Source organism: Magallana gigas, chromosome 4 (genome assembly GCF_963853765.1).
Source record: "Magallana gigas chromosome 4, xbMagGiga1.1, whole genome shotgun sequence".
NCBI classification, from domain to species: domain Eukaryota; kingdom Metazoa; phylum Mollusca; class Bivalvia; order Ostreida; family Ostreidae; genus Magallana; species Magallana gigas.
Genome location: NC_088856.1, coordinates 14,415,056 through 14,559,234, shown reverse-complemented (window position 1 = coordinate 14,559,234; position 144,179 = coordinate 14,415,056). Strand labels below are relative to the sequence as shown.

The 144,179-nt window shown below is 33.7% G+C and overlaps 2 protein-coding genes, 2 long non-coding RNA genes and 1 pseudogene across 12 annotated transcripts; 4 read left to right on the top strand and 1 right to left on the bottom strand.

Annotated features, from left to right (window-relative positions):
- Positions 1-28,923: 28,923 nt before the first annotated feature.
- On the top strand, positions 28,924-35,014 carry LOC136274489 (uncharacterized). Of its 2 annotated transcripts, XR_010712849.1 has the most exons (6): positions 28,924-28,974; positions 29,074-29,168; positions 29,670-30,143; positions 31,459-31,566; positions 31,873-31,936; positions 34,856-35,014. It is a non-coding gene; the product is annotated as an uncharacterized lncRNA (long non-coding RNA). The 2 variants fall into 2 exon arrangements; XR_010712848.1 differs by lacking the exon at positions 28,924-28,974 and having other exon boundaries at positions 29,002-29,168.
- Positions 35,015-35,972: 958 nt separating this feature from the next.
- On the top strand, positions 35,973-37,625 carry LOC136274488 (uncharacterized). Its single transcript, XR_010712847.1, has 3 exons — positions 35,973-36,408; positions 36,527-36,556; positions 37,596-37,625. It is a non-coding gene; the product is annotated as an uncharacterized lncRNA (long non-coding RNA).
- Positions 37,626-38,395: 770 nt separating this feature from the next.
- Positions 38,396-40,292, top strand: LOC136274487 (putative ankyrin repeat protein RF_0381; annotated as a pseudogene).
- Positions 40,293-48,191: 7,899 nt separating this feature from the next.
- On the bottom strand, positions 48,192-124,848 carry LOC105333235 (A disintegrin and metalloproteinase with thrombospondin motifs 9). Of its 3 annotated transcripts, XM_011436110.4 has the most exons (40): positions 124,583-124,826; positions 124,167-124,495; positions 120,901-121,051; positions 102,661-102,974; positions 101,414-101,497; positions 93,728-93,852; positions 85,638-85,678; positions 83,105-83,210; positions 78,808-78,957; positions 78,286-78,427; positions 78,037-78,141; positions 75,607-75,749; positions 74,556-74,619; positions 73,634-73,748; positions 73,164-73,300; positions 72,875-73,004; positions 72,651-72,749; positions 72,287-72,453; positions 70,941-71,061; positions 70,487-70,622; positions 69,822-70,026; positions 69,254-69,418; positions 68,767-68,931; positions 65,817-66,116; positions 64,242-64,409; positions 63,100-63,339; positions 62,710-62,868; positions 62,231-62,410; positions 56,287-56,451; positions 55,806-55,979; positions 53,497-53,667; positions 52,979-53,170; positions 51,677-51,812; positions 51,278-51,369; positions 51,089-51,171; positions 50,808-50,947; positions 50,522-50,616; positions 50,165-50,269; positions 49,863-49,971; positions 48,192-49,541 (listed from the first exon to the last, which is right to left on the bottom strand). In XM_011436110.4, the coding sequence occupies exons 1-39, from the start codon at positions 124,674-124,676 to the stop codon at positions 49,879-49,881; spliced, it is 5,781 nt and encodes a 1,926-aa protein (XP_011434412.3). In that variant the 5' UTR covers positions 124,677-124,826; the 3' UTR covers positions 48,192-49,541; positions 49,863-49,878. The 3 variants fall into 3 exon arrangements, 2 of the variants coding, with proteins under 2 accessions (XP_011434412.3, XP_011434413.3); XM_011436111.4 differs by lacking the exons at positions 124,167-124,495; positions 124,583-124,826 and adding an exon at positions 121,746-122,370; XR_900916.4 differs by lacking the exons at positions 48,192-49,541; positions 49,863-49,971; positions 50,165-50,269; ... (2 more) ...; positions 51,089-51,171; positions 51,278-51,369 and adding an exon at positions 52,650-52,707 and having other exon boundaries at positions 51,730-51,812; positions 124,583-124,848.
- Positions 124,849-130,503: 5,655 nt separating this feature from the next.
- On the top strand, positions 130,504-141,872 carry LOC117682388 (peregrin-like). Of its 6 annotated transcripts, none has more exons than XM_034449765.2 (17): positions 130,504-130,603; positions 131,715-132,388; positions 132,553-133,424; positions 133,679-133,832; positions 134,109-134,240; positions 134,529-134,657; positions 134,766-134,954; positions 135,426-135,543; positions 135,889-135,990; positions 136,095-136,205; positions 136,362-136,574; positions 136,941-137,540; positions 138,045-138,128; positions 139,463-140,203; positions 140,670-140,776; positions 140,932-141,074; positions 141,307-141,872. In XM_034449765.2, the coding sequence occupies exons 2-17, from the start codon at positions 131,747-131,749 to the stop codon at positions 141,503-141,505; spliced, it is 4,536 nt and encodes a 1,511-aa protein (XP_034305656.2). In that variant the 5' UTR covers positions 130,504-130,603; positions 131,715-131,746; the 3' UTR covers positions 141,506-141,872. The 6 variants fall into 6 exon arrangements, with proteins under 6 accessions (XP_034305656.2, XP_065937476.1, XP_065937477.1 ...); XM_066081404.1 differs by having other exon boundaries at positions 134,076-134,240; XM_066081405.1 differs by lacking the exon at positions 138,045-138,128 and having other exon boundaries at positions 134,076-134,240.
- The last annotated feature ends 2,307 nt before the right edge of the window (positions 141,873-144,179 follow it).

The window sequence follows — 144,179 nt, the reverse complement described above, 5'->3', positions numbered from 1 at the left end:
TAATCAAATTAAGCAAATTAAATGTTCCACAATTATCATTGTCACAATCAAGCGTTCGCTTCATAAGGAATTACATCCTAATTTCAAAACAAATTAATTAAACAAATTCAAACAATAAATGTAGAGTATCTACATTGTTTACGTTTGGAAAGACTGCTCAAATTAAAGCCTACATTTAAAAGAATCTCTGGAATTAAGCGTCATTTGAATAAATGTTTTGGTACAAAAATAACAATACTTACCTTGAAAATCTAAATCATCTAATATGCAACTTATGGATTAATTTCATAATAAAGCTTTATATATATACACTGAGACGTTGATTATCTAGTGTTATTTTATAATAAGGTAAAATAATTAACAATGTTAAACCACTACAGGTTGTTACCTGAATGCCATGTTTAACAAGGTCCTAAAAGGTAAAGAATTTCTTATAAGATGATAATAAATATTTAAGCGTTGCATCTATTTACCCGAATTGAACCAAAATAAACTCAAATAGACACAAGGAGGATGAAGAAATTCATTTCGAACATTTCGTTTTTATTACTAATTATGTTTTTCCCTAAAAAAAATTACCTTAATTTTCCTCACATATCAAATGATTGGACTAAAACACAACATTTGAAAAAAATACATGAAATCAAAATCTAAAGCCTAATTGCTCTCTATACATGAAATTCGGCATTGCAAACAAATCAGCATCCTATTTTAACTGCCTCTCATCTTATTGAACATGTAATCTTATTGAAAACAATGCCAAAAGTTAACCAAAAGTTAGGGTTTCACTTAGAAAGAGAAGTCAAACAATTACCTACACTGTGAAATCATTAAATTTTGTGAGGGCCAATTTTCGTGGACTGCTTCAACTTTAAAGGTAGCGGGGACGTGATTTTGTGTATTTGTTTATACCTACAAAAGAAAATATAACTTTATAACCCTAATTAATTATTCGTGGAGGATATCAATTCGTAGTTAATAGTTAACCACGAATTCCACGAAAAATGAGCCACTACAAATCTAATGATACCACAGTATATGATGTTATAATATTTCAATGGTTAGTTTATAAACATATTATTTGTACTAAACAAACGATAAATAATGCTTATATTCAATTTTGAAACCAAAATGATAAATCTTATTCAGATTAAAACATATTCTAAGTAATAATCTCCATGCAAGGATTTAAGGGGAAGGTAACAACCCCCTCCCACCTTTCGAATATTTAAACTTATTAAAATTACATGTACATAGTAAAACTACAGAAAACAGGCCTCGAACTCCGCCCCCCTCCCCACATTAAAATCCACATGACTCTCTCTACCATAATTACAACAGGGTTGTTTTAAAGCCGGGTTTAAACTAATGATGGTGAAAATATCTTTGGGTTCAAACGCAGCAAGAGGAAATAAACACACGCAACGATCGCTTTCACCCATGCACGAAACAGTGAAACACACTGCATTTTAACTGGCTAATTTATAGTCTGTGTAAAAAATAAATATAAATAATCTTTTAGCAAGGAATAAAATTACATTTATAGCATATAGGAGCATGTAACGAAAATCTTTTTTTTTAGCTGTTTGTTGTCGCTTGGATACAAAGTTCCATATCCATGATTTGATTGGTTAAATTTAAAAATAAATCATGAATTCTGAAATTCGAATCTTTTATTTCGATTCTTCATGCGTGTTTCTGTTACAGTGGCTCTTCCATTTACATGAACTAAATGCTATTGAATAAAAATAATAAATATAATTTACTCATAGAGCCTTAGAATGAAATGTTTTAGGATTTGTTATTTGCATTTTCCACCCTTGGTTGTTTGCTATGTTTCGGCTAATGAAATTGTTTGGAATTTTAGTTAGATAAAATCATTTTGATTTGACTTTTAATTATTTTCTCCTATTTGTGGCTACCAGAAATAGTTATAGCAACATACCCACTTGTGAGAGAAATTTCATTGTTAACGTTGTATTGGCGTTGTTGTTTTTTTCTTGTTTTTTTATTTTTATTTTTGTTTTTTGTTTTTGGTTATAATATGTATTGTTTTATATAATGTTTATAATCGGTATACTTACATGTACAATTCTGCTTTAAAATCATAATGAAAGTTTTGTAAAGTTTTTAAATGATAAACAAAAAAAAACATTAAAAATATTTCATATTTTTTATTGCAATCACAAAAATAAGGAACTAAGCTAAAAAAAAGTTTTAAAGCAAACAGCTGGACGAGATCCAAAAATAAATCTGAAAATATGAACAATTTTTGTGAATTAATGAAAAAGTAAATCAAAAGAAATATATAATTATTGAAACAATCATCGTATGAAAGATCCTGTAGAAGTGTTGTCTTTATTTGTTTTTCCTGGTCTCAAATATCTTTGTACCAATTTTAAATCAAAAAATATTGAGAGATCAGAGGGAACAAGTCCATGTTAATGTAATAGTATGAATATATTATGGATATCATATTATTTAGGTATACAGTAAAACTTGTTTAGTACGAACACGGATATTGCGAATTCACGGATATAACGAAGTCATCTTGGATCCCCAGCTATGTAAATTTAATGAATTTCTTATACGGTTATAACGAATTACGGATATAACGAAGTAATTTCTTAGGTCCCAGTGACTTCGTTATAACCGAGTTTTGCTGTATAGATTATGTATATAGATTTTAAAATAAAACCAACCAAATCTGACACACATTGTAAATACACACACACACACACACTTAGATCCACCCTGTACCTTTACACACCTGTATATATACCCCAGGGGCAGTGATTTGGTAAACATTTGTGTGCACGAGTTTTATTGGTCAGATATTTGTTAGGGTTATTGTAGTTGGTTTGTTGGTCTGACTATGATATTTTGCCGCCAAGTTTTGTCAATCGTTGTTTGGTCACCCAGAGGGTAGCATGTAATATATATGACCTAGCTGAATCAGACCTACATTATAAAGTTTGACAACAGACTATTTCTCTTTCTGGTAAGTAACATTAAAACTAATATCCCATGTATTAAAATATTATTGATTTGATTTGAACATATTTTATTATGCAAAATAATATTTACATAATAGGATTGGGCAGCAGGCAAAGCCTATTTAAGCCTTCTCCACTAGGTACAAGGTAGTCATATGTATAAAATACAAGAATTGTGGAGTTAAATGATACAATTAAGAATACATGATTTTTTTGTGTAGCAAAGTGAACAAAAGAAAAAAAGAGGGGAAAAAAAAGATAAAATTGACAAAACCGGTTATAACAAAAGTAGAACAGAATTATCAAGTTTTGTCAATAAGGTTACAGCATATATATATAAATATAGGTATATGCATAATTTTGTTTACATTTTCAGTATATGTGTTAATTACATTATTTTCTTTACACAAATCTTCTGGATTTTTTAATGTATTCATGTACAAGCTTAAAATATTATTAACATGTACTTTTCTATAAATTAGCAAATAAGTAGTTTCTTATGAAGCACTTTAACTAATTAGAATGAAAGAGTGTCATGAAGAGTATTTTTTAGATTTCTTTAGTAAATATTAATTATAAAGTCAGTATTTGATTCTTATTCAAAGGATTAACTGATTCTCTAATCAGTTTACAGAGTGTTTTTATGATGATCAAATATTTTGGTCTTATTGTTCAAAATGAGCAATTTAAATGTATTTAATTCATTTGTATTTTTAGTATTCTGGAGCCGGTTGTATCAACGGTTCATTAAATTCAATGTGTTATTAAGCCTAATGAATCATTAAATTCTAAACAAATCATTAGTTAATAAACACATTAAAGGTTGTTGTACAAAACCGTTATTAAAGGTTTGTTAGTTAATGCAGCATTAAAATATTAATGAGTCATTAAAGCTTTCTTATTCTTTAAACATTACCCATAATGCTATGCTCGTCAACTTCCGGGGCGTCTGCTTTGTTTGTAATTAAACATTCTTGCCAAGATGACAGACGCCGACGTCCAAACAAAGTCATGTAGAAACAGGGGGGAAAATTTTGATACATGTACAAGTGAAATTCAACTACTTGCTGACTTGGTGAAAAAAAATATAGACATAATTAACAGCATTTGTGTTGTTTTTTTAACTGTTCAAAATATTTATTGCAGTTTGCATTCAATTATTTCATGTTGGGATAAGAGAAGTGAGGTTTGGAATAAATATAGCCGTACATGTATGTAGCATCTCGTTTCACGGTCCACTTACGATGTTGCTATTTATAAGTCTGGTATCCTTATGTTTAATTATTCTATCTTTTTTAATTTAAAAGATGAAAATTAATTAAATGGAAATCTTTCTAAATTCTAGGTACGATATCACTCAATAAATTTATATATATAACAGTTATTTATCAAATTTTGGTTGACTATTAGAAATGCCTTACTGTAGTATTGTAATATTAAAAACGGGGGAAAATTGACCAAAATCGTAACCTTACCCCTTCAATAAATTTCCATAAGTAGTAAAAGTAGTATTTGGCAGAAAACCCCGTAAAACTACATGTATTCAGAAATGACAATAAATAACAACAATATTGCATAAGTTAAAATTCTTTCAAGTCTGCAGAAACGTGTTTTATATATTATTTGAATGTTTAACATTTCACAACAAAATATATTGTAAAAATTACATCAAAATATTTACATTTTCCAGTGTCTTTGCCTGTGATAACACTACGTTTCGATTTTGTACTATAAAAATCAAAACTTCAAATAACGTATATAATTGAGGCGCAAGCGGGGTTTGGTTATTTATATTTTATACTTAATCGAACAATGGCATAAAATTATATAAATATATTTACATTTTCCAGTGTCTTTGCCTGTTATAAAACTACGTATCGATTTTATACTATATAACCCATAATACAAATGACACCAAATCGAGGCGCCAGCAGGGTTTGCTTATTTATATTTAAATATATAATCGTATGATGGCTTAAAATTATATAAATATAAATAATAAGGAATCATTCTTTGAATATTATGAGATGATAATTTCGGTCGGGCTTTATTGGATTTGATCACGCCCCGACCGAAATTATCACCTCATAATTCTCAAAGAATGATTCCTTATTCCTTATATAAGTATTAATTAGGAATCATTCTTTGAGCATTATGAGGTGATAATTTTGGTGGGGGCGTGATCAATAAAGCCCTTTATTGGATTTGATCACGCCCCGACCAAAATTATCACCTCATAATACTCAAAGAATGACTTCCTATTCCTAAATTAATTATATAACCGGTAGGCTTAATAAAAAACCGACAAATCTTCGTTCTTAGCATCTGTCATTTTGATCATTTATACAAAGGTGGATAACTCTAATAAATCGGTGTCACTTTTTTGGTAAACAAAATCAAAGTGTAAACAAAATCAAAGCATAAATTGATAAAGACAAGTAGGAATATTTGAAAAAAAAATGCACAGTTCCACTTTTTGTGTGACAAGTTAAATCAATATTCTTCAGTATCAGCTATAAAAATTTCTAGGATCCGCCACCAAAATGACGACATATGTGACGTAATCAAGTTAAACAAATGGGAGCTAGCCCTTGTTGTTGCTTGACAGAGGCCATTGACAAACAGTATATGCAGAGGCTTATGGCAAAGTATGTGTTTTTTGGTCAGTGGTGTACCTGTAACTCCAACGTGTTATAGAGAGAGCTTGTGATCTCTTCGTTTTGGGGCCGATGATTGGGTCAATCATATCCACAATTTGCTTTATGGATTCTTTACTGAGGCGATATCTCCTCCGAAATTCCTCGTCACACATATTGTCAATAGAAAAACGTTCGCGAAAAACTCTGTCGGCTCTTCTTCGCCCTAATCGATGAAACATCACGTTGGCCGCCATTGTTACTTAGCGTTATTAAGCGTTAATGAAGTCCTATTGGCATCATTAAAATGTGAGAATTTAATGAAGTTTTAATGAACCGATTCGTTCATTAAAACTTTGATACAACGGAAATTAATGACTCATTAATTATATAGAGTTTAATTATGCTTTAATAAACCATTAAATATTGATACAACCGGATCCTGTTCATTGAATTACAGATATACTTAACCATTATAAACTTACCATTAGATGTAGAGGAAAGTTTATTCCCATAGAATGGTGAGATAATTTCTAATGAATAAGGTGTGTATAATATTTTTAATAGCAACCTAGTTTTATGATTATTATGGGAGAAGTGCATATTGTATATACATTGAAATTGTAAGAGTTACCCCCCTCTAATTGCTTTATGTAAAAATATTATATGAATTATGATATCGCTATGATATCATGTGATAATTCAAATCTAGATGGAAATTAAGTAAGTTATCATAACACGAGGATTATTGTTTTATATTTGCAGGACTTTCTATCATTTGATTAATTTCAACCACTGTCACTGAGTCAACAATAAATATCCGAACCCTCAACAGGCGTTATTTTTGTAAGTAAAACCTGTAACATTAAATATGTTGATATAAGGTAGACAGTTCGTATATTAATGTTTGCACCTGACAGTTACATCATGGTATGAATAAATCATGTAAATTCAGCTCTTTAAAACAAAATTTAAATTACTGTACATAGGTTGCCTTTCAACTTTAAATATACAATAGCAATGACACACAAACAAATTTGACATATTTTCGAAGCGTTTTGGTGATTTCATCCTTATCTCATCTCCTTTGTTTGAAGAGTTCAATTAACGAGGCCGGGTCTAATTTGTTCTGCCCTAGATTTTTGAATGAAATTTTTTGAATAAATTTCTACGGATATAATTACTATTTTAAGTTAAAAGAAAGACATTTACCACACCGTTTGTTTATGGGGTCATCTCAAAGTTTGTTAATCTTTAACATAGGACCCTATGGGATTTTGCTTGAAATGTATCAATTTTGCACATTTTTTTTTACATTTTTGGGAGTTGATTTTAAATCAACTCTTCTGTGCAGTTACTCAGGCAAACCGAAAGTGAAACAGTGTTTGGACCTAAGCACAAACTGACACCGCCGATAACATTTAGTCCTTGAAAATAATTGATAAATTCGATGTAATGTATTCTTAAACATTGTTTTTCAAGGAAACTTATTTATAGATGCCTTGTAAATAGTCAAATTTTAAATGGTAGGAACAATTTAGATATTTTTTGTTGTCGTACATTGTATGTATTCCTACGCCTGAGTTCAATATATCCGTAAATCTCCGACAAGCATAGAGTCTCTCTTGCTTATCGTATATTAACGGAGACAGCTGAGCGTCTGGTTGAAGGAGACTAGAGTTCAATATTGCTTGGATCCATACTATTTCTTTGGAATATTGATTACTTATACACAGTTTGATCGAATTAATTTTTTGAATATTACACAACATTCTTGTCGGAGAATAATTCATATTTTAAAAAAATACATTTAGGAAACTACTTGTCATTCAAAATAATATATCGCTGGTTCTAAAATAAATAATCGATAAAATCAACTCCCGTCAGTTCTTTAGTACTTTGATTTAAAAAACTTCTGCCCCAGGGATTTCTTTTTCTGTTCTACATATCAAAGTTATTGCTGAAAGGCATCAAATGGTCAAATAAAAAAACCCCGATTACCTCTTGTTTGTTCCTGGGGTCTTATCAAAGTTGTTTTTGTATGCCCAATTTTCCAGATTTGTCAGATAATGGCTATGGCGGAAATGGTGATCTTTATAGTAATATTAAAACATTCAGACATATTTAAGTAATAAACAAATGTATAACAACACAACAGTTTGGTTTTTAAATTTTTAACAAGGCCTAAAGGATATGTTCCAAACAAATATTAAACTTAAAATGTGCTTGTAAAAAATTAAATGTATGTAAATGTTGGTGTATTCAAGGTTTTAAAAATGCATGATTTTCATATCTTTGTTTCTAGAACACCTTCCACACGAAAAAAGATCACGTCAAAACTTATTTCTTTTCTTATTAAATCTTAAATTGGATTGGTATTAAGTGTCATTAATATAAAATACATGGTTACTGTCTTGAAATATATGAAATAAGCTATATTTAGGCGGGATAAGAAAACGTGACAGAGGGCTAGGCTTGCTGAACCCTCTTCATGTTTTCGTTTCGAGCCCAAAATAGATCTTATACTTCGAGACACATATGTTTATTCCATAATATGATATCAAACTTACGCATCAAACGAGCGATTTTCAACAAGTTTCGCTCATCTGCAGTTGAAACCATCACGCCATTTCGTCAACCAAGCAAAAAGAAGACATCACAATACAAATGAAACGCTGCGCGAAAGCGTGCGTACTCGATCTATACTCGGCCTCGTTAAACGATTTTGTACTAATTTGTATCACGACAGAATGTTATCAATCCTGAACATAAATCAGACATGTTGTGATGATGTAGCGATCCACCTAAGCTGAAAGTCAATCAAATTCTTACAGTTTGGTTTTTAAATTTTTAACAAGGCCTAAAGGGTATGTTCCAAACAAATATTAAACTTAAAATGTGCTTGTATAAAATTAAATGTATGTAAATGTTAGTGTATTCAAAGTTTCAAAAATGCATGATTTTCATATTTTTGTTTCTAGAACACCTTCTGCACGAAAAAAGATCACGTTAAAACATATTTCTTTTCTTATTAAATCTTAAATTGGATTGGTGCGAAATGATTTCAAAACGCGACGAGTGAGAGACTTTTAATTACACTTTTGAGGTTAAAATTAAGTACGTTTTATATAGATCATGTAGATTTAAGAATTTAGATAATTCCTTTTAATATACTCCACATCTTTTAAGAAATATTAAAAATCAAGGTAATGTTACAATGAAGTATAATTATTATATAGTAACTTCAAAAGTGTTGCTTTGTAACAGAAGTTTCACTCTATTTTGTCTTGCAGTAGATGTCTTCTAGCACAGGATTTGAAATATCCATTTTTTATCCATATCAATTACCTTTTTGCTCCTTGTTACCATATACTGTCTCAAATACCATGCTATCGGTACATGTGCAGAAAACTGTGTGCCTTAAAAACCTTCTAGACGGCGTATTAATAACATACATTTTTGTTATTTATAGGACCGACGTATGAATTTGAGCCACATTTGCATTAATTACGTCACTGAGGTTTTCAGCGATAATTATAAAATTTCAGTAACTATCATAAATGTTACAGATAAAATAGTCCCAGTTAAAATCATATAAAATGGCTACCATATGTTTCTGTCCTTTCATGTATGAGTGTCATATCTTTGGTTCCTTCTTTGGTTGCAATCATTGTTGATTCTAAAAGAAAACAATACATTTCAATTTTTTATGGGAGGGGACGTGTTTTAACTCCTTTGAGCCGAATGCTAAAAATGGACTTTTATAATTAAAATCATTCCGTTGTTTGTAGTCATCGTTGCCGTTAACTTATCATATTTTCATATTCTCCAAAACCACTTTGCCAATGAAACTTGGCATAATTCATCCTCTAGTGAAAGGATTTAAGTTTATCTAAATAAAGTGCCACACTTTGAAAAATTGTTCACTTTTTTAAAAAACCCATCAAAAACCTTTTGACCAGAGCTAAAAGCTGTAGAAGCATCCTTTGAGTATATTCATTTTTGTTTTAAATATGATCCCTAAAGGTTAGGGCTCTATGTACATTATGGGGTAATGAAGTTTTACAGGTACAGTATATATAGAAAAAAATCTCTAATATTTTATTTCTAAAAACCTAAACAACAAAAGGAGCTCAATGTTTAGCTTAAAGAATATGACAGAATAAGAAAAATAAGACTTTTTTTTATACAAGATATATTCTACTTATTTTACTTCTTTATTTTTGATACTCTAAACACGGCATACAGTTTCCTTTATCAGGTGCGGTAATTGTTGCTAAGGTGAATGATGTGGCTCAGGTGCATATTGATTTTTGTTTTTGGAAATAATCAGTGTAGTAAAGTCTCATTGTCCACCCCAGATTAAGATATATTATTAATTGAGGAAAGTTATTTGTTGGTCTAACTAACTTTTTAAGAGATGAAAACAGCGCATGGAATGTCTGATTTCAATAATATTCGTAGAAGATGGGTTCTTTATGTGTTGTTTTCAAAAGGCGGTATGGATTTTAACTATGACTATGAGGGCTTTGTGTTTTTGCTTTTAAATTTTATAGGAGAAAAGTTCACAGGAATTCGATAATTATGCATACTAAACATATATACAATATTATAAAACAAGAGTACTAGAAAAATTGAATATTTCATATGTAAGGGGGGACAACACAATTAAAGCTTTGATGAAACGTTCGTATTAAGATGTATATAAATACACTAACCAAATAATTGCCTATTCCCCAATAATAATTTGAAAAATACTACGTTGTTCTGCTTGAGTTTTCAGAATAATTTGAATTATTTATTAGAGTTATTTGATTTGATACTTTTGCACTTGTTGTAATGAAGTATTAATATGAAGAAATGATATCAGAAAAAATAAAAGTGTATTCGTATTTGACAAATTGTTTTGTTGTCTACACTTCATTTTATAATTTTATATTTGTATATTTTGAATCTACAAACGATATAACATTATTGTTTTTTGTTAATTTTTTGTCGTGCCTATGAACACGTTACAAAATACTACAAAAATAGTTTTTATCTTACATTCAACTTCAATATTTTGTGATACTTTTTTCTTATATTGCATTTGAAATATCAAAATTGTCTATCTGTTCTCAACTTCTCTTGCTTTTTCCAACATCTTTATTCCATTTAATTAAATTATGATTACAGATCCAGTAATTGTTTAGAAGTTTTAAGTTAAATTCTGCATTTCTCATCAAATGCATTTATATCTTACAGTAGTTATGTATATTATTGTTCCACTGGTAATTTAATATTTTTATTTCTTCTGATCAATTTGCTTCCATGTTTGGTCTTTGTGTGAATTTTGATAATAGAATTTTACAAAGGAAACCTTTTTCTTGTGCTTTATGTGCGCGCTCTCTCTCTCTCTCTCTCTCTCTCTCTCTCTCTCTCTCTCTCTCTCTCTCTCTCTCTGTGGTAATATCAGTGAAAAAAAAGTTTACATAATGATTATATATTACATATAATATATTGTTATATATACTAAATAACGAAAAATATATTTTTGTGATCGGCTTCGGCCGATCACAGTTGTGTCCATATAAGGCATTCGGCAAATTTAACTATTTGCGCACGCATATTGCCTTGCACTATTTTTTTTTACTATGCAATGGCAACCCTAATTAAATCTTTAATTAGACGTAGATTACTAAAACAGTATTCTTATCCTTTTTCCCTGAAAATAAAACATTTATGGAGTTACATACATAATGATTCAAATCACGTTTTTTCACATATGCGTAGGAATATTAGTCGGAAAAATAATTTGCCTACTAAAAGTCAAGCTCATTCATGCCTTGCCATTTCGGAAATAAATAAAACGGTGCTACATATACATGTCTATATAGTTCACTGCATGTTGCGTATATTATATAAACAGAGCTGACCGATGATATTTCATGCCGATTATTCCTTTCAAAGGAATACTTGTGTTCATTTCAGATGTATGATTTATTTATACTGAATAACATTACTGATCTTGAGACCCCTGGCTCCCACGTGAGGTATATTTAGAAGGCTTCCGCGGAGGTATTATCGCAAATTCGGATGTACGGTATGAACTTTTTTTATCAACTCAAATATTATGGTGCCATCTACACAGTTATTTAATAAAAAAGCAGTAGATTTTTATTAATAAACTGAGAAAAACGACACCAAGTACGTTGTAATTCTCTCAGATGTACGATCGCTTATTTGCTTTGTAGGATATATTGCAGCCGGAGTCCACAATATGTGATGTAGACGTTATGTACCATGTATGAACGACATCCCAGTTTGTTGTGACAAGATAATACGGATACCATGAACATTCTACCAAAGAATATACCTGTTTAATTTTGATTGTATTTTTTTTTATTTCCTCTTTAGCTTGATTGAATCAAGGTTTAAGTGAGTTTTTCTGATCACCAGTTGTCCATAGTCCGTCTTTCTGCCTCTCCGCCTGTACCAAACCTACACATTCTTAATGTATTTCTAGTTTTAAAAAATGTCCTTAGAACCAATGACCCTGATCATGTCCTTTATTACTTGTTGTCTATACCTCCCTGTATTGTTTTCGTCCAATTCTTTCAACCCGTCGGTGTTTCTTCTTTCAACTGATGTTATCATATTCGTGTTGCTGCTTGACTACTTCATCATAAATTGCTTTTATAATCAAGTTTATTAATTTTATTCGTGTAAAATCGATTAAAGTTTTTTTCAAAATGTTTACATAAATTATTACTTGCTGGTGTGTCGTTTTAAACGCTGACGTTGACTTTTCCAAAAAAATTAACATTTTAAATTGTTGTAAAACGCACTATAAAATTTTCAAAACCTATTAACAGTTTACAAAAAAAATATGCATTTTGTTTTTCTTTAATTATTGTATGATTTTCTTATCGCCTTTTGTTCGGCGTTCAACTGCCTGTCCTTCCGTCTGTCTGTCTGTAAACTGTTAACATTTTCGAACTTGTTATAAAAAATTATTAACTAGGTAAAGTGAATTCAGGTTTGTTTAAAAGAAAGGTCTCCTTCTCTTCTAATAGTTAATAAAGAATGGCGATCTTTCGGAAGTAAATGTAAACATGGCGGTAAAGAATTTGCTTATCCCGTTAGATTAATTACGTCCTTTTCCAACCCATTTTTTTGGAGATGATACATCTAATTTCCACTACTAAGTAAAAAAAGTACTCACATTCCTATTTTTGGGAGTTGATTTTAATCAACTCTCCTATGCAGTTACTCTGAGAAACCGAAAGTAAAACAGTGTTTGGACCAAAGCACAAATTATCGCCGCTGACGAAAAGTATTTCTTGAGAATAATTGATAATTCCGAAATAATGTTTGCTAAAGCATTGTTTTTCAAGGAAACATATTTATAAATACCTTGCAAATAGTTAGATTTTAAATGGTACGAACAATTTAGATTTCTTTTTGTAGTTGTATGTATTCTTACGCCAGCGTTCAATATAGTCTCGTTCAACTCGACGCTCGGCTGTCTCCGTTAATCTCCGACAAGCAGAGAGTCTCTCTTTCTTGTCGGAGATAAACGGCGATAGCCGAGCGTTTGGTTGAACGAGACGAGGGTTCAATATTGCTTGGATCCATAAATTTTCCAGAAATATTTCTATCACTGATACATAGTTTGATTGAATTTATTCTATCTTTAAATATTACTGAACATGATTCATATGGGGTTTTATCAACATTCTTGTGTCGAAAAAGTTCGAAAATTCATATTATAAAAATGTGCGTACTAGCTATTCAAATACATGCAAAATAACATATCATTGATTTTAAAATAAATAATCATCGATAAAATCAACTCCTGTCAGTTCTTCGGTACTTTGATTTACTGATAAACTTAGACATTTACTGACAATGTACCAACATTACTGATAAACTTAGAAGAGTACTGACGTGTCATTTTTCTCCATTAATTAATAAAGCTACCTAGATACAGTGTAAAGTTTATGCAGACTGATATTGAATTTGAAGTATTAACTTGGTCTGTTATATTTAATTTTTTTAATGCTAACAATAAGTTATGATTAGAAAAATTGTCATAATTGAAAAATGGGTAATATGGGGCTTTGTTTGTTACACATAAAATTGTGTTGTACAAATATGAAGGGGGTGGAATTGGATTGATCGAGTTGGATGTTTGCGGATCATTAGGAATGCAATGTTTTTATGCTCAAGTTTTAGACTTAAAACATCTTAATGTTTTAGTTCAATCTGTTTTGCAATATGCAGCTTATCACAGGTCAAAAATATCATTTGTATGTAAAATTTTGATGCGGGATACAACGTAAGGCTAACCGGTAGTTAGATCTACCGCGTTAAAAAAGATTAACTATTACAAGGTGCATGGTGACATGGTAAAGTCGTGTTAACTTTATACCAACATCGGTACAGTTTGTCGGACGAGAGAGAGAGAGAGAGAGAGAGAGAGAGAGAGAGAGAGGGAGGGAGAGAGAAAGAGGGGAGGGAGAGAGAGAAGTAATGCATTGATTTTGAATTAAATTTACTAATAGTTTACCCGGGAATTTATTTCCTAATTGATTAACTTACAATCCTAATTTCATTACCAATTTTTTATCATTCCGTGGCCCTAGTAAGAAAACATAAACGACATACATGTAAATGTGTAAATATAGTACTAGTGTTCTCTATACATGTAGGATTTTACAGAGAGAGAGAAAAGGGAGAGTTTGCATTAATTTTGAATTAAAAAATTACTAATTGTTTGACCGGAAACTGATTTCTCAATAAGTTAACATTGAATCCTAATTAATTTTCATAACTTGCAACGTATAATTATTTAGATTAACTTAAAGCGGTCAATTTAATCTTCTCTTCTATGAATGTTTTTTTAACACCAGATGAAAACAAAAGTTTTCAAAGGAGAGAATGTTGACATTTTGTTTCACTCGACCACTGGTTATCTAATAGCTACTATAAACATACCTTTTTGACAAATTGCAGTGCTTGGTAAGCGAGATTTGGAACAATGAGGTGACACACACACACACTCACACACACACACACTAACATATATATATATATATATATATATATATATATATATATATATATATATATATATATATATATATATATATATATACACACACACACACAACACACTTCCTAAGATCTAAATGGGCAGTAAGTGATTTAATAATAGCTTCTATACACAGACCTTCTTGACAATTTGCAGTGCTAGGAAGCGAGGTTGGGAACAATAAGGTGACAGACACACGTGTACTTGTATATACACACTAAGGTCTGAATGCTTGGTAGTGCTTAACAATAATGCAATATGTCTTTTTAACACCCCTTAATATTCCCCCCCCCCCCCCACTTTTTCGAGTAAAGAAAGCAGAATTTGAAAAAAGTTTTATTTATCAGATCTAAGAATTTCAAACATGAAAAGAAAGAGTTATACATTCGAAAATTGACTTGACACAGTGATATGAATTAAAACTTTTTGAACTGTATCATTGGTTTAAATGTACATGTATGAAGAAAATTCTATACAATAGTGCATATGAATCACTGAACTTGACAATGATTACTGTGAAAAGTTAAAATTTGAGAGTCAAAGAACCGGACTATCCCCTTTCCGAAAAAATCATCTCTCTCTCTCTCTCTCTCTCTCTCTCTCTCTCTCTCTCTCTCTCTCATTCATGATTTATCAGGAAAAAACAATGGCTATCATCGATTGCGATTTACATGATTAATTAATATATTTCCTGCTAATTAAAATCAACAGACATTTCATTGAGACTATGTTACTCTATGCATCATTATACCAGGCAAATATGTCAAAATATAGGTGATCATCTCGATCGGTGTGTGATTATCTGCACCTGCTAATTATGCTGTGTAATAATGCGCTTTAACTCAGGCATATTACATGGGTACTTCACTTGTTTTTTGTCTACAAATTACAAAACACGGTCATTTGTTCAAATGCATGTTATAAGATATATTAGCGGTTTATCGAAATACAAGTCTAACTTGTTTTGCGTCAATGTTGAGTCAGATGTTTAGATAAAATCTAGACTCCTCAAGCTGCAATGTAGATGGATAGGGTTGATTTCTAGATTCATATTATTTCACAAAGACAAAATTACTGATAAACACAATCGGCCTCTGTCCCACGCGCTTCAAGCTCACCGCGATCATAAGTATACGGAAACACAGCGCATTAATTTACTATGTAAAATGCGCGGACCCCAAAATCATTTCAGAAGAGTAGAAATAATGTTTCTGTTTTCCTTGGGGGGGGGGGGGGGGGGGGGGTCTGAGCCATATTTATTATTTATGCAAATTTAAGAAATTAGTTTTTTCCATGGATGGTGCAAGGGAAGGGGGGGGGGGGGGGTCCAGATCCAACGTAAATCCGCGTATGGGTAATACGGGTAGATTGAATACCAATAACTAGGTGTTGTTATGGGTTATCATGTTAATGATGTTTAGCTCAAGAGTTCATTTTTTCTACTGACTTTTCGTTTCTAAAAAAACTATCAAAACTCATGCTAACATCATAGATATTATAAAATCATCCAGTTTCTTTTTTCTTTAAAGGCTCAATTTCTCCCTCACTTATAAAATTAGTCATACAATTGACGTTTTCATTCAAGGTAAGTGTTATTAATTAATTTAATAAATGTTATTAATAAGTTGAATAAGTGTTTAATTATTTATTATGATTAAAAAAACATTATTTAATACAATTTCACACCTTTTAAGCTCTAGCGGGAGTAAGAACAATGGTGTCAGTACTTATCAGTACTTGTCAGTACTTTTTCGGTAGTCAGTTAAAAGTGTCTGTACTTCTCTAAATTTATCAGTATTGTCTAAGTTTGCCAGTACTTTTCTAAGTTTCTCAGTACCGTTAGAAAAAGTTAATCATTAAGTTTATCAGTAATGTTAGTACATTGTCAGTAAATGTCTAAGTTTTTATTAGTAAAAAATGGTAATGTCAGTACTTTTATGACTTAGTATTGCTCGAAAATGTCATTCGTGTATGAAAATGAAAAAAAAAATCTAAGAAGTTGAGTCATAACTGATATGTACCCCTACAGCTTGAAAACATGATCAGATTATAGAATGTTTTCAGTTATTCATTAAAAAATTAGCACCGCTTGTTGTCAATTGGAGAGTCCCCTGTACTGTTACTATAAATTTTATCATGATGAAAAGAATAACTTCTACTTAAAAATACATAAAGTACCTTTCGCTGCCATATTGAATATTTTAATACGGTCAATTTCGTCTGTATTTTTGCTTTAGGATGCTCATCACAGGCGTCCGTTTGATTTTCAAAAACCCTAGCTTACTACCGATTTAACTGAAAATCTTTTGCTCTGCATGATTTTTTGTATGTGTAATCTGTCTCGAGTAAGACAGAGTGGATGATTCTTGTCCTCAGACAAAGCGTGCTTACGCAAACGTATGGTTTCGGTTGATTGCTTTTACATTTAGCTAGGTACATATTTTTTCCATCGATGTCTTTAAATCAAGAGTAAATGTGCATTTAAGGAGAAAATTCGAAGTTAAATATACAAAATCCACAATTCTGCATTTAAAAAAAATAATAAAAAGGTGCTTATAAATGCCGTTTATTTTAAAAAAGAAAGTATGCCCATAGATGGAACCGAACCAGGCCCCCCAAAAAACATAATGTATGACATAGCCAGCGGTTTAACCTACAAGGCTATCCAGATTTTACACTTTTCGTTGTAAATATAGTACAATATCATAGAAATCAGTTTCCTAAGTTTTTGTGTATGCTTTTTTGTTTTTGCAAAATCCAACCCCAGGCCTGGGCGCCCCTCAAAAAATCTATCCAAATTTATTTCTTTTGAACAAAATCTATTAAAATTGATAAGATTTTTACTTTATTTTTTAGGGCAGGCCGCCCCTGAAGGCCTTACTGAAGCATTATTAACCTAAAAACAGAAAAAAAAAATTTGACCAAAATTGTGATCACACTCCTATCAAAGTGCAAATCATTCTAAGCCTTCTCGTCAAAATGTGAACAACAACTATAAGTAACCATAAAATCAATTTGTATATACTTAAGCAAAGGGTTTCTAAACTATCAAAAACGCTACATTGAACTTCAATCGAGTGAGTTTGCATTCATATGTTGCTTATAAAATCTGTACGATAAAGTAAGTACATCGTTAAATTAAAACTACAAAATATAGATATTTCATTTTGTGAACATTTTATATACACCAAGAAACTTATGATAATAAATTTGTAAAATGCACATTTTAATCAAAAGATTTCTGTTAACACTGTTAAATATTTTATCGCCACGAACTTATCTACAGGTTATATCTCACCTGTTGTATTCGGTGTTAAATTACAGCCGGAAATGTGATGACATGGGGAACATGTGCACACTTTTGAACATAAAGAACCATAAACGGGATAACTACATTTTTTAGAGCAGTAATCTCCGTAATATCCAGCTGGACACTCTACAAATAATCATAATTTGGGTAATGAACAAATGCTACATTAGTAAAATCAAGTAAAACTTTATACTTAGTAAATGTTTGCTTGTTATATAAATGCAAACAGCTACATCTAAAACTTACGAAACATTAATTATCTAAAAATACTTATTATGATTGAAATCATATTATTAATATTCATAAAGTAGGTAAAATGTACTTCCTAAAAAATCCAGGAATGTGTATAGCAATAAGAGCTGATAGTTAACTTTGATGCTCTTTCTTTGTAAAAATCAATGTTCGATAAAGCAAAGTAAAAATTACAAAACTAAGGTTAAAAATACTTTCTGCTTTTTAAATAAACTTGATTAGCAATACCTTTGCAAACACCTCCTTCTTTGTAATAATTAGCGCAGCATTCCCCTGAATGTTCTTGTGGTCTAACAAAGTAACCATTGGAAAATTTAGTTTGATAACTGTAAAAATAAACAAATCATTGAATAAAGAAGGTAAAACATTTAACTTACGTGTTGGAACACTTGCTGCCCTCAATCTGAATTGTTACTATCACAAGCATTGCAACTGTACAACTTAATACAACAATCAATGTCATTTTTATCGCAAAATGAAATGTTGCAAGGGACTAGAATCTAGCATACATGCAGACTATATGATGACGAGATTAATGAACATGAGGTGCCAATTGATGCAATATGAGTTGTTTAACATGTGTCTAACCCTTTTAAAGTTTGGTTAAAAAAAATTTGCTCAATTCAATTCATGTAATATGAGGAAAGGAACTGGGAAAGGATATAGATATCTATCAATTCAAAGTTTGGTGTTTTTAAATGTTTCTAAATTGTACCAGATGGCACAACTTCCTATTTGCAATGGAGTTGTAATACAAACAATAATTGCTTCCTTTTATTTATAAATCAAAATCCAAAAGCCTACAGTCAAAGGGATATTTGTTTTAGTTGATGAGATATTTTTAAAAATATGAAACCAAATTGCACACAATGTGTATGAAATTTTATCAAATTAGTACTTCCCATATTAATTGTTGATTCCCATGGGCATAAATTGTGCTCCTCTTTTGGCTGGCTTATTTTTATATTCACATATGAAGCAGACTTTATTGAAAAGCTTTTGCAAAAAAAAAGTAAACACTTGTTGTGGCCTTCAATTTAACATTAATAATATATTTTGATGATGTTCTATCCGTTAACAACAGTTACTTTCACTCTTATGATATATCCTAGTGAGCCTGAAATAAAAGATACCACAGATTCTGGGACATGTCTGCTTTATATTCGGACGTTTTGCTAGAATAATGATGTTACAGGCACGTAGCATCAAGGGGGCCGGAGAGGTGCCCACTCCGCTTTTTCTCGTAGCAAAATTTTTTTTAAATATATATATAAAAAAGTAAGTTAACATCGAGTTGGCCCCAACTTTACTGGGAGCATATGGGAGAAATAGAATTGAAAGAGAGGAAATTAACAGTGAAATTGATGTTATAAGAAATTAAAGATACGCTATGCTCTGCTCCCTCCCCCTCCCCAGATGGGGATTTTCATTATTTTGAAAAGTTGTCTCTCTCTCTTTTTTTGGATGAGCTTAGCCCCCTTTTAAAAACGATGCTATCTGCCTGTTTTAATTTTTACGTCAACTTCATTTTCATTTATGTATTAAATAACCTTTATCACCTGCACATGGAGTATATGTCTCTCAACAGATTCGTTATGCGAGGGAATGCACTACATACAAACGATTTCTTAAACAAGGGGAAAACTACATGTACTAACAAACAAGTTGTTAGAACAAGAATATCTAGAACCTTGACTTAAAAAATATCTTCACTTAAGGGCACTTAATTCTAAGACATTGCTCAGGTAGGACTTACGAATACATTCTTAAACGTAACTAGAAGAGTGCTTAGCTAGGACCATTTTTTTCAAAACGTAGACGGCCGGCAGAGGTGACTTAAGTATTTCTTAAGTATTGTTTTCATACATTAAAAAGTTTGTTTGTAAATTATTTCAATTCATCATTTGAATACATTATATTAAATTATATATTTACATACAATCAATATCTTAATATTCACCAATATATACTATGGTGGCATATCTCTGCCCCTTGTGGGCAAGTTATTTTTCTATTAATTATATGGATATGCAAGATAAATATGTTGCCATGCAAGATAGTTATGTCAACATGCAACATAACTATGTTGACATGCAAGAAAACTGCAATCAAATAAGAGTTATAAAAAATCTCAAATATCGCCAACATGTGACATTCAAGATGCTAGATACGTTACCGATTGATGTCAACATGCAACTTATTTATGTTAACATGCAACTTCTTTATGTCGACATGCAACTTATTTATGTTGACATGCAACTTGATTATGTTAACATGCAACTTTTTTATGTCTACATGCAACTTATTTATGTCGACATGCAACTTAGTTATGTTAACATGCGACTAAGTTATGTTGACATACAACTTATAAGTTGCATGTCAACATATTTATCTCGCATGTTAACATAACTAAGTTGCATGTCAACATATTCATCTCGCATGTTGACATAAATAAGTTGCATGTTAACATAAATAAGTTGCATGTTGACATAAATAAGTTGCATGTTGACATAAATAAGTTGCATGTCAGCATATTTATCTTGCATGTTAACATAAATAAGGTGCATGTCGACATAAAAAGGTAGCATCTAGCATCTTGGATGTCACAAGTTGGCGGTATTTGAGAATTTTTGAGGTTTTGTATAATTCTTATCTGATTGCAATTTTCTTGCATGTCAACATAGTTATGTTGCATGTTGACATAATTATCTTGCATGTCAACATATTTATCTTGCATGTCGACATATTTGATGGAAAAATAACTTGCACACAAGGGGCAGAGATATGCCACCATAATAAACGTTTTGATTTAATTGAAATAAAGTTTAACAGTGGTCGTAATGAGCTGTAACATTTTCTATACAGTATGCTGAATTGGTTGTAAACACGTTATAGTCAGTTTACAAGAAGTAACTATATATTTAAACTCTCGAAACTAAAAAAAACCTTAGAAGACAGAAAAACCCTCAGTGATTTTAAAGACGACGATTGCCTGATTAAATTACAATTAATGTATATCGATTTTATGAAGAAACTATGTGAATTGCCTATTGATGAGGTAAGATGTAGAACAAAAAAAAAAAAAGGAACAAAGAAATCCACTATATTACTCTATCAAGGTTAATCGGCATCCTGATATTACGCCAAAGGCAGTCTTCGAGAACGATTTAACTAGTGAATATTCTTCAAAACAAAGAAGAAACAACAAGAAGCTGAAAATATTGCCTAAGATCCATCGCTTTGAGTCTCTTAAAGTTTTTAGGTACAGATGTATTTATACTCATGCCACCTTGAATTTGGTGTCTGTACATTTACATCCACTCCCATATAATATCAATGATCAAGCTATTTACCTAAGACAATGAATTTATTACCAATGCATTTAAATTCGACAAAGGAAATTAAAAAATACATGCTTACTTTTTAATATAAACATGACTCATCCAAGCTAAGATATTGTTAAATTTGCTTTATGTTACGGAAAAAGACATACTTAAGCAGGACTTATATAGGTCCTAAGATTCTACTTAAGTCCTACTTATGACCCTAATTAAGTCAAGATATTAGCATGCTTTATGTTAGGAGCCCAATATTCTTATTAAAAGATATCTTTATCGTTTAAGAGATCCGTGTTGCTCTGTTTGAATTTGTATTTTACTTTATGGATTTTTGATATGATTGACAGTTTGTATTGTCATATTTCACTCAAGCTAATTGAATAAATGAAATAAAAATGAATAATGCATTTTTGTATCTATTTAAAACATATTTGTTTAATTGAGTTGAAAGACTTTTATTCCATATACTGCTGTTTCATCAGTATTCATTGAATACCAATTTTCGTGGATTTCGTTGTTAAACATTTCAATGAATTTAAATGTTCATTGAGGTGCAATTTCAGCTATTAGTTTGTATTGATTGGGTCATTGGGCACGAATTGTCGTATCCGTGAAATTGTGATTTTTACTTTATCCACAAAAATTGATACACTTGATTATTTATTAAACCACAGTATTTCATCTTTAGACATTTTCAATGCTGCAGCGCATCGATACTAGTTTGTACTCATGAAAGTCCAAACTCTTGTTTGATAATATTGCCTACGAAAATTAGGTCTCTTATTTTTGATTCCCTAGAAAGATCACCGTCAAATAAATTGGTATTATACAGTCCTCAGTAAAGAGTGTAAGTAGTGTAAAACATTTGAAGTTTACGAACCAGACTTATTTTATATCTGATTTCTTTTGTGAGTTTGGCTCAGCTACTAATTCTGCAGTATAAGTTCTTTAAATGTACGCATATTAAGCAAATTAGATTCGCAGATTGGGAGGAGTGTGTTTAGCTAGTGTCATAACATTGGAACCTTGGTAGAACCTTTTAATTATATATAAATAACACTATTTTCAATCAAGCGTTTCAATTTCACAATATAATTATTTACCTAATTACCGTAAATGCACACCATACAATCGCACCGATCATAACTCGCTCTACAAAACCGTTAAGTGTATCAGACCCCTTAAAGGGGCATGGTCACGATTTTGGTCAAAAATTATTTGTTCGATTTTAATCATTACAATGCTTCAGTAAGGCATTTTTAATAGGCAACTAAAATTTGAGTATCATCCGTTGAGTTATAATCGAGTTACGGAGCTTACAATTCTTTGCTATGTAAACAAAGCTTTTGTTTACATTTTGAATGTTGAAGTGAAAATACAAGTTTTAGACCTGAAACGATTGTGTTAACCGTTAAAAACTATTTTTAATGCTTAAAATGAGAAAGAAGATAGACAAATCAGCTTGAAAAAGATATGTTACTGGTATGTTCAACCTACGTAAACAAAAACAGGGCACGAGCCTTGTTTACATGACAGAGAAATGTGAGCCTTGGATCTGGCTCAAAACTCTACGTCTGACTCTCAAATTTCACATGATTATTAGAAATACATTCCTAAAGCATTATAAATAATAAAACAGTAAAATTGAATTTGACCAAAATCGTGACCATGCCCCTTTAACTTAATCAAACACTGTCACAGTTAAGCGTACAAGACCTCTTAACATACAATATAGTTGAGTGTATAAGACCCCTTAACATTACAAAACAGTCAAATAAATGTATGACCAATAACGCCGTATAAGACTACAAAATATAAACTCACAAATAAAATAGCAAACCACGCTTGTCAGGAAAACGCACCATAACGCTACGGTATATATAAAATTAAATTATGAATAAAAAACAAGTGTTTCCGTATACATGTGTTACCATTATATACTTCTGCTAAGCGAAAATATGTGAAAAATAAAATTGATGAATATTTAAAATAAAATAACCAAGAATCGGAAAACAAAAGTATCTGATTATTTTTCATCCCTAATTTACGTAATTATGGTATTTCACAATTCTTATGATTTTCAAAATTTCTGTTTAATTCATTTAAAATTTTGTTTGTGAAATAACGAACACAGTTTGTTTTAGAGATCGATTAATACATACACCGTGTCACTGCATGCTTGAAAGCTTCTTTAATGTTTGCTATTAAACTGAAAATATAACGCGATCGAGCTTAAGACAAATTTAGGTATTCAGTTTTTGAACAAATTTCACATACGCTTTCAATTAACGGTAACTACCTGTACATGTTTGATAATATTTCTACCGGTAATTATTATATTTTAAAAAAGAAATATAAATATATTCATGCTATAAAAGAAATAAAACACTATTTTAAAAACACGATGCTCAAAATGCGTTTGATTTCAACTTAGTGTAGAAAGGGTAAATCCTTTACTGACAAGTACAAAGTAGTACTGTAGTGATGAAAAAGAGTAGACAAATCAGAAAACTTGTTTGAATAGTTCTGATTATAAAAAAATTGGTTATTACAATGTACATGTACATGATCATTAGTTTCTTCAAAAATCATGTAAATTAAACAAATAAAATCACTTTTATTCAGTTTTTTGAATTCAAGTGAGTGAAATACAGATCTGGTAAATGCGCTGTCATATTAAGCGTTGATTCTTAGATTACAAATTACAAAGCCCCACCTCGTGTTTAATCTAGGGCGTGCTTGATTTGTCTACACTGTTGTACACATGATGTAGATGATTTACACCTTATAATCAAGCGAAATTTGGTGTAGTGTATATTATCAGTATGGACGTTAAAGTTGTGACAGCTGCCGAAGAGTTCCATTTTTAAGACAATTGTTTTTATTAGCGTTTGGAAATAAATGATTTTTGTATTCGATTGCTATACTACCTGCATGGTATACCATTGCCATTTGTCATGTACATGCAAAATACAGTATGCGTTTCTTTAGGCTATTAAAAAATTGTTAATAAGTTTAGTATGTATCTGTTGACTTATGCTGAAAAAACATGTTTTACTGAAATATGTATAAAAGATACAAAGCTTTTAAATTTATTTTTCTTATGCTTTGAACACTTTCATATTTATACACGCAATATGTGCTACAATTAGGCAATCAACTTTAGCAAATTTCTTGTGCTGACAAAAGAAATTCTGTAGATTTCTCAGCTTACTTTTTTGCCGCCATATTGAAAACAAGTGTGTACATTGTAATTTCCCACATGCCTTGTACAGAGTATAGACGGTGTACACCTAAAGTGTACACTTTTCCACTTGATTAGAGAAAAGTGTACACTGGTTGTAAGGTATAGACAAATCAAGCGCGCCCTAGCTTCATACAGTCATTTCTAGGTTATAAGCCGGATTATGCTTCTGTCTGATCAGACATCAATCCTAACTAATTTTAATACGAAATTAAGAGATCGCAAGGGAACTATTGTATGATTGCACGGCATTCTCAACACAGCCATCATAAAATATGTAAGAAAAGATTGCATAACAATTACATGAATTAAGCCTATACATGTAAAAGATAATTTTGAGGTAAACAATTCAATTATTTAAAACCATTTTAAGTTTTAGCATTACTATAGCATTGAATGACTTATTTTTGACGTCGTCGTGTCAATAACTGCCGTCAGGTGAGCAGACAAATTGAATAACGCGCGTTAGCGCGTTATGATAATTTGTCTGCTCACCTGACGGCAGTTATTGACACGACGACGTCAAAAATAAATCATTTAATGCTTATATTTACATTCCCTTACTGAGGAAATCAATTGTTTACTTAAATAAATCGATATAAAGTGCAGATCACGGAGGGAGTGAATAAGTAACAGCAAGAACAGCTGTTTTGTAAAACCGGTTTAAACTGGTTTTCACATAGACTGTTGAGATAAGATCGACGAGCATGAAAATATAATCCATGATAAATAACTCTTGAAATGTTGCTTTTAACAATAAAGTCAACTTTTTTGTTGAATAATTATAAAACATGGTGTTTTGACAACATTCATGAAATACATTTTTTTACTGATAACATAGAAATCACTGTTTGAGAACTACTTATGTAAATTACTCGTAAATTCATACGCAGTGAATAGGTGTTGCATTTAGAGGCATTTAAACATCACGGAATTTAATGGAAAAACACAGTAGAATGTAAATATAGCAAATTGACAACACGAGTTTCATTAAAAGAAAATCTCTCTCTCTCTCTCTCTCTCTCTCTCTCTCTCTCTCTCTCTCTCTCTCTCTCTCTCTCTCGATGAAAACGAAAATGTACGATTAAATCAGACGACAAAACAACAGTACAATATACCAGTATCATGAGCAATTCTTGTATCTTAAATGATAGCATCCAATGTTTAAATTCAACATCCAATTAATCAATCAATGAAGTGTAATGAAGCGTAGGGATGAATTTACGAAAAAATGAAAGTTAATTGATGTAAACTAAAAGGCCTTAGTTACATTGGGTGTATCAGAGAAAGTTTTTTGTCCATATATTTAAGCGTAATTAAATGCATTATTTTGTGATTCATGCGAGTGAAAAGATACTAGCTATCATTGTAGAAAAACATATGTTTGAAGAATTTAAGTAAATGTATATTTTTTTCTGCAATGCTTGCTTTCAACATAGTCTATGTTTATAACCAGAGAAAGCATATTTTGTTTACATTTACATCTATCTTTGAATCCCTTCTTATCCATGAAAAATGAGTTAAGTGTGTAAATTATTGTCTATCAGATCGTTACACAAGAGGTCCGTGCAGGTTCGTTGGGTCCATGCTCTTAATGTAGCTAAATAAGTATTCATCAATCAAGAAACTAGCCACGCAATATTCAACACCAACAGTTCAAAGAAGACATCAATGAATGATTAAAAAAATCATTATAGCACTTGATATAAAGACGATATAAAAATTAGCTAAATGAATTAAAGCATTTTTTTTTCAATTAAAGGAATGCGTAAAATAATACGCCGAAATTCCATAACAGGATCGCATAGATTTCAGTCTTATCAGTTTATAACTGTATGAATTACAATTTAATTTTCCTAAGAAATAGATTGAAAACACATTGTCGATGTTAATAAACCGGTAAATATATAAAAGTACATGTAACAAAATTCTCGCTAGTTGTACATTACGCAAATCAATGGTAGAAACAATATGCGTGTATGCGTTTGTATGATATCAAAGATATTTATACAGCAAGCTAAGAGTAAAGATTGTCAACGAAACGTTTAAAACTAATATTATTTTTCCCCTGTTAGAAGTTAGACGTTATGTTGCGGTGGTGCTATTTGGGTTTTCTGACACATTGGTTAGAAAAGATTGTTTTCAGTAAAGAGAAAAAAATATTTCTTATTGTTTAAAACCCAAGCACTGTTTTTGACAATATAATGAGTGAATTAAGATATTATTTATTGCAACAGAAAAAAAATTACAATATGTTAAGTATCTGATAGTGTTACTTCTCATACCTGAAGCAACAAAATTGAGGCACCAAAAAGGACATAAACATAAAATAAAAATCAGAGGTACCCTACAGGAAAATGTATGCATGTAAATCTATTGATTGTGACACATAGAAATTGTTTGCTGCGAAAATGGGGGCAGGCCCCTTCCCCTGTCCTCCCTCCTTCCTGGTGAAAAGAGAAAACATTTTACAGAAAATGGACATATTATTGAGTTAATATCCGACCTTTTTGAAGCAATTAAAAAATTGAAGTGAAAATCAGGAAATGAACAGTAAAATCAAAGTTATAGTAGATAAATACCACCACCTACCCCACAGCCCCCTGATTGTTATGATTTTCGAACCTACCTATTTTTTAAAGGGGTGTTGCTTAAACGCGGAACGGAAAACGGACCGGAAAGCGGAACAGAACGGAAAACGGAAAAGTACTATGAAGTTTATCACCTAATTATTGTACAAATTGGACACAAACTAATTTCTTTGTATCCTTTATTCAAATTCTAGGAATAATCATTATTGAAAGGCTGCTTTATTATTTGATATCATTAATTCTTACGAATGTCTATCAACTAAATCATTGCATTCAAACTGCTTAAAAGGGACGAAACGGAAAAAATGAAAAGTAGTAAGTACACGCATTGCGATTAAATAAGCTATTATAATAACTTTTTAATTATTTTCCTTTTGTAATGATGTTGGAATAATAGTGTAGGACAGTTGGTTGAAGCGTTTGGTTGTGTTTTAATGTCCGCTTGGGATTTTAAACTTATTTTAAAAAATTCAAACATGATAAACTCTCATTCACATTGATTGTTTACTTATCCTTATTATTTTAAAGATTTATTATTGATATAAAAAACGTGACCGACGAGCATCAACTATCATTGTAAAAAAGGTTTTGCTACAACATCTGTTCGCTAACCTTTTCGTCTCGCTATTTTAATCAAATTACTGAAGAACTGACGGGAGTTGATTTTGTCGATGTTTATTTATTTTAAAATCAATGATATGTTATTTTGCATGACAAGTACATGTAGTTACTAATTTGAATTACGCACATTTTTATAATATGAATTTTTGGACTTTTTCGACAAGAATGTCGAGAAACCCCCATATGAATCATGTTAAATAATATTTAAAGATAAATTAAATTCAATCAAACTATGTATCAAAAATAGAAATATTTCTCGAAAATTGTGTGGATTCAAGCAATATTGAACTCTAGTTTCGTTCAACCAAACGCTCGGCTGACACCGTAAAATAAATGATCAGACAAATTACAAATAAACGTGTGTACGTTTTGTTCGCTAATATTTCTAAAGTCTGCTTTCTTTACAATTGATGCAAAGCATGCGGGTTGAATAACCCCAATCATCGGGGGACGAAACCAAGCGGTTTCCTTTTCTAAACATTCCCGTGATGCATTTTGATTTGTTTTTTTTCGTTTGCCCAAAGAGAAATTATTTTTATTTACTTTGAATAATTCTCACTTTGAAAGGAGACTGATTCTGCTAGTGTAAATAGGAGAATGTCCATAACTTTCTAAGATAAATGATTTGTATGAAAAAAATTTTGATACTGTAATTACAAAAAAATCGGACCAAGCAGCTTTAACAGCTTTAACAATATTCAAAAAATGTATGAAATATATCGTGTTTAGCTTGTTTAAGACATTCATCAAGTAAATAATATTATATAATATTTTCCGTATTCCATTCCATTCTGCTTTCCGTTCCGTTTTCCGTTCCGCGTTTTAGCAACACCCATTGAAAGAAACGTAAAAACCACCTTTTTGTGGCGCAAAACGAAAGTACTGTTCCCGACGTGGATACGTTTTACTGGTATGTTCTCTAAAACTTACACATTGTCATTTTTGATAACATTTGATATTTGTTGAAGTACTGATATGGTTTAATTTAAGTATATTATTCTTTTTATAGGCGTATATCAACAGAACCTTTTAAAGCAAAAATTTTTAAGCAGAAATTCCTATTTTGGATGGTCCATCTAAAAATGCGTCCTGCTCCTTGGAATAGTAAGTTGTTTTTTTTGTTCGTAAGCAAGAAGAGGTTATGTGTTTATGATTAATAATAACAAAGTCAAATTCATACATTTTGAATCTTTTCTTATCTTTTTTTAAATTTTGTTTAATTTGAAAGAGTTTGATTGCTGCAATGGTGGGTAGGCAAACATGCATTTCTTTATATATTTTTGTATCGTAATAATTCAGTCTTTATAATAGAGAAGTAAACTTTTAGAATATACTATGTTTGAAAAAAAGTTTAATGCATTTGAAACAAACAGACGTCGTAAGCCAGAATTATTAACAAATATAAACACCAATTTATATTCATCTTCTATGGAAAATATGCGATATCTATTTGAATTAATTTTAGAATAAGGTAAAGAATACAATATCTACATGGTCAAAAGTATTGCTTTAGGAATAAGAATAGATACCTGATCTCGTCATCAAGATTTTTATTTAAATTATGTTTATTTTATGTCATGTAATGATAATCTCCATTTTTTATAGTAATATTCTGCGTAGACTGTATTTTATTTATGTTTGGATCAACAACATCTGCCCCAAATCAGAAGGTTAGTATTGTCAAAAAATCTACATCATTGCAAGTAATAATTATGTTACAAAGTCGTTGTCTTTGAATATCAATTTCAATTCCATTACAAAAAATATAAATCTTAAAAACATCTAGAACTGCGGTTGACAAGAAATACAAAATACCAGCACATTTTCTGTAAAATCTATATTTAGGTAATAAATACAAAAAAGAGTAAATAAGTGTTAAGTCTTCTTTTAAGGAGATATACAACTATGCCATTGCTGTGCAGCCCGTTGACAACTGTCCAAATAATGAGTCGGAATGGCAAGTTGCTGCAGCAAGGGCTGGCTGTAGTGGAACACGTGGATACCACTGTGTCCCGGACAAATTCCATTCAAGGCTCATTGAGTTTTGCTACAACAAAACTCGTATTTTTGTACCTAAAGGTAAAGTGTCTTCATAATATATCAAATATTTTTTTTAAAAAGTTTAACTGTAATGAATGATGTTAAGTTTGAAAGAAAGTATAGACGAATTATAAATTTTCTGTTTTTGAGATTTTTTTTGTAATTTATAATAATTTATAATTTATAAAGTTTTAACTGCAAAGATCAAGTTGAGTGGTTTCAACATAGCTAAGCGATTGTTTGTAAACATTGGTATAAACAACATTATTTATTTAATAAATGTATAGAAAAAAATCATTCTCTTGTTAATGTTTAATAATTTACAAGAAGGTATCTATTAACAATACTCTATCTTAGGGAAAAGGAAATCAAGTTTTACCGCACTTCTTGTAATCTTGTTCATCGTTTTCTACTACATCTATCACCACTATAATGTTTCACACTATTACAACATATCACTTATTCAATATATTCCAGTTTTGAATGTAATTATTTCCATAGTACCAAAATCCCGCGTATTCAATTTGTTAGCACTTTTATGAAACCGTTTCAAACTACTCTGATACATTGTTTGATGTATTTTTTGTATAAATTGAAAACCTGACTATGATAGAAACTTGAACATATAAAAAATTACATGAATAAAAATTAGAAAAAATAAAGGAGTAAGAGTGGTTGAAAGTACATGGAAACACTTTAAATTAAAAAATTTCTTTAGCTTTCTTTTAAAGAATAAACTAGTATATTCTTAAAATAATATATTCTTTTTGACTATACTACGTACTAGCATGTCTTTGAGTTTACTTAAAATATGGATTCATACATTCTTATGTAACAGTTCATCATAAGTAATGGTACACTTTCTACTAATGAAAATTGAAAATGCTAAATTGTGGTTTAAAATAAATGTTCGTTTTAATTATCTCGATTTAGTGAAGCTCAAATAAGCTTCTGGTAACTTTTTTTCGGCGGACGTATGTCCAACCGTCTGCCTACTTAAAGCCAATTTTAGTCAAACTTGACATAGAGCATCTTCAGGTGAAAATTTAAAGTTTTGTTTAAATAAATGGCCTCAACCTCCTTCAAGGGAATAATATATTTTAGAATTACTAAGAAATTGTTCACTTCTATTCAACCCCCTGGGATAGGGTGCGGCATAAACAGGGTTATTTTTTTTTTACATCTGTATACTAGATAGGAAATATTTTTAATAATCTTAATAACCTCTGATAAACTATTTGGTTTGAAAAAAAAAAACACCGTGTAAGCATAGATGGATACACGTGAGAGATATGGCGCCAAGTCATCTTTTATTTTTCCTACTAATCTTAAATTCGCATTTCATATTTTTAAGAAAATTGTCTAGAACTTGCTTCAAATGGAGTTCTGAACTACGTCAAATGCCATGAGTTTACAAAGGGATGTCCAGAAAATCATTATTTTAGTAATGAAATATACAAATGTAAGTACCAGATTTCATAATGTTACTGTAGAAAATAAAATTAAACATAAAAACTTAATAAAAATCAATTGTGTCCTTATTCATTTATTTTTTCATGAAAATGAGAAAAACAAACATTTACTTTAAAACCTCAGAAAAATTTATTAACATTTACGTTCGATTTCAAAATGTCCAAGTGTTTTTTCTGTTAAACCAAAGCCAGTGTATTTTACATGCATGATGTACCATTTTGCATGAAATGTTCTTGTCATTTTCTTTTAATTTAGATAGCAATTCAGATTACATACTGAAAATTTCAATTTTCAGACCCTTTCTGTCTAAGTTTGGCTTTCCAATGTTTCACTTCGGACATCAAATGCCTGGATCAAAAGTAAGATACACAACACACATCGAAAAAATATTATATTAATAATCATATTTGTTTGTATCTATTTATTTGGTTGAATATCCTCAAAACCCAGTAGTTAAATAATTCGTTTCGGAAATCGCAGATGACTTGTTTGAATCAACCCAGCACATTTCTTCAAATTTACTTAATCTTAATTATTTTAAACGTAATTTATATCCCAAGTTGCACATTTTTCGCATATTTGCCATATATTGTTTATGCATCATGCTACCTATCACAATAAATTTCCTTCTGATTTAGAAAACAATTTCAATGTGTAGTGAGCCATATTTCATGATTTGAATAAAATATTTTTATATTTAGGAAGCTACTCCGTTGGAATAGTTTAGATCACAATGTCCTTAATAAATAACATGATAATCATTTTGTTTTTGAAAGATTTAGCTGAATTGTTGAGACAAGTAGATTATTAACGCACTTTCCTTTCTGGCTTCATTGATATTGATTTACGAAACTAAGAGCATAGACTTTTCCTTGATATTAACGGCTTTATAAAAGTAATTTTTGAAGTAACAAAAAACTAAGGTTTTTAGCTCACCTGAGTAGAAGTGAGCTTTTCTGATCAAGATTTATCCATTGTCTGCCGTCGTTCTCAGTGTTGTAAGCTTTTCACATTTTCATGTTTTTTATTTTTATGATGGCCATGTCCTATTTAAGGGGAGATAGTTTAGAATATGAGCAAATTTGTTGATATTTTTCAAAAATCATCTTCTCAAAAACCATTAGCTAGAAAGGTTCAGGTTTGTGTGGAAACAGTCTCAGGTAGTGGAGATCAAGTGTGTTCATATCATGGTCCTTATGGGTTGGTTGAGGCCTAAGTGGGGAATGAAGTTTACAAAGGAATGTATAGATAAAATCTTAATATATCTTCTAAAAGGGGAGGTTAGTCAAAAATATATTTTGTTTATATAAATAAAGTGGTTAAAAGTATCATATGTGGTCATACTTTTTGAAAATAAACTACATAATTAAGCTCCAATGCACGCTTGAAGTTAGAGAATTCGTACTTACTGGAGGCTGACGTATTAAAGATTTCTTTTGAATTCCCCCCCCCCCCCCCAAAAAAAAAATATCTATTTCGGTTTGGTTAACATGTACAATGTACATGATGCTCTGAATAATGATTCATTTTTTTCTGTTACTCACGTAATCGACTGAACAAAATTGATAGTGTTAAGGTGCACGTGTCAATTTAAAGAATTACTGTAAATTCCTAATTAAACGCCAGGAATTCATATCCGCGTAAAATCGCGAGAAGCACCATTCGCGGTTTAAAAATCATGTCATTATTTTCTGAGAGTTGGGAACTATAAGATCTAGAAATGTGGATAAATTTTCCGCGTTTGCGATTTTATATTTTTGCGATTTGATACAAAACAGCGGGATCGCGGAAATAAGTACTCGCGCAATATAAGGAATTTACAGTAATACGTGTAGGCATAAATATATGTATCTTTATTAAATAAATGACAGCTGTAAACCTGCTGCCATTCAAAGTTAAAAATGACCTAATTATTTATTATTTTAACTCAAGTTCTTCGGCAACTGAGTAAGTATAGTATAATTGTAACCAGGAAATACTAGTACATTCTCTAAAGTCGGAATACCATGGTGAAATAACGACAGCAGACAATTTCTACGTGTGGAAACATTCTTAGGTACCGTAAAATCAAATATGTTTAAAACCATAGTCCCCGGCGGTTGGGAGGATTAAATATAAATATTTTTATAAGAAAAAAGCAACACTAACTGCAAAACGTGTTAGTGTTGCTTTTTTTCTTTTATTAGATTTTTACCGGACACTGAGAAAATACTTTTGTGATATATATATATATATATATATATATATATATATATATATATATATATATATATATATATATATATATATATATATATATATATATATATGAAGATAAAGAGAACAATCTTTTAAAATCATCTGGAAAAGTATTGAGCTAAAAAAGCTTAAACTTGTGTTAAAGCATAGGTTGTGCAGATTAAAGTTTGATCAGACCATAATATCCTTGAGAAAAGTAGGGCCACAAAGATCGGGTTTTTTTTAAATCACTACTTATTCAAAGGAAAAGAGAAAAATCTTCTTACAAATACTAAAACAACAGAAGGGGCTTAGTTTGTACCATAAAACTATGTGGATAAAAATTGATAGAAATAATTACTTTTTGCGCAAGATCTACTATCCTTTTTCGTCAACATATTTTGAATTTGTTGATAGTTGATACTGAAATCTGATCTATCGGAAAACAACTACATAAAAATTATATTCTAAAAGAAAAACCAATACATGTACATTATAAAATATGCAATATATCTGATGTATAGATTTCATCAGCTTTTGTTGTTCAGTTGAGCAATGTGGCCTATGGGCTTCTTGTTTTAATAATAAAATTCATTGGACTATGGGATATAAAATGGAAACATGTTAAAATAATAGAATGTGGATTTTTTTTTCTTCAAATCATTCATTTTGGTTTTTTGGTTAAATAAAGTTTATTAATTTCAAAGATACAAACTTTATTATAGAAATGATTCTACCTAACATGTGTTCGATCTTTAATGTACAAAAAATCAAGTGTATACAGTTTTGAAATCATTTTTTTATCTTTTAAGTAGAATACATGTATCTTTACCTTATTATGCTTAACAAGAATAAAAATGATTTCTGTGCTATTTAAAAGATGACTATTAATATAATAAGTGGCCTACTTTCAACATGGACCTGAATTTAAGATGTTCATTTATAATACTTTTTGTCTTTAAATACATGTAAGTAGGAATTATTTAAAATGTATTCTAGATTTGATTGTTTCATTATTAATTATATGAAGAATTAGCAATGACTATGTCATATATTGATAGGTTTAAAGAACAGCAGAACAATGTAAGGCATCCAGACTGTACAACAATTGACAGTGAAGGAAAGTTACCCCTTGAAATAATTGTAGCATTGATGTCGATAGTGTTCGTTCTTTTTTTTGGTGTTCTCTTTTTGTTTTTATGGATATATAGTAAAAAGATTGAGAAGTTAAAGATAGGTAAGTAACATTTTCTAACAATGGAGAACAGTTATTTCTAATTCTTCTTCTTCTAAACTATGCTTACTATTTTTCATAAAATCTTATTGAAAGTTTTCTTAGAAATTGTTTTCACCAAGACCTACTTTTTATATAGTCTATATATATTGTATTTGACGACATGAAGCTGATTTGATCAGAGTTGTGCCTATAACTGCTCATGGGAACGATGAGGCTCCTTGTCTCATGTTTCATTTTATAACTGTTTATAAACTCATTAAATTTCATTTTTTTATCCAGACAATTATTGCAGGACAATTTTACAATTTTGCCCTATCAAATTAACTATTGCAAAACCGTCGAACATTTATTTTCTTTTTACTTTATAGAATTACAAAAAATAAAGAATTTATAGTTGATTTTTATACTTGTTGCAATAGTAGGTGATTTTTCCTTTTTATTATTTTAATGTTCAGTTCAGTCGAGTTTTAGCTTTTTTTTATCGATTGATTCACATCATTTAGTACATGTTTCAAATCTTGATCAATGAATTGTAACTGATATCAAATGAATTGATACACATTAAGACCAAGCTTAACTGCTCAGTGATCATGCTATTGTTGCAATAATTATTTGGTTATAATTGGCAATAATTAGTCATTAACTAACCATTGTCGCATCTAGGGTTGAAAGAATAAACCGGTGTCTATTTAAACGAATGAAAGCTATGTAAATGAATGAACTTCTGTAAGAAAACAGTTACATTAAAATGATATTCTAAAATAAATACCAATACATTATAAAATCTGCAATACATCCCGATTTATAGATTAATGAACAGGATGGGTCACATCGCTAATCTCAGTAACAATAGCTATCATAAAATCAGTTTCTTGACAATGTAGTAGAATAAAAAGTGTTTACGACAGATTTTAAAGTTTCAACCCCATCCTTCCCTCGAAAATCATGCTTTTGACAATATAATGCTTCACTTTCTAAGAATGCTTCTGTTGAATTATACCTTTCCTTTGCAAATTGTGAGGAAGGTTTTTTCTATAAAAATTTGGGCCCCCTTCTTATTGTTGCTCCACTACACTCCCAAATCAGAATCTAAACACTTAAATCTACAATACCTGAGGATGCTTACACACAAGTTACAGCTTTTCTCACCGAAAGGTTTTTGAGAGGATTGTATTTAAGATTACTTTTCATATGTTACTTTGCATTCATCACGATAAAGAAACAACTTATTTATAAAATTTTCAAAAAACAGTCGGCGTCTGCCTATAAAAAAAAATATGAATTAATCTCGACATCTTTCTTTCTAATTTTCTTCAGTCAATTCTTATTTACTGTATCTTATTTCAGATTATGCTTCTATGGAACAAGAAGAAATGGGTAAGTATATTATGCAGATTAAAACGCTTACACCATCTATACAATTGATTTAGAGGGATTAAAAAGGAGAGTCAGTGTTAACATAATATATTATTTAACAAATTTATTATAATTTCAGTTGAAAAAAGACCAGCCGTTGGAACATCGGGTAAATGATTTTTTTATCAATCTAATACTAATTCAATTTTTAAAAATGCTCCACCGTCCGTTTCATGTCACAATTTAAAGTTGATTTAAAGTTGATTTTTATACTTGTTGCAATAGTAGATGATTTTTCCTTTTTATTATTTTAATGTTCAGTTCAGTCGAGTTTTAGCTTTTTTTTCATCGATTGATTCACATCATTTAGTACATGTTTCAAATCTTGATCAATGAGTTGTTGCTCATACCAAATGAATTGGTACATATTAAATCCAAGCTTGACTGTTCAGTGATCATGCTATTGTTACAATAATCAGTTGGTTATAATAATTAGTTATTAACTAACCATTGTCGCATCTAGGGTTGAAAGAATAAACCGGTGTCTATTTAAACGAATGAAAGCTATGTAATGAATTAACTTCTGTAAGAAAACAGTTACATTAAAATGATATTCTAAAAGAAATACCAATACATTATAAAATCTGCAATATATCCCGATGTATAGATTAATGAACAGGATGGGCCACATCGATAATCTCAGCAACAATAGCTATCATAAAATCAGCTTCCTGACAATGTAGTAGAATAAAAGGTGTTTACAAAAGATATTTAAAATTTCAACCCCATCCTTCCCTCGAAAATCATGCTTTTGACAATATAATTCTATACTTTCTAAGAATGCTTCTGCTAAGTTATACCTTTCCGTTGCAAATTGTGAAGAAGGGTTTTTTTTATAAAAATGTTGACCCCTTCTTATTGTTGCTCCACCACACTCCCAAATCAGAATCTAAACACTTGAATCTACAATACCTGAGGATGCTTACACACAAGTTACAGCTTTTCTCACCGAAAGGTTTTTGAGAGGATTGAATTTAAGATTACTTTTCATATGTTACTTTGCATTCATCAGGTTAAAAAACAACTTATTTATAAAATTTTCAAAAAACAGTCGGCGTCTGCTTACCAAAAAAAACCGCAGAAACAATCTCGACATCTTTCTTTCTAATTTTCTTCAGTCAATTCTTATTTACTGTATCTTATTTCAGATTATGCTTCTATGGAACAAGAAGAAATGGGTAAGTATATAATACAGGTTAAAACGCTTACACCAGCTATACAATTGATTTAGAGAGAATACAAAGGAGAGTCAGTGTTAACATAATATACTATTTAATAAATTTATTATGATTTCAGTTGAAAAAAGACCAGAAGTTGGCATATCGGGTAAATGTTGTTTTTTTATTAATCTAATACTATTTTAATTTTTAAAAATGCTCTACCGTCCGTTTCCAGTCACAATTTTGTTTGCATACAGTTTTTAATTTTTTAGAATTAAACAAATCATCGTTTAGTATTCGATATGTGTTGTAATGTTGATTTGCAATAATTATAATCATGGAGACCAGCAAGTTGCTAAAGATTTTTTTATTAAAAGACATACATGGAACTTCCTTTTAATTGAACAAATATGCAATATCCAAACTATCCCCTAGACAATGATTGGAAGTTCTGTAGATTCGTTCTAATTTTTACATTTAATGAAGTACAGTTACAGTATGATTGGTAGTATGATTAGTAGTGTCACGTTGATGTGCAATAACGTTTTAGTTTTTATTTTAATTCTGGGGTTTAAAGGGCAACAGAAATAGCTATAGAGGGAACGGTCATTAAATAGATTTACATAAAACACTTCATCTCATGATCGTCAAGCCATTGCCATATATCTCTTTATAAGCTCATTGATATAAATTGTTTAATAATATGTGTGATATGCTCAATATTAAACGGAGGCAAAATACAACTTAAACCCGGGTCATTTAGTCAACTGCTAATATGATGACTTAACTATATGTGAAACAAAGAAAAATAGAAACAAGAAGACGATGAACCTCATATGATAAAAATATGTTATTCAACCCTTAGGTTAGCTGAACTAAATTGTTTCACACTTTTACTACGTGTACTTGATATCCATGAATTCACTTTTTATTGCTACAAGTGTATAGAATATGTGCAGTGCGATTTTAAAACTATCAGTCTTTTTAAAAAAAAAAAAATAACCGATATGAATAAACACTTTTTTTACAGATGATCTACAGGTGTTAGGGAAAGTTGAGGGCGAGCTTGTCTTTGAAGACATATATCTCTCATCGCTGTTAAGGAGACATTGTCGAAATGGTGTCTTTAAAAATTTTATATATTTGTTTGAGACGATAATAATGAAAAAGAAAAACAATGAATATGACGTTCACCTTCTAAAAATTCTATCATCACGTGACGAAGACGGTTATACTTTATTGCATTGTGCAGCAGAGGGAGGTTCTGTGGATATTTTCAAAGCTTTGACAAAGGCAATGGAAGAGATTAATATGTGCGTCAAAATGAAGGACAAAATAAAGATTGACGATACAACATATAATGGACGGTCAGTCTTGCATCTTGCCTGCATGAACAAACACCGCACTTTATGTAGACAGTTATTGATTGATGAGCGATATAAAGATCTTCTTCTTTACAAAACCTCAGTACAAGACTGGAATGCAGCGCATTTTGCTGCTATTGGAGGAGACATAGATATAATGGATAATCTCGAAAAAAATAATTTGGACATCAAAGTTGAAACGAAAAATGGATTGACTATTCTTGATATTGCTTGCATACATAATAACACAGAAATGTGTAAAGATCTAATAAACCGTAGGAACTTAAGACTTCCTTTAGACAAATCTGATGCACGCGGATGGACAATCGCGCACTTTGCAGCAATGGTTGGAAATACAGACATATTTGATAATTTGATCGCAAAAAATATTAAAATGGTGAAAACCAAAAACCAAAAAAAACATTTTGCATATATGTTGTGAATATGGAAACGAGGATCTCTGTATAAGAATATTGAAGCATTTTGGCAAAATGGTGTATGACAAAGATGATGAAGACTGGAATATGTTACATTATGCCGCAAAAGGAGGAAATCTGGTAGTATTCAAGAAAATAGAAACGTTCTTTAATGGACGTCTATGCGAAGCAACTCGTGACGAAAGAACAGTTCTACATATAGCTTGCATCAATAACAGAGTTGAAATCTGCCGATACATATGTAATAAAAAACTATATAAAAGCATTATTAATAGCAGGGGTGAATTTAGAGATTGGACAGCAGCTCATTACGTCGCTATTGAAGAAAGTCATGACGGAACAGAGAATCTTATTCGTATTTTAGTAAACGGAGGAATAGATTTGTATGCTACTACAGTCGATGGACTCACTGTGCTGGGAGTAGCATGTGAACACCGAAATAGAAACCTCATCAACTTCTTGTTAAACGAATATTATGAGTTATTGGGGGTAGGGAAAAAATATTTAGAAACCGCAGCTAAAGCCTCGAATGATAAGTATATTGAAGCTAGAATTAAGGAAGCTTTACAAAATTACCACGGAAAAATAGTCAATGTAGAAGTTCCGCCAGAGGATGATGGCACTAATATCAGATTTGCAAGAAAACAAGTATCGGAAGAAAATGTTGCTATTCCAGCAGAAGAAGGCAGAGATAGCGCGTTTGCAACAGAACAAGGATCGGAAGAAAATGAAGCTCTACTAGTACTTGGATGATAAACTTTCCAATTTTTATTTTACTAAATTTTCTTTTCACGTTTATTAGGCGAAATATTCAACGTATTTAAAAGTGTGCTAGTGAATGACCCAAAAGCAAAAGAAGACAGATAAGACATAGAGAAGACAGACCCCCACCCCCAAATGTTTACTATTATAATATCAAATGCGTAGAGAATCAATTGCTACATGTAATACCTATTTCGGCTGGTTTGTCTGTCATATTAAGATCTTCATTTAAAAGGCATCTGCATTTCGCACTTAAAACATTGTAAACATTCTTCACTACGTGTAGGGTTATAATATTCATTCTTTTCTAGTTCAACTATATTGTGTGTATTCCTGGTAAGAATGACTCGTCTTATCAAAACAATTTAATAGGATGTGTTGATATGCGTGAATTTGTTGTTATTAATTTTGCTTTAATACTTTGCATTTCTTTACTTGTGAGTTTTTTTAGTCACTGAAGTAACGCTGTATATTCTAAACAATGACGGGAACATTTTGTACAAGTGAATACTTATGACAGTGTTTTCATCCAATTCCCATAGCGACTACCTTATTCGTAAATCAAAAATATTGATTTATGAAAAATGAATGCGATAATTTGTTGCGTATATATAGGATCTCTCATGACTTGCGATGGTATATGATTTTTCAATGATTTTTATCCAATGAGTTGTGTGTTTTAGAAAACGAGTTGGATAAAAATCATACCATCGCAAATCATGAGATATTCTTTATATCACATGTTTTACCACAAGATAAACCTCATCTTTTGGTAAACCTCAATCTTTCTGTAAACATTATAATTATGAGCCGCACAACACATTCACTACAAGACGTCGACAACTTTATGCATGAAAGAAAGTTTATTAAAGATAAACAAAAAAAACTTCATTTTCTATTATATTTTTATCAATTTACAAAAAAAAACTGAAAAAGCATTAAATGCTGCACATTTATAACAGTTACTGTACGCTTTTCAACAGAATTATTTGGTTACTTTTTTCATTCTATGTCAATATAATCTGCTAAAGCTATGTAATGTTTAATTATTACGTCACGTGGCGTAAGAACACACAGTGGAATATCAAAAATTTATCCAATGAGTGATATCCACCGAATATATAAGATAACATGTGATAACTATTATATACTTGAGTCCATCACAGTTTATATGAAAATCAGTAAAAAAAAATCTATTAAGGCCTAATCGTTTTCATCAATTTTATTTTTTTAGATTTGGCAAGAAAATAATACATTTTTATTCAATAGAGCTCTGTTTAAACAGATCCTTTTAATCTGTCATTGTAATTTGTAAAAAATCGTTAGCAGATTTTTACGATTCATAGTATATGACTTGAATGTTATTTATGTCCTTTTTTCCATTTTCAACAACCTCGTAATGATATTTGATTATTCCTGTGTTAAACCAGTTTTAAGTGTAATTAATAGAAACAGCAGTATTTTGCAGTATAGATGGGTGTATGTCCTGAATAAGATGATCATGAGGAATAAAAGGAAACAAAAAATATTCTGAATGAATTTTATTAGACTTATTTGAATGAATATATTATCGGCGAAACATTTAACTGTTAATAGCTAGAAATTATAAAATTTGCAATTGGTGTTTCAATATTTCGGGGTGATACGACCTATAACAATATTCAGAAAAATACATACTTTGCACATACTTATCTGTCTATTTATTTTTCAAGAGGAAGAATTACGGGAATTGAAATATCACCTCGTTTAACATAAAACGATATATACTTTTTTTAATTATTAGTGATACAATCCCAAAAAAATCTATTTACAAAACAAATACGGCAAAAATGTTAATTTTTAAAGATCATTTTAAAAAAAGCTAGGCCCAATAAATGTACCGATAATTAACCAACTAATCCTTATTTTACGCGCCGACCCTAATATTTTTATTCTAAATTCGGATTGCAATTGTATATATTTAAACAACATTACGCTTGTAAAACACAAAATGAAAACACCAATTAAAGAAGTGTTTTAAATATATCACATGTTTACCTACCAGCTCAAATAACTATAAATCTGGATATCAGTTCTTCACAATATTTTTAATGTACAAAAAACTATATTTTCTTACATCGAGATATGACAATTTTTATAACTTATAACCTAAGAAATTCAATCTTAGTTCAAGTAATCAGTAAATATAACTTAATTTGCAATCATATCGATGATTCTAGCACTGTTTGTTATCTTAATTTTTGTGTTACATTTATTTATTTATTAATTTTCGGATGAACGAGAAAGTCATTTTACGTTGGTTGATAACTGTATATAAATGTCATTATATATTCTACTAAGCATATCCTTTCCATACAGTTAAATATATACAGGCCAAATTTCTGACGCCCCAATTTTAGTATTTAATTATTTAAAAAACCTTCACATCAGTTTTTAAGTTTCATGATTTGAAATATAATGATTTCGTCAACTCTGAAATATCCTAATAACGAATGTTAAATACATATGAAAGATGCAAATATTTTTTTATTAATATCATGATTTATAGTTAACTTTTTCTTACAGACAGATAAACTAAGATAGATATTCGTAATATAAATTTTAAAAACGTTAAATATGGTATAACAGATGAAATTTATAGTTTTTCAACTTTCTTTATTGCGTATATCATAAATCTAAATGCATATGAAATGTTTTAACCAAATATGTGCAGCACATTGCATGGATATACTAACAAACTGGTAATAGCAACAATAAATATGTAGTACAGAAATAATAGCATTGGAGAATGTATAATTCATCAAATCGATTTAATTACAACATTTGTTGAATAGTATATCATTCATCATCCAGTTTGAAGGCATGATGCATGAACTTCCCTAAGTTATAGAGTTACATTGTTTACACATTTTTTCCAATAGTATTTTTTGATATATTTGGCTCGTAATTGCTGGTAGCGTGGACATATTAAGACAAAGTGATATTCATCCTCAATTTCGTATCTACAAATTTCACATAGTTAAAGAATCGTTAACTATAGCTAAAGGTTCGTTGGCTACAGGTTCTAATGTCAGTTAAGAACATAACCCAGTTATTCAGTCAATCAAATGTCCCCATTTCTTGCTATGAATGGAGTCTTCGTGGTGAAGAATTTTCCTTTTTCTCGAATACTAAAGAGTTTTGGATTGGTGTAAACTTTGAAAAGGGGCGTTTCGTAAATTCTTCATTCCGTGACTTTAAGTAAACCCCATCCCACCCCACACACACTTACACACTTCATAAATTAGCTGCCCGTGAAATATACTATTTTACATCACAATGAATCCGAGCAAGATTTATATATTTCTTTTTCTTTTAAAATTGCAAAAAATTGTCACCTTCCTTTGTTCCTTCACTTGATAAATTTCCTCCATTTTTCCCGCAAACGCAGTTGTCATGAATATCAGATACCAGCGATGTTGTTAAGACTGTTTGGGCAAAGTTTTCGACGCATTGATATTTATTGAAGAGAAAGAACGGTTTTTACGTATAATTGGTTACCTTGTACAGATTTAAGGCATGTTTTGATCATCTGTATAGATTTAACACCTTAACGCAATATCAATATCCCATTTAATTAAAACCAATATCCTTTAAATTATATTCATTCTAATATGACTTGGTTGGAAGTCCACCTTAAATATATGCGTGTTCGATATTCACGCAAATCAATACACCGAACTCATTTAGACACAATAGGGGACGGTGTATTTTCTTCAGATCTATTTAATTTTAATTGGCTTGAGTTCTGTTCTAAGTCAGTAAGATCATATAAAGAGAAATCTTCGTAATGAGGAATGGGCTACACTTCGCTCCGGCCATTTTGCATGACGAAGATATCTCTTAATATGATCTTGCTATTGCGTTAAAATCGTGCCTCGTATTTATATCTATTTCATAGAATCTAAGTACTTTTAGTCAAATATAAAATCTTGACGTTTATTAATTTTAAACTTTATCTTCATTAACTGGTGGATAAAATGAGTTTTAGGAATAAATATGACAATAGACAATATAGGTATTTTTTGCTGTTGCGACAATTAACATGTTTAGCAGCGATCCCATAAGGATTAATCCTGACCTAGTAAAAGCATCAATAGTGAAACAGACTATAGATTTTATGCAAAATGTTCCTTAAAAGTGACATACTGACGAACGAACGGACGAAGCTAAACGTATATATCTCATTTACAGTAAAAGCGTGGGACAATATATAACATGGAAACAAAATGAATCCTAAAGAATCTGCATCAACTCAAATCGAATAAATAAAATAAATTTTTTTTCAAAGAAAGTGAAAAAGACACGAATAAAAGATATACAAATACTTTGAAGGGGAAAATATACATTGTATATATATATATATATATATAGAGAGAGAGAGAGAGAGAGAGAGAGAGAGAGAAGTAACGTGGGAGTTTATCTGAAAGTAGAAGATACAGATTTTAAAGGGGCCTAAAACGTAGTTCTACATGTACTTTGAGACTCCTAATTTTTTAGTATTTAAAAACAAAAATAATTTGATATTACTTACTTAAATTTGAATCATTTTAGCTACTTTTTTGCATTTGCTAATGACGAATTCTTACGGGAAAAATTGCAGCATGGAATTAATTTCGAAAATATTTCTCATACTAATCACATGTGATTCATTCTAACTGATGAACCTCAGGACTATTGGGCCTTCGGACAAATTAACTTTCAGACAACTAGACAGTGACCATAATTAAAATAAATATTTATTTAAGCCATCTTCCAAGTAAAATGTGGTTTTATCCAATCAATCAATCATCAAACCTATTATTGGAAAAGTTAATAATGCTAAAAAGCATTTAGTAGAACAAGGCATTATATGGTGTTTTACGAAAAATACGTTTTTTTAGCCTACCAATTAATTGTCAGTTAGACCTATTTGACAAGGTCATTAACCCAATTTTACTTTACTCGTGCGAAGTGTGGGGTTACGAAAATTTAGATATTATTGAAAAGGTACATTTAAAATTTTTGAAATTTATTCTTAATCTTAAATCTAGTACTCCAAATTGTATGGTGTATGGAGAAACTGGAAGGTATCCATTGTCACTCTTTGTTAAAATTAAAATGATAATGTACTGGGCAAAAGTTTTGACAGCCCACGATTGAAAAATCACTAATGTAATCTATTGTTATTTTTATAGATTACAAAAATGGCTCTTTTATACATCCATGGATAAAATGTATACATGATATACTCAACTCGTGCGGGTTGTCTTATATATGGGGAAATCAAACAATATGTAGCTATAACTGGCTTAAGTAAATAGTTACAGATGTATTACAAAATCAATTTGTACAAGATTGGAGAAGTATAGTAGATAACTCACCAAAATGTATTAATTATAGAATTTTTAAAATAAATCTCAATTTAGAAAAGTACTTGTTGATTTTACCTACAGATCTACGGATCACCTTTACAAAATTACGAACATGTAATCATCGATTCCCCATTGAAACAGGTAGATGGCATAATATTGAAAAAAATTAAGAAAATGTACAATGTGTGATTCTAATAGTATTGGGGATGAATTTCATTATAATTTAGAATGTACACATTTTGTAAACCATAGAAAAATGTTTTTGCCCAAGAGATATTATGAAAACCCAAATATTATAAAATTTAACGAGCTCATGAATACTTTCAATGTCGAAAAACTAAAAAACTTGTCAATATTTATTTAGAAATTTTTAAATAGTCTGTTCTTCCAAAAACCAACTTTAACAGCCTATTGTATTGTGATTTTAACCTTTTCTCATCATTATTACTCCTACTGTACATGTGATCCTTGACTGTGTTCGTGTACATTTGTATATACTGATTTTGAACCTCAAATACCAGTGAACTGGTCTTGAGTGAATAAAGAATAGAAAAAAAAAGTTCCACTGTTTAATTCGACAATGTGAATAGAGATTATAGTTGCTTCAAGTTTCATTTTGATATTATATTAGTTATAGCTAACAAATAAAACAATTAAATGTTACGTTACAGATAATTTATTTCTTAAATATTAAAAAAAAACAATATTAATAAATTCACAAAACATTTCATAACACTCATTTACCCTTGAACAAACATACATGTTGTGTCACATCAGTCATCCAGATATCCTACAGTGTCTGAGTTACTGTCTAACATTTCAACGGAAAAGAAAATAATACAACCATCATACAATAACCAAAGTCAGGAGAATTTACAACATTCAAACAAAATGAAATTAACAAGAACACAATATTTGCTCGTTACAATACATTTTCAGCTAGTATTGCATTATACAAGAAAACGTTGCTCAAAGTTCATTAAAAAAAACCAACTGTATCTCCTGTCAAACGCTGACACAGATAATGTTATAAATAAATATTTAGAAATGTTTCATACATGAACATAATGGTGTAAGAACATACATTCACACTAATATCATAGACGAAGCAACAGCTGGCATCAGAGTAAAGCTGAGATCTTGGTCTCTTCCAGGGGCTGCTTCATAGGTAAAAATATGTACACACACTGGAGTCTTTGTCTAATCCCTGTATAATCAACTCAAGTTATAAAAAAAAAACCATTATATTGTTATTACCTAATAAAAATGAACAGTTTTGTGATAAATTATTTCAAAAAATGATAATAAATCAGCCAAGAAAAGCATCTTCTTTAAAAAATGGTAATTTTTTAAACATTTTTATCTAAAAAAAATTTTCAAAAACGATCTGAATGAAATTTGATATCAATTATTTTCATATTACTTGTACATGGGACATGTTTCACAGCTAGAAAAACATAGTAAACAAGATAATAAGAACATCAACAAGTTATGTACAATCATATAAATAATTCATATGTACAAGTTTATAAATTATATAAAAAAGCTACCATATTTACAATTCTACCTAATTAAAACATGACATGAGTCAAAACTCAATTTTAAAAATGTCGCAATAATAAAATCATGTTCATAAAAAAAGCTTTAAAAATAGCAACATTTCAAGTTTCAAAAAAATTCAGTAATCCTAAAATATTCAGGAAATTAATATGCATAACATTTACAACTGTTTAAAACACCTACAATTTAGGTTTACTGTGGAGTCATTGTTCATAGGGGACCAATGTTAGTGGCTTTCGTGGGTAACCCTTGCCCATGAATTTACATCCGCACGAATGTATATACACAGTCATTTGTTCAATATTTATCAAAATTATCACGAACTTGCTACCAACAAAATAACTCCCATCCAAACGAACCAGGAACATTTTGGCTACCAACAAACATTGACTCCTAGAAATAAAATTGATTCCACAGCGTATGAAATAGTTCAGGTATATCATTGCATTTTGCAGCTAAAGTATATCAAAAACTGGCCTTTTAGTTTACATAATGTTAGAATCTATTAATATCACATCCATACAATATGAAACCAGCTGCAACTTGTCTTATGTATATTCTGAAGAAAATAACTTTGCATCAATAAGTAATGGGGCAGTGAGTTTTTTTATTCAACTATTGATTAAATTGTGCACTTAATTAATATATTAGCTACAAAAAATAGTTAAGAGATTGGTGCAGTTGTGCTTTCTATATCTTAAAAATGCAATGTTCACTGAAGGAGTATGTAAAGGTTATTAAAGCTATTAACCTATAACATTTCAATGCATAACTTAAAAAATGATAACTACCTATAACTTATAACAAAAGACAGCTAAAAGTATAATTAAAATAAAACCGGTATAGCATAAATTGAATAAATTACTACTAATGCTTATGATAATGACCCCACGCAATGCAGATTATTTCAACGAGGTTTGACCCAGGGTAAGGTATACAAAATATGTGTTATAATCTATATATGAAAATCAAACAAAATTATTACCACAATATTTATTCAGACATATTTTTTTCCAATCTCTCCCCCCCCCTTTTTTTTTTATTTTTGGCTAATAAAGCATTTTCATATTTATCAACTAAATAATCCTCGGGTATAACTGATTTATTCATAGATATGATTTTGGTCTCCATTTCAAATAATGTAAAACATAAATATTGGGAGTAAACATACTTCAAAACTGGTTTGACAAGAATATAATGGCAGTGATGTTACATATTACTTTTGATTTTAAGAGAGCCTGAGATTGTTATATATTTCAGCAGCAATTAAGCCTGACTTTGCTAGAGGTCTGTTCTTTTCAGACTCCAGTAACCTCATTTCAAAAGAGAAAGAGAGCAAACACTCTTCAAAAAGAGATCTCTTTCTTAAAATATTAGAAATAATAACAGTTTTCTTTGTTTTCTTCAAGAACCCCCCCCCCTTTAACAAAACACAAAAAATAAAAATTCATTACAACAAATTGAAACCAACCATTTGAAATTTTACACCTACTCTTGCTGCATGCCGACAATCATTGCTGGATGCCTCTCCATCTTACAACTATTTGTTCTCAGCACTACTGATATAATTATTAATATTGCACATGAATATATACTACACATATCTTTACAAAAAAAACCAATCTGATGTAGTTTGTTGTTCTTGAGTCAGGACAAAAAAATGAACCGACAGAGTACAGACTTCCCACTGTTATCAACCGTGTATAAAATGTACACATACATGCATGTATTAACATCTGTTTCATCCTACATGGCATTGTACTACCCTGTTTCAATATTCTCTATGGTCTGAATAATCATGAGAACTTATCTGATAATTAATATGAATTAAAATTTAAACCAAATATTTGCTACAAATTATGAAAAAAGGTTTTCCCAACAGGCATCAAAGCTTTGCCTGATTGGTGAAAACATAAGGAAAAATTACAGCATTTCCCAGAAAATGATAATAATGATAATGAAAAAATTCAATGTAGTTTTCAGTATACTTGAAAATTAAATAGTAAATGCATAGAGTTTACATAGGAAGGCGATGGGTTTCTTGCAATTATGTACAGAGATGATTGGTGACAGATGAGAACTCATTTAGTGAAATGTTCAGATCACAATAAATACATGCAACATTGGTTTGGCTTGGAGATCATGATTTTCTTTGCTGCAGCTTCCAGGGCCTCTGTCAAATACCTTCTCCTGGAGTAAAGGGACTTCTTTTAGAGAGCTAGGGTTCAGAGCACCTGCTCCTTGACCTTTAACCTTTGACCGAGCTGCATCTCACCCTGTGTTCCCATGCGGGATGTCCCTGACTACCTGAATACAACTGAGACTTCTCGAGACATTTGGGGATCCAAGGACGGAATAGCGAGTCAGGCACTAGGACTTGGAGGATTTGCTTGTTTAAGTTTGGTTAAAACCAATTGCCTACAAAATTGAATATGATAAAACAACTTAGCAAACACCTAAAATAGGATTCCCTTATATTAAACATCCAATGCTTTAGTGGGAATTTGATGTGATTCCTATAAAAATTATCATTCTTAATTTTGATACGGGTTTAATATTGCTGATACATTTTATAAAAGAAAGAAATGTCATTGAAACCCCAACAAATATTTGTGTTTTAACAGTATTAATTTAATTGGTGTGTCTTATAAACATTCAATATGTATCTTAAAGAGACTTCACATAATAAGATTTCAACCTAGGACTAGTACTAGTGGTATCTGTGGTTCATTAACTGACCTATTCAGGACATTGGTCAATGCCGGGTGTCCAGTTGGAGTCCAGAGCCGGGGTCAGGGACACACTGACCACAGTACCCTCCACACTGACCACGCACCAACTCACCGTCCTGTAACCAGAAATAGCATTAATATCACATAATTATGATCATATTTAAAAATAGTACAATTAAGGAAATTTTTAAGTGCCATAAGGTCATCAAATCATTAAAAGAAAACTGTTTTCGGGTAAGAACCTTAATTTACAGTTGACAATTATCTCAGAGTCTGAATTCATTTCATTGTGGTAAATGAACTACTTACGTTGAGTATCTGGATATTCTTGGAGGCGCTGGGACCCCTGAGGGACCAGCTGGTGTTCTGGGACACTATAAATCCTGTCCCTGCCAAGTTGATGCTGAATCGTCCCTACAACACAACACATAACAACTCTGTAACCACTGTATCATAGTTGTTTTAGCATATTGCCATAATAGATAAAAATATTATATTAGGCATTTATAAATGTGGAGCTACACCACATCATTTCATGAGGATAAAGAATTGAAGTATTATAAAGAATCTAAATTCATTTCTTAAAAAAGCAAAAAAAAAAAAAAAAAAAGGGTCTCCCTATAAGATATGTCCACTGAATCTGCAGGGATGGAATGGGTAACATACCTGAGGGCAATTCCCCTGGGAACTGTAACAATCACCAGCCGTGGCGAACGGAATGGTCTTTCCATAGCTGCCAGTGGTAAATGTGGAGTCATTGGCTAAAATAGATACATGGAATGCATGTTTTATAATTACTGCCCTCTTTAACAACAGAATAAATTTTGATTTTGTTGAAATAAAAAAAAAAATAAACTATAAACATAATTTGCTTTTATCAGACCATGGCACCAATTCAGTTATAGTCTTTTTGGTTTCTTCAAGTAGTCTGGAGTACAACTAGTATACTTACTGATGACTTTGAGTGAGGTAAGGTCAATGCGTATTTTGGTGTATGTGGTGTTGCCTGCCTCCTTATAGAGGTTGCTTCTACATTCCTTGCAATTCTTTGGCCTTGTGCCGTTATTCGGACAATTATTTGGTCTTTGTAACCTAAAAAAACAAAGTAAAAGTAACACATTAAAAACATACTATGGACAATCTTCAATTAATTCCTGAAAACACTGAACCTTAAAGTAAAATGATTATATCATAATGCACTTGCATGAATAGGAGATATATTTATTTACTTACTTCAAACCATAGACTTCAGCAAAGTTGTCAGCTGTTAAGGAGACATATTCTAATGGCTCTTTCCTCATATTCTTGCAATATATCTGTCAAAAAGTGAAAATTCTATTATATATAGACTATTCCAATGAGTATTTATTTTATTGTACTTTTTCTCTTATATTCAACTGGGTCAGTAAAACCCAGACTTACCTGGAGTATTCTTCGATTGACCAGTAAACTGTAGGTGTCATCATGACGAATCTTGGTCTTTTCCTTGAGTTCTGCACAAGATCTTGCATAGCCTGGAAAATTTAATGGATTTTACATTAATTGATACAGTACCTGATAATCAGATTTCACCTTTGATATGAATCTTGCTGGCCAGATTATAAAACTAGCAGTGTATAAGAGATATCATATATGATATTCTAGCAGTGTATAAGAAATATCATATATGATATTCTAAGTACAAATAATTTAGCATGGTTCCTTCAAGTACAAATAATTTAGCATGGTTCCTTCCAAAAATCTATGCATTTATAGCTTTAAAAAAAATATTGATATTTTTACCCTAAACTACAATATTTTGGGAACAGAAATCTTTCTTACATGGTCCAGTGTAACAGTCCTGTTGAGCCTCCGGTCGTAACTCAGGGTTGCACCGTTTCCGAGATTGTCGCCTTCCAAGGACGTCGACACAGAGAACGAGACGCCTCTCAATACCCCAACCACATCGTGCGGAACACTGAATGGTAAGAATTATTGTAAAAATCAGGGTTAGGTTGCATTATCAATCTCCCTTTTAAAAATTACGCTTTTAATGATAGACTAACTATTAATCATCTGATAATAAATGATTTATATATGACCTATTGCAAATCTCTATCCTTTTTTATCCTTTTGTAAGTAAACCACACCATTTTTACAATGCAATTTATCATTTATAAACATATCTATTGATCTAATTTTTTTTAATTGCTACACCAAATACCAAAGGATTTTTATCTTTGTTATAATAAATCCTAAAAACTAGTTATAACTAAACTCAACCTTTTAATCTGTTCATTTACTTCTACAAATATCATATGTAAAAGATGCAAAATATGGCTGCTAAAACATTTTCTGAAAATGTGGTCTTGGCATCCACTTGATAAAAAGCTCCTTATAGTAAATGATTTAAAATCTAGCCACTCCTTCTCAAATATTGCTGATTTAATACAGCATAAAAAGCTACTGTGCAAAGGGCTTTTACGCATTGGACATTGTATTGTTTCATCATGTGTCCCTTGTATTGTAAGCCTGTCTCCTAATGTCTCATGAGCATCTCATCAAAATGAATATCGTTCTTTATCAACTTAAGTGAAAATTGCCTATATTCAAAAACATTATTTTAAAACAAAAACTTTATCGATATGGTACAATAATAACAAACTTCCTTTAGGTAAAAAAATGGATGGTCAAAATAAGTTTTAGTCATTCCAACAACAAGTTTTTCAACTCCTTGAAGACATTGGAAGCAGGCTTATTCATAAAGCAATAGATGGGCTTTGCAGTGCTTGTTGAAGCGGTGAAAACTACTTACTCCCCTGGACCTTGCTAACTGCACCCACCAAGTGGGAAACAGTGCAAGAGATTTAGTGCTAAAACATAAACATAGTTCATCCATTACCTCAAAACACACACACATCAAACAGGGAGGACACTTGAAAGGTAGAATTCCCATCAAGTTTATCATAAATTAGTATATAATATATTCACAAGTATATAAATCAGTTAGTTGACATTAGTTTTGAATGAACTATTAATTATTTACCTAACCATGCATAAAGGAATATATCAACTTAAGAGAAAATTGTGCTTCTAGTGATTAATTCTATTTATTTGTTAAAAGAATCTAATGCAGGTTCTTACTTTCCCCCATGACCCCATAGCCCAATGATGGGCGGAGCCACAGTCTCCATAGTTACAACGCTGTACAGTGGGCGGTTTCTCCTCAGGGCGGCAGCCGTAGGGCACAGATCCAGGCAGGACCCACCCCTCCTTCGTGACAGCTTGACAGACAGTCGTTCTGGTTTGCAAACCATTCCCACAGGTAGCATTGCACTGTAGATGTATAAAGCCTCAAGTTAAACCATAGTTATCTTCCTTAACACAGTAAAAAAAACTCTTTTGCACCATTTTTTTATGGAAACAGTTTATTACTGCTGCTTTAATGTTTTTTTAACCAGCATTCTTTAACTTAATAGAATTTTTAAGCAGCTTTACACATTGATCAAGAAAGAGCAACAACCACTATTCTCTATAGGCAAAAGGAGTGACACAAAGTCTCAATTTTTAAAATATACATTAAAATAAATTCTCCTTGATATGTTTTATTTTTCTACCATAAATAAAATCCCAGTCTAAAACCAAGGATTGGTTGCCCATACCTCTGACCAGGGAGAAGTGTTCCAGATGTAGGGACAGGGGAACTCATTACAGCGGCGCCGAGACTTGGGTTTGTGCAGCTGACCACAGAACGTGGCGTCCACCCGCTGTCCCCGGCGGTCCACACAGTACACCTCACGGTTCTTTGTACCAAAGCCACAGGTCTGGGAGCACTGCAACAAGGACAATTACAAATTGTTACATCAACATAATGTTAAAAATAAAAGACAAAAAAAAAAATTCGATTTCAATGTTCCATTTAAAAAAAAATAGTCTTGCATAGTAAAGTAAAAATTGTCATTATAGAATTTTTTTTACCAGTATGTAAAGTTTTTATCAAATTAAATTTCATTTTAAGTAAGATAATAAAGAAAAGTCATTGAACTACAGAATTATGATTTTAATATTAATAAAACAAATAATATAAAACACGAAATACTTGGCAGGATCTTATTTTACCTTAAAAAAAAACTAAACAGCCATTTGCAAAAACTTGTGAAAAAGTTTGAACTTCTGAATCATATACATTCTAAAAACCTTAACTTTAAGTGCAGGCGATGTGAATAATAGTACACATATATGATGAACAGTTCATCCAACACAAGAATTTCCAAACTGACACTTCATAACAAATTTAATTAGAAGGAAACAAGTACAGATCATTTAATCAAATTTCTTTATCTTCCACTTTCTCTTTCAAATCAGCATCTCTTTATTGGAGCCTTCATTTAATGCTGCAATACTGGCATGCCCTCTCTGATAGTTTCTCCATGTTTGGGTGTTAAATTCCTCCTCCAAACCTTCAGAACATGCAATAGTGCATACTTAGACGGTCGCGAGCAGCAAGCTTCCGTGTGACCTAGATTCCCAGACAGACCCTCCTCCATCACAACCAAACACTAATTCAATCTACAAATCGTGACGCAATCCCAGAAATACAAATTAAATTCCTCTCATTTTTTTCATCCATTTTTATGTTCTTCTAAATTACACCTTCTTAGTATTATTCAATTTTTTGGTTGGCATATCAAAGAAAATCTGATGTTGTTGTTATTTAGTTATTTTCTCACATATTTTATATTCCTTTGTAATAATCATACAGACATCCAATTAAAGTTTGGCCTTGATTTTCCTGTATAATCAGAGAGCAATGCCCTTCTTAATTTTACATGTTCCAATATCTGTAACAATCATTTAGGAATGAAAAACTTAGACAGACAAAAATGATTTCCAGCGAACTTAAAGCTAGGACAGTTTATTGGTAAAATTCAAGAGGGATCAGAAATTTAAGTACCTCATTTAACTTTATGCTCCCATGAAATGGATAGATGTTACAGTGTGTTACAAGGAACGCTTTTTGTTGCAGAGGTTGTTTGGAAAACAGTGAAGTCATTTACTAGCACTAAAGGGTTCTGAGTAAAATTTCATGAAATAACAGCCTATCTTTAATTGATTCATTATCTTTGTACTAGATATGTAAAAAGAGTGCAAATAACTACACAAAAAGCATTCCTGACACAGTTGGAATACAAACATGTTTTTATCAAACACCAGCTCACAGTCTGCTGTTCTGACGTCTGTCATACACTGTACCGGTACAAGGGCTAGTGTACTAAAAGACTGATACTAGAACAGTCAGCCCCCACCCCACACACTCTTACATCTAGAGCTTCCCAGCAGTGAGACCTGGCAAATATCTTTTTAATGATATATGCTCATCCTCTTTTGAGAGCAATAATTTAACCATAATTCTGAAGATTAAAGAATTGTGAGAAATTATGGATGTAGGAACTAGATGTTTGGTAAACCAAACAAACCACTTGACATGTTGATCATGGTGGAGTAAATGGGGGGAGCAGTGGGTACAGTGTGGATGGTGTGACATGTCTGACTGTGAGGAACCAGCTATCACAGGAGTCGATCCTAAACTGTTAAAACTGAGCCATCACCAATAGAGCAGCAGCCACAGAGAGAGAGAGGAGTTTCTATGACTGATGCCACAGTGACCACAATAGGTCTACCAACAGACTCATTCCAACCCATTTATCCAGTTTTTAACTTTCTGATTAATCATTTCTTCCTATATCTTAGATATGGGTCTGTCAATACTTCGTTTCATAAGAACTGAGTCTAAAATCAACTGAATTCTGTATACTTCATTTCTGTTGTAAGCAACTATTGTCACCAACTGACTGTATCCTCTACTAGAACTGCTTCCTATTGAACTGAGCCAGCCATTGACAAAACTGTATATTTCCAGTTAGGAAATCCCACACTGGACAAGGCTGCTGCCTGATTTGACAAATCTTACCTGAGTCCAGGAAGTCCTCTTCCAGGCAAAGTTGGAACATGGTCGACGGCTACACTCCTTCTGAGTTTTGGGTTTCTTTTTTGCACTACAATATGAGGCATCCACAACTTGGAAATATCGAGTCTTGCAAATCAGATTTCTTGTTTTTACTCCTTTACCACATGTAACGGAGCACTGAAATAAATAACAAATTAATTATAACTTTATAAAATAGTGTGCAGTAATCATACACTGAATATAACAACTATGGCTGAATGAATTATATAAAGATGCATTACAGTACTATAAAACAAACAGATAATGCAGTGCCAGGCATAAACAATTTTGATTCATTAAAAACACATTTCTAATCATTCTATCTAATAAATCTGTGATATGTTTTAAGTTTAGGGTAACTAGATCTGACTTCACTGTAAGTATGAATTCATTACAACCATGTTCACCATAACCAGGTTTTACTGTAGCTCAATAAGAGACTTACCCTGGACCACTTCTGTCTGTGCCACTTCGGACACCTACCCATGTGACACTGCTTGATGTTTCTAGGTTTACCGCTCGGGCACTCCGAGGGGTCTTGTTCCGTTCCAGAATCATCTTCACACCTGACCGACCGCTGCTGATGTCCTCTTCCACAGGTCACTGAGCACTGCAAGCAAAAAGATACTGTAAGTTATGTTTGAAGATCACTCTCAATTTGATACAAAGAACCATAATGCAAAACCTAAGGGTGGGTTGTAAATGAGATGAAAAAGAGAACAATTTCAACTTAACATCATATCCAGAATATTCATATATTCATTTGTTTTGATTTTAGTATATTATTCTTGTGCTCTGAATTGACAGTGTAAATACAAAGATTTACTATGAGTCCAGTCTGACAAGGGGTGGGGTATATTCTAAGTCAAGGTACAAGACTATATACATGTACCTTATCTATAACACAGGAATGAGTATTAAAGGGCTATACAGAAGCTACCGCTACCATATATTATCTCCAACACAAACTGAAGATTCTCTATGAATTGCAATATTGTCCTTGGTACTTAAGTAACAAAAAGAACAGTCAACTGCAAAAGGATCTTGACCTTACAAGCAACCTGCAAGGCCAAGGATAAGAATAGAGGTTGTCTGGCCATTACTCTCATTAACCTTATGACTTTACCCAGCCCAGTTTAGATCCTCAAAGGGGGAGAGGATACTCATGAATAATGGCCCCCCTTTGAATGATTCCCTGCATCAATCTTTTGATATGGATGAGTTTCTATCAATCTCCCTGCAGAAGAGGGACAAGACCTTATTTTTCCTGTCCATTTACTGCACCACTTGTATTCTTATCAGCATGGAGTTTGATTAATTTGATTTAACATCTTCATAATTAATGTTTACAAGCCATTTCAAGGGTAATTAATCTTAAAAGATTTTTTTTTGCAAAAAGCATACAGAATTAGGCATATGTTTGGAAGAACCTTTTTGGTTTCTTGAGGTATTGCTAAAACATGATAGAACAAGCTGCAAAATAAAAACAATCACAATAGTTCTCTGTGGAATAATCTAGACAGAGCTTTTTGAATCTCTAAAGAGTAAAATTACAGGTGGCTTTCCCTGAAAAACAAACAAGGATTATCCCAAGGTTTGAATCCACTGATCTAGCACACTTATACAATAACCTTTTTTTCTCCTAGATTCAACAAATGAAAATAAATGTACAAACAGAAGAAGAAGAACCAAAGAGTCAATTAAACTAACATTACAGGGTTTTTCGTCTCTGTGTTCAAATGCTTGCAGTTCTAGACAAAACCACTTGATGAGAAGGCAAATCATTAATCTCAAACATTCAAAAGCAAGAAGCAATAAGAGAGACACAATGGTCCTATAGAACTGTTAGTTTCTCTGTTATTTGCCTCTTTGGTTGAAAAATTGTTTCAATTGTTTTTTTATGCTTAGTCTATCTGGCATGAATTACTTTGCACTTATTGAGACCTGCACAACAGCTTTTCAAAACTAAAACAATGGTGTTCATCCCGAGCTCTGCTGGAATGAAACACATTCCAAACCGTGGAATCTCACACATTTCTAAATTTCAAGGCTTTCAATCATCATTTTTCTTAAGTAATAGATAATTTGAAAGAATCTTTGCCAAAAGGATTCGGTAATTCCAGGTTGGACTGTAATTTTTAAATTTTGCAGAGAGTTCCATGCCATACTCCAACAATATCCACTCGTTTCTAACACATGCCAGTTTTCAAAACTGAAGTATGTAGAGAAGGGCCAGAATTGACATTTATGGGTGGAGCTACCTGCTGAACATGAGGCAGACTTTAAGAGAATTAGTCAGGTGTCTACAAGACTGATGGGGCTGCGAGCAGGGTATTTCTCCAAAATTTATTTGTTTTGAATAATGAAGCATCCAAGGCTCAGAATATGTGGGTTCTACTGTAGATTTGAAAAACTGACAAGGAAGCTCTCTAGGAGTGAAGGAAGATAAACTCTATGGGGCTCCATGACATTGTGCGTTACTCTTAACATTTATAATTCCTCCGATGTACTTTTTTAAGTAACTATTTTTAGTCTTCCACAGGAAACAATGGCAGATTGGAGATAATAATGTGATAAAAATATATACAAAAACTATGTAATTTTGCACCTTCTCATTATTTAATAAAACCTTAATGCCTTACTCCAATCTATCACACTGTCATTAAAATAGCTATTTCATACGGAATACAACATTCCCAGACAATGAAAGATTTGCAAAGAAAATGGGAAGTTTTTTGCCTTTTAAGTTTATATCATTTTGTAATAAAAGTACATAGTACAGTATGATTGTCATGGAGATATTTTAATGATGAATTCTGCCAAAATCATAAATTACCATCATTTGGTGCATCATCTGTACTACAATGCCAAAATACCTGATAAAAATATTCTTAAGGGAAAAGTGAGATGAGTTTGTGGAGAAAATTACTTCTTAATGACATAAAATTCAACTACTTTGGCTGAATCAGTAATTCATATACACTTGGGAATGGTGGTGCAATGGTTTCGGTGGCATAGTGCATCGGTTAGGTGGTGGTAAGTGGTTGGTGGTAGGGGTGGTGGATACGGTATAAAGTGGTTGAGTATCATTGCCAAAGCAAGGAATGGAACTCTCTCTAATTTGCCTTCTCATAGTGGTTTAGAAACATGACAAGTGGTATCAAAAATAGCTTTAATATGACAAAAGTACAACATCTTCATTTGGCATAATATAAAGATAGTAAATTACAGACTCAAAGTGTCTGGCAGAATATATGTATATATATAAAACTATCGTAATGATATAAATATTGCTGATAAAATAAATATATCCAAATATAAATAAGCTAATTAAAAATAACAAAAGATCATCATAGTATCACAGTTAAAACCAAATACAATCAAAATTGCACCTAAAATGACTAGAAAATATATACTGAAAAATAATATGCACCACAGATTACCTGAAAAATAACAAAGCACACATTAAAACAACATTATAAAATGAAAAAGCATCATCACCAATCTTCCCAATCGTAGCAATCAATGGCAAGAATCCTTTCTTTGTGATGTTATTTTCTGTTGTTACTATATGGTAACTGTAGAGGTCATTTTAAGAGTGAGACATTTTTCATATTTCTTGGTACTTGTATAATGAAAATTTAAAAAACAAATGTTTCCAAACCATTACCAGAAAGTTTTTTCTACAGTATTAATAATGTAATCTTTAGAGATTGCATGATCTACAACATTGGCAAGGAACCCCCCTCCCCCCACCCCAGAAGGATTTAGACAATGTTTTCCATGCACTTGGTACTTGAGCTGTGATCATGACTGAAGGGAACATGAGTTTAAATGAAGCACACCAACATCTTTTTCATTGTTATATCCATAGATTTTGCAAACTTTTACAGAGATAAATGATTGATGATTGATAAGAACTTATTCCATGATTATTAAAATTGTTACACCATATGTGCCTTCTTTCACTAATACCGGTACATATAGGATAAGAATTTGTTTAGAATTAGTTTTGATGGGTAAAATTTTATGTGGTGAAGAAAGACAACCCAAGGCTGATCCATTATTCATCTCTCTTAAATTATTAGTCTAAGCTTAAATGTCCTAGTGATTGTAATGTCCTTTCCTTGATGTATTGTAAAGTACATCGTCAAGTACAAAAAGGTTTCTAGGATGAAAAACCAAAAAAGTTCAATATTTAGCCATTATTTAGATAATTATGTCCGGTTTTGATTCCAATATTTGTTTGGGTGTTAATAACTTAACTTTATTTATCATGTCTCATTAAACCCATTCAGAAGGAAAGGATCTGAACAGAACAGAAAAACAAGTTGTGTTCCAGTAGAGGCAAGGCTGCTGTTTGGCTGGTATATACACTGCAGTGGAGGCTGTTGAATTTACCACCCACTGATTATGTAAACAGTGATTGTCTGATCATTTCAAAAATGTGATACAAAGTCAAGGTTCTTCCTTTACTGGTTCAGCCTGCACATAGTGATTCCAACAGGTGGATGCTCAGCAGAAAAATTCACCAGATCAGCATAGCCTAATGAAGCAATGTTTTTTGCAATTCTGTCCAAGTTTTTTTCAAAAGGGAGAAATAGAATATCAATTAAGAAATTTCTTACGTTTTTTCAATGGTTGTCCTTGCAATGTGAAACAAAACAGGTAACTTGCTTGTTCTGTTAATCTAACGGATTTGATTAAAAAATGGGAGGCCTAATAAATCCATGATTTCTTTAACTAACTCTTTACTTACATTATTACAATCTGTATTCATTTAAACGCAATGGTTTTGTGCAAAAAAAACAAAAAAACATGGTGTGCAATATGTTAGGGTTGCACCTTAATGTACAAAAAGATCAGAAATGTCAGATAAATGCCACAGACTGACAATCAAAAAGGGCTGTAAAGGGAGGTAAATCTGTCTGGACTGGGTGGATCACCAACCGATATTAAAAGGTCATAAATTGCGGTGAGCAGTTTTACTTTCATATGGCAACAAGACACCCAGGGCAGACTTGGAAATTCGTCAATAAAAAATTCTACGGAGCTGCCCTAGTTGGCAGCCTTACAAAATATCGTACAAATTGTAGAGAGTAAAAGAATTCTTCAAGATTTCCTTACAAATTGTTAAGTGAAAAAAAAAGTAACAGAATAACAAACCTGAAAACAATTATAAACTAGGTCATAAAACACGCAATCAAGGGCAATAACAATTACACTTATAATTCTGACAGGCTGTAATTGTTAATATTGCTTGGTGCGGGAGTTCTTCAAACATTGTTTATTACTGGCTTAGATCACTAAGGAGCATTTCAATTCTTCTTTACAGAATCTGCGTCACTTTGCTTTTCATCATGCGGTGGTTCCTTACATCATAATCAACAATTTAATTAACACTGCCCCACAAACTATCTGGTACATTCGTAAATTATTACATTTTCTTCCTGTGGGAGGTATTTCAGCAATTTTGTAATGCGTAAATTACAAAGTTATATGCACTCAAACTATGAAAAACATCTCTGACATATTTACAAGTCTACTGAGTAAACATACTAGGAGGTTTGCTGATGTTTCATAAAAAATATATGGTATGTTACATGGCAATGGAAAAATAAACAGCAAAACATGAGGTAGACATCGAAGAATCATTAAAGAAAAAAATCCAATGAGAAAAGATTGCATAGAAAAATAATAATTTTACAAGTTAAAGCTATCATGGCATACTGTGAATGCCTACAATCCAAAAATCTACAAGTATACAACAACAACACTTAAATCTAACAGTTTCTCCTAGTCCAAAATCAAAGGATATTCAAATACAAAAAGAATGCGGTAAACACAATCCATTAAAGAATTATTATAACTTATAAACTATATATATTTGTATCTAAAAAAATAATGTTGAATCTCTCTCTGTATCTCAACAATTCAGTCCTTCAATAGCCAGTGATCTTGGTTCTTATGAAGTAAACATGTATTAAAATATTAAATACTTCATTTTGTTCAAACTCTGTTATCTCAAAATAATGACATTTTATGCCTCTTTAATAATGATAAATAAACTAATTATCTTTCCAATTATACCAATTTTCATTTGAATGTCACATAATTTGGGATAAAAAAGTTTGACTATTATCTTGTATCAAGGATACTATAAACCTATGAAATTCTAATAATTAAAATCTCCGTCTCCTTTGTTGTTGTCTATAAAAGTCTGACCAGTATTTTCTTCGGTCGAAGCCCTGCTGGTTTTGATTCCTCACCTGGTTTCGATTCCTCACCTGGTTTCGATTTCGCAGCTGGTTTCGGATTCGTAACTGTTCTAAATACTGTCTATCTCGCAACATTTTATAATATCTGTCATACCATCTATTGCGTCTTACCGATTGCCAAGGGTCCACCTTCCAACGACGTTTTGTCTTGCATGGGCCGTTATTGCAGGCTTGGCGTACGATTGGACGCTGAGTGCTGTTACACATGGAGTCTTGGAGAATCCGGGTGTTGCCTTGTTCACACGTAACTCTACGACTTTGTACTCCATCCCCTCCACAAGTCACTGAACACTAAAACATACAGGAACAAATTGTTAATGCTACCCTTTCAATATCAAACAGAATGGGACACATTGTTCTGACACCATAAACTGAGAACAGACTCAAGTCCTGAAAAATGTTATATCTTTGATTTTTTGACTTCCACGTATTGATAATAATAAAAGGTTACCCTTTTGATGAATATTTAACCGTACAAATACAAAACAAAAATTCCATAAAACCATTGAAAGTAATTTGAAGTTGAATTAAGTCTGCTCTCCTTTAATTGTCTTGGGGCCCGATGTGTGTGAGGGGTGTAAAGGACTGACCTGAGACCAAAGTCCAGTGGTCCAGGAAGGGCATTGCGGCATATTACACTGCTGCGTCTCTTTGGGCTTGAGGCTGACATCACATCGCTCGCTGTGTTCGTTGTTTGACAGGCACACAACCAGTCGTCTCTGCCAACCCGAATCACAGGATGCAGAACACTGAGACAAAAGAAAGGATTAATTTAACCAGCATTGAAACTCGTTTCATTTAATTGTTTCAGTTTTCCTTTTTCGGAAATAACTTTGTTGTATGATTTACTGAATATAACATTACAGATCACAACCAGCATATCATTCACTTCCTATCTTTTATCTCATATATTAAAATTTATATGAATACCAGTTTTTAATTTATCTCATACATCAATGAACCAATTGTACTGTCAGTACCTTTGTCCATGGACCGGTCCTCCAGTCACTAGAGGGGCTCGATTCTGACGCTGAATTACTCTTATTCATGACATTGGAGTTAACACTGGTCTCAACAGGACAGTCAGCGGCAGCCTTACAGTTTCTGGTGGTGTCTGGTCGGATGGCGGCGTTACACTGGTGGTCTGAGGTCCGCTGATGGTTGTAGTTGAAACATATGACCTGTCGGACTATCTCCCCCTCCCCACAGCTAACACTGCACTGTAACAGTACAAAACACAAGTAAATTAGACATGGTATATAAATTACACTTCAACAATCTTCAATCATGTTAAAATTTCAAAAGGTAATGCATGCTATGATACATTGGGCAAAACCATTTTAACTTCAAACCATAAGGATAGGTGGATGGGAGAGAATGTGTCATAGTATCAATGGCCATTTATCATATATATCAACACAGATCATTGAAAAGCAAACCATTTTTCTCTCAAGATGTCAAACTTAAAGTACACAGCAAGTATTTGAAAACAATAATTAATTTTACAAATTCTTGCCCCTCTCCCATGCTTTTCAGTCTAAAAACTTCCGTTTCTAACCAAGAAAGGTTCCTATATTCATAAATCATCTATGGATTATCTCCCCTTAAACTGAAGGCTGCAACTCAAAACGTGGATTTTAAAAGCATATAGTGTCACATCAAGCCAGTTAATATCACTGTTAACAGGCTCTTTCAGCATTAAAATCTGCTTGGCTGTCAAAGCTTGAGCTGTGTTTCTGCTGCAGTGGAGATCCAGAATACAGATAGATGCTTTCTTCGCTGTGGAGCTGTCAATTCTTATAGCATACAATGTCACGTCATAGTTATGGGGGAATCCTTCAACCCTTCACTTAAATGTGCCCTCACAGCTGAGGAATGTGTATAAAGTGCAAATCTTCTCACCCCTATTCATATCAAGCAATCAAACCTGATAACTATATTTTTGTGTCTTGGTCTAAGCTAAGTATACAAGTTAGATCTATGAGTATATAATAGCTCTGACACTTAAAAATACAGGTGTACAAGACAAGTCCTATTTTTAATCTGTAATGTTCAGAATGCATACGGTAACCTTTGATACCTTTCACACTGAAAACTAAAGCGAGAATGGTCCCATATTTACCTGTCCCCAGGGTCCAGATCTCCAGTACCCACAGGGTCTCTCCGTGCAGACCTGGGAACTGACCGGTCGGTCCATGTAAGCACACAGGGCTGGGCTTCGGACGTAGCCTTGGGCGTCTTCACATCGCACAAAGCGGTTCCGCCGTCCCTCTCCGCATGTCACGGAACACTGCAATCACAAAGAGAGCTCCAGACTCAATATCAAGTTCTGTTCAGACCCATTTATTCTGTAGTTATTATAAATTGTATCAATTTACGCAAGTACTTAATATCTCAATTCCACCATTTTGTGTCAAATCACGAGAATATAAAAATTTCTATGTTACAATATCATGTACTTTACAAATATCAGAAATAGTAAAACAAGATTTTTTTTTAAAAATCCACGAGGGGTAAGTTTTCTTGCAATTTTACACAGATATTCCTTGCATTTGATTTGGAATCGACAGTATCTGTTGCTTTTCAGTCTAACTATAAACTATTTATAATGTTACATGGCTGATTGGATCTGTGTCCTCAGCTGACCCTCTAGCTGCCTTCAGTGTATTAGACCACACAGATGCCCTATGCTGTTAAACATGTGGACTTTGAGTAATTAATATCGCTTCTCATGTTATCTTAATACCATCTTTACAAGCTGGCAAGATTTCCTACCAGGATAAGCTTGTCTGAGGCAGTAGATCACTTTACTCTTTACCTTGTTAAATTCCAATTAACAAAACGCATGTGAGATGCAGACTTTTAATGAGAGTCTTGTCTGATCTCTCATACAATGTTGGAATTATGACAATTTTCTTGGCTGTCTGCTCTGGTTCCTTTCCTAGTCTTAATCAAAGCTAACAAATTAGGAATCTATTTAAAAAAACCTTAATTTAAAAAGTTGGCCTTGAGTTTTAAAATAACACTCAATTGTAATTTAAGTAATTTAAGATTTGATCGAAGACTGGATATTCTGCAGTTTTAAAATAAGACCATCCGTTAAGCATGCTACCATGAAAACCCATTTTCTTTAAAACTCTCTACAGACGTACTTCTCTTAATGTTCTGGATTGAGACATGCACGCAGTGGATTTGATACAGCAACCTGTTTATTATCATTATTGGCTATTAGAGAATCATTGAGAACTCAAATCTTGGCTAGATAAAAAAGGGAGGGAAAATGAACATAAAAAGATCTTAGACAAAAAACAGATTATCCCTGTTGGATTAGCGTAATGAACTGACACATTCTGAATAACAGCCGACTCATCATATTTGACTGGTACTAGCCTTACTTCCCTCCCCCCAAAAAATCCAAACTCCATCAAGGTCAAAAAGGTGCTCTGTTGAACTGACAATTAAATTTGATAGAATAAAAATCAGCAAACAGTTTCCAGTTTTAAAAAGCATTAAAAAACAACTTACTGATGTCTTAATCTCTCAAAATTTCTTTGAACCTCACAAAACCTGATGCCAATTTACACATTTTGTGATTGTTCATTTTATCAAGTTCATGCATTAGGCAGATCGCTTGAGCTCTGATATGAGCGAAAAACTTTTGCACTTCTCCCAAGTGCAATTTCAAGCAGAAACTTGCCTGAGACCAATCGCTGATTCTCCACCTGACTGTGTTGTGATTTGCTGCAGTGGTGGTGGTGGTGGTTGGCCTTTCAGTGGTAGTGGTAGGAGTGGTACTGGTAGTGGTAGTGGTGGTCTTTTTTACATCGAACGCCGCTGCCACCCTGGGAGGCATCAGTGGGCAAGGTCCCATGTAACATTTTCTGGTGTCGTACGGCCGGCTGGAGGGGTCACATGTCCCCCCACGTAGAATCTGGCCATCTGTGCTTCGGCATTGGACATTACGGACAGAGACTCCATGTCCACAGCTGACTGAACACTGAAACCAAAAGAGCTCAAGAGTCAGCGATCTCATCATGTACAAAATACAGAGGCCCTATCCAAAGACCCGTAAATAACACATTCTTCACAAAATTATTGGACCGTTCCTTTTAAAACATCTTCTTACATGCTAACACATTAAATATTTGGTAATATTTGCCCTTTTAATAAGATTAAAATATTATTTTCAATATTAAAAGGGAATACAGCATTCCGATCCTTATCACTGATATTATATTTCACATTATTTTTTTATCTAGATAACATAACTGATAAACAATAAGTAGTAGCTACTGCATCACTTGAAACTGAAACAAAATTGATGAAATAATCCTCGCCACTGTCTCTCCGACACATTGAGGTGACAGGGCGTTTGCACGGTCCCTCATAAAACATCCCTTTTTTAAAGCCTTAGTTGTTACCTAGAATGGTTTACAGGATCCTTATGAATGGGGGAGGGTCTATTATCTACTCATGAATCTCAATGAAGCTTACAGAGATAAAACATCAAGGTTATTAAATTCTGTAGAGGATCCCCTCGGCGACCTTCGGTGACCCTGTATGTCTATAAATGTCCTATCACCCTGTCTCCCTTTCCTTATCACGTCACATCAATTCTCACTCACTTATATCCCAGCGTCTTCCCCTCCCTCTCTAAATACGTGGAAAAATCATGGCCACTAATGTTTGACTTGATTAAAAATATTTCCTGACGACTTTTTTGACCTACCCCTGGCCTTTTCACCCCCTACTCAAAAATGTATAACACCCAAAATAATGGCCCGGTCTTGACAGTGAGATTAAGTCTAATCAAGTTTCCATGGCCTGATGTTTACCATGGGATAAAAATAAAAGTACTCTCGTCATGGTGAATGTATTTTCATTCAATCGGCTCCTCACCCACTTGATACATTCTAATTAAACAAAAGTGGACCAGAGCTTTAATTAAAGTTCTCCTTAATTTCCAGAATTTCAAAAGCTCTAATCTTTTCTGTATAATTAGCAGAGGTATGTTAACTTCTGAAGTATTGTTTTCATTAAGGATTTAAATGTCTCTATATAAATCAAACTTATTTTCTCATTTCTTCAACAAATATTTCAGTTTGAATTTGATATTTCAACAAGGACTTTGCATAATGCAACAATAAAAATTGTACTCATCTGGTTATATATATACAAGCTGTATAAATGCACTGTTAAAAGCAGCCATGAACTCTACTGTCACACTGACATTTCAACAAGATCTTTGCAAAATAAAACAATGGAATTGTATCCACGTAATTGTAATTTAAGAAGTAATTACATTACAAGCAATCTTCGTTTGAAGCCCTTAGCTCCGCCTTCAACGAGCATCAAACTAGCAGCTTTTGTTTTATTGAAGATAGATAGCTAGATGCTTTTACTGCTTGTCACTTCAATCATTTCTACTCATCAATAATCCGTCAAGTATTGAACAAGGGGGGTTAACTCCAGGTCTATCACTGACCTTAATCCTAATGAGAGGCTACACTCACATGATCTTTTACTGCAGTAGCAGAGCCTCAGACATAGCTAGGAGAGCGACTTATGGATTATCTGGAGCCAGGAAGGAGAATTAAGCTGTCTAATCTAATACATGACAGATAATCTGAAAGATCAGGGGCAGATAATCCATCACACCACAGCTTCTCACTGACTGATAACCTAAATGAACCTAATCAGCTACCGATCAGCTGAGGGAATTGACAATAATCTGGGTATTTCATCAACCCTGTGAGTAGCTCTCAAAGAGAGTGGTCACTTGCATGTCCGATTGGATCAAAGGCCTCAAAGTTGCTGGATACTCAGGTTTAACATAAAGGTATAAGGCACCAATCCAACGATAAAACAATTATCTGTATCTTATTATTGCTTTGATTTATTCAAATCAAAATCTATTTTTCTTTTGCTTAATCTGCTCAAACATATCTATTCGTGTAAATAGATGTGAAATGTAATAGGGAAACTTGTCAGAATTTACTTCAATCACTCTTGGTATCAGCTCCAGACTGTATTCACTTTATCTTATACAAATAAACTTGTCTTGCTAAAGACTGAAAAAAGTCTCTATATTGTGTCATTGGCAAATATCTCAAACAATATATTGCTTGGAAAATGTGTGCAATCAAAGGCAGTTAATATAGAAGTTTTGGTATCCTATTACATTTACAACCATAGTATCTTTCAATGTTTGTAAACAGAACAGTATATACATTATGTGTCTTTTACAAATAAACTTTCCATTAGTGTAGAAAAACATTTTATGCCTTTACAAAGGTGAGCGTCTTACAAAACACATCCACTTGTAAACACTGGCACCCTACACCAAACTATAACATGTTATCAGCCTAATATCATAGACCTTAATCAGCTCATTAATGAGGCCTTCATCAATGCATAAATCTTGGGATTTTCATTAAGCTAAGCATGCTCTAATACATTAAAATGAGTCTGGAGAAAGACTAGACCAGGATTTGAATCTGGGCCTTCTTAATTTTCTCTACTCAGGTGCTCTACACACAGAGCTATCTGTTGCTAGAGTTTGAACTGGTTAAATTGACCTTTACACATCCATTATAACCCCACAATCCCCCTTCTCTTTCCCCTACCCTGCCCCTAAGGATACCTACCCTCTCCCAGCCAGAGGTGTGCCAGATGGGACAGGGCCCCTGGTTACACACTTCCATGTTGGAGGGACGACTGCTTCGGTCACACTCTTTCTCTGGGACTTTGGTTTTGCCTTGGTAACAGTTTATCTTTCTGTGTCGAATGCCTGTCCCACAAGTGTGTGAGCACTAAAAAATTAACATTGCACAATTAAGATATAGCGCTTATCAAGTCTTCAAGCACACAAATTTTTAATCTAAATTACACTTGGTCATGCATTTTTATTAAAAAGTAATTGCAATTTTATTTTCTCTGAAAGTCATATCTATTATTCAATTTTGTTGTTGATAAAATCTATTAGTATATAATTACCCCAAAAGAGCATTTTAATTGCAAATGTGATATCAAGATTATGTACTGATTGGAAAAAAAATGATTGTATAATTATTATTAAAAATATTAATTAATTATATGATTATTTTTGAGATATTTTGCTGTAGATATCCGTACCCCATTCCAGACACTAGCGTGCCACTCCGGACAGGGCTGTTCGTTACATTTCCTGATCATCACTTTGCCGGTGTTGTCACACTCGGAGTCCGGGAGTTCGTTCTGTCTGTAGTCCATACACTGCCCAACCCTCTCCTGAAAGCCCCCGCCACAAGACTTGGTGCACTGCAACAAAAAAAGAACATGAAGTCATTGGCACCTTTTTATTATGACTTTATCAGCTATTTACAGAGTTAGCTTTGTATCTCTGGTCTACAATTAGTTTGCTCTTTACGAACTACATGTATCGTATCACTGGCACTGCTGATAAAAGGTCAATGCATCTGAAATTGATTCTTTCCAACCTAGTTATCATGCAATACCTATGATATAGAACCGAAAAGGTAGTAGATATGTTTATTCTATAATCTATATTCATAATAAAAGTTAAGCGATATCTTTTATGACAGGAAACATGTTGGATAGAAATCTAATTTTCTCTATGTGTGATTATACAAGCAGATGATCCGCAAATTTCTTACATTCTACCAGAGTTCATAACCTGGTGAAAACATTGCTAAATTCTCACCCTTGACCACTCAGTATACTGCCACTGTGTGGGATTGCACTCCCCTGTACACATGACAAGGTCCCCTGGGCGGTGCCCCACCCCCCTACACTGGTCCTCTGAGACGCTTTCCTCCTTCCATCCTGTCTTTTTCACACATTTGACCGTCTGTTTGGCCACACCCTCGCCACACCTGGCAGAACATTCATGTCTTTCTGACTCCCACCTTGAAAAAGAAACATCAAAGTTATTGCCAAGATCCCTCTAATATTCGGTCACCTAATTGCCAAAAAATTGTTATATTATGTAGTGGATTTCTTTCAAAACAATGCATTCTGTGCCAATTTACATTTTTAGATTATGTAACTATTCAATAAAGAATTGAGTGCAAGTTTTTCATGTAAATAAAGGCTGCCTGAGCATCTTTATATTTACATGTTGCTTTCCAAGAGCATGATCCTTCTGTATCAATTTGTCTACATAACATAAACATGGTCAACTTAATCTGCCACCACAATTCTTGTGTAAAAACCCAAAATACAGTCTGAGTTCACAAAGTCTGAAACCTATTTTTTGATTGTACTAACTCAATACACTAGCTGAGTGTACTCATGTTTTAACCTGAATGTACTCAAACTTTTACACAAGTGTACTCAATTTTTACTTGAGTGTATAAACAACTTTACCTGAGAGTACATCCCAAGTTGCATCGCTTGATCCTCGGTATTGGTCTGGTAATCAGGAAATGCTCACACTTTTTGTCGGAGACAATTATTCGTTCCTCATCATCACTGACACACACAACGGACTGCTGTGTGTAACCTATATATACAGGAAAATAAATCAACCATCAATCTCCTTCACTTAATAAAAAATGCACAATATTCTTAGAGTTAAATTTAAAGTCTTACAGTTTAATCTAATGTCGTGTCAAATGCAAAGTAAATCATTTGAAATAATTATAAAACCACAACTTTAAATGTTTCAATTTTACAGGAAATAGTGCTAATTCCTCAAATAAATAAAATTAACCAACCACACATGTTAAAACATAATGATAAACTTTTGTGAAAAAAATGACTGCAGTTAAGTACTATATCTAGTAACATTGCGTAAGGTCATAGATAGGTGTTATTTGACCTTGACATGTGCTGTTACATGGCCCCCATGGTCCTTCCCCACTCCACACAAACCGCGACTCCACATTCAGGACATAGCTGTACTCAATGTTAGGGGGGAATAACTCTGCAACGGACAAGACCTGCAACCAAAAAATCACAACATACAGTAATGTTCTTCTATCTTTACAACTCATCTCATATCAATCTAAAATCAGAGGTAATATGTGTATATAAGTGCATAGCGTAACAATGTTTTTTGAAAAATTGCTGATGCATCAAAGGAAGGTCACACTCTTTATCTAACATTATTAATATAATCTGTTTTTCAATCCTGTAAATTGATTATCACACAATAAGCAATGAACCAGGTACTTATACTTGAGCAAATTTAAGATCTGAGCAAGCAGCTGCACAAGTGTACAGACACAAATCATCTTCTTGAGATCTTAAAATACAATGCAAATTTTTTTTTCCTTCATTAAGGAATAAAGCAAAAATCATGAAAAATTAGAAAACAAGAACATTTCGACAGCGGAACAGAGGAAAACACCCCGGAACAATTGTTATTTCTGACAGAAAACAATATGTTACAATGACGGAGAAGAGGCTTGATTTGTTTAAGTTTTGGATACATGAGAGACCTCCTGACCCAGACTCCATGATAGAAAGCAGGGGGGTGATTGATGTAAACAAAAGGGGCTACATGATCAACCGAGTGTTTACTAGGAAGGGAAGGCTCATCAGTATATATAGACATACAGTGGGTCAGCAGAGGCAACGCTGCATGCAAAAACTCTCAGAAACCGCCTCAAGAATTGAGACAGATTATCACTGATGATCAATGTTCCCTGTATCTCTTAATCCACCAATTATCTGGAAAAAACTAGATTAAGCCATAAAACTGGCATTACAATAACCAGATTAAAGGTCTTGGGTGTTCTACATGAATTTTGGGGGGCTCAGAAAAAAAAACTTAGCAAGCTTAAGAATCCTAGGAGTTAATTCATCAGAGGGATCTTTACTTTGTAAGTGCTTTACTTAAAAGAGCTCAAAAGAATATCAATATTTGATACAATCAAAATACAACTTGGTGCCCTACCAACATTAAGTACATTGAACATTTGCTTCTAATATAAAAATATTGGTACTTGATTACCCTCAGGAGAGAAAGATTTGTGTTGAAAAATGTCTCTTAGCAAAAAAGGAACATAACTCATTTCTTTTATTACCAGTATCAAAAAAGGTTGCACCAAGAAAGAATTCCAGCTGCAAAAGAATGCAAAACCATTGGAATGACCAAAAGGGGTTTAACAGGTCCCATGACTTAAACTGGCTGCATTAAGTCTAGGCTAGTGAGCCACTCACCCACAGTGAGATGCTTTCTTGTATTGGTCCAGTGGCATTGATGGTCTCCATCAGAGCGCCCGAGCCACTGTACTCGATCCAAGCACCTGCCACCCGGATCCTGGTTTTGGCCACGTTGATGGTTTTGTTCCCGTTCAAAATGAAATACTGACTCTCATTCTTTAGTGCTAAAAAGAATCATTAAAAAGATATTTATTGACAAATTCTTTCAAAAATAAAACATTAAAAAACTCTAAAATATACAGAACTCTTTGTCTACCTCTATTAACAGAGGAGCTTATCATCTCTATTTTTCAAAAATCTTGAGTTCATTCGAGCTCGTCTTTGCTTGATAAAATCTACAGAAACGCCTATATCAATGCACCTAGATAATTGCCGTCCTCATCCAGCCCTGATACTACTCCGTGCTGCTTGATCAGAATGTCTCTTGCTCCATTTGGAATGGTATGAACATAGTTGTACCCTATAGAGAATAAAAACAGATTCACAAAATACCCTTCAACAAGAGAAATACAATAATATGTTATTGTCCTTTTATTGTTTACTGAAAAACATACAATTTTGGAGGTAGGAGAGAAGGAAGCTCACCATAAGTTAAATTGACAAGGTTGAATCGGTTGTAAACTCGCTCCATGCGACATGTGGAGTTGTCTCCTCCACAAATTCCACATCGATCCACCACCAACTCAGAACCCAGTTTGTTATCACAGCCAGCTTTCTGTAAATCACATCTCAAGTTTATCATCTTTATTACCTCCAGTGCATTTTTGATGCACCATGCATATGAAATTGAGTGCAAATTACATGTTCAAGATGGTTACAATAGAACAATCTCTATATTAATCAATAAAGGTTACCCAGATGATCTTATTTTTACCTGGCAGATGCCATTCACACACATGTCAAATGTATCAGGTCCGCACTTAGTTCCGTCCACGACTTTGTCTTTCAGTAGGTAGTAGGCGGAGCTAGAGGAGGCTCGGCAGTACAGTTTACAGGCATCCTTTATACGAACTACAAATGAAAATAGACAATATACAACATAAACGAATAGCCAATATGCAAAATTTTCAAAAAGAAATAGCCTATAAACAACATAGTATACAAATACATATACCACATATTTAAATGGAATTACAAATGTATACACAACTATATAAGCAATCTTGATCACTTTTAGAAGGAGTCAAAGATATTCAAACCATTTCATTTTAGCAGTGAAGAATCTCACTTAACAATAAATAATGAGCATTTATTTTTATTAATTGTATACTTTGATCAGATTTATGAGTGAGGTATAGATTGGAAAGTGCTCATGTCAACAATGCATGTTTGAATCTAACGTACTTCCAGCATACTTGGGGACCCAGCGCACGTTGGAGGGGAGCCCTTGCAGCTTCAGGTTGTTGTCAAACACCGAGCACTGAATCTCGCGAAAATCTTTGGTGCCTGGATCACACGGCTGCAAAAGATAAAATATACCGACTAAACAAAAATACCAAGGCCATGCAATACTGAAGTCTTAACAACATCCAAGAGTCTTGTTTATCTGACTATAAACAATAAAATAATATTAACAAACATTAAGACCTGTGAACAGAAAAAAAATTGAAAAAAAAAATATAAAAAATGAAGCCTTGTTTCTCAGGTTATTCAACTCCCAAGGATCCCCGCTCTCGTAAACAAGGAAAAACCCTGCCAATATGGCGGAACTTCCTGGGACCACAATAATTGATGTTTATTTATGTGAAGAGATGAACGACTTTGAACCTGTTCACCTCTTGGACTTAGTGGGCAGATTTCATTATTCACACAGTCTCCTCATTTGCTTCTATCACTCAAAACAGTAGCTTTATTCTTGGTATAAACACCTGTTTTGTGTTAACTAGGGTGTTTGGCTTATTCACATCTCTTTGTTATCACCTTATGATTAATTAGATAACAATCAACTAGGGAGCAACCCTTACAAAATACTTAGTTGCAGATTCAATCATGTATCCCTCATCTTGAGAGGTTAAAAACTAACTTCCTTCTACCTAAATTCTGTTACTTGTCTCATTATACATAATTGTCAACTTCACAGAGAGCCTGCTGGGAGGTTGTAGGTTTTGTTGCAGTGCATCATGGGAGATCATTAACAAACAAGTTATTGTTGTCAGGTCGTTGACTCCTGTGCACTTCCAAGTCATTAAAGCAACATAAAACTTGCATTTTATCTATTGGGAAAAGGCAAGAAAAAGAGTTTTGGAGATCCATAACCTGACCTCACCTTGTTGTTACAGGATTTGTATCTGGTTCTGCGCCCGGTACAGTACAATCCTCCATTGGCTGGCCTGCAATGACAGAACATTGAAAAGTACAAGACATTACAAGAAAATGCAGCACCGAAATATTCCATTTACTTCTCTCCTACAAGTTTTACAACCTCTATTGCTCATCCGTCTCTGCAGGTATACACCTTGCACGACGTGACTTATTGCATGCATTGATTTGGTGCACTACACTATTCAAGAATCAAGGTACCAAGTTAAGGCTGAAGAGTTGATGAGTCTTTGGATATTTGTACTTCAATAAATTTATGTTTTGCAAAATCAGATCTGAAATTCTGATAAAGCTTTTTTTGACTCATTTTAAATTTCTGTTGTTTCTTCGTATAAAACTGCTGTCAAAGAGTGAGTCTTCGCATATTAAAGACTAACCCTAAGCTGTTGCACTTACCTACTCCTGGTTGTTACATTTACTTACCTTGGGCTGTTACATTTAGTTACTCTGGGCTGTTACATTACCTTATTCTTAGCTGTTACATTTACTTACTCTGAGTTGTTACATTTACTTACTCTTGGCTGTTACATTTACTTACTCTGGATTGTTACATTTACTTACTCTGGGTTGTTACATTTACTTACTCTGGGCTGTTACAATAAATCACTCTTAGCTACTACATTTACTTACTCTTGGCTGTTACAATTACTTACTCTGGATTGTTACATTTACTTACTCTGGGTTGTTACATTTACTTACTCTGGGCTGTTACAATAAATCACTCTTAGCTACTACATTTACTTACTCTTGGCTGTTACAATTACTTACTCTGGATTGTTACATTTACTTACTCTGGGTTGTTACATTTACTTACTCTGGGCTGTTACAATAAACCACTCTTAGCTACTACATTTACTTACTCTTGGCTGTTACAATAACTTACTCTGAATTGTTACATTTACTTACTCTGGGTTGTTACATTTACTTACTCTGGGCTGTTACAATTAATCACTCTTAGGTACTACATTTACTTACTCTTGGCTGTTACAATTACTTACTCTGGACTGTTACATTTGCGGATTGCCATTCGAACACCTCCCCCACAGGTCCTGGAACAGTCCCCGTACATCTGCCACCCTCCCCAGCTCCCATCCACAGGTTTACGGATAGACTTTGGTACACACTCTCCATGTTGGCACCACTGCAAAAAATCAAACATTTTACATCAATTCTTCTTCATTCAAAATTGTGACTACATAGAGATACTGATAGTTTGTTTAATATGTTGTACTTTCTTCTGTACAAAAAATTTTGACTTCATATAGACAGTTTCTTATATGTCTAATTCACATTGTACTTTCTCTTTTACAAAAAAATTGTGACTTCAAACACATATCTAATTCAAATTGTACTTCATAGAGATAGCTTGTTAAAGGTCTTAATCATATTGTACTTTATATTTGCTCATTACAGCGCAGTCTGTCTGGGAACCATGTGCTCATTATCAAAATCAAAACTATAAAACACAATCAGACAAGTATCATTTCTGAAGGATTATTGGGAAACATCTGTAACACATTGAAGCAACTTTTTGGAAAGCTGATTTTCATTTCATATAAATGAGTAATAATTTCCAGAACAAGGGGCAAATGATAAATCAACTGATACAACTTTTGATTGTCTATGACCTTTTTGACTCAAATTAATCAGATCAAGGTCATTTTTCCTCCCTACGCCCTTCCACCGACTTAACATTTTTTTCTTTATTGACGTCAGTAATCATTTCCCACCTTCAGAACAGGTTTTGTTTTTCATAGAATACTGATGTAAAATAAAAAAGGGGGTTGCACAGAAAAATCTGGCGATTTGCAACTTAACATAAAACACCCTGGCCTGTCTCACCTGGAGATTCCTACACCTCAATTAAAGGCAGGTTACTATCGAGATTAGGGCCCCTTATCTTAATGAAGAGTGTTTTGCTCATAAAAATTTATTACTGAAGTCATGAGCTTTATAACTGTATACTGCTTAGGAAAAACTTCCTGATGATTTGAATCTGTTAAGATGATGTACACAACAAACTGCAGCACTGGAACACCTTTTTTAAAAACATCTGTTCCCCTCAAGTGTTTCAAACTAGAAACACAGTTATTTATTGAAGAACTTTTTCAAAAGATAATTTTTAATTACCTCCCCTGATGACAAATTTGTCTCCTTTTTCAGAACTCTCCAGGACATAAAAAATAGGATAGTGCTGTTGCTGATCAGATTTTTAATAATGATGAAGCAACAAGCAATAAAACCTTCCTATACAGTAAAGATTCTTCGATGTTGCTGCTGTGTGGGGTATTTGAACTATGCTCAAAAATCAAGGGGAAATAAACACGAGGGAACTGTAAATTCATAATCATACAATCTACCAACTACCTGCAGAAACTTTACTGTTTGTTGAAAGCTTGGCCTTCTTAAATTGAGACACTGTTCACTTTTATTTTTGAGGAAACATAAACTCACAAAACCTCTGTCTATAAAATACGGGGCAATTCTAGAGATTATGAAATTTTAATAGATTATCAGGAATACTGCCAACCAGTAATCGTCTGTAAATTATTTCTGCAAATAAATCTATTAATGCTCCTCGAGTGATCCTGTTAAATTGTATGATTAAAAGGGTGCTGGCTGCACTTCTCTGCAAAAATAAGTTTTCTTTAAAGTTCCACTTGATGATAAAATTTTACATATGAAATCTTCAAGAATCAGACAACTTCCAGTGCCTTGATACTAAGTGCAAATTTGTATTTGTGAAGAATAATGTAACTGTTAAGTGTTGCCTACTTTTGAATACAAATTGTAAAATCGCTTCTGTAAAGCCTGTGTTCTCCTGAATATCTGTATCAACAATTCCGGCAATTCAATTTCAGAACACCAGAACAACAAATTAAAAGTGTTTTGCTGGTATTCTTTACGTACTGAATTCAAGTTTGATAAAAAGCCACTTCTTTAACAGTTTATTTTTCCACAACATGTGTTAATTTTTTTTCACATAATTCTGATAAAAGTAATCTGGTTTCACTTTTCAGCACATCTTTGTGCCTCCTTCACTGCAGATAATATGATGTATATACAATTTAAAAAAATATCACCCAAATCAGTTATCTTGTCCATGCTGCCAACATTTGTAATGGTAGGTTTTACAGGCAGATTAATTTTTTTGGTGTGCTTTACTTGTATGCAAAAAATTAACTTTTTTCTTATAAAGTACACTTTTACTATAAAGAACACCATGCACTTCAAAAGAACTTTAAACACATCTGCCTCCGTGCAAAAATTAGTATGCCTTATTTTATTTTATAAGAAAGGAGGATAGGAGAACTTAACTAATGAATCAATGTGTATGATCATGTGATTGCAACCAGTTGAGAGAGAGAGAGAGAGAGAGAGAGAGAGAGAGAGAGGGGGGGGGGAGGGGGGAGAGGGAGGGGACCAACCTTTTGAGCTCCACATATTGTTCCATCTGCCCAGGGCATGTGGAGAGTTTGACAGGACTTGGATTTGGACTTGCTATCTGTACACCACAGTCGCTTACAGTCTTGCTATTGAAATCAAGAGAAAAATATTTCAATACATGTTTCTTTATGATTTTTTCCAACTAATTATGCAAAATTCTTTAATTAATCGATAAATAACAGGTCTTAATAGTCTCTGTCTATTAGACTAGTGACTTGGGCGATTATTACCATGTAGGGACAAATCTTGAAGTCTGGTCCAAACATCAGTTCGCACTGCTTGTCAATCCTGTACAGTTCTCCAGCCTCCCCCTTCTCTGCTCGCACTCTCCTGCGGCCAGGCTGATCCAATAAACACTCCGCTGAACCTGCACTGCATCATACAACAAAGCATGTCAAAATATCATAACTTTTGAAACAACAAAAGACATGTGAAAATTTTTGTAACTGAAATATTTTTTATGAAAATTGTATTTTTTGTAACAGGAAAAAAAATATTTAGTGTAGTATGGAGTTTTGTACATGTAATTGTAAAAAAAGCTTTTAAAATATATTGTATCTTTTGTAACAGAAGAGAGAAATGTAAATACATTTAAAAATTTCAGCATATTTATTTGTCATACTATTTATGAACTTTGCAATAAATTTTCTTTTAATTTTTATTTTCATGAAAGTTGCCGGACTAAATGATAATTAAGGCACTGGAGGTACTAGCTTTGATGGTAAAGGCCTGCACTGCCTGACAGTACTTACTCAATGAAGCGAGTGATGAGTTCAGAGCTGCAGTGAGACCAGGTCCAGGGGCTCGTTTTGTGATCCAGAGAGGGGGACATAATGTGGTCAGTGAAAGGGCCTTTCAGAAACTTCTTACAACTTTTGTCATCATCATGAGGTAGGCTGAACCTGTAGTGAAAGTACATCATAATTATATACATCTACATCATTAAATCTCGATCATTAAATCCTCTAGATAAATTAGTACAATAGCCATACGGTCTATTTAATTTGAATAAAATTCAAATTTATACTCAAGTTATATGGAGACAGGCAGGTTAATATGTGACTGATTTGCATGTCAGGCCTCTCTTTGTGAAAAAGTTACATGTACTTTTTATAATCACAATTAGTGCAGTCCTCCCACACCCCCAGTCATTCCATGTGTGAAAAGTGTTCATGACCCTGATGTAACAGGTCAAAGATTCAGTGTCATTGAGATGCATGCTTCCATTAATTAGCAGCTGATACATGGTCGAGGAATGCCATCCCTTTCATAATGAAAGAGACCTCTGACTTGTAACTTTATGAAATGGACACGAACGGTGGAGAAAAGACAATAAATGTATATCTTTCCATCACCTTTGGATCCTTAAAATTATTCACAAAGTCTGAATATGTTTACTCAGCATCCATTCAAAAGTAAAAAATTCTTATCCCCCCCCCTCTCTCAAAATGTCTATCATTAGAAATAAGCTATAAAAAGCCTAAAATTTGGCCGAGATATTATCTTGGATTATTTATTGTTTCTGTGTAAACTTATATAAGAAATTTTATTATTTTAGTACTCTAAGACGTGATCAAAGTTTGAGCTATTATGTATACATGTATGCTTTTTATTTGCACTTTAGCCCAAGCAAGATGTACTTCTTTCTATGCCACCATGCACTTCTAGATTCATACCCCCCAAAACAGACTTCAGAAACACAATAGGGAATGCTGATATGATATATACATGCACCTGCTGTTTTCTTTGAAGTACTCATCCGATATTGTCAGTGAGTGACCTCACGTAAAAAATAAGAATATTTTTACACACAACAATATTCATAACTTTAAAAATGTCAGGGTCCCCCTGGCGGTTTGCTACTTGACATCAAACAATGACTGTGTGAGTATTTGGCAATAATCATTCAAATCTCTTGATACGATCTGATTTTAGCTCAGATAAAAAAGCAGAGAGGCTTCACAAGTTGATGGGTTGTAAAAACAGCTCCTATTCCCCTGAACCTGTCAAACACATAGTCAGACAGCCATATCTTTGACTTCATTCACACAGGTACTCACTCACCTCGCGGATCTTAATTACAGCTGCAAAGTTAATTGAAATTCTGGTCATTTAATTGCCAAACAATACCACACTCTATGATGAAGCATTTTGTCCAATCTCCATTTAACATGCAAATGCTCAAAAGACAGTCAAGTCAAGGTGGATGTCGAGGGAGGGGGTTAATTAATGAACGGACATGATTCTACCCTTCTTCAAACTTCTCCATATCCATTGTAGATTACCATTTCAGAAGGAAATGAGCTTCAAACTTAAATCTACAACTGTTTATCAATTACCCATTAAAATCTCTTTCATAGGTTGAACTTGGGCTCACATGAAGAGAAAATACTTAACTTAGTAAGAAAACAAATATAGCAAGGATTCTGCAACCCGTTTTTGAATTCCTGACTTAATCTTTCTGCACTAAAAATCAATTCAATTTTCTCTCTTACTCATTGGAGGACACCCAGACAGTTTATTTCTTTTATTTAAAGATTTCAAACATAAATTAATTTAAACCTCTTCAACTCTTTATTGCTTTGACATAATATGCAATGAATTTTTATTTCCCAAATCTTAAATGTCTACTCTAGCTGCAATCGAAAAGAAATAAGAAATTGGCAGTAAATGAAAATATAAAATCTGTCTATTTTAGATTCATAAAAACCATTCAGACTTCTAAATTTAATCCCTATCATGATAAAGTTTTTATACACCAAATAACACTTCTTCATAAATTGCTGTAATTTTTGTCATTTCTATCTATCGGAGTTTCTATCGGTGCCTTTAATGATAAGTCTTGGAGATTACTTGGGAGCTTTTAATTCGGGTTTGACACAATTATCCCTCTGGATTGGATACAGGAAGTTACTTTGAGATCTCCCTGCAGGTTTCTGTGCAATATTTTGCAATCTATCTGAATTATTTGTCCCTTAAATCATTAAGATGCTGATAAGCTCCATATCACACAAGTTGTGCTGGGAATTTGAAACGGAATCAAGCATTTCTTATCAGCATTAATTGCCGTAAAATTAATTTTAAAATCATTATCGAAACAGCATCCTTAATATTCTTTGATAATATGAAAGATTTTACTTGGCATAAAAAGTCATTAGGTACCAACATTTTTATTTTAAGTTTCTATGCAACCGGGATCAGTTTCTTTTCTCATTTTATCATCTTTAACCTAGCTATTTCAATTTTTTTCTCCAGTTTTATAAGAAAAATAAGCAAGAGACACCATTTCCAACATTTATAGAATCTTTAGATCTAAAAAAAAAAAAAAAAAAGAAAGATAATGATTAAACGACAGACACTGCAGACTGTCTCTGAATAGACAAGAAGACACTTTAAACCTGACTATAACAGCAATAGGCACCCTTCTCCCCTCACCCTAAATCACCAAGGTTCAATTCCTGCCTCTAATTTATTACTTAATGCAACAAAATACCTAATGTTTTCTTTGATAACACTGCCACTTTCTTTATATAGGCAGACACAGACAAGCACTTTTCAATTAGAGCTTCTACAATTTCGCCAGCACAGAATCCTGATTTACGAACTCCTCTCTTACCAATGCCTAAGTATATTAGTGGCTACTTTAATGAACTCTCAAGTACCTGAAGAACTAGATGAGGTTCCCTGTTAGCTTTGTGTAAGAGAAATCTAAGAACGGTGAAATGTGCATACACCTATTGTACAGGTCCTTGACTATTACTTGACCTCGAGTTCCGGAACTACTGCTCTGATAACTTGGGTATCCCTTTAACGTATCGCCTAAATCTGGACCACAGTGTGTATGAGAGAAGTCTGAATCACACCGAGTCCATTTGGTCTATTAGCCACACATTTCAGAAGATGAAAGTTCAATGCATTAATATTAGCCGATGCTGGCAGTGTCATCCACTTAAAAAAGCCCACTTGTCTAAATGACCTCAAAAGCGGTCCCCCAAAACTGGTTACATGCATAGGTCAACTGCTGTCATACGGACAGGAAATGGTGAATTAGGTCAGCCTATTCACACCTGTGTAACAAAATGACCTGCTGTTGAAATTGTAACAGGTAGAAGAAGCTCCCTATAACCCTTTATTTCAACACAGCACACAGGCCTATAGTAGACATGACCAATCTTTTACCTGTGCACCAAGATACCACACATCTATGATATTTAGGTCACAGTGAAGTACACAGTAGTAGTACGAATACATATCAAGAGTGCACTGCCGATTCAATGCCCAACCTCCATTCATAATTATGTATTCTATCAATGAACATCTACCCACCATATCAATATGCACAGTCAGCATTTACTTAGATCAAATCTCGATAGGGATAGAAAGAAAAATATATTCATACGATAAATTATAGATATCAAAGGTGTTGTATAAATAAACAGGAGGATATTGATGGCTTCTATTCTGTGGAGTGGCTGTATCAGAATAACAATTATTCAGACTTCATTAAGGCATGATGTGTCAAAATCACTCTCACAATGAAGACACTAATAGCACACTTAATTAATTGACAGGAAATAAAAAAAAGTTACAAAGAAAATCCATAATGAATCACATCTATCTTATGTGTTATGTTTTTTACGCTTGTAAGTTATGTATAGCATGCATTATTTACAATTAAGATCCTGGGGTTTTTTCTGTTCTCTCTCTGTCCACAATTTAGCACAACTGTGCAGCCCTTCTGTTTGACTGATTGGCATAATATTGTTTTGGTTTTTGGGTTTTTTTTTATTATCTGTATATGATTTTTTAAACAAAAGCACATTTTATTTTCAACTTCTTTCTTGTTCAGTCTTACACAGTTTTGTGGAGTTTTCAGTCATATATATCAAAGTGGTCTGATTAATGATAAATTCAGGTGATTAGCTAAGGTTCTAAAGTTTGGCAAAAAGATGTCCTCTCAATTCAGCCACATGGCAACTCTCTTTAGAACAATCTGTGCAAACAGTGAAAAAAGAAATGTTGAGGAGACAGCAATGCAGGCCAACTTACACATGTCCAAGTTCATGAGCAATGGTATAGGCAGCACTGATTCCGTTGTCTTCGATGATGGAGCAACTTCTTCTGGCATCACACATTGTTCCCAGCTCTGCCAGTCCTACAAAATAAACCAAGTTCATAAAACAGGGATGTGTTATAGAAAAGGTGTATTGGTATCAAAACCTTGGTGCAGTGGAAATCTGCTACAGTTCATTAACCTCTGTTGCTAGCAAGAAATTTATAAGCAATCATTAATTTTGGGGGAAGCTCTATGAAAAAAAACACTTTTATAATATTATCATAATTGACAAAATCTGACATTAAATTACTGTTTCACCAGATATGGTGAAAATTGTAGGGGATCGTCACTTATTCTTTGCGACAATCTGCCATGACTTCACTTTTTAGGCATCTTAATTTCCTCTCTAGAGCCCATGGAATTTATTTTTCCCCTCAAGGGAATAAAAATTAGGTTTTCTGAGGATTCTAATTTCTGTAAAAGTATGAACTTTCTAAAGATCAGACTGTGGTAGGCCTGGTTAAATATAAATCTGACTCAACATGAGGGGATTAATAGCAATTTATCATTTCTTTTTAAAATTCATTGTAAAATGTCAAATCAATGAACTCGAATCTCCCATAGTCTAAGCTTATAATTTAATTGTTTCTGAATATATAATATGAAGAATTTCAAGATATAAACCACACAGTTAAAGAATTCAAAATTCCTAAAACTAAAAATATGTTAACTTTAAAGGGTCTAGCAAGGATGAAGTTTCAGTAACTGATTTTATTCATTAACAAGATGTATATATTGTAGATCCCCTCCTCATAATATTGCAGGATCTCCCAAACCTTTTTTTATATGGCGGCCTTAAAGTTCCAAGATGGTTACATTCCCAGACAGCTGAGACGACCTTGACATTCAGTCCCCTCAGCTGCACAATCTGTACGGTCAAACTCAGCCTTGGGGCCCCACCGACAGACCCAGACAATAACATAATGACTAAACTACGTGACTTCAAATCTGTGTCAAAGAGCCAGTATCTTTGTTATGCTGGGGTAATTTTGTTTTCTGCATGTAATTTGTCCTCTTTTTTCAGCATGTAATTTTAGAAACATGCAGAAATCAAAGGGACCTAGCAATTAGCACTGTTCCCAGATTTCACTGATTAGGAACTTTGTAAGGGACTGACCTTTTGCGGATTGAGTTTTGATTTCAATAAGTGAAGTTATTTTAAAATTTTAGATGAATTTTCTCATTTCAGATAATAATAATAGCATATATTGGGCATACACAAATTTGAGCATATACTGAGTTGATGAAACAATTAAATGCATACTGAAAGTAAGGTCTTGGCTATACAAACATATCAATATTTTTCTATTTAATGAAGGCTAGTAAAGCAGTAAACTAGAATATCTAGTCCTAATGATAGGTAGACACTGGGTAAAGGTGTAACTAATTGCTACCTCTTGCCTTACCGCTAAGTTTATCTACAATTATGACCTCCCACATACTAACCTATTCTAATAATGTAGTATCAATCATATTGGAAAAGAAAGCTTTCTTACAAAAACCAGCTTTAACAAACCAAAAAACGACTAATTATTTCACAAAAACAAAAGCCTCCAACTTGATCTTTTAAAGTATTTATTCTACCAGCTAGCCCATTCCAAACTGTGCATTAATTTCAGAGATCCCAATAAAGCCCATAGGTCTAAAGAATCTCTTCAACATCACAGAGCCCATTACTTCGTCCAGACATAATTATCAGTAATTAATTAGCATGATAGCGGCCTGAGTGTGAACTTAACTTGACCTAACATGATCAGGCTGTGAAATATGGATCATTGGATTTCACCATCATCCATCATAGTCATTACAGCTCTTGTCTTTAGGGGAGATCTCACTGCTTGTAATTAACGTAATTAAATAAGGAACAAAGCTATTTTGAGATTATAGCAAGCTCAGTCTAGACCCTGCTTTGAATATAAACCTTAATCTTGCATTTATTTGAATGACATATTTCTATCCCTTTACATTGACAACATTGAAATTTTCACTCAAGATTTTTCGTAATAAAATGTCAAACAAAATATCTGCACCTTTTATATTGTTAACAAAATTTTGGCACCTGATAAATCATCTGCAAATGGATTGCAAAAAAATACTCAAAATCCGTACCATAAGCAATTTTTGAAAAAAAAGAAAGATCATGAAATTTAAGATTTCTGAAGGAGCCAGGTGTGAAAGGAAGTGAGTCAGTGGTACAAGAATAGTTCTGATTCCTGGGACACCTAGCTGTTGTTAGGTGACGGTGTGAGACAGACAGAAATTCCCCGGACAGGGTTCACAGTATTGAAGACTCATGCTAAAATTGATGGAGTTTTCATTCAGACGGGACAGCCTGCTCTGACAAGTTGAAATGTCCCATGTGTTTGAAACTGAATTGACATTATAAAGGGATTTTTAAGTACATCCGAACATGGATTAGGACACTGGATGTTTCTACTTTTAACAAACAGAAAATCCTGCACTCACCTAGTGTGTCACATTTGTTCCTGGCTCTGCAAATGTCGTGTCTGAAACAGAGAATAAGCAAATATTAATTTTTCTATAAGTTCATAATAAAAATCTATTGTCTATTATTTATGTAGGCAGCATCATTTTCCTTTTACAAAAAATAGTTAGTGCTTGCCATTAGAAAATCTGCATTCATTAGAATTACTAGAAATCATTAATCATGCAATACTCCAAAATGTTTTTAGAAATTACATGACAGCTTTTCATATTTTTGTAATACTATTTACACAAAAAAATCAGATTATATACATTAATCACATCTCACATTTTCATAAATAAGATTTTCACTGATATTTCATTGTGATTAAATTCCTGCTACACTGCTTATACAGGTGTGTATTTGCATGTACTAAAACACATGAAATAAATCATCTTTAAAAGTCAATTAAAGCTAAAAAAAAAAAGCAGCGCAAAATTGTCACTAGTTCCAACAGCTGTCACTTTATAAAAGTGTATAATAGTAGTACTATAACACATAATGTCACCATTCACAAAAGGCCATATCAACCTTTGAGGTAAAATGACAACTTTTTCCTGAACATATATGATTAAGTTCAGGAGCACTTTGTTAATGTTTTGCGGTTTGTGCAAGGATTAAGAATTTACTAAAATAGCAGAAGATATTTTAAGAAAAGTATTTTTCTTGCATAGGAGTCTATGAAGTTTTTCATAGTGGGGTGATGATGATTTATTTGAGCTCTTTGGAAACCTCAGATTTAATGGTACAGCAATACAAAGAATATTAAAACATATATTAACCTATCTGAACCATCCCCAATTTGAAGCAACAGTCAATTTTTTTTGTTGCAATGTATGTATGCAATTTTATTTTAAACCCAAGTTGTACACACAATACAACAGGAGAGAGCTGGGACCTAGACCCATGATGAATGCACTGTTAGTGTATACTGGTCTTCTCCTCGGCCCTGATGAATGACCAGTGGTCAGGGCAGACGTACAGAGGTGTTGGACCATCACTCTAATCACCCAGTCAAGTCACACATGGCACTATGCCACCCACGTCCTCTGAGCGCTACCCTCAGCCCAAGCCAATGGCCGGCAAAAAAGATGAACCCTTTGAGAAGACATCCATCAAGGTTACTGCAAAGGATCACCCTGCTGAAGCCAGAAACAAGTCTGAAGAAAAGCTCTGGTTGCTTTTGATTTCTTGTGCAAAGTCAAGAGATTGTTCCAGACAATTATTTAATGCTAGCACTATGTCCATTCACTTCTCTCTGATGAGTTTTCATGATAACTTGTAGATCCTAATGCATACAAAGTAACTCTCCATCAGAAATATTGACCCCTCTGTTTTTATAGCCATTACTTCATCCAAAAAACATGTAGGCTAAGTTTAATCTGATATTGATATGGTTCAGCTGCATTGGCAATTAAAGAAAGGCAGGACATTGTCCTTTGCTGGCTCTTGAAAGAACACATTTATGACCATAAATCTCACCAATCCTGTCTGTAGTCATGTGATTAGCCCATCGGATTTATCTTTTCTCCACACCATCTTCTTTTAATAAATCTCTAGGGTTAATTAACCTCCATCACTACCAACACCATTCTCAAATGGGAAAACAAACAGCAGCCATGTTATTGTATCCAATGTAATTGGTAGCAGCAGATGTCACCAGGAAGGGCTTACAGTGAGTGTAACCCTCTGTACAAATTCATGAAGTGAGGGACATGTACACTAAGTGAAAACTGATGCTTACATTGATTTGGACATGGAAAACAAAAATAAACAGATGAATTTCAGTTTCTTGTACACCAATATCTCAAATACCATGGATATGTCAAAGTCATTTTGAAGTCTCAACAGCTTTTTCTTTTAGATTTTTTTTTACCTTTTTACCTTAAATGTTCTAAATGTTCTCACAGTCCCCAAAGAGTTCAAGATAACAAGAAGGTTTGACTGCATTTGCATTTCTGTAAGATATATGTCAATCAGATGGCATACAAACATATAACTTCTAAAAACCATTGATATCTGCAAAGAAAAACAAGTTATGTCCTCATATATAATCTTTTCCACATCATCTTAACCAATGTCAGACCAACCAATGCAATTCACTCATGTTCCAATGACTTATCATAACAATGACTCCTGAGAAATATTTTAACTTTCCATTTATCATAAAACATCAAATTCAAGAAACCAGGTGACAAAACACAATCACAAGTAAACAAGAACCCTGAACAATGCTATTCTCTAGGCTGTTTATGTTTCACACTCAAAATTTTGATAAAATCTATAGCATACTTTTGCTGTCATGACTTGTAAGATTTTACTACAGAATACTAAACACTGTGAATTTTTTTTATATTCTAATTTAATCTTAGATCAACTGCAAGAGACATAGTAATTAACTTTACATACAAAACTTTACTAGTGTATTTTTGTAAACAAAGATTGAATGATGTATTTCATGGATATTCTGTGGCTTGTAACTTTGTATGTGACAAATCTTGAAACCACATTTTTGCGTGACAAACTTGAGAGAAAATCAACCCCCAGATGTTTATGAAAACACAGCTGATCATTATTTATACATAAAGCCCAAGTGAATGACCAGATGACGAGCACTATAACCTCCTAATACATCACTCACCCAACACACAAAGCGTGAAAATCAACAAGACTTTTATAAGTTTTTTTGCTCTTGATGATGGAGGTATGATGTAAAATAAAATCTTAGAGCCAATTCTTAAAACTCCCTAATGGTGGTAGCTCGGGTCAGGTATTTGGTCTATCTGTCATCATGTAGCCCCCCAATGCATTGGTCTGACTTTAGTTGCCAAGACTTTACGTCAGAAGAAGAGGGGATGTTTTAACAGGAGAGTGACCGATTGGGCAACAGCCGAGTTTTTACTGTTAAAAAAGTAGATCCTGAAGAAAAGCCATGGTGATGGATTCCAGAGATGGACACTCGATATTCATATCTCAATCATATGCCTCTTTTCACACTAGATTTCCACACAAAGATAACCTTTTTATACCCCTCTTGAGCAAAAACATCTTGAGCATTAGTTATAAATGATTGCAACATCTTGAAAACTTTTGCCATTTTGCATTTCATGATCATCATCAAAAACTGCACACCTTTCTATTAATATAAAGTGCACCTGTTGTCAATTCTTGTTGTTTGAAACAATTTTTTAGTTAATTAGGAACTGGTCTACATATATACAAACATAATTCTGGTAAATGTTCTCGATTGAGTCACAATTTTCATGCTGAGATCATTGTCTATCTATAGAGCAACCTGAGCAACACAAGGTAACCACAGAACTCCACAGGATCATAAGGTTTAAGGGGCTGTCAAATTTTTGAGGTATGCAAATATATGTTAATCCATCTAAACCAAAACATAACGTCTTAGAAAAAAGATTTGAGGATTGGAAGGGGCTCAAAAATGAAAGAATTTGAAAGATAAACTACATGCTTAGAAAGAAACCTCAAATACCAAACCCTTGATGCAAAACTTACAAAACAGCAAAATGATGAGTCACTTATCTCCCTTGCATTTGGGAAAAGTATATCAGGGGTCAACATTATATATATTCCTTTGCTAAATATCAGTTGATCTCTTATAAGAATTGTATGTTCAGGCAGTCCTTGCTTACAAATTTCGTTCACAATTTCCATTACCATAAACCCCCCATTTCTGATATACATTGAGAAGCATATATCCATATGCATTAAGACATAATTATCCTTGACATCACAAAATTTTAATCCTTCAACATTTATCTAGAGATTAAAGTTGACAAAGATGATGATTATCTTGCAAAATTCACCATTTATCTGAAATTTCCTCTCATGGGGATTTACCGCACAACTACTTTGCAAATGTTCCTTTTCAGACTCCAACATAAAAAGTTCACTGACACACTTCGAAGCATCTTTAATTACATCCTAGTTTACCAATTAAATTTACTGTCCTCAAATTGCCCACACATAAACCTACAATTTCTTACGTTTTGTTATTGGCGGAAAGTGAAACCTTATCACAAATATAAGACGTAGTAGTAAGTTTAACATTCTAACCGAGCACCAGTTCCATATAACCTTTCCTTCCGTGATATAATTTAAGAAACAACCATATAAATGATACATTACGGTATTGTAATAAAAATGTTAATTGAGGCAAAAAGAGTATCGAAAATTTAGTCAACGTCAGTACATATCATAATCTTTATCAGAATGAATACTAGGATATATAAATCTAAATAATACTACTGCAATATGAAGACTTATGGGACCAAATAAAACAAACAGTGCTTTTGCTTCAATTTATCTCTCATGTTTTATCTGCAGATGTCAGAATAGTGTTAAAATAATTTATCACCAGTATGTGCAGCTTATCATACAGTACAGCAGTAAATGGGCAAACAAATTTAGGCCCTATATAGTCCACTAATGTCAAAACATTGTATTAAACAAAATCACCAAATTTGTGACCCTTAGTGTTAAATGTCAACCTCAAGATCCGGTTTTATTATGTATGACCCACAGTGATAATAAATGTCTACACATAATAGATTCACTTTCATCATGATGTTCTTTATTGATATTTAATTGTTTGAAGATCAAAAAAGCCTTATTTAGCGGTATTTAGGATTTTCTTGTCATTCTGAGGTGAAATGGTGAAATATATATACATATGTGTATTAAGGCTGACTCATATAAACCACATTCAATATAAATGTTTTATGATAGAATGAAAATAATTCACCACCAACTTAACTCTTTTGTCGATATAATCTTGCATAAAACCTCATTAAGAATGCAATAAAAAATCTCTAAAATTGATTTACATAGGATTGGATCATTATGTTTGACCCATTGTAATAATTGGTCAAATTGTCAGCTGGACCTTTGAATTAGCACAAGCCTGCTAAACCTTAAATACTGTAAATGAAATGGAGAAATTTATAACCAATTTTCCTTCCAGTTATTTAGATACAAATAAAACTGGCATTGTGTCATTAGCAGGCTAAAGGAAATAAACTTGCACCTAATATCTGCTCAATTACATGAGGAGATAGAGAAATAAATCAAGCAATAAAATCAAAGTACCCATCCAGTAGGAACTGTGTCATAGTAACCCCAATATCTTACAGGGTGCTGCCTCCATTCAGGCCGATTAAGCCTCACTAAACAGGTGTAAAAGGACCCCCTCATTCCTACCCCATTGCAGACACCCAGATATTGACCACTGTAGCCTATAGCTTGTTGCTGTTTTGCTAAGATAATCAAGCATGCACTCTTAAGAAATCAATTTTTTTCATCAAACTATACACAACAGATTACAATGCTAACAATATGCTTTAAGCTACATGTTCATCTCTCAGTATTTTGCATCGTTAGTTCAAAGTAAGTCACCAGCAAGTTGTAACATTTGTAAGGAGATGTATTCATAGATCAACCAATCATTTTAAGATGTTCACTACACCTGCAGCTACATGCATTATAAGTAACACTGAAGTCGAAGTACAAATACAAAATGGATATATTACATGTATGATGTGCAATATTCAGTATCCCTTTGTAACTAGTCAACTTACTTTCAACCTTAACAAACTTTAACTATGAAAATAATAATGAAGAGAGATCTTTTCTTCCAAACATGAAATTCTGTCCAAACCAGCTCCCCCTGCTTCTTGCAAGAGTGCTATGAGCTTTCTCCACTATCTGTGGCTAAATCAACATCTTAACAACCACCTGTTTGCCAAGACTACAAAGATCTCCTCAATGTCATAAAAACTCCAGAGAGTAACAGCGTATTGTTTTAGAGGTTAATTTATGAAAACCGACTTCCTTTCCTCCGATTTACAGAACATCCTGTTGAGCTTCTAGCAAAGGCATCTGACCGTATAGATCTGTTTTAGATTGCTTATACAACCAATAGATTAAATATACATACAGTAGAACAGTGCTGAGCAACTAGAAGCCAATGCTATTAACTCTCCACCCCCTGAAAAAATTATTTGCTTGAAAATTCTTCAGCATTATATGTTAATGTCGAAATGACTCAAAGTATTGAGATGGCTTTGTACACATCATATAGTGCATGTAAATGCATGCTAAGTGATTTTTCCAATCATATGAACACTCGATGTACATAGTGTAGCAAGTTGCCAATCATATAAGCACTCGGAATTCATAAATCTTCTGCTGGTAAGCTATGGCCCTAGTAACTGCATAGCACCTTATCACACTTCTGTTACTATAAGAATTAATTGATGTCCAAATATACCTCCCTGTTCCTAAAATGAAAACACTCCCCTATCCCTTTCCAATGTGATGAAATGATTACACAACTCATAGATTAATGAACTTGTAGCTTTGAAATTCGGCAAAGGTGCCATTTTACATCAGGTAATGAAGTGCACTTCATTTTCTACATAATTTGAGCCAGATTGGATTTGGTGTTGGCACATTTTAATTAATCTCTCAAAATATCAGCAAAGAGCATGCTTTTCCAGTAACCTTAGAAAAGGCACATGAGATACTTGTTGCACTCTGATGTGCAAACAAAGAAGATTCAAGTGAGTACAACATCCTAATTATGAATAACCTATATTTCAAAACACTTTTTCGATTACAAATGTATCTTAGCCTGTTCAAAATTACTTCACAGAGCAAGGTTGCTTTTTAACACTTTGCAACCTAACCAAGTATCAGTACAATTTTTACCTAACCCGACTGCATCAATCTTTATCTTTAAAAGATCAGAGAAGGTAAGATTTGCATCCTCAAAAATACTAAATGGATTCTTAATTAGATAATCTGGGTTGAGTTGTCTAGTCCCATGAACCAGTTGCCTAGGATTAAGCTTCAGTACATGACCACCTGTCTACCCTCATTTAAAAAATAAAACAAAGAATTTGACAGGAATTTTTCTACATTATTTAAACTGGTTATAGCCAAAATTCAAAGGAGGTTTACACAAGAAAAGCAGGTTTGATTTGTTTTTTTATGATGGAGAGTTTGGAAAAAAATGTCTTGATCAGTATGGAATTCAACTGCTAATCCGGGGCAGAAAGCACACACCGAGTTTACTTGTCTTTATCACTTTCTTTGATGCAGTTGGGAGCAGACCAACTCAAAGAACAAAATCTCTGATCCCATTCTACAATGTAATTAAAAAAATACAGAGGGGCCATATCCCTGCAGATTTCTATCTGTCTGTTAAACAGATTAACGGATACATTTTTCTACAGGAATCTTAATTTGACATGGTTTGAAGTTCATGGAGATAAACTCATTTAGGGTTGATATTTACAATGAATACAATGCGGCCTCTTGTATTTTCTTTAATAATTCTGCAGCGCTACATAACAGAGGCACTGTTCTCAAAGGAGAGTTTGCCAATTGTACAATGTCTGAACAGGTGAGTTGACAGGAGAGCAAAGCATCCAACATCTATAATGCTCTTCTTAGGAATGTTAATAATCTTTCATTAAATAATTCACATTCTAGTACATGAACTTCCATATTAATTTTCAATGAGTTTTTGTTACAACTTTATGAATGTGCTTGTTACCCCCAAAGCCAAATGGTGACTGAGCAAATTACAATGAATTTGATATCATTGATATTGCAGTTTACTGTAAATTCCTTATTTTACATGAGTACTTATTTCCATGATTCTACTGTTTTGTATCAATTCGCTGGAATATAAAATCGCGAGCCCCATTTTTTTGTAATAATTTTTATAGTTCAAAACTGTCTGAAAATTAAAGCAAGATTTTAAAATCTGCGAGGGTTGCTTCTTGCAGATATTAATTCCTCATGTTTAATTAGGAATCCACAGTATCAGGATTATAACTATTAACATTGCAAAGATAGTACTGCTGGTCCTGCACATGTAGAAGATGTACATGTCTGTACTAACTATCTTTATAGTGAATAACATGTTCTATATGTTTTTTATGCACTTGAACAGAAATCAGGCTGCAACATAGCTACACCAACTTTGGCAAGTAATACAGCATAGTACTATTTGGCATAGTATATTGTTCTGACCCTTTACCTTGTTAAGAGAACAGCCGTGTCATAGTGGTCGGGGTCATTATCGTCTGTGGGGTTGGTAACATACTGCCAGGTGCAGAAATCTTTGAGAGACTCAGCCGAATTGGATGTTACGCGTGGTCCATCCTTTTCAAAAGAATAAAAGAAAACTGTGTCAACAACAATTGCAAAAGATCTAATAGATCAAGTAATATAAACATTAAAAATCTGATAGCTACAAGATAAGGCGAATTTTGGTGTCAAAAATAAACTTTATCCACATTTTCTTCACTAAAATTATCTACCAATGTCATGTTGTATGTCAGTCAATGTTCATTTGATCATAAACCATATGATTTTATATAAAAAGAGTACTTCCATAACCTATTTAAAATATCTAGGTACACGTGTGGCCTATAATTTTATATTCAGAACCAAAGCAGCTTCAATAAATATGATTGATTGGACAATAAACTATAGATATTTTCGTCATCACAAATGACAAAAATCAGGGAGCGTCAACAATTTAGCTGTCACTTTAAAAAGTCAAATAAACCATCTCAAACTTAAAACCTATCATCAGCGTCAATCTATTCCCTTAAAAAATATTTTGAAATTGTGAAAACTCTCCACCAAGATCAAGATCACAATCTCACAGTTGTGGTTTTATTCACGTAAATACTTCTGGTATATCAAGAGTCAATACTTCTGAAACTGCTGAAAAAAGGGGAGGAGTAGGGAAAAATTGGTCATGTTGTGGTTTTTCTTGGGTGGTGCAATGTTGTTGCAGTTGTTTGCTGACTCAGCATGCTAAAACAACTATTGTTGTTGTTTACATCATATCGATGGGCTTGCAGTGACTGCATTTACTTTCATTCTCATTATCATCATGCAAGGCATGTCTTTTTCTTCCGTAATCTACATGAACCAGAGGAATGCTGGGAAAATGTTTGTATTGATGGTAGGTGAGGGTCTTCCAGACACTAAGCAATCTAGCTAATGACGAGGCATGACTGTAAAATATGCACATCAAACAAATGCTTTAGTTGTGATATATCATCATGATGCAGAATTTTACAGCCTGGTAACCCTTTCTCCATTTCTCCATGTTAAAATGGCAAATAGCTCTTTGTAATTTAAATGTTTTGTAATAATTTCAAAATTTTAGATTAAGGTTACTTTAAAAAAAATTTGTAAAGCCAAAGATACTAAAACTTTGCAGCATTTGCCCATGTATGATTTCAAAGCAATTATTAATGAATTCATATGCAAAGTTTGTGAACAATTTGCAGTTTATAGACCACTTTCACTCTTATAAGTTAACCAACATTAGAAACATTAAAATTATATGTACTTGAAATAATTCCACTTGATACGTCATCTAAAAAGCAAAGCATGGGCAGGTAGCATTTTATAGACCATACAGGTCTCCTAATTTAAGAACATAAACCAAAAAATAAACCATAAATACAAACATTAGTAGAGCAGCTGGAGAGGATTAAGGATGGACGTCCCAACAAAAAAATAAAAATGAAAAAAAAAAGATCCTGAAGCGGGTAAAACTCCACGTTCTGTTGAATACTTAGTACTTAATGATGTCTGCCTGTGCCAGGTACTAGGTTTGGTTTTTATGGGTCAACCTTTAATCTGCATCCACCCCTAGAGTCCTAAGGCACAGAGCAGCAAGTGCTACCAAAGCCAGGTACTAGGTTTGGTTTTTATGGGTCAACCTTTAATCTGCATCCACCCCTAGAGTCCTAAGGCACAGAGCAGCAAGTGCTACCAAAGCCTGCATAAAGGACACAATGGTCTCTAGACTGTTCAGGACAATCCTGTGGTACCTTGAAAGGTCGTGACCTGGTCAAGGATTGGTATGTATATGTATAAACCAAAGGTGATCTCCGTCTGAGAGTCAAATTCATCCATGGCAATGAGTTTGAAAGATTTTTAAAAATATGAATTTTATATATTCTTAATTTAAGACTCTACCTACTTTTCAAAAGAAAACTCCTTACTGTTTAACAAAGCTAGGGTTTTTCATTAGGAATTTTTCTTTAGCCTAATCACCTCCAAATTATATTACCTGATAACCAAGTAAAAATAACTGACTCTGTGAGTGGTTGGTCAACAACGAAAGGTGACAAAATTTGGATGAGCTTAAGTGGATTTTCTTGACATGAGATTAAGGGGGGGTTAATCGATTATTGATTCCACTCACCAGATATAAATGGACCTCAAACAGCAGTATCACCAAACCTAATCACACTCAAGTGCTTTTATCATCCCTAATGCCATAAAAATCTACAGAATCTAATAACAAGTACTTAATATCCAGTTAAACAAAAAGAGTCTTAATATCGCCAAAGACTTGGGATCTGTGTAGAATTTTTTGTTAAGGTAATTATTTTGCGTTGTTTGAAGGACGTTGGATTCCGAGTTTATACAGAGTAACCCTTCACTGTACTATGCATTTCCTAAAGTAAAAGTCAGTTTAATTAAAACAGTAAAACGATGGTTTATAATCATAAACAACAATTTGGGGTATTTAAAATTCATAAGGTTAATTAATCACAAGAACTTTTATCAATGTCAATTTCCTTACCTAATGTATAATATATGGGTTTTTTTTATAAAAGCATTAAGGTGTTTATTATTATGGAGTTTTGATCCTTGATAAAGCATATACATGCTCTCTGTAATCGGCCGTTAACCTGCTTCTTCTACGCACCTATTGCGTGTTGCTAGACTGATTTTTGACCTGTTCGACTCGATTCATTCACAAAACAATACTAAAGGTTACAAGATATTTTTTTAAGCTTCTCGGTATTCTATCGGATTTTCACCCCCATAAATTAAACCCCCCAAAAAACTCTTGCGTCTTTCATCTTCACGCTGCCCTTCTCTTTTCTGGCGTAAATTTTGGAGTTGATTTGCATTGTTGGTGTTTACGGGGAAAAATAAGTAGTTTCCAATTTATTTATACATCCAATATCAAACATTCTTATCACCCTGAAAATTCAGTGCGGACAAAATTCTTTTGTTTGGAGCCACTTTAATTGGACTCCAATTTCAACCTCCAGCAAATTGAATATGAAATTCAAATCCTCAATAACAAAATATATAGCAAGGTATATTCTTCACCTGGGAAGCTTGAAATGATGAATGAACAGATAAAAAGGGCATCTTAAGATTACAACAGTAAATGGGTATTACATCAAACTCACAAGTGACCCTGGCTGTGATGCTATCGCTATCTGGAGTGCCCTGGTACCATGGGGAAAGGTAACTTTCTCTGTTGTTAGCATGTCTAAGCACCATTACAACTTGTGTTTTGAAATAATTATGATAATCCCTACAGACTTCACACATTCATGTTTCATCTTTTTTTTCTTTACTCAGGTAACCATGCTTCACAAAGAGGTAACTGTCAATGCTTTATATAAATAAATATATATATATATAAGGGTTTTATTCATGATTCATTCATATTTAGTCTTCAGTTGACCTGTAAGATAATACCTTAACATTAAATTCAAACAAACTGCATGCTAAAGGATATTAATGATTCCTAAGGATAGAAACACTTTTTGGCCCTTTTAAAATCTTGTAGTTCTTTCATCCACTGTCAGCCAAAATGAAAACAATTGATATATGCACAAAGTCTTCCTGAGAGAGCAGAGAGACAAAAAAAACCCCAATCTTTTAACAGTTTAAGATAAAACACAAATCTATACACTTTCCAACTCGCATAAAACTGTACCACATCCATCAAAACAAGTGCAAAGCAGATTGATATTCTAAGAAACAAACACAAAAAAAATGTGATAGCTCCAGCCCCCCATCGATTCTTCATGGGAGCAAAATACTTACAGAATTAATGAATAGTTCATATATTGACAAAACACTGCAATATAATCTAGGGTTTTTCAACTACACTCAAATCTTTAAGTTTCACCGATTTAAAACAAGACTCTATATGTTACATTCATATTAAACTATAAATTTCTGTCTGACAGATAATATCTCAAATACACCAAACTTCAGGATCGGCAAGTAAAATTCGTGTAGTTCAGTTGCATCTCTGGCTCATGAGACTCTTGTAAAACCATTTTTATTAAGGTACCAAACCACCAGCCACGAAATTTAGTTTAATCTTGTTGAACTGTGAGATGTCATACAAAAGGTAAGGTTACACAAGAAATCTAATATTTTCTGCCCCATTCACCCAGGTTCCAAAGAGACAAGGTGGTTTTTAACAACAAACGTCAATCATTAAAGGAAATGACATCACCTCAGAACCTTCTACTGACAATAGTCACAAATATTGTACAAACTCAACACCCTCTGAGAGATAAAAAGCTGATATTCAACACTTCCTACAGCAGCAGGATAGCACCAATTGATCCCTTTTTGCAGGAAACTACAGGTAAATTGACCACTGAAAGTTAAAAGGACAGGTAAATTGACTAGATAAAGGTAACAACTCTGAAGCTAATATCCCAGCATCAGTCAGCGAGGGCTTAGTGTGCCTTAACCTATCACTGACACCTGTTGATAGCTGGTAACGACATCCTTTTTATTTGTCTGAGTCGGGAGACATATGGGCCAACAGTCACGTCAATCTTCCCCAGATGCCTGCTTCTCACTTTCATACAATGTCCACATTCTTAAACTGTTCTTTTTTTTGCTAAATTTAAAGTGAAGTCTATGATCCCTGATCCAAGAAGCTTGAGAGGTGGTTTCTGAAGAAAAATGTTCAGGTGTTTCAGTAATAACAAATGCTTTTGATTTTACAATGATCTAAGTCCTGATAATCCACTAAATCAGTCCCAAGCTTTATACCTGCAATGCAATCTGTGCAATGGAAGACTCTTTAAGTTGACCCCTAGTCTACAAGCAAGTGTATTATATAACTCGCTACTGGAGAAATCAATGGTATGGTAGGATTAGCAAAGAACAACAGATCAAGACAACCTTCGCATTTTTTCTAAACTTCAGTCAAACAACTCCCTGTGATCAAAATGATTCATAAAATCAGGTGTCTCCTGCAAGATTTTTTTTCTTCTCCGCAAGGTCTTTTTGTTCAAGTAATAGCATGATCACCATCACTGTTGATTAAGTTTCTGTTCACTTCAAGGAGTTTGTATGTCTAGTCAAAAGTATTTTGGACTATCCTGTGTGTCAGACTTAACCATATTGGTGTCCTTTATTATATTCATTGCATGGGCAATGTTACAAACTTAAATGTTGGTACAACTTTTCTGAACATTTTTACTCATAAAAACATTTTTGAAAGAAAAATTTCAGCTGATCTGCAATAATTTTGGAAAGGGGGTTTACATTCTATACAATACACATTGCATGAAAATATTTCAAAACTCTATTGATCTTATGAAATTTTGTCTCTTTTAACTTCGTCAGCAAATATTTTTCCCCTCTAAGAAAATATCCATTTCCCAAGAGGTCATTCATTAATGTTAGCAGCTTTGTACCTCTTACATTACCACCGCCCATTAGATTTCAAATCTGGGCTGAATGTTACCCTTTATACACCACAAATGGACCAAAACAAAAGACCAGCATTTCTACAGTTATCAAAATCAATAAAGCTGTTGGCCTACTTGAAACGCCCTATAATACCTATGTGAAAGGTTTTTAATTTATTGTTCATAAACAGGTAGGTAACCTGCATTCCATTCATGAATTACTTACACCTGATCTGAAGGCAATAATTTGACAGCTTGTAACATTGTTTTATTTGTTTATGTATGTGAATTGTACAATAGTATATGTCTGGGATAAAAAAATTCCCAGGGGGATATTGCTGTTTGATATTTAAATTATATTTTAGTCATCATACTTAGGCATTGTTTAAATAAATCAAATTTCTTGAGAAGGATGTGTTAAATGATTTGTTCATAATTCAACTTTGACCACAAACAAATCACTTTTGTTGTATAACAATAAAATACTTATTTCTAAATGCCTCAACTAATTTTCTATTAGGTATGTATTATTATTACGCATCATGACCTATACTTGAGTCTTATCGCAATCTCCTTTTTTTTTTTTAATACAAAAGCGTTATTTATGCTCATATGTACTAAACTTACCACTAGCTATGAGAAAAATTGTCATCATTTTTCATTGTTAAATGGGCACAGTACTGTGTTGTACCTTATATATAGCTAATAACCATCCCTAGCATTGTTGGGGTATGTAACCACAGTGAAAAGATCAAAAGGCCCAGAAACCTCTGGACCACACAGACTTACATAGATCATTCCTTTCTTAGTCCAAGAACCATAAAACTGTCCTCATATAGAAAACAAGCCTTTCACTGGGAACTAATAGGACATGTACATGTAGGTAATTCACCAAATAGCTAATCCTGCTAAAGCTGCAAAATATTTCTTGTGCTTCAGGGGTGTTATGAGGTCAGTTTTTTCACACCAACAGATAAAGCACTTGATTTGGTGGTTTCAAAAATCCCCTCAAAGGAAATTACAATGCATTAAGACGAGTAATACAACTGCAAGTGCTGAAAACAAGTGTCAAGACACTGTTCTGTACAATGCCACTACAAAATCGCTTTGTGTACTTAACAAAATCCACTCCAAAATCTTAAACCACTGAACAAATTACATGACTACCTTACATTTTTGAGATGGTACACGTATACAGCTTATAAATGAAGTTTAATATGGTAGTTTTCCAGACAGTTTTCACATCTCATGAAAAAAAGCACATTTATTATTTAATGCTTTATTAATTGACCACGTAGTGTATTTTTTGCTTTAAAATATAAACCCCTCCTGCAGATAAGCTTATAGAGTTGTTGAGTAACGCTTCTACCAAGAGATGACCAAAGGTCACCGTGTGAGTGGGATTACTGGATACCACCCAGGTGCAACAACACACCTGAATGGGTCCGTGATTGGATGTACAGAAGAAACACTAGATGTACGGAAAAATCATACATGTGGGTCCGAGGATTATAGACTAACTTCCGAGTAATCAAGATTCTATTCTGGGAAACTGTCTGTTTAAATTCTTTATTAAGACGGTGAGGAATTTTTAATAGCTTTGGACAAATAAATGATGATTTTATTTAGTAATTTTATCAGCTCTTGTCATACTGTGTTGTAGGTGAAAAAAGTTCACTCCTCAACTACGACTTAAAATTTTTTTAACTCATAATCAAACCTTAAAAATCACTGCAAAGAGAGTATTACTGGGATTCTTAACAATGGAATCCTTTCTCTGAAAACAGACAGAAGAATTACCGGTACTATTTCCCCTGTTTCTATTGAAAAGTTTTTTTCTTCTTCTTCTTCTTCTTCAGAAAAGTTAATCTGCTATTTATTTAGCTGTGAATGTTAAGAACATGTATACATTATTGCTGCCATAGCCTGGCCTCAGCCCAATGACCCACTAAACTCCGACAAGATTCAGATCAGAGCTAGATTATCAAGATGTATTTTCAGAAATTATCTTCATTTACCTCCTTCTTCCTATAACCTGATCCTAAGCAGACAGCTCGTTTGGGTGGCAACATTTGCACAATGTGATATATAATATGGAGCATGAAGGATTAAAATAATAACACACTACACTGTAGATAAATTGTATCATCCCTGTAGAATTGACTGCCTGTCTGGAGGCCTTGATCCACACCAGAGTGTGGGGTGATGACCACTTCACTTACCTGTTCTGATCGGAAGACTGCGATTTTCACTACCACAATATTGATGAAATTGCTTATTGAGGCATCTCTGTATATACTGGCAACCTACAGAGAAAAAATCATAAAGTTGTCAACATCTATATTTAAAAATTACAAAACACAAGTTTCTATGAATATATGCATGTTGTGAAACAGCAGATCTAGGCAGGCAAAAGGGGACTTATTTCATGCCCTGGCATTTCTTCAGAACATGTAATAATAATTTATTTCCTTTGGCTTTTGGCCCCTATTGTCAACATCCCCCTGTCTCCCATGTAAGACATGGTGATTTCATACTGTCTGTACACCTGTCTGCAACCCCTTTAACCTGCCAAGCATTCTATCCCACCCTTTCAGGGCAGTTGCAGTATTTCATGAATCACTTCATTAGACAAATTGTATTTTAATCATATAATTAAATACTCCACTCTCCAGACTAGTCTTTACCATTGCATAATTGTAGTTGTTCTGTAATTAAAACCTGGGTGTGCAATTGATGAAAAGTGTCAAGAATAGGAACACTTTCTATAAAATCCCTAAAGGCATATACATGTATATATTCTGTATAAAATTTTCCACAATTATCTCTGAGCTACAAAATGCATTAAAACATGCAAGAGCATGGTTTTTAGCACATTCTAAGGCCTATATGTTTGGTCTGAAATGAGGTTACTTGATTTTAGGCTAAACAGGAGTCATCGTAAACCTCCTATTTGTCCCCACCCCCTTTCCCCTTTTGACTGAACCATCCATCCTTTCCGTGGTACACTGTGGTAAAAAATTAATATCCTAAACAAGACACAGAGTGTCTTTTATCTCCTTTTGTGGGCACAAGATGAGAATAGAGAGTCACATTCATCTTCCAGGTGTGTTTTTTAGCACCTTGGTCCTCTTTTTCCATGGAGGTATGTCACATACCTTGTACTCTATCTCAATGAATGGACCCTACGTCTTCTCTATAATACTATGGTACAATTTTGCACAGAAATCAGTTTATTAACTTGGTCAGAAATTGCACTTATTAAATTCTACAAAGTAGGATGGTTGAAGACAACATTATTCATCCATTAACTCAAGACTACACCCATCAAGCAACATCACATCAGTTTAATTCTTGATATATAGCTGTGTTAAGAACTTTTGTTAATTAAACCTCTTACCCTTCTAACAAGAAAAATGTTAGCAAGCTGCTTTCAAACAACATTGCAAAATTTTTTGGCCATACTTACTATTGACATCAGGGTTAAGATGTATCTTTCAAGGTCGTTTCCATGGTATTTTAACATCTTGTTGTCTGCAGCGACCATAACTTCCACATTGCGTTTATATGACGTTGAACGCTTTTGACGATGATGGTGTTGTGATGATTTTGAGGATTGGAATGATGGTGATGATGAAGATGAAAACGACGATGACTTTAATGATTTATTTACAGGTAAACTATTTACAACAGTTTGTGCACTTTGGGAATTTAATGAAGAATTGATATCTATGTTATTCCTAAGGTTGAATCCATCTTTCCTCCTAGTGTGTTTATAATTTTCTGGAAAAAGAAAAGAAACAAAATTAAAAAAAATAATATACTATCTCAGCATACACTCATAATTTAATATTTTACAAAGATATATGTAGTAAACGATGAAAGAACTTTATTGTGTAAGAGTCTGCTTGTCAGAAGATTAAAACAAATGCAGGTGGTTGTAACTTGAAACAAATTGCACCCTGTCATACTTCTCATTGAAATGTTCATTGAAGCAGAAAAATAGTCAGCTTTAAAAATCCTTTAAAAAATATAGATTTAAATGGAATGACTATCACAAACATATAAATACTAGACTTCAATGACTCATTGACAGAAAAACTAGGTCAAATATAATGAGGTCACATATTACGTTTCCTTTCACTTTTTTGCTTATAATAAATGACAAGCAACTTAAGGATAAAGGGGGATATTCAAAGCAGAAAATTTTTCATTCAATCTTGCCAGGTGTTGATTTGCTTGTTGTCGACAAGTTATAAAATGTCTTTTCTTTTATGAAATACCAAAACGTATCTGAATGAAACATAATACACACACTTGCCTTCAAAGTTTATTAACCATTAAATGACAGATATTTAGTGAACAGCTATCCATAATGACAGCTTTCACTAAAATTTGAGAAAAAAGACAACTAAATTTTTTACACCTTTATATTCTGAAGAAACTTACACCAATCTCATTTATTTTTGCTATCATAACCAAGATCAGAATTCCTTTTCCATTAAAATTTTGAATTTTACTATTTTCATATTGCCTTTCAACCAGATAACCCTCCTTGCTGAAGAATGGACAGTTGACTATTAAATTGACTTCAAAGAGCTTAGCCTAAAGACCATCTCCTGGTAGTCCCAATCCCTACCACAAATTCCAAGACAGTGCATGAAAGACACCTTTGATTAATGTATAAGGAAATCTGTTTCATGAAAAAAAATGAAATTGAATATTTTTTATTTTGTGTATCAATCATGGTGTTTTTGCTGATAAGCCCTAGAGGACTCGCATTACAAAAGCAACACAAGAATATGGACGGTCTTCTAAATGTCCAAACAAGAAAATATGAATAAATGTTTTTTTCAAAACCTGCGCCACCATGCCCAATTTTTCTTCATATTTTATTGGTGTAGACTCATTTGAGCTTACAAGCAATTTAGCACCTCCCTATCTTAGTTTTATCTGAGGAATGTGGTTCCCCTGTCAAAGTTTTGTCTGCTTTTGATGTGTTATTGTTTCCCCGTGATTTTAACAACTTGATGCATTAAAACTTAATTGGGTTGGAAGATGTACAGAAGGATAGCTTTGAAGAGATTGAAAACGGCAACCAATTACAATTGTGTTTATCAAACTGCTGAATGATTATAATAAAAGACACAATAGTCTAAGAAATGATGCCTAATCATAATTTTTACAGAAGCATCTGCAAAGTCAAATTGCCTATCTTTGACATTATAAAATTCTTGTACTGTCATCTATATTGTTTACAAGTTCATTTTTTCTTTTTCCCCAAAAAATAAAAGAATTTTATGCATCAAATTTTCTTTACAAATAGAAAGGCAAGTTGACAAACTCATATGAAGCAACCAAAATACTGCATAATACCCTTAATGCCCTCTTCTCCTTCAATTTAACTGATTTCTAAATTTCTTGGCATTCGACAATTCAATCTCTTCAAATGAAGCAGTTAAAAGCTCCAGATCTCAGTTCATAAGCCACTTCAATAGCTTGGCTTTCTTGGCATCCCCAGGCACCATTTTTTTGGGGTTGGTTTCTCCAGAATCAGCAAAACTTCCAAAAGTACAGCAATGCATGTGAGCACCATTCAAATTGGTCTGCACAAGAAACGGTAGCACACCCTGCAGACCCTATGTATGTCTTGCAATCAAAATCTTTTGATCTTGGTTTTATACCTTCCAATTCTGTTGTAGTGTCAATTGAGGGTTGATAAAGGGGATGCAATTGTTTTATGTTTTATCTGAAAGGTTTCTAAGGGTCAATTACGGCAGATTGTGGAGATAACGGTTTAGTGTCTAGGGCAGTGATAAGACAGCCTATTAAAGTCTGATTCAGTCTGGAGTAGTTACGGCTTCTAATTGTATATATGCTCTCTCCTCATATCAACAAACATGGAAGAAAAAGTTTTTATCAGGCAATCGATTTCATAACATTGATTTAATTTGGATGATAATATCACTCAAGTTTTTGATAACACTGTATTTGCGCTATGATATTAATGCAGATAATATATAAATTATAACTGAGATAATGTGTATGTGTGAATTGTCGAGTATTTTCTCATGGTGTTCTCCATTGTTACAATGAGAACAGGGTTATGAATGATTGACAATCACTGTGTGATAAGTGACAATATTCTTTGATGGCATAGGCTGTATTTCTTCCTCCTTAAGAATTTTTAAGCATTAATATTCATTCAAAGTGAATTAAAACCTGTAAAACATGTAACATTTGAACCCTCATTCATTCCGACTCCATGTCATAGAAACAACAGAACAATACGGAAAATGTCATTGGACATCGACTGCAATTTGTCACAGGCCCCTGGCTGCCTGACTGGCTTAAACACACCTGACCATACTGTTGGATACCAGCTGACCTTGAATCCACCTGTCTCAGGTTACCATTGTACACTGGTCAGTCCATTGAGGGACTTAAGCTCCCCATTCCTAAGGGTGGACAGGTCCCACAGATTCTTGTAACTGATAATGTCAAAATCCATATAAAACCAATTCATTCTCGTGCAAATAAATGGACAGATTTTTCTCACCCTCTAAATTCCTGATTTACCTTACTGAATGATAGAAAGGTTGACCAAGTAACCATATATTGACATAAGTAACAAGTGTGTTGCACTAAAAGTTATTCTTACATCTTATCATTCATTTCTTGGTTAGGACAATGTAAGTATAGTAGAGAGCTTTATATAAGCAGGCCAGACTCTCCTTAAATTGCAAGTAATATATTCAATTAATAACACCACTTCTCACCAATTCCAATGCACCAAGATAAATTTTCTTGGTTAGCTCTTGTTATTAAAGGATCCTCTCTATTGGGAGAAATTTAAAGGCTCCAACTGGCTACAATCAGCTGTTAGCATGCTTTCTGGCCTCTAGCCAAACCGCAAACCGATAAACCTTTACAATATTCTACTATTTCTCAGGTTTGCTTATTCAACACAAACAAATCGGAGGAAATCCTTGATCAGCAAAAAGACCTCGCCATCACTACTTCCTCATCCTCAAACAAATTTGATTAATGTTTAAATATTGGTTCATCCTTGCTAATTAATAAATTCATTTTGTTAATAGTGTAAATGGTAACACTGCTAGTACTCCAGGCAAAGCCACAAATAAAAACATTTTAAACCGAATCAAAATACATATACATCGTAGAATGCATTTTGAACCCCCTTTTGTTAAATCAAAATTTGAAATTAATTCATTACGAAGAGGAAAAAGACAATTAGGTTACGCCTCAAAAAGTAATCAGGCATGAACTAACTGCACTTAGATGGAAGCATTTGATAATTGAGGACCACATGCAGAAAGCATACCAACAAACCCAGGACCTGTATAAAATCATGACATCATGTGAGATTATAGCCTGCTCATTGAAACGGTTTGTGACAACATTTGAGATTAAGATTATCATCATTATGACAGATACTAAGAGCTCTCTATCAATTAATGGCTGAGCGGGGACTTCACTGCTAGGTTGTCAGGACACACAGAAATCAAGATCTTATCAACGGCACCCGACCGAAAACGTCACGACACAAATCAACCAAAAGACATACCCACAGTACTATACTTCCTCTACTCAGTGTAACCTTCTTCAGACATTTCAAGCTTATTTATAATCATGGATGAGCAGAAGCTTACAAAGGGCATGCTCTCTTAAATACCATTGCAGGTTGATGTTATGACATTCTCATGCAAATGCCACTTATATAGAACTGGGTCACCACCCCTGCCAGATCCGTCCTAACCTCTTCCAATCAGATTACTCTAAAACAATGAGCCAAGTCATGACACCTGTTGGCATTAGACAATTCCATTAGACCTCCTGGCTAACCCCAGGCCCTAAACCCTTCCACGATACCAAATTATTTGATTCATCGCTGGGTAGTTCCACACCCTGCATTGTCAAAAATTATGTGATATTTAACACTGAGCCAGCAGAGACAACAATTTGCTGGTACAGGTTTCTCCTGTCTGAGTCAAGAGGTTCAAGAAGCTACAGACATCCCTGAAACATAAAACTAAAGTGCTTCATTAGAATATGGGGAAAATTATCTACACAAAACAATTACCTGCAAAAATTACAACCCACCCCACTTATCTTTCATTTTTATTGCCTTTTTATCTACTTGTCATGCTCTCCATGTATAAAGTTCAAAAGTGTCATACCTTTTTTTGGTCTTGTACCCTTTCCCCCTTCAAGAATATCTTTATTTTTAAAGTTTATCTACATCATATTAGATATAACATTGCAGTTCGAAACCATCTTTGCTGCACAGAATGTATCAATGGAGCAGAGCATTTAGGAGAAAACACTAACAATTTCAAGAATTCCTTTTCAAACAAATGTTGTCGCAGGTCAGTGAGTATTTGGAGCAAGAATTCAGGTGACCGAGATTTGAAAACTTGTTTGATCAGTGTCATTTTTGAGCAGAACCTTGAACAACTTGAATCAAACATATGTACTGATGATAATGAAACCATGAAGCTTCCAGCATCTGCTAGATCACACAGGAAGTTCCAAAAGATCGGTGTAACCACATTGCCACATCTTTCTACATACATAATGTAGAGGTCAAGGTCATCAGGGTTTTTTTTCTGTCTTGCTGTCTGATGAACAGATACCAATGTTTCATCACATGCAGGACTTGATTAACCAGACAGGGGCAAAACAAAATTGCTTCCAGTGATCCCTCCATCACAGTGTCTGCACACACAAGTAATGCACCTACCTTAATCTAATTAGATACAGATTATCCTAAGCTATACCTCAATTAAGAGAATAAAGTATGGTAAATAGGAAATTAACACAGCCACTGGCTCTTGCTATGGTGCATGCTTCTTTCAGGATATTCAATTATAACATGATGAATGTGGCATTGGGCTGTGAGATTTCTACTTTTTAAATGTTCTGCACTCCAAGACAGATAGCCAATGATAAATACATGACACGAGGGGGATTAAGCATTCAGTGGGTGGTAGAAGCATACGTGCTGGATTGCCCACACTCTGGGTATCTTATCACCTGATTGTAAGCTTAAATGACAATTAAAACTTGTAGATGATAGGGCAACTGTGTCAGTGACATGGCTTCCGCATTTTTTCAATTTTTTTGCATGCAAAAAAGTTGATTTCCTGCTAAACGATTTCTTTCTCGCTGGACCTTCCATCTTTATCTAATGGTTGTACCAGGTGGTTTAAATACCATTCCTTTTTTTAACCACCAAAATATTTTTTTTCGTGGTTTAACAACCTGTTTTAATCAGCAACAACCAGATTTCATTCTTCAAGAATGTATATGCACCTAAAACATAACTGAGAAAAATATATTACTGTTTTCAGTAAAAATATAAAAGAATAATATAATGCATTAATTAACCTAGCTACCAAACATAAAATGACCAAAAAACAGACATTACTCTGAGCTGTCAAAAAAAAAAAACAACAAGCCAGTTGTTTGCTGGTACCCAATCCTGTATTTTGGTCAATGTCCCCATACTTTCAACAATGTGGACTGGTACCCTCATTTACGAGCTTGAGGCCAACGGCCAATTATAACGAGGAATGTTTGGTAGGACCTTTTTGTCAACCGGTGACTCATGTGTTGAGCATGAAAAAAAGTAAGAAGTATTAACCGCAAGTCTATGAATATTTAGAAGAAAACAAATAAAGTGAGATACAGATTTGTTAGACAGATAAGAAAGACCCTTAAGGCTCACCTGAATATTATTAAACGAACACCTCTTTAGACGTAACAATTAGAACTTCAGGGAAAATCACATTGAAAAGTCTATGAAACAGACATACTTGTAAACATTTGATGTCATGCTGCTGTACAATTTGGAAGCATGTGAATTTCCCATGCTAATTGAGAGGGAAAAAATGTACCAAAGCAGAATGAAAGTTTTGTAGAACTGACTCTTATTACTGGAGAATCTGTTCTTTTTCTAAAACTAAATTAAAAATCTGTGGGAGATCTAGTAGATGTCTGTTGCATTAATAACACAATGAAGCCTGAAAGCACCTGACTATTGACGTGATCCAACACCCCATCAGCCAGTCAAAGACATCAGCACACCTGTGAAACAATCCATTACTGTAGCTGGTAGCTGCCTTATATCATAATCCATATTAATATCTGCCAAGTCCACGAGGTTATGGAACTTTTACAAATCACCCTTGTCACCAGGAATTAGGAAGCATGTAATCAAATTAATTCTTGCCAATTTGTAAACAGAAGCCCAGTACAAATCACCCTTGTCAAAAGGAGGGAATCAAGAATGGAGAGTTTTGGCCTCTGAATCATTCAGCATTATGAAAATGAGGGCCCCCATCTGTATGGGTACATTAAATTAGTGTCATCCTACCTAAGACAATCATTCCCTTCAAGTCAGAACTCCATAAATTTCAAAATATTTGTGAAACTGGATGTTGAGTAGGCACCTTGTCAGATGACAGGTGACAACTGACCGAGGATTGTACTACCTGTGTCCACTGCAATCCCTATAGCCACAGGTACATGGTGCATGCTGCACTTATACTGTGATGGTCATATAGTTTTAATGTGACCTTCCTAAGAGGGAGATTTAGGAAATAGACAATTAGGAAAGGGACATTTACTATAATAAAAAAATTCCCTAAAATCTATATTTCTGTAAGGTTAATCAGTTGGTAACAAATAGAACTTGATTACATTTTTACACTTTGAGTCCTTGTTTAATTTCTCCCAGTGATTGCTGGTTTTATTGACCAGAGGATCCAGGTAAAGCAAAAGGACTCAAGGGACCCTCAACTCCAGGTGAGAGAAAACTCTTTATCTGTCCATGTTATACACTATTAGAGCCAATGTGATAATAGATGGAAAACAGTTGGGATCTAGCTATGCCAAAGCCCATCACCACCCAACCACCAACAACGGGACCATTTACCGCCGGTCCAATAAATCAAACCCTGTGGTTAAGCGGTAGTGTCCTAAGTAGAAGAACATTAACAGGCCGTATGACTGACAAGGTGTCATTTAGTCAACTTCCAATTATGGCTGCTACTCGCACCAGGCCAAAATCTCTGTTCCTGTATCTCAGTTTAGGATGACCTAGTGTTACTAACAGACAAGGGCTAAAAAATTGCCTGGGGTCTAAATATCATATTTGGGAATGGAGGATTGTACACTATTTAAGATTTTTCAATTTTTTTTTCTCAGTAAACTAACATCTCTGTCACTACTTTGGACAAAATAAGAGGTAAAAAATCCTTTCCGCCTTAAAATGTTACTTTAAAAAATCTGGTAGAAAAATTTTTATTGTCAATAATTTCATTTTTAATATCGGATCACATTCATTGAATGCACTGAGATAATTCTGAACAGGTCATAAGAAGCAATACACATTTCACTAAAGTGACAGTTCACCTGTTTACACGTCTTATCATATAATATACCATAATACCCCGAGAATGGTCACACTAGTGGAGAAAGGAATTCCGCATTATGCCATCCCTTGTAATACACCAAAATTGACAGATTAGAGGGAAAGAACAGTGATAAATATAAGCTGATAAGTCGCCATATTAGTACCACATAATTCAGGAGTACCCCTCCGTCCCAATGATATCTGGCTGCTTAAGACCGAGGGGTACGCCTTCTGGTTGAGTTCGCCAAAAGTTAATTCACCAAGATGTATTAAACAAATAACTAGACTAGTACTTAGCGACATAGTTTTTGTTAGGCGGTGCATGGTTCTGTCCACAGGGGCGCTCTTGGAATACAATCTCTACGAACCTCTATCGAACTAATGGCATTTAAACTGTATCTATTTATCAATATTTGTTGTAGGAAATTATTTGTAAAGGATTTTTTGGTTAACTTGCTAATCCAAATATAATCTTTCACAATTTATGTGGAGTACACAAGCTGCCGAAAGTCTACAGCAATTACAATCCTTTAGAGATTTTTGAATACCTTTAATCAAATTTATAAGCATGAATTTGATGTGCACAGAAATTCAATTTGGAATTTTGCACTGCACTATAATCCAGTAAAATTCTATTTTGTGATTGCAATATTTTAACAACTAATTCCTAATCTGTCTTTTGGTATAGAAAAAAATCCTTTCAATCCAATGATCTTTATAATTCTTCAGCACATTCCATTAAATCCTCAGTCTACTTTTAATTAAAAATGTTTGCTGTTGGTAGGTGGTTTTATATTGTCAACCAAAATAAGCAAGTTCACCTAATTGTTAGGGAAAAAATGCAAGCAAACAAAATCATCTCTATGTTTTGTCTGTGGAAAGAAAAAACCAACATGAGAAGAAATTAGTGCGAATATTCTCGTCACTTTAGCTTTACGTGTTGGCTAATCAAGGTTATGAAAGTGTTTGAAGTGCAGGGATTTTATATTATCTGATCAAGCTTCTTTGTACCATTGGAGACATGGGCAAAAAAACATGAACCATTTTCTGCGATTTTCTTTTCAATTATACTTGAATGGTTGACTGTTTTTCTTCAATTAAAGTTTGACCTCTTTATATCCCTAATATGCCAGATGTAAATATTATTTTCTGACATTATGAATGGCTTTTAGAATGAGCTTTTTCAGGTTAATACCCCATTGAAAATAATAAGAAAGTTACCTTTTATAGGATTTTTAAAGTCTGAATGAATGGTTTGCATAAAACGTTCTGCCCAGATCTATTGCAATTCAATAAAGAGACTGATTCACCGCTCAAGATTTTACCTTTACAAAATGATAAATTAGATTATGTCTATGACCACTGCCTAAATCTATCTCTTGTCAACATAAACAAAAATATGTGCGAGGGACAATTCTTTCCCGATCGTCGTTGTCGTGCACTATGACAGGTGAACTTTTTTTTAACGGCTCTCATTCACAACTTTTCCGCACTGAATGACCTGGGTTTCCTAAGTGTCTTTATGAATGGAAATATTAAAATGATACTACCATGTCTCATTTAATTAAAGCTTTGAGGTATTTCTAATCAAAACACATTTAGAAGATCGCTGTTAACTGCAATAAAAAATTTGTTAACAATTCCAAATATTTCTAGTAAGGCTAAACTTCAAATTACACTGCACTTTTGGAGAATTCTTTACCCACCATCAAAGAGAACGGCAACTCTTCCTATAATCCCCTTAATTTGCATTTAATTATTGATGAATAAATTATAGTAAAATTGACTCTGAATGCAAATATATATATATTTTGGCTGAGACCTGGTAAGGAATGACACAGTAGCAGTGGAGAAATTATTTGACCTTGACAAATATTGATCAATTGACCTTGACATTTATTCATTAACCCTGACATGCCAAGCACTTCAGATGATTTATATTTTACTTTGTTGGTATTTAACTTTTTTTTAAAACACCACACAGGCATTTGCACAGATCAAATTTTTTTTAATATCATGTATATAACACAAACAGCATCAATATTTAATGGTAACCCTAGTTTATAATAGCTTTTAAAGCATCCCATTTCCAGTTATGCTATACTTAGACGAAATACCTCATGACCAGACTGTCATCAATCTAGAAATTTAACAAATGACATATAATGACTTCATGTTAAAGTGATACAATTTGTAATGGTTATGTCAAAAATTTTAATGCAACTTCTGACTCACTCTTTAAGGCATCAGCTAGCTTACATATACATTGTATCTACATGTATCTGTATATTAATCTCTTCACCTAGTTTTTTCCCATCTGCTAAACCTCTATGATGATGCTATTTGTAAATTTCGGCCATATTGGTACAATATAGATGTATAAATCTCAATTTTGAAAATATTTAAGTCTACATTGGTCGCAATTTGATCAATTTTCAGAAAACAAAAATTCTTTGGCTCAGCATTTCTCACACCACATTTTCCTCTATGCAAGATAAATCTCTAACCTACATTCAAGCAGTAATACTGTGAAGATTTCTGGAAAATGTTACAAATTCATGATAGATGAAAACTGATAAACTCTGTTATAAGTCCAGTGAATACAAATATATCTCCTGTTATTTTTTACAGAAATTCAAATAGAGTTTCTTTATTTAAGCTTAACATTTAACTCTTAATAATCCATATGATGTTGAGATCTGGAGAAGTAGGCGAAACGCAATAATCTTGAATTACTCTTCAACTTCAGTGCATATCCCAATGTTAACTATATATTTATTCAATTGATTTCTGCTAAGAAGGCAAAGATTTAGCAATTCTCTGTGTAACAGTTGTTATCCAAAAAAAAGTTAGCAGTCAGGAAAAATTTAATTCTATAAGAGCCTTTCTTATTTACATGAAGTTTGTATCAGTGATAACTATTCCTTTCAAAGCTGATGATTTATAAAAGTATCTTTTGCCTAAAGTGTTGTGTTAGAAAAAAGAAAATATCTGGAAAATGTTTGCTTCAGATATATTGAGTGTCTAGCTCAACATATCCCTAAAATTAAGGTTTCAAGTTTGTAAATACATGGGTGGAGAAAATTTTGCAACATAAGCTGCAACAAACTTGGGAATTAAGTTCTAAAGTTTCATTTGTGCAAAGACATCCACCAAAATCCATGTCCCAAAGACAAACAATTATGTCAATATCCGATTTCAAATAAAGTGTATCTTTGGTATAAGAAGTTACATAAACTTGACAGGCACTTCAGCAAAAGTACAAGCCTAATACTGCTGGAGTTAATCCTAAGCTTACATAATAAACACAAACACACAGGCATGCAAAAAACCCCAATCACCTCTAAGTCTGAGTGACTGCAACAGACTTTATTGAACATTAAATGGTGAGTTGGAAGAAAACAAATTGGGTTCTCCCGTCTCTTATAAGCTCTGATCTCTTCCATGAACCTGAAAATCTTGGTTCTCTTTCATCTTTCTGTCTGCAAAATGCATTATACATCTAGCCTATGATGCAAGATGCTGAGATGAATTTGTCTAAACAACCACTACTTTAATTATCACTCTTTTGCAGAATTCACACAGCAATGAGCCTTTAGTTCATAGGCTCCTGCTCTTCCTCTCTCTTTACCAACAGATTTATTAAACAGTTGAAATCAAATCAAATAACACACTTTCAAACTGACAATAATCTTTGAAAAAATGTGCCTTTAAAATGTCACGGTAAATTCCGAAATTTACAGAAGAGGTGGTTTCAGAGAGGCTATCGACAAATCAGTTTTCTCCTTCACCTTAAACCATGTGAATTAGAAATTATAAACATTCAGAGGACTTAGTCAGATGGTGGTTATTTTTTCCAAAGGCCCTAGCATTTGTTATTTCAACCCCTTTCGTCTTCAGGAAGGGGTATTTCCAGATGGTCCTACCATCCTTTGTCACCCTCCCCTTCCATCCTCCACCCCCTCCCCCTTTGAAACCCCTTTCAAATTCTTGAGACGTCTGAGAGTCTTTAAGTGCTATTATGTCTGATGTAGGTTCTGTATACAATACCTGTGCCAAAGGCATGAAGAGTGGCAAGATTTGTTCAGATTTTGCTTTCACTGTTGTAAAGATTTACGCCATTTTTTTTTCTGAGGCAATAGGTGACCCTCTTAAGTGTGTGATTACATTGGCAACAATGTGCATTCTTTTTTTGTCTGAAGTCCGACACAGAACATTTTTGCTTACATCAGTTCAATCCCAAAATAATGCAATTTGTCTGCAATTAGATGCACTATCAGGATCCTTACGACAAAATAATCACGTAGGGCTAATGCTCTTTTTCAAAAATGTTTTCAGAAATCTATTTATGGACTAAACCTTTGATAGTAAAATCTACTTTGTCTCCAAATAAGAATTATTTCAGACATCAACTTTATTGCACACCTGAATAACCAGACATTTCAATTTCATTCCTTTTTGCATTTCTCTTGTTCCAGAACTGGAGAAATCTCCAAGGAATGATTCCTCAGATACCTTTACTGATGAGCAACCATGTTACAAACTTGGCTGTAGTCCACACCAGTATTGGCTGGATCAAGGCATGACCCATACCAAAGAAGAAGTGCTTTCACCTGAGCTGATAATTTGGTCATAATGTTCATGCAATTTTACACTGAATTTCATAAAGTGGCCATGGGCTGTAGGCCAATACTTGATTTACATAAACATCTCTATAAACACAGGAAAATAGCCAACGTTGGACTTCTGTCACTCACTGGGCAACAAAAATAGAACAGTTCCAAGTACCCCAATTGCATTTCTTCTCATTTTTTATGTTGCCCTTCACCATTCACTACACAATTTACACCTGAAGCATTCATAGTGTTCCCATGGATATTTGTTTTGGCCCTTATACAAGAGACAAAAAGCTTTCAGACAATATAGAGATAAGACAAAAGGATGATCCGCATGCTAGTCTGCAAGAATTTCTTCACACTTGATTCACCCCTTCAGGATTGAAAAAGACTCTGGTCTTTATTAGCAGCATGAGGCTGATTAATTTTTTGTGCAGCTAGACACCATTTTCTGATAATAAAAAGTCATGCTTGTGCAGGTTTTTTCTGAGTGAGGAACTGTAATGTAGCGCCCTCAATGCACAGCAGCAAGCTGTCAAAGAAACCATATTTCACAGGATAACAATAAGAAAACCCTTTGCATGCAAGAAAATGAACCAAGAGAAGATATTTGATGAACTTTTGAAAAACCTTACAAGTGCAGGGGATCATCAGAAACCATCTGCATGCCAATAAATTAAATATTACTCAAAAAGTTATTATGGCATGACATGAAACTGAATTCTATCACCTTTTTCTTCATAGTGATAAGTGCATTTTCTCGACCATTTTCAAATTATGCAAGCTGGGAAATATCTTGGGTACATTGTGCAGTACGTAGCAAATTCTTGCCCTTGGTTCAGGAAGTACAGAGAATTCTTCACCTAATTATATGGTTCTATATGACCAATATTTCATGAAGAACTTGTTTCAGGTAATTCTCAGACAGTGAGCTCAACTCAAGGTTTCTTTCTGTCCCCTTATTTATACACTTCATCATAAGAAGATTGAGTCATTTTGGATGCATCTGTTCCCTGATACTTGTGCCCTGTAGTAGTGTGTGTATGACTACAGACACCACCAGAGCTGTCATTCCCAGTGTGTTTTGATCCCTGTTCTCCCCCACCACATCAAACAATGGCAACATGCAATCTTTGCCAGATCTGACATGTAGACTCTGTGATGGTAAATTGTTGTCAAACAAATCCAAACCACCACATGCAAAAAAGCACACCCACAAGCAAGCCATCAAAAGAATAGGAAACATTACAAGACCAAAAGAACCTCTTCTTCTTCTGCTATAAAGCAAAAAAACTGGCCTTCATTTTAACAAAAGATTCTATAAACAAAAGACATTACTTTCCCTAACTAGAGAACAACTATCAAGTAAAAAAATATGTGGTGCAATAAAAAATAAAATTGCAAGCCAAAGTAATTACCACAGTTTATTGCTATGGGATCAAGATCAAATGCTCAAAACAATGAAATAACAATAAAACTGCCATTGGAGAAATTGCTTGAGATAAGGCTGTTGGTGTCTTTCCCTCCGAATTTTGTTAACCACATTGTCTGTTAATTTCCATACAAAATGAAGTGAGCTGTTTTCTGCATCACAGTGTGTTAGCTCTTGCATAATTGTGGGCATCAGTGACATAACAAATGATGGGAAATGACACACTTACACCATGACAATGTAATGCAAACAATGCTGACTCAAGCATAGCAACCGAATCACTCACTACATACAAACCCAATCTTGTCCAAAACATCCACACACCCATAAACTTATGGTTATAAGCAGTAGATGCTCCAATTCCTCACTACAAGGCAACTGTAGGTACCCTAACTCAGCATTTTGCTTGATACATAAATCAAACATTCCATGTTTTTGTTAGTTTTATTTTGCAAAGGTATAGGTGTCAATTAAGTCCCAGGCCCAGTGGGCGAGTGAAAGGACTAGCTCTGCAGGTTAAGGCCGATAATCATAGCCTTGTTTACATGAACAGTAGAAGTTGCTTATGATGTAGAGTTTAGGAAGCTTGTCATTTGAAAGGGACATCTCCCCATGTGATAGTAAATAACCATAACAAATTACAACAAATCTATAATTATGGTTTTAACAATTTTCTTGTTTATCCTCAGAAATCCACAGGTTGCAATTTAGATGGTGGAAAATAATACCATTCTTCATATCAAAACAAATAAAAGAAAGATACACAAATGATTAAGTTTTTTTTTATTTCTATCTTTCTAAATGCCTCATTGGAAGTTCTTAAGTTTTTATTTTTAGCTTACTGATAAATGAAAAGACTACTTTGCACAGTCCATAAATTCTACAAGTCATCATGAACTTGTTCACAGTCTTTAAAGAAAGTTCAGATAAGATATACACAAGCTCTTTATGATTATACTGCCATTTCTCTAAGCAAAGCATAGAGATAGGCAATCTCACTTTTATTCATATGCCTGATAGAATGGCCGTTAGAACTTCTGTACGATATTTACAGAAAACGATTGGAGGTAGAAAAGGCTTTGATATTCAAAGAATTTTCAGCTACTTGTGAACAGGTCCAGTTTGTTAATAGAGGTCTTTGATTTCAGAATCATTGCCTGGACAATGATGTCATTATACACAGTCTACCATCATCTCTATGCATCAAGAGCCATCAAGTTTGGCACATGCTGAGTCAAAACAAAATTCAACCATCCTCCTAGGGGCCAGAAGTCCTCGTAGTCTCTTACCCTTAAGTCTATTCACCCCAAGTTTAACAATGGCCTGAAAGTCGGGGAGATCTGGTCACTTTCTCTCTGGTGTGAAGTGACTAAATGAGGCAGATATGGCTCAAAAGGGCCTTCAAGAATTTTATTATACTCCAGACGTAGGTTTTAAGACCAGTTGCCATCTGTCAACCTTAAAGAGTGAGAAACTGTAGCCAGTGCTACCGTTCAGACACAGGTCGATGATTCATAAAGTTGCTGAATTTGTTTACATAAAAAAAACTCTTTCTTTACCACGAAACAAAAAAAAAAATCTTTTATGATGTCAAATGAAACTGTTCTCCTTTACCTACACTGTTGTCTTCACGTTTCTCTATGTGAGAGTTGATAAAGAAAATTACTAGGGTAAAACACTTTCTCTTCTAGTACACAGGTGCCACTCAAGAGATGTTTGTATAAAGGTTAGGAATTTCATTCACAAAATTGGAATAAAGAAGGATGTTTGCTGTTACAACTAATGTCACCTAACATGACTGATCACAAATATGGCCCATTGATCATCAAGTGATGCTTGAAAGACAGACACTTTATTATCCACAAATCATTGATGTAAGAAATATAGTGAAACCACAAACTGCCATAATTGCCATCAAACATTGAAACGTGGTGCCCATAATTTTACTGTTAAGATAATACCTTAAAATCTGACTCCATAAATATTAGACTTCATTGAAGAAACATCAAAAAACCAATTACATTTAAAGACTTTGAAAAATCTTAAAGAAATTTTGTCTAATATGACTGGTGAACAACTCTTCCACATTTCGTAGTAGTTCAGCCACAGTGCATTAATTAAGTCAAAATTATTAAAGATCTTAGCAGCCTGTGGTTACTCTGTCATTATGGATATATGTAGAATAATGTGATTGTCTATGACAAAAACTGTGATAAATAAAAAGGATTTTAGGAAGAAATTAATTCCCCGTGTTTCATTAGGAATCTATAGTATACGGCAGTCGTTTAGTTTTCAGTGTCTCATATCAGATGCAGATTACATGAGAAAACAGTTCACAATCTAACCCCACCATGAATTCAGTCTATTACAGTATTAAGCCACGTAGGTCACTTATCAGGTTGATATTATTTTAAAAAACTTTTTAAAAAATTTTAAACTTAAAAAAATGACCTTGATACAATATACAATATATATAGGTAGTTATCTTTTCCTCACTACCTTTACATATACTTTCAGCTGCATATAACATGAAATGTACATATTTTATGATAAAAGCACCTTTACAAAAAAAAAATCACTATAAACATATAAAATTTAATACAAACATTTTTATTGCAAACAAAATAAAATCTACTATAATTTCAGAGGAATATGTACCGATAAGTGAAGATTTCCCCCTTATCAATTGTTGAAAGGCCCTTTCTCACGTTTTCTGAATGAAATCCAAATCTTAACATTCAATACAACACAATCTCTACTGTCAATCTTGGAGCTTTTAATACAATGTTCGAGGTTTGCTGTCACCCTACGAATTGTCCAGACGTCAACCGTATCCAGACACAACAAAATGATGCACTAAACTGACCTCCCCATCTCCCCTAATCTGTGTCCATTTCTCAATGGTATTTATGCTATAAAATCTGTGTTTTCTTTAATCCCATGTACATCTAAGATTCTAAGTGCAAAATGCATATTCTAGCTGCTTAAATACTTTACCAGATATATATGTGCTTTTATTACAACTGCATGAATATATAATATGGCATTCTTATATATATATGATTTTAAAATAAAATGAGAGAAGAAGGATACCATTTTATTTATGACAAAGTTGTCTATGTGCCTTATGATTTATATGCCTAAAGAAATGGAAAACAGTTAATATAATGCACATTAATAAAATAAGGAAATTCTTGTTCTAATTCTATAATAAGACATTGTGTCTCAAGAATATTGACATTTCAGTTTTACTACTTGTTTTATAACCCTGTGTAGAATGAACAGGGTCTTTTACGAACAGACTGATTGTATTGAACAGTTTGATCCGAGGTGCTTGAAGTTCATATTCCAGAAATTGCCATCAGTTGAAAGGCCTTGAGACTTAATAGCTTTTCACCCACACTGGTCACTACTAATGCCTAGTATTTAATCTTTATATCAGAGTTATTGGATTATAATCTGGCAACAATGCTAATCCTCTTATGTGTTTCATCATATCCATTGATTCATTCCAGTAGTCAGAAGAAAGTCCAGCAAAAGTTATTGTTCAAGACAATAATTCAATTACCAGTTAAAACCTCTGTAAAAGATTTACTTATACATGTGCTTGGGTTGGCCTGACCAAAGTATGGATTTGACATTATGGGCACACATGTACTGTTCTTGGATAGAAGACTTTAAACATTATGACGCTATATATGTAAAGATCAACAGCAAGCAACCTGTTCCTTACCCAGTTCTTTGGATTAATTGTGAAACTGTGTCTAAATAATGAAACAGAACTTTACCCCCGTTTGTTTATAACACATCAGTGTTTTCTCAACTAACAAAATCTCAGGTAAACATAAGAGGAGGGGGTCCAGTGTTCAAACCGCAGTGATCCACTGGACATACAAGAATTTTACAAAGCAAAGCAAACATGGTCTATTACTAAGTGCTCATTCCATCCATACCATGTAATTGATGCATGAAATGCATTTGTTGAAAAGACCTCAAATCCCACCCAGCTTTTAAAATTAATTCCTCACACTTAAAATCAGGGTCCAAAAAGGCCAATTCTAGCTCCTTAACTTCATTAAAGCAGACTCTTTTAAACCTATACATAATACAATTGCAAAGTGTCCGTCACAATCGAAAATCTGTAAAGCTAATTTAATAAGCATGCTTGTTCATTAGGTAATAAAGCAAATTGCCACCCCCTGTAGAAAAATTAACACCTACCTCGAACACCACAGTGAGAGTCCTGTGTTCTATTTTTTTGCACATATGAATGTTTGTATATATAATGAGGCAGGCTCCCAGATGCAGATGGCTCATACTTTGAAATTGGTTCTATTAAATACTTCTCTCCTTGAAAATGGAAGGCACCAGTCTAAAAAGTTTACAAGAAATAAAATAAGACAGAAAAAGATTAATTCATATCCACATACATTGTACAATTTAACAACAGGTTCAATCATTTATAAGTTAAGGGTTTGAGCATCACAATAATGGTCATCATGTTTATTTGTACAAGAATGCAGAAGCTCATAAAGATTCAAAGTACAGACTTCTGTTAACAAATAAAATGTCCTTTTTGGCAATGTGTAATAAAATTGTCCTTAAATATTGCCAACTGAGGCCAATACATATTGATAGAGATATATCTTTAACGTTAGCATAGATACTATAGGGTATGTCTGTAAGCCCTCATTCTTTCCCCATGTGCACCCATGCGCAGATCTGGAGGGGGGGGGGGTCATTGGGTCTGGACCCTCCCTTGAAAATTCAAATTCAAATTAAGTCAACATAGTAAAATTACCCACAAAAATGCCTCGGACCCCTTGGCAAACTAAGATGTCCCTCTCACCCCCCCCCCCCCCCTTTGGGAAAAATTTTGTGGGTGTTTGGTCACGGTAGTTAGGTAAGACTTTCGACAATTCCCAGGGTATATTAACAAAAAACTATATATGACTTATTTTTATATTTACGTCAGCCTTTTTATTTCTTTAAATATATTCAAATAAAATCTGCAATACTCGACTGAAGGGACTGTACGTTGATGATCATCCTTCATGGAATCTCACCGCGGCCCTTAGGGCTTCCGCTGGGTCATTTTTCATGCCTGTCGTCTCTGATACTTTTTATGGCTTTTCTTCCTCCCCCGACATATTGTGGAAATATCATGCTTCTGTTTAGACACATGCATGTATTACCACCAAAAACGACATCTTATTCATTGAAAGGCGCCATGTTTTTTCTTTCCTTTTTTAACTACCACGTGACACATCCCAAAGTCACATGATAGCTCTAACGTTGCAAATGATTTGGTTACTGAAGGATGTAACATTAGTGGTCAGGATTTCTACGATTAGAGGGTAAATTCTTCTCAATGATGTTCTGACAGCAGATTATGGGACGTCAATATCTATTAAAGACCTATTAAAGGATGACAAAATAGCTGATTGCTGATGATAGCTAAACTTCTACATGGCGAGGAAAAAAGAAGCGACAACCAAATTACATGTTTCCCGTGTCTGTTCTCGCTAGGTATATTGATACATCTAATTACAAGTGATTTGCAAACCATAAAACCCCGCTGATCTCCCAAGAATTTGCTCATGTTTGTACACTACATGGCCGACGGCACTAAATTGCGTAAGATAATTTACAACCGTACACATTCAATATTTTCATTTGATTAGAAGATGAATCAAGGCCCTCATTGACAAATATTGACCTTATTTTTCCTTTAATATCGTCTCGGACCTTTTCAAGTCACCGAAAAACAAACTTGACTCTTGTGTCGTTCAAACAATTTTTACAGTGGTTACGATAATTTTTAAGTTGAATGCATGCTAACCCACTGTTCAGATAGGATGCAACACTTCACGGAAGTTCACGGACTCTGCTCTCTGTGATACAACGATCCAAGAATGTGGCCATAGCCGCTTACACGAAAAAACATATACATGTAGCCGTGGTTTGGGACTTTACATATATACATGCAGTATATCATGTACATAAAACAATACTGAGAGAGAGAGAGAGAGAGAGAGAGAGAGAGAGAGAGAGAGAGAGAGAGAGAGAGAGAGAGAGAGAGAGAGAGAGAGATTTTCTTGATATAATATACAGGTGCATCCGATCACGTTTGGAATCTGTGTTTGTAAACCGGCCCAGACTCATAGGATCTCATTTATTTCCGTTTGCCTACAATCGCGGTCATTTGTATAATTCTTCACCAAGTCTTGCTCCGATTCACTTAAATCGATCTTTGTTTATATTACAACTGTCGAATATACACCATAAACCTAGTTCTACTGAATCGTGTGTTTTATCGTAATATACACTGAGAAAACAGAGGTCAATTTTTATTTTGCATGAAAAGCATTCCGATGGAGCATAATGATTACAGACACCGAGGGTAATTCGCTGTAAACTTTGTCATTTAACGGTTGCTTTTTCACAACCATGTTTCTTTTTAAATGGATTTGGACACCCGGTTCCAACTTTTATTCATGTCTGAAGAGTTTTGCACCGGCGGGACCTACATATTTAAATGCTGACAATGAACTCTTTAATAGTTGCCATATCATATCGTCTTCTACGTGTACGTCATCTGGGTCCACTTTTTGGCACGTCAATAATCAGTAGTTCTCTCTCTCTCTCTCTCTCTCTCTCTCTCTCTCTCTCTCTCTCTCTCTCTCTCTCTCTCTCTCTCACGTTTCAGTGATAGTCACAAATACACTATTTTTGTCAGTTTATCGTATACCGTATTTACAAGTTTTAAAACGTCACTCCGATATCTCACCCCTTTGAAGTCTGACAGATATGACAATCGTCTGTATATTCGAATAGTACACCGAATCGACTATTATGACCTCCGTACCGACATTAGAACAGCACAGCTTGCAAACTTTTACGACTTTACCTTTGTGCAACCTTGAGGATGTTAAATTATTCTAAGGCTAAGGTGAGATATCGGCATAATATGAAATACGACGAGACAGGGATATAGTATACTCATCTTTTCTCGTAGAAGGTCATAACGGGCGCTGTAGTAACGTTGGGACGCCGAAATGTGTATTGTTACGATGCCGTGATGTAATGAAATGACTGGCAGACAACAACTTACAGATTTACCAGACGTACTACAGCAGACGACAAAATTTTACGAGTTTGTCACACCTTTACAACTACAACTCTCTCTCTCTCTCTCTCTCTCTCTCTCTCTCTCTCTCTCTCTCTCTCTCTCTCTCTGCTGATGCTGCGAAAGCGGTGTCTCGATGATCTCGTTCACTGATCATCTCTAAGAAAAAAGGAATCTTGCCAAAACTAGCACTTCAGTGGTGTTTTTCATAGTAAGCGATGCTTTTGAACGATAATTCCTATGTGTATAGTCTAACCAACCAGAAGAGTGCAAACTCCACGATGTCCCCTCAGTTTAGGGTGGGTGGGGCGGGTTACTTATACAAACAATTGAATTTGTTTGATTCCATCGTACTTACCAGTCCTTCACACAGGTTAAATACACCCCTTGAATTTAAGTCTTGGTTAATCCGTCCAGAGTAGAAGCATTGAGATAGTCCCACACTTTTATGGCTCTCATTCCTCCAAGTACTATTCCCAGAGAAATGCTGCACAACAAGAGTCGGTGCTATAAAATCCTTGGAAAAAGTAAGGTCCAAAGAAAAATTTCTCCCAAACCCTGAGAGCACATACTGAACACTTGAATCAAAATTTTGCACATATCTAGTACTTCTTTTTGATATAAAATGTGTGCTATGAGTATTTCCTCTACTTCCGATGCGCACCGGGTACACTACTTCTCGTAAACCTGAAAAAGGCAATTAAAAACATTTTTCAAAAATAATTGTAAACTTTTAATTTGCAATTTGAAAATTAGAAAGTGAAGACAACGTACCTGAACCAGCACTTTTAGGACTCTGCTTTTGGCAATAAATTAGCATTGGAAAAAATAGCAAATAATAAATTTGAAATAAAAGTTTAAATGCCATTGTTTTTTCATTGTTTCCCCTTTAATTCCATCGGTTTGTCTTCTCCCTCTAAACCTTAGCAAACGCGATCGAAGCAGTATAGTGTACTTGCCATGTGCCTTTTGTACAGCTATATTAGGTCACGCCCCCTCTATAGGTTTCGACCAATCACGTTGTTTTGAGTGCCACATGAATGACAAAATTTTTTCTGCTGCTCAATGGATATTTGTATATAAACAAGCCGGCCGGCTTGCTACAAAGGAGGTCAATGGCTGTCAATGTGTTTGGATTAATATTTTAATTCATTCGACAGTGCGTCCTTAACAGTTCTATGTCGACCGACCGTTTAAATAATAATAATTAAAAACATTTCAGATAGATAAAGTATACCTTTAATTTAATATACGTACATAATATTTTGAAGTACATCTGATATTTTCAAGCAATTAAACACATCAATAAATAAAGTTCAAAGAAATAAATTCTCTTTCATAACCAATTAACAACAAGTTGAAAGTTTACATAGAAAGGAAGACAACCCTGCTTCTTTAGAACACGGTGTTTCGTGCGTGATCAAGCTTAGCTCTTTGCCGATTATCGCCGGATTTTCTCGTTTCTTTCTTTTTATCGGCTTTATATCAAGCGGCTCCTTCACCGATTAAGAAATAAACCAATACACTTCAACTCTAATCTTCATTAAGTCGGGATCTATAGATGCAATATACTTTGTATGCCGTGTTTCGAAGCACACTGTGTTTGGGTAACATTTTTTATTGACGTAGTTTTGCCTTTGATCAAAAGTTAAATATTCAATATAAAAATGATTTCAAGATAATTTCGCGTTTTCAATGGTTGGCGATGTAAGCAAAAGAGAGATAACTCTCTCTCTCTCTCTCTCTCTCTCTCTCTCTCTCTCTCTCTCTCTCTCTCTCTCTCTCTCTCTCTCTCTCTCTCGTGATATCCAGTTGTTTACAAATAAACTTGGAATGTTTTGAACAATGCGAAAACAATACTACTAGCATAGAATTGTTTCCCATGAACCATTAAACGCACTTACTGAACGGGACGAGAATGTTTGGCGCATTGTTCTGTGTACTTTCTCGCATTGTTTGGGTCCCTGATACACTTACTTGTCCCTGGCGTTGATATCACCAGGACAAAATCAGGAAATCAGGAAAACCACACACTGGTCACTCACAGTCCTTCCCCACCCCCGCTTATCGCGGACAGCTTCACGCATTCGTTGCTTCAGTTGAACTATGTAGGTTTTTATCGACAAAATAACACATTGTTTTGATCTAAGGCTTTAAAAAATGAAATAAAAAAGAAAAACGAAATCTGTTTATCAAACACGTTTCTGTAGCGATAGCGCCCACTTACGTAATAGTGATGCACGTACATACGTTTGTTTACTTGTATACAACTGAACTCTATATACAGTACACTATATAAACTTATATGCATGCGCGTTAATTAAACTACATATTTTTTGATAAATTACATAATTTGAACTCGGTCATTTCTCATCTTTTGAAGATATACATGCTTACAAAATGTAACGCTGCACTATGGAACACCCTGTACAAAGCGTGCGCAAGTATAAAAATCGGTAGATTTACTAAAGTTGTTTACAAACATTCTTTATTGGTTTGAGTAAAATCGTAAATCACTATGTCCCCCCGAAGAATCGATTTAAAGGAGTAATCGTGTCAATGCGGCTGAATTATGCCCCCAATAATGTCGCACCAACCTGTGACGTCATCACAGGTACCCCACGGATCGCGCTAACGTTAAAGACAGTCCGGGTGCGTCAGTAAACGGTGATTTAACTTCCGGGTCATTCAGATATATAAATTTTTATGGTCTCCTCCTTGCGTTCTTGTTATGTATATTCCAATTTAATGAAGGAGTGGAAATGTAATAATCCGACATATATTGAAACATAAGACTTTGCAATGAAATAAATCTGTTTTTAGTGGAAAACGTCAATATTTTTTTTTTAGTCGTACTTTTAGTATTCTTTAAACCATTTTTTTTTTAAATCATATTCCATACAGTTTGTGTGCCTCTGGTTGGACCTAAGTATTTCATTTCTATAAGGGGTTGGTCAACAAAACAAAGTGTATACATATAGTGTGCATCGTCCAGGTATGCATATCTATCCAGGTCATGGGTCTTGAGAGATTTCACGCGCGACAAATATTCAGTGCTAATAATAATATCATAGATTGATATACTGCCTGCAGCTATGTCTATGGTACCCAGCGTTGCCAGTTTTTAAGGATAAAGGGAAAAGGCTATATATGTCAATACTTAGTCTATGGATAAGGTACATACTATTGAACTCAACACCTGAATTTCGAACTAGCGGTGGTTCATTGTAATCTTCATTCTTGGTAGAAGGGGAGAACCGTCTTTGAGAGAGAGAGAGAGAGAGAGAGAGAGAGTTTTGTCTGTAAAAAGTATATAAAACTCGGAATTCTCTAATGAATAAGCTATTGACATTACGTTATGTACACATTATAGATGTACATTTACTGTTATGAGGGGATGATCCTTTGACAAATACACAAACCACTGAAATTTTAAAGACGGTATAATTTTTTTTGACTGAAAGTGGTCGCTTTTCCAAACATGTCTAAATTTTTAAGTTGTTATTATATATGTAGTAGACTGTTATGCATGTATATTTATGTGTATTCATATCGAACGTTATTACTAGAATATTTATAAAATGTCATTATAAAGAGAAGACTATCTAAGTTAGAACTTGTGTCTAATCCATTTGATTTAATCAATAAAATATGTTCAATTCAATTTAGAGAGAGAGAGAGAGGGTTTACAATAGTTTTAGTACATGCATGTTTATAATGATATAATTATAATATCAATATATGCATGCATATCGCCATATGCTAGTAGGTTTAGTATTCAGTTAAAAAATATAAAACACTTTCTGCTGCTAATTTTCCAAATTTTATATATCTGGGTTAAAACACGATGTCCTTCAGTTAACGCAATCGGCAACAAAACCCTAATTAAAGAAACAGTAAACGTATTATATATAATGTATTTTATTTCTAAGTTTAAGTTTATTTTCAGTACAAAGTTAATCAAATAATTTACGAATATCGAATAAATTAACGGTCATATATATATATATATATATATATATATATATATATATATATATATATATATATATATATATATATATATATATATATATATATATATATTATTGTAACTTTGCTACTGCTGATTTCAAAGAGTCGGTCGACGAGCTACATGTATTTTGATAACCTCCTGTTACTTCTTTGGAATGAAAATGAAAACCAACCAGATATTTTTGGTTTTATATATTTTTTAAATTTATCAAAATTTTGTCGGATTAATTTTGATCAATAAATCATGTTTTGAAACCGATTAAAAAAAATCTAAAAGTTTGAATGAGCCTTACTTGGCAGGATTAAACAAATTAGTCAGCCTTACTAGTGACATTACCAAATTAATTTCATTCCCCATGACAGGGAGTCAAATATTATTAAGTTTCCGCATAGTATATAGAGATACTATTTAGTTTCAACATCAAATTGAAGTTTCAAACTTGAACGCAATACAAAGTAGTTTTATCTTAATTTTGTTTTTTGTTTTTTTGTTTTTATTTTAAAATGATTTCTTGAAAATTTTTCTTGAAAGACAAATTGTTTCATTACAAAAATGATCAAAATGCTTTCTTGTTCATGATTCTAAATGTTAAGTGTTTTCCTTGATTTAAATAATGAAAAATATTCATTTATATATCTTCAAAATGGTCAGTAACTCTTCGTCGTCTCTTGCGTAAATAAAAATCAGAATAATGCAAAAGAAAGCATCGAAGATATTAAGTCTATATATGGACATTCATTTATTGACAATTACCATGTCGGCATACAGTCATGAATATGAGTTACATAAAACAAAAACATTAAACATAGCATGCAAAAGTTAAACATTAACTAATAAATCTACACTACAAATCTACAATGGACAAAAACATTGGGTGAACAAAACTAGGTTTGTGCGAAGACTATTATTATTGTATCAGTGTTCATTGTTGACTATATAAGTAGTTTTTCTTTTAAGGAACTCTCTTATGTTTAGAAGTTCCCTTTCCAGGGAGCCAAATATTGGGTTTTTTATTCTAAATAAACTTATATCGAAGGAGAGGTAAGTAAATGGTATTCATCAAAGTCAGTTCGTCCTTTTTTCTGTGTCTTTTTTGACTACTACATTTCTAAAAACTAATTTCCAGAGTTTCTGTTTAAAGACAAGATATTTTGTTTTAAAACATAGAATTTATTTTATAGTTCATACTTTTTACAGATATATTATTTTCTAAGTAAAAATATCGATTTATTCCGCAATAATTAGTCTCCAGAATGGCCAATAACTCTGTATCTCTATTTATCCCAGCTGTTGTAAAAATAGGAGAGAAACAAATATATTGTAAGCTGTGGAAAAAACACATTTTTTTAATGTGAGTTTGTTTATATTTATAGTGAACCTGACTTTGAATGTTTTTAAATATTTATGATGTTGAAAGGATTAAACATGGCGTTTTCTTATGCTATTTTTCTTCTGGTTTTTTTTTTTATTTAATACACGCACTGCATATATTCTTACAGGAGTTGGGAGAAGAAGATTGATTACAGATAATCATTTAGATTAGTTTAAAAAATAGCACAAACATCCCCAAGGGTCCGCCCCCCCCCCCCCCCCCATTTGAAAATGCAAACGGGGTACCTTGTAAACTACGCTTTGTATTTGGCCAATTGGCCAAAGGCCGACAACTCTTGGTTTTAATAATAAATAAATAAATAAAACTAAATTTAAACAAACCAATTTAAAGTAAGCTGATTTAATTCATTTTCTTAGCTTGTTGTAGATGGAGGCCATAGTAAATATACTATGTCGGATATACATATATAACATATCGTATATCATGGTTCTGCATGGCATAGTAAAATCAGGGTAACTGTATACACATGTACATGTTTATTTTAAAGTGCTTATAAAATCGAAGAGTACCAAAGACATTTCGTAGTTCTAAATCAGAGAAGCATTAAAATTTGAAAAAAAAATTCAGCACAAATGCGACAATGTCCTGTTATAAATTATATATGGTTACATGTAATTGTTTGGCATTAAAACTTTAAACTTATGATTTTCAAATAAAACAGTAAAATTGATTTAAAAAAAAATATGGATGGAATTAACGGGGAAACTTGAGTCGTTTGCATGCAGATATCTATTATTAAAGCGATGTGCAAAGTAAAAAATGTAGTCAAAAATGTCTGAATTTATAAGGTGATTTTATATATGTAGACTAGTAGATTGTTTATTCATGTATATTTATTTATATTCATATCTAACGTTATTACTGGCAATATTTATAAAATTTCGTTATTAGTAGAAGACTATCTAAGTTTTTTAGAACTTGTGTCTAATCCATTTGATTTAATCAATAAAAATGTTCAATTCAATTCAATTCATAGTCATAACTAATGCTCAGTTAACGGCAGTCTATGCGGAGAATGCGAGGGAGTGAGTCTAGGGGGTCTCTACCAACACCAAAAGCACGGAAAATCCAAAAAGCAAACCCCCCCCCCCCCCCCACTCCTCCCCCTTCCTTCAACCAGCAAACAATTTTTTTTCGACGCTACCCTCTACTGGTTGATTCCCCAGAGCATAAAATCTTTGAAATATGATATTTTAATGAAAAATGAACCCTAGTAAATCAATTTTATTTCCGCGAGAGACCTAAAATAAAAAAGATCAATATTTTATATATGGAAGCAAATTTCGCGCCAATTGTACCGGAAGAGAAACTAAAGAAAATTCTGCGCATTACATTGCGCGCAGCGGTTAAAACCTCAACTCGATGGAGGACGCCTTGATAAATTCAGGTAAAAAACGTCACTTTTACACATCTTACTTACATTGGATATCTGCTTGATTAATACAGTGATAAGGAGAAATAATTGTAGAATTCATTGGTATAAAATTCAAGATTTAACGTATTTGAATATCTGTCGTATGCTAAAGTTTAGTGTTCGCCTGTCGCTGTTCATTGTTCGGGAGATCGACCATGGCTTGTTGCTTGCGCCCGATTTATGCGTGTCGACGCAGGCCTAGGTGATATCTCGTTGCGGTGTAGTGCGCGCTTTGCAGAATTGATTTTACTGCTATATATTTCGTCGTTTGTTTTCAATTAAACAAACGTATATGGTTTTTGAAGACCGGGATTCCAACCCGGGGATGCCTCTCTTTGCAGAAAACACGGGTCTTGGTCTATAAATAGAATTAGTGTTTACTTCCTGTGGTATTGTAGTTTGAAGATATTCAGCAGGAAACTCTTCTGATAGTTGTGATTTCCTGTCCATGTAAATCCATACACACATCCCCCATTTTCTTTGTTCTCCTTGGTTCACAACTGGCCTCAATATGTTCATAATACACATGTATGCAAAGCCTTTACCAATAATCAATATACTGGTAGTGTATGGCAGCTGTGTTTGTATGCCACACTGTAGGGACAAAGTCATCAAGTTGCGTGAGTGTACAGGTTTTGGGTGACATCTGTTTTTCAGTCTGATATTAATAGTTTTATGCATCTGAACTGTGACATAACATTTAAATAAGCTGTACATAGCCATTTAATGAGCATTTTGTTATTCCCTTGCATTGGAGTTCTAGTTGAAACCTTTTGTGCTTGTAAATAGGGGAAAGTATGTGTGTGAAACAGAGAACTATAAAATTGATATTTTTTATCAGAATTTTAGTTGTAAGCTGGCTATTAAGATCAAATTGTGTTCAATAGCTTGTGTAATAAACTCTCCAGAGAGGAGAATTTCTGCTTTGTAGAATGCAGTTCCTGTGCTTCTTTTTTAAGAATATTTCATATTGCAATTTAGAATTGAAATAAAAAAAATATACATGAAAATTCAGTGATGATCTTTGAACTATAACCATTAAACACATCAAGTATATATTACAATGTTTATAACAATATTTCAGGCTATGAAGCGGAGTAATTCAGCACAGACCTCATGATGGTGTATGATTTTGACGTGAAGGAATTCTGCCAAAACTTGAAGGCAACCAAACCGCCATATGAATGTCCAGTGAGATCATGTGGAAAAGTCTACAAGAGCTACTGTGGGATTCAATTTCACCTGTATAACTTTGACCATGATAATCCTGAAAACAACTCTCCCTCTCCAGGGAAAAAACCTGGGAAGAAGAAGACGAAATGGGGTCATCATAGAGCCATGCGTCGATCCCCAACGCCACCTGAGTTTGTAGCTCCTCCCCGAAGAGAGACTTTAACCTATGCTGAAGCCCAGCGTCTTGTGGAGATTGATTTAGAGGGCAGACTGCACAGAATAAATATATATGAACCTCTTGAAATCATTACCCAGGATGAAATTGACAACCACAAAAACACAGAAAAGGAAGAAAAGGCAGAGAAAACCCCCCTGAAGACTAAAAACTGTGAAAATCAGAAAGCCCGTAAAGAACCAACGGCTGGAGCACAACCCATAGTAAAGTTACCAGAAGCGCAGTTCAAGGTCATAGATGATTATATTAAGCCAAGTAAAATTTCACAGAGACAAAACTCATACTATCGTTACATTGAAAAATCAGTTGAAGAACTTGATGAAGAAGTGGAGTATGATATGGATGAAGAGGTAAACAGTTGTCAAGTTTTTCCATGAATTGATTGTTTACTTTTGGAAAACAGAGAGCATTATAATTTTATATTTATTTAACTACATAACTAGTCCTTTTTGCACCCAGAGGCACATTATTTAATGTCCATCAATGATTTAATGTGTCTTTTTTCCATTTGTAGGACCATGCTTGGTTGGAAATCCTGAACAAGGGTCGAAAAGAAGATGGCATTGCTCAGGTCAAGCAAGAAGACTTTGAGTTACTAATGGACAGATTTGAGAAAGAGGCTTTCTTCCAAAGCCAAACCTCAGGCAAGGACCTTGGCCCTTCCATTGATGAGGATGCTGTGTGCAATATTTGTCAGGACGGAGAGTGTCAGAACAGTAATGTGATTTTATTCTGTGACATGTGTAACTTGGCCGTGCATCAGGAATGCTATGGTGTGCCCTACATTCCGGAAGGACAGTGGTTGTGTCGGAGGTGTCTACAGTCACCCTCCCGAGCTGTGGACTGCTGTCTGTGTCCAAACAAAGGAGGGGCATTCAAACAGACAGACGATGGCCGCTGGGCACACGTCGTCTGTGCCTTGTGGATTCCAGAAGTGGGGTTTGCAAATACTGTGTTTTTAGAACCCATTGACAGCTTTGACAATATTCCGCCCGCAAGATGGAAATTATCATGTTACATTTGTAAGCAACGAGGGAAGGGGGCGTGCATTCAGTGTCACAAAACTAACTGTTATACAGCTTTTCATGTTACATGTGCACAGCAAGCAGGGCTGTATATGAAAATAGAACCTATTAAAGAATCTAGTGCTAATGGATTGACTGTTAGTGTACGGAAGACTGTGTACTGTGATGTTCACACACCGGCCGATTCTGACTGTACGCCGTGTCTCACGGGGGCGGACAGCTCAGAGGATGATAACAAGTCAGCTTCCGCCAAAAAGGCAAAGGAAAAGTCCAAACTGAAAATGAAGAAAGCTCGCAAAATCTTAGCAGAGAAACGCAATGCTCTTCCGGTTGTTTCAATACCCATTATTCCCCAGTCTAGGTTTGTTTTTATTGAATATAAGTAATGTCATACAAGTCCTAATTCTACCTAATGAGGAACACCATTGAAGTACATGTATTCTTGTATAGTTTTATCATGTTTATTTTTATTTAATCTTATATTTTATGAAAGTTATTATATGGGGAGGGCATTTTAGAATGCTTTTTCCCTTCATGTAAGGCCATACTTACAAAAATATTCATTTTTTGCTACATCAAAGATTTATGAAAGTGTTTTTTCCTCCTTTGCTATAGGTTGTCCAAAATTGCCAACATGATCAGTCTACCTAAGAAGCAGCCATTCTTGACCAAGTTATTAAGTTACTGGACACTAAAGAGGCAGTCCAGGAATGGGGTCCCTCTTTTGAGGAGACTCCAGTCAAATCACATGACCAGAAACAAACATGAGGTAAAAGATATAGATTGACCAGAAACCATCAATCAGCGTGTTCAAAGTTCAAATTTTGTAATTAATCTATAGTGTACTAACAATCATGTGATGTCAGTGAAATTTTATGGGAATTTGACTTTTTCCAATTAGATGATAAAAAAAATTCCCAAATGCTTTTTCAAAATAAAGATAATATTAAACAATTCAATCGTGATTAGAAAATTTATATATTTCTTAATATATATATGCATTTTATTTTAGAATATTAGGAAAGTTGTTGCGCATTCATTTCAGACCAAAAATGATAAGCAGAGCAATGCTCTGAAGGAGCAGCTGAAGTACTGGCAGCGGCTGAGGCAGGACCTGGAGAAAGCAAGACTATTGGTGGAACTCATCAGGAAACGAGAGAAGCTCAAGAGGGAGCAGGTTAGTGCATGTGTATACACTAAAACATGGCTATAGCAAAGCATCAGGGGCAAGCAATTTGTTTTAACTGTATTTCATGATATCTTGTAGGTTTCTTGTACACTTGTAAGATTAGGGATAAATTCGATTAGGAAATGAAACTGACTTTTGCTTTTTGCATTAATTTGTTCTGTGTTTTTTCGGTTTAGTATTGCTAAGATGAATTGCACTAGTAGGTGCTATGCAGTTGTTTTATGATAAGAATTTTAACGAAAAATTTTATTGTTCAACTTAATGGTATATTTCCAGTTAAAAGTCCACCAGATGGCAATGGAGTTACAGCTTCAGCCATTTGCTGTGCTGTTACGCTCCACATTAGAGCAACTAGTGGAGAAAGACACGTCTAATTTCTTCACAGAGCCTGTTTCATTAGATGAGGTAAAAATTTCCATTGATTATATAATTATCAGCATATTGCATAATAGTATCAGCAGGTATTTGAAATCCCTCCCTATTTCTCTACCATGTATTACCACTATTACACAGGTTCCAGATTACCTTGAATACATTGATAAGCCTATGGACTTTGAGACTATGCGAAAAAACATAGACAATCACAAGTACCGCACAATGGATGAGTTTGAGACAGACTTTGAATTGATCATTAAGAACTGTATGAAGTACAATGCCAAAGACACTGTTTTCTATCGTGCTGCCACAAGGCTCAGGGATCAGGTATGCTATTTTAATAACATGTAGTTATCTTAACGATCCATTTGGTAATTAATAGTATTGGTTTGTTTGTTTTTTATTGGGGGGGGCATGCATTACCAAAAACATCTGATTTTTGCCCCCCCCCCCCCCCCCCCCCAATTCTTTGACATGGCTTGTTAAAAATGGTACATACTATTATATATATTTCTGCACAATTGTGTAGTGGTAAAATCAAAATGAAATCTTTGTGAAGCATAATCTAGATGTTAGATCCGCTCGCTTACTCGCATCACTGTGTGGCGAGTAAGCGAGCAGATCTAACATCCAATTTTATTAGATTGTGTGAAGTATGACTGGACACATCGATGATCAAATAAGAATTAGCTATAATGTGTAATTGCTCTAAAAAAGTGACCTCTGTCCTATTTTATCCATATTTTAAGATAATAAGACAGAATGATGATATTGAATTGGTTGTTCGTGTTTCTGTAGGGTGGTGCCGTGATACGAAATGCCTGTCGTACTGCGGAGAGAGTGGGCTATGACCCAGCAACAGGCTTACACATGGAGCAGGTGCCATGTGTTCCTGAACCAGTCGTCTTAGAGGACAGTAAGTACAGTAAAACATGGTTATAGCCAACAAGCTCATAATGAATTGATGCTTACAGCAAAGTAAGCTTTCATTCCCTGAGACTTTATTACATGTTGTAGACTTGACGGATATAATGAATTACATTTATAACGAAGTAAAATCGCCTGTCCCTGGCATTTCATTATAAGCGTGTTTAACTGTAGATAGAAATTCTTAATAACATGCATGTTGTGATGTATAGTGAATCTCAAGTCAACAAAAGATGTACATTTAATAAACTTGCACAATGCATTTGAAGGAAAAAAATGAATGTTGCAGATGAAGAGATGCTCAAGAGATGTTCATGAGATTTTGTTTTTACAGTTGATAGCTTCTTAGAGGACACAAAGGATGGAATGCCACTCGAAGAACAACTTAGGATATTGTTAGACAAAATGGATGCCGCTAATGCCTCCAGAAAACCTGGTATGTTTGATACAATGATGATTTCTTGAGAGTTGTATTTGGAATGGAGAATATAAGCTTTTTCTAGCTCAACCTTTTCAATAATGTTATTTCATGAATTACAGGAAAATCTAAGCTTGCCAGAAGGATTAGAAAGGAGATTGTGAAGGTGCGGCGAAAGTTAGCCATTCAGAAAGGCCAGCATGCCAGTGATATAGAAGACACAGCAGATACAGGTAAGGGATATTAGCAGGTAGATGATACCAGTTGATGAGCATCTAGAATACTGTTGTCTTACAATGTGTTTTTGTATTGATGATTGATGAAAAGTCCTATTTTTTTACAAGACAAAATATTTGCATAAAACACTGTTTAATGTTATTTTTCTACAGCTTCTGAAGTTAATGAAGACTCGGCACATGAAGATGGACCAGACATCTCTACACCAAAGTCTAGCAAATCAGAGAAGTCCACTTCCAAAGGAGCTAAAGAAACCCCCACCAGGGGGAGGGGCAGAGGAAGAGGTCGTGGCAGTGTAGGGCGACCAAGGAAATCTCGCAATGATTCTGAAAGCGAGTCTCCACTTGTAGGAGCAAGGCTTATAGGTTTGTTAAATTAGTTTTCCTTAGGAACAATTTCAATTCAAATATGTTAAAAAACATGGTTCAAACATTGCCTTGATCAGAATGTACTCATTAATTTTACCATTTGTTTATGAATAAACAATTTTGGAATGATATTACAGGATATGGCCATGTTATGTTTTTGTATCATATTGCATGAAATTGTGTGTTGCAAAACAATGAGATTCAGATGATAATGTTTTTCAGTTCAGTGGCTTATAAAAAGCTGTGTAAAAAATGTGTCCTTGCTCAAGCTAAATGGCAATCTAAACCAAAGTTTACCTCTATATTTTGTATATAGCTATTTGTAAGACATTTAACACAGGATCATTTTGTGGTGTATTGTAGAGAAGAGAAGGTCCTCTGACAGTTCAAGAACAACAGAATCCTCTAGTACATCTTCAAAGGACAGCAACTCCTCACATCCAGCCCACAGCGGGGTTAACAGGCGTACCTCTGTGTTGTTTGGTAAAAAGAACTTCCGCAGCAGTAAGAACGATAGCTCTGCCCCAAGTAGTCCAGGAACACCCACCCAACCCTCTACCCCACCACGCAGAAATTCCAAAGGGGGTCGCCCTTCCAAGCAGAAAGGGGACCACACTGACTCTCCACAACCCCCAGTGTTAGAGCCAATGACATCGGGACGGTCTTCCTCGAGGGGACCAGCTAGTCCAAAGAGTCCTGGTGTCAGGAAACGCTCGGCCAGTGCAATAACCTCCCCTGACAGGGAATCTAGACCAACTCCACCCAAAAGGACCACCTCTCTCAGTGAGCCTCTCTCTTTTTCTGACCCACCGGACATCACAAAGAGAGATAGCTTTCGCTACTACCGAGGCCCCGATAATTTGCGGAGTTCGTCCGATTCGGACAGCACGTCGGTTATTAGTTCCAGTGACGAGTCATTGACGGATAGTTCTCTTGGCAGTTCAAGTTCCAACAGTCGCTCAGGTATTAAAACATTTCTTTTGTGGAGATTAAGACAAGAATGCACACTAAGTTAAGAATGCACAAACCAGAATATGTGTATGTGTTAGCACTTAGATCAAGTCAGTCGTGTGACAGTTAGGCATAAGTGGTCATCTCTGAGGTAGGAATCGCTGTATCTATACATGTCCTGTTAATAATTTTCAAGTTGCACTTGTAAAAGTAATAAGGCTTTTAATGTTGACACTATCTACTGGATTTTTTTTATTTGATAATGTGGCAAGTACAAAGCATCTCAAATTACAATCAGACCCTGATTAAACAGAAATAATTGGATAATTAATATAGGAAAGAGTTCATTTTCAAGTGATCAAACAAAATTCAAATCTGATGCAAGGCCCTGGCGTTTTGATACAATTAATAGGCAAGAGATGCTTTGTGCTCCTTCCCCTCTGCTTGTGTTCTCGTATGCTCTTGTACAGCATGTCATACTCATGCTTGGTGCGTGCTTTTTATTGCTGGTTTTAGAATTAAATTCAAACGGACTCCCCAAATTATCTGAGGAGGGAACGGAGAGCGACTCCTCTGCCTCTCCCGCTGCACGCCACCAGGGTAAGCATGAAAACCCCGCCCCCCTGACACCGAATACTCACCGTAGTTCTAGATCTCACTGTAACAAGGCTGTAGGGTTATAGCTTAGCTTTATAACACGTTCTTAGTGATATTAATGCGACACCAGCTATATACAAGGTGCACTTGTACTAATTTTAACATTGCTTTTGTGTTTTAGCATCAGATTCTGTAGACTTTGTGGTTGTGAAGTGCTTGTGTTTTGCTGACACTAATGATGATGTATGAATATGCACATATATATGTATTGATATAAGTTAAGGTTGTTCATAATGTAAATTTCAGTTCTCTTCCAGAACTTATGCCACTCTTTCAGAGTATTTCTTTGTAAAGTGAAGGATTTGTTTGTTTGTTTGTTTTTTTTGGAAAGGCATAAGCCAGAATGATGATCTTAAAAACATACTGTTGTTATCATGGTTATAAACATTGATTCTGTGCGTGATAGGGGAGGGTTTTGCTGAGAAAGGGGTGGGAGGGAGTAAGTTGATGTTAATGTATTGTCTGACTAGGCTTCTGTCTCTTTGCAGTGTTTCCCTCTGAAAAACATGGATGCTAATCTTCCTGGTGTGTCTACCTCAACAAAAAGCATTCCACACAAATCCCCTGTCATTCTAAATTTGCTTTCAAAAAGGGGAATTTTTTTGTTTATCTTTCGAATATTTCGTAATAACTTTTCCCTCCTCATTCCTGTAATTTGATTTGAATTTTCTTATACAAACTGGTTATTATGCCAAAATCTTGTTGTAAACCTGTCGAGTTTGTTTTTTTCTCTTGTCTTTTTCTGGATTAGACTCTGCAAGCATTATGTGTATTTCAGCTAACTGCAAACCATTGAGTTCAAAGACGTAACTATTAACAGACTCGACAGCTAGTTGTATGTGTTTTTCTGGGGGAAATCGCTGCTTCTTGCATGCTTTGTGAGTGTCATTTTCAAGCTTCACATGGCAAACTTTCACAATATAGCCATAGATAGCTTTTCTATAAATGCAACACCATTTCTAAAACTCAATCATGTAAAAAAAAAAATGAAAAATGAAATCATAAGGAATACAGCAACCACAGGTGAAGTTTGAAAAAAGTGCAAAAAATATTTCCAATTAGCTCAAACATCATGAAGGTTGTGTGGGGAAAAAAATTATTTCAAAAAATTTGAAATACACACGGTTCCAAATATTGATGAAAAGAGTTTTTATTTTTCACCTTGGAGACTATATGTAGATTGAATTATTCAAAAAATGTATTGATCTGAGTTTAGTGAGAATAGATTTTAGAGGTAATGTTTTTCAGCCATTTTTTCTTATTTTTTTCCCTAACAGCAGGGTCATCTAAGCTCTTAAATAGTGGTGTTTCGCTGTGGACCTCTGTTACTAACACACCTGCATGCTCCCGCACCTCTTTCCCTGCTTTTTCGCATGCCAAGCTTGTGTGTGAACCAGATTGTATAGAGATATTTTTAGCTGGTCGTTGTGACAAGGCTTTAAGCCTGGGTACAACGAATCAGGCTGGGTCTAATTTGCTAGAAAATGCAATGGGGGTTCAAACCTATAACCTTAGGTCTCAAAAAGCTTTCCGTTCAACGAGAACTTCGAAACAGACTGATAGGAAGGAAGCTTCCAATACGAGCTTGTCGAAGAAAATGAAACCAGGATGTGAAAAAGAAGGCAGAGCTGGAAGGGACTCGAATACTGAATCTCTACCTCAGAAAAATTCAAGTCATAAAAAACATTGGCATTTTGACTTAAAATCATGCAATACAGACAATTTCAATGCTTCAAGAACACAAAGACAAGGAATTTCTAGGTTGTGTAAGAATTTGCAAGATTCTCGGAACTCTCCAACTTTGAAAACACAATGTTTAGATAGAGTTAAAGAAAAATTAGAAAACTCCCCAGAACAGACCTGGGTCCTATCCCAGCTGGTGCATATCAAGGACAGTAAATTGAGACCTAGAAAGCTGTCCTGTGAGTATACTTCCACAGACTCACTGAGCACTGAATCTCACACTCATTCCACTGACTCGCCTAATACAGGTGTGAACAAAGCTGATGTAAGCAAAGGTACATCTGTCAGTATTTGCTGATGTTTGCTGTTATATTTACAATGGCTGAGTTTTTCTGTTGGCTGAGTTTGTTTTTCTTGGCACATTTTGTTATTCCTTTTCTAAAAATAAATGTGAGTGACATACATCTAATGCAAGATAATTAGGTAAATGAGAAATTGAAATTAAAGAAATTTCTACCTTGAATAAAAAATAAATAAAAAATAATGATTTGAAATACTGACTTGAAATGATTATTTACATGTGTGTCATTCTAACATCTTGCTTTATATTTTTTGGGATTTTTCTGTTGATTTTGGGAATTTCTAGAAAAATAACAACTGAGATTATTTTGTAAACACTCATTAGCTAAAAGAGAAAATTGATACATGTAATTGATTCATGTTTGCTTTGAATTGTTGATTTTATCTATTGTGAATGCTTTGTTAGGCATTCTCTTTAATAGAAAGTCGGTATCTTTGTAGGGCGGGCTCACCGGAGTGGAAGCTGCGACTCGGAGGACCTTATCCCCCTGGAGCCCCTTGACCTAGTTTGGGCTAAATGCCGTGGATACCCATGGTATCCTGCATTGGTAAGTGACCAAACTTTCTATCATCATTTCAACATTTCATTTCCAGACTTTGTTAAATTGTCTTTCAGATGCCAATATCTGCTATGATGAAGTTCAAAACTTTTTTTAAGTTTTAAGTTTGACTGAATGTTTTAATTTATGATTTCATAATTTAGATCATCAATCCCAAAATGCCAAAAACTGGTTACTTCCACAATGGTGTCCCTATCCCTGTCCCTCCGGACGATGTGCTGGCTCTCCAGAGGAAGTATGACGAGCCCGTGTACCTTATCCTGTTCTTTGACACCAAACGTACATGGTAGGTCGCTGTTATAATATTACTGTACGTAAAAGCTCTACAGCATAAAGTTGCTCTAATTAGAGTCTCATCTTTATCAGTTTACTTATTGCATCATACGCATGAAAACATATTTAATTTTAAAACTTACATTTGACTTCCAACAAATTCAGTTGCTGATTTGTTTTCATTTTTACAAGGAACAAAAGTTCTTCCCCCTTATTATTTACATACAAAATCTGCTATATTGCAGGCAATGGTTACCAAGAAACAAACTGGAGCCTCTTGGAGTGGACTCAGGTCTAGACAAGGCCAAGTTGTTAGAGAACAAAAAGCCCAATGTTAGGAAAGCAGTACAGAAGGCTTACGAGAAAGCCATCCTCCACAGGTGTAGTGTGACGGGGGAACCCAACCCTCTGTCTGGGGATTCGGAGCTAGAGGATCAGGACTAGGGACAAGATTGTTTGAAGGGACCTAAAAATACCCAACCCTTGTGGGAAATTCTACTGAAGTTTTTGATAGACCTAAGTCTGTATGCTGAAGTGTTTGAAAAATACCAAAGCCTAAGGAAAATTCTATTGATCCAAATCAGTGGGATTAAAATCCGAGTTGGTGGATTAGGACTAGAATTAAAAATGTCTGCAGTGTTTGTGAGGACAATCCAAATGTTAAACTGATTATGAAGTATGCACTATTCCGTTCTTTGCAGACTGCTACTCAGATCTGGTGTACAGCAAATGAAAATTTGGATTTGATGATGCTTGCAAAAAACTGTGGTCTGTTTTGTGATTGGTTTCAATAAAGTTTGCAAAAAATGAACTTGTTTTAATGATGAAATTGAATTTGTCTTTAATGCTATTGATCTTCAGAAGTTTAAATTAATTATTGTTGGTTAAACCTGTTTCGATTTTATGATAGTTGTAGAAAAGTATTCAGTGCAATGTTATAGTTTGCAATTTTCTAATGGACAATTAATGTGTACATTTATTTGAAATAATTGAAATCCATTCAATAGTTGAAGTTTTGTGTATCATTTTGTCATGAGATGGCATGAACAAAAAAAAGGGTCGGATGTGAAACGAACAAATTTTATGAATATAATAAACTCCTATGAGTGTGTTCACTAGATAAATTGGCTATTGTGTGTTATTTATATTACTGATATATGTAATTTGATGGTGCATAGACTTTTCTCCTTGTATTTGAAACAACAAATGAAATTTATTGTATTTATTTGCAAGCAAAATTTTGCAACAAATGAAGACCATCCCACCTCATTGAAAGAACATAGGATTGTCTTTCCAATGTCTACTGTAGAGATGCATGTACTAGCTTAAATGAAATTGATTGTGTTTGAAAAACAAAATGGAGTTCTGTTATAAACACGCAAAGGAACTCATCACTTTTATGTGTACTGTTAATTGTTATTATTTATTCCATTTTATCAGTCCTTTGTTTTGGGGTGTTGAGAATTCATAAAACTTTGTTTCTGTTGTTGTTATCCATGTTTCTAGATGTGTAAAAGTTTAAGATGTATTGCATACCAGGCAACAAGAAGATTCTCTGGGATCTTTTGTCATACTAGGTGTCTCAGAATGCAGAACATTTTTTTTTCATGTGTGTTCTGTAGATATTACATGTTGAAGAGTTTTGAATGTCATGTTTGTACATGTATGTAGCAACTGCAGTGCGTTTCATATAGATTTTACAATGAACTGGGTTGTAAAAAAAATTAACAACAACAAAAAGGCATGTTTTAATCCATGAACTTGAAAACAATGTCAGATATGTGTAAATTTACTGCCAGTGTTTTAAATTTCTTTGATGATGCATGTTCTGTTCCCCATTTTCAGCAGCATTTCGTAATCATTTTATTCAAACATATTTTTAATGAAAATAAACTTGAGTTTTGTACAGAAAAATAAATTGTATGAATCTTATAGCCTCTTGTATTTAACTCATTAAGGTTTCGAGTCATGTCAGGAGACTTTGGACTAAAAGAAGACAGAGTTTAAAGGAATAGAGAGAGAGATGCGACAGAAAACAGACGTTTTAATGAGAGTGAGCAAGCTCACATACGCCATGCTCCCACATTACTTGACAATGCTACACATGATGAATGGCAGGGTATAAATTGTATACATAAAATGATTTAAAAAAGGGGCAAAACTCTCAGAAAAATAACTTGTGCACATCGGAGGAGTTGAGCTGACAAATTGTTTTGGTAGTGTATTAAATGCTGGTAAAACTTCCAAGTTTAAAAATGTTAATAAGAACAAGAGGCCCAGGGGCCACATCGCTGACCTGAACAACAATTTCATTTGCCTTAACTCTAATCAAATTAGCATTACAGCACCAAAATCAAAATATCTTGACAACTACCGGTAAGTACAGTAGATCTTGCTCAAAAAATTTATAACAAATCTGCCGATTTCTATCCACATGTTTTTATGGTAAATATCAAGCTACTTTTGTTGTAGCTGTAAGATGATTTTTAACCGGGTTTTCCAACGGAAAAATTTGGTTATTAAAATGGTGAAAATGGCGGGCGGGTGGGCGGGCGGCTGCCAAAAGGGTACCCTCATTGTATGGATAACTCCTCCTACAGTTTTCAACATAGGAAGTTGTTCTTTTGCAGATCAATTGTACATATATCAGAGGTGTGCATATTGCTAGGATTTTGATTTCTAATAATTAATGAAAAAAATACCAGCTTTTGAACTTAGTCATTTTTTGGCAAAATATTGCATATAGGGTACCCTCATTGTACGAATAACTCCTCTTACAGTTTTCAAGATAGGAAGTTGTTCTTTTGCAGATCAATTGTACATATATCAGGGTACTCCATTTCACTGGATACGGGTTGACATGGATTATGGATACAGTTTACATAAAAGAAAACCCGGTTTGCTGTCACATTGACAGCTTTTCACTTGTTCTCTATTCCTATATGCCCCCTCCCCCCACTTTATGGCCCTACTTTTTTCTAGGGAATCATGATTTGATCAAATTTTAATCTGCACAACCCATGCTTTCACACAAGTTACTGCTCTTTGGGCTAAAAACTTTCCCAGAATATTTTTATTTTTAGTTTTTAAGAGGAAGATTTTTAAAGATGTTCTTTAT

Bases quoted from the DNA above. Each gene is read 5' to 3' on its own strand.
- LOC105333235 (XM_011436110.4), bottom strand. From the start codon at position 124,676: ATGGCATTTAAACTTTTATTTCAAATTTATTATTTGCTATTTTTTCCA. The intron at 83,211-85,637 runs GTGAGTGCAGGA...TTTATTTTGTAG, and splicing joins GAACAAATGTGACACACTAG to GACTGGCAGAGCTGGGAACA. The intron at 78,428-78,807 runs GTAAGTACTGTC...TGTATGATGCAG, and splicing joins CTCATCACTCGCTTCATTGA to TGCAGGTTCAGCGGAGTGTT.
- LOC117682388 (XM_066081404.1), top strand. From the start codon at position 131,747: ATGATGGTGTATGATTTTGACGTGAAGGAATTCTGCCAAAACTTGAAG. The intron at 134,241-134,528 runs GTTAGTGCATGT...GTATATTTCCAG, and splicing joins AGAAGCTCAAGAGGGAGCAG to TTAAAAGTCCACCAGATGGC. The intron at 135,544-135,888 runs GTAAGTACAGTA...TTGTTTTTACAG, and splicing joins ACCAGTCGTCTTAGAGGACA to TTGATAGCTTCTTAGAGGAC.